This window comes from Pseudoliparis swirei, chromosome 7, assembly GCF_029220125.1.
Source record: "Pseudoliparis swirei isolate HS2019 ecotype Mariana Trench chromosome 7, NWPU_hadal_v1, whole genome shotgun sequence".
NCBI classification, from domain to species: Eukaryota; Metazoa; Chordata; class Actinopteri; order Perciformes; family Liparidae; genus Pseudoliparis; species Pseudoliparis swirei.
In genome coordinates, this window is record NC_079394.1 from 11001152 (window position 1) to 11123047 (window position 121896).

A 121896-nucleotide genomic window follows, 5' to 3' on the forward strand; every position below is an offset into this window, starting at 1 on the left:
CCTTCGAGACTGGCAGGGGTAGTACTGCAAAAGATGACGGCAGAGGACGACGTACAGTCGTACCTCGAAACCTTCGAGGCTACGGCGGAGGCGTGCGGCTGGCCGGCGGACGAGTGGGCGGTCCGTCTCTTGCCGCTGCTGGCCGGAGAGGCGCAGACAGCAGCACTAGGGCTACCCCCGGCAGCCAGGCGGGTGTACGCAGATATCCGAAAAGCGGTCGTGGACAGGCTCGGCCTGTCCCCGGAGGACCACCGACGGAGGTTCCGGGAGGCCAAGCTGGGGCCTGAGGACCGACCGTTCGCGTTCGGCCAGCAGCTGAGGGATGCCGCAAACAGGTGGCTGCAACCCGGGGACTCCGCAGCGGCACAGGCGGTGGTGGAGCGGATCGTCCTGGAGCAGTTTGTCGGCGGGCTCCCGGCCCGCACATCGGCTTGGGTCCGCTGCCATCGGCCGGGGGAGATGGAGGCCGCCATCACCCTGGCGGAGGACCACCTGGCGGTCCATGGCCCAGGGAAGGGGGATGGCGATCGGCCGCCGTCTACTGGCCGGCGGTGCCCGGCCAAGCGAGGCTGCCTCCGCAGCAACCGTCACGGCGGCGCCGTGGCACACCCTCCCTCGGGTCCCGAGCCAGGGTCCTCGACCGGCCCCGGTACTCTTCCTGACCCACAGGGGGTCTTTCAAGCGCCAGGGCAGGAGTGCTGGAGATGCGGGCAGCCCGGGCACTTCCGGAGGGAGTGTCCGTTGATGGAGGTGGGCCAGGTGATCCGGGTTGCGGGCTCTCCAGCCTCTTCCCCAGGTCCGGGACCGACGTACCGCGTTCCGGTAAGAATCCAGGGGGGTACACACCAGGCAATGGTGGATTCGGGCTGTACGCAGTCTATGATCCACCAGAGCCTGGTTCGACCGGGGGCATTGGTGGAGGCGTCGTGGGTGAAAATACGGTGTGTGCATGGGGACATTCACGAGTATCCTATGGTGGCGGTGGAAATTAGATACGGGGGGAAAAAGCATAACGTGAAGGTCGCGGTTAGCTCCCGCCACGCACTTTAATCTTGGGAATCGATTGGCGGGGTTTAATAAATTAATGGGGAAGGCTGCGGGGTGCGTTCGCGGCAGACAGGGTCATGCGATATGCGCCGTGCTCAGCGGTGACGCGAGGTTGTCCGACACTGCAGACGGGGGGGAACCGGAGGAGCCTCGCGGAGACTCCGCCGGCTCCCGAGTTTCACTCCATGGAAGATTTTCCACTCGAGCAGTCTCGGGACGATACTCTACGCTCAGCCTTTGACCAAGTGATACGAATTGATGGTCAGCTGGTGCGCCCTGACGCAGCGCAGACATATCCGCACTTCACATTGATTAGGGACAGGCTGTACAGAGTGAGCCGTGACACTCACACAGGACAGGAAAGCACCCAGTTGCTGGTGCCGAAGAGCCGCCGGGAAATTATTTTTCAGGCGGCTCACTATAACCCAATGGCTGGCCACATGGGATATGATAAAACTCTGGACCGGATAATGGCCCGATTTTATTGGCCGGGCATCCGGGCGGATGTGCGCCGTTGGTGTGCGTCCTGCCCGGAATGTCAACTGGTAAACCCGCCGGCCATTCCGAGGTCACCGTTGTGCCCGCTGCCATTAATGGAGGTTCCATTCGAGCGTATCGCTATGGACCTCATCGGGCCATTTCACCGGAGTGCACGCGGATATCGCTTTGTGTTAGTCTTCGTGGATTACGCAACACGTTATCCGGAGGCGGTGCCATTGCGCAACATTTCCGCAAAAAGTGTCGCGCAGGCGCTGTTTCAGGTCATCTCCCGAGTAGGAATCCCGAAAGAGATTCTGACGGACCAGGGCACCCAGTTCATGTCAAGAACACTGAGAACTTTACGGGTTACTGGGCATCAAGTCTATTCGGACCAGTGTGTACCACCCACAGACCGACGGGCTGGTGGAGCGTCTGAATAAAACTTTGAAGTCCATGATCCGTAAATTTATTAATGATGATGAACGTAATTGGGATAAATGGCTTGACGCTCTGTTGTTTGCAGTACGGGAGGTTCCCCAGGCCTCCACGGGATTTTCTCCCTTTGAACTGTTGTTCGGTAGGACTCCGCGGGGGGTGCTCGACCTCATTAAGGAAAACTGGGAGGAGGGGCCGAGCACCAGTAAAAACGAGATCCAACACGTCCTGGACCTGCGAGCAAAGCTCCACACCCTGGGTCAGCTGTCACGTGAAAATTTGCTCCAGGCCCAGGAGCGTCAGCAGCGGCTGTACAACAGAGGGGCCAGGCTGAGACAATTCACACTGGGAGAGAAGGTACTTGTATTGCTTCCTTCTTCCAGCTCTAAACTCCTCGCCAAGTGGCAAGGGCCCTTTGTGGTCACACGGCGAGTGGGGGATGTCGACTATGAGGTGGTGCGTTCTGATAGGGGCGGAGCAACACAGATTTACCACCTCAACCTCCTAAAGGCATGGAGGGAGGCGGAGTCTGTTTCTCTGGTGTCCTCGGTATCAGAGAGAGAGGAGCTGGGGCCCGAGGTCCCAAAATCCACTAATCCGGCCTCGCTCCTTTGTGAAGACCGTCTCTCCGGGACCCAGAAAACAGACATTGCCCGGTTGCAAAAGCAGTTTGCTGATGTGTTCTCTCTCCTTCCAGGACGCACAAACCTCATAGAGCACCAGATTGAGACGCCTCCAGGCGTGGCGGTGCGGTCGCGGCCCTACAGGTTACCTGAACACAAGAGAAAGGTGGTTCAGCGGGAATTAGAGGCCATGCTGAAAATGGGGGTAATAGAAGAGTCCCACAGTGCCTGGTGTAGTCCCATTGTTCTTGTGGTCAAGAAGGATGGGTCTATTCGGTTCTGCGTGGACTATCGCAGGGTGAACGATGTGTCACGGTTCGATGCTTACCCAATGCCCCGGGTCGACGAACTCCTGGACCGACTGGGCACTGCGTGTTTCTTTACGACACTGGATTTAACCAAGGGCTACTGGCAGATTCCTCTGTCGCCAGAGTCTAAGGAAAAAACGGCCTTCTCCACTCCGTTTGGTTTGTACCAATTTACCACGCTTCCCTTTGGGTTGTTCGGGGCCCCGGCCACCTTTCAGCGCCTCATGGACCGGGTGCTGCGTCCGCACGCGGCATATGCTGCCACCTACCTGGATGATGTGATCATACACAGCACCACCTGGGCGGAGCATATGCAGCGGGTCGGCGCGGTGCTGGAGTCCCTGAGGCAGGCGGGGCTTACGGCCAACCCGGGGAAGTGTGCAGTTGGACGGAGGGAGGTACGGTATCTGGGGTACCACTTGGGCGCCGGGCAGGTGCGCCCTCAGGTGGACAAGACCGCCGCCATCGCAGCCTGCCCGCGGCCCAAGACTAAAAAAGAGGTGAGGCAGTTCTTGGGGCTGGCAGGCTATTACAGGCGGTTCATCCCGAACTTCGCGGAGCTGACCAGCCCCATGACTGACCTGACCCGGAAAGGTGCCTCAGATCCGGTCCAGTGGACGGAGCAGTGCCAGTTGGCGCTTGAAAAGGTAAAACAAGCTCTCTGTGGGGAACCACTCCTCCACACACCTAACTTCTCTCCCTTTTACTCTGCAGACTGATGCGTCGAACAGAGGGCTGGGGGCCGTTTTGTCCCAGCAGGTAGAGGGGTTTGACCGCCCCGTGCTGTACATCAGCCGCAAGCTGTCGGAGAGGGAGGGCAGGTACAGCACGGTGGAGAAGGAGTGCCTCGCCATCCGGTGGGCGGTCGACTCCCTGCGCTACTACCTCCTGGGACGCTCATTCACCCTCTGGTCGGACCACGCCCCGCTCCAATGGCTCCACCGCATGAAAGATACCAACGCCCGAATCACTCGGTGGTATCTGGCTTTACAGCCTTTTAATTTCAAGGTGATCCATAGGCCGGGACACAGATGGTCGTGGCCGACTTCCTCTCCCGCTCTCATGGGGGAGGGAGTAGGCGGATGCTGCCCGGCCTAAGTCGGGCGGTGAGGTGGGTGCAGCAGGGGTAGCTGGAGCGGTTTAGCTGAGTTAGGGGTTTTGGGTCCAGCTGCGCCAAAGTGGCACGTTTCGGCGCAACTGCTGCAGCTGTGTTTCTGTCCAATATTTGCGACGCAACACCTCCCCGGGCACTAATTTGCTGCTGCCTTCCTGCCGCCTGCTCTTGTGCCCTGCAAATGTGAGGTCAGTGCAAAAGAGCTGCTGCTGAAGTGTTCTACACACAGCGGAGAGGGAGTGCAACAAACTGGCAGCTGCTGGTGGGGAGAGACAGAGACTCCTCATCCTCCCTGTTTGTTTACGGAAATCATGGCTAAGGATCGATACCAGATTCTGCTCGCAGCTCGCTGGGCTTCCAGCCTTCCGGACGGACCGGGACGGAGCCTCTCGCAAAAGCAAGGTGGAAGAAATCCTCTTTCAACAACAAAGCTGGGGCAACGCAACGAACGGTCGGTGATCACTGTCTGTTCGACCGGAATCTTTTTCTTTATCATTCACAATCTTTATCTTTCACCCCACGAGGTCGCCATTCATCCTGGTCGGGTTTACATGCCGCAGGGGAACGCGTACGACGAGGCAGCGGGACGCTCGCCGAACAGATGTGTGTGTGTGTGGAGAGGGGTGTGCTCGGACTTTTTGTAATTGTACTTAGTTAAATCTCAAACACCTAACTAACCCTAAATATAGACAGTTAATTGAGCATTCTGGACCACTGCTACACAACAATCAGCAGGGCCTATCACGCCGTCCCCCCGAGCTGCAACTGGGACCTGACCCACGCCATGGTTCATCTGATTCTCACAGGCAGAGACTAAAGCTCTGCAAACCTGTGGTGAGGAAGTTCAAGAAGTGGACCAGTGAGGCTCTGGAGGATCTACTGCGTGCTTGGACTACTACTGACTGGATGTCTTTCAGACTAACAAACACAGCCTGGATGAGTACAGAGGCTGTAACTTCCTCATTCAGCTTCTGCTGTGCTTCTGTATTCCATCCCATCCAGCCCAGGGGTATAACATAACAAACCACCCTGGTGGACAGCGCTAAGAAGGAAGAAGGACAGACAGAAGGGACAAGGACCTGTACACAGAGTCCAAATACAGGTTTAGCAAGGAGAGATGCTAAACGTCTGTACTCTGAGAAACTGCAACAGCAGCTCTCAGCAAACGACTCTGCTTCTGTCTGGAGAGGGCTCAGGCAGATCACCAACTACAAGCCCAAATCACCCTCCATGAACAATGTGCTTCTGGCAGGCGGCTGAATGAGTTCTACTGCCGCTTTGAAAGACAATGGAGCAATGATACCACCCACACCCATCAACACACAGACCATCAGCCCACCCTCCCCAGCCCATCAGGGGCTCACACCTCTGAGCACCCCTCCATCAAGCGACGACCCTCGTCATCCATCGTGAGAGAGGCTGTTCAAAGCAGAAAAAAAGCAGAACCGGCAGCAGGGGGACTCGTCTCCCTCCACCCTGAAGCACACATGTGCTGACCAGCTGTCTCCGGTGTTCACGACATCTTCAACACACCTCCTGAGACATGCCATCAGCCAGCCTGCTTCCAAGGCTCCCATCATCATCCAAAAAACCCAAGAAACCAGGACAGGATGCAATGACTACAGGCCCCCTGCCCTCTGTGTGGTCATGAAGCTTTGAGCCTCACACCTCAAGACCATCACCGACCCACTCCCTGACCTCCCGCACACAGAGCCAACAGGTCTGTAGACGATGCAGTCAACATGGCCCTTTCACTCATCCCCCCAGCATCTGACTCCCGAGGAACCCACGCCAGGATCCTTGTCAGGTGGACTTCAGCTCTGCTTTCAGCCATCATCCCCCCCTGCTGCAGGGACAAGCTCTCTCCCAGCCTGCACCCACCTCCACACCTGCAGGTGGATGACACACTGGACCGACAGGAAGCTGCACACGACGCTGGGGAAACACGCCTCGGCCTCGGACCACTCCCACACGGGTTCCCAAGGCTGTGTTCTCTCTCTGCTGTTCTCCTCTCCAGACCAACAGCTGCACCTCCAGTCCTGTCAAGCTCCACCAGTCCATGACTCACACCACCCTCGCTGGACATTGGCCTCATGGGGACGAGACGCCCCACAGGACAGACCACCCACCCCTGACTCCCTGGTGACCAGCCCTGGACTGGTGGGCTCAGTTGAGAGATGAATGGTTGTTGTGGATTTCAGGATCCTGTGTGACCCCCCCTGTGTCCTCATCCTGTGTGACCGCCCCCTGTCCATCCTGCCTGACTCGGTTCTGGGCTCATCAAGTCCCAGGACCCTCCCATCAACATCCAAGAAGGCACCAAGAAAGGCCAAGACCTCCAGGCTCAGGAAGGCATTCCTGAGGGAGAATGATCAGGGAGAATGATGGTACAATTCATGGGCCCATCATCTATCCCCTCATCACATCCTCCATCATCCATCACCGTGCAGCCACAGCAGCAGCAGGCACAGAGCAGCCTCAGCTGCAGAGCATCATCGAGCCCTGGGTTCGGTTCACCTGTTGGGTCCTCCTCAGCACCTGTTCACTTCCAGGTCACCAAAGCGGCCTGGAGATTGTCGCTGACCCCCCTCCACGTGGACACTCCCTGTCTAGACCCTCCCCATGGAGGACATGATCATCCGACCACCCAAGACACCAAACACCATCCTCCCGTCGGGCTCCAGTGGGCCCCCCGGACCCCCCGACTGACTGACTGACTGTCACCTCTGGACTACCACCTCTTCTTCCTCCTCCCTCTCTCCTCCCTCTCCCACACGTCACTTTAACATGCACTTTAACTAAATCACACCACTTGAAGCACACACCCAAACACTTCACATTATTTGTTGTCTTTCTGTCGTTGTTTGTTGTTTTTTGTTGTCATGTCCAAATGTTGCACCAAAAATCAAAAAAAATTTGTGAAAAAATGTGAAAACATTAAAACTGTTTCTGATTCTGATTCTGATTCTGATCTATTGCGATTGTGCATTAAAGAGCAACCACTAGTGATTCTCAACCTTTTTTGTATCAAGGACCTCTAAATTGATAGACATAAGGTCACAGAGCCCATTTGATTTCACTTCAGGGAACTCCATCTGAAATGATTGTTTGGATTGTTGGACACGATTACATTTTCTATTGTTTCAAAGAACAATTGAGGAGATAATCGTTGAGGGATGATCAGAATCGTCACTATTATGTGACTCCCACTGGGCTCACTTCTGGAGGGAATTGAATAGTGAAAGTAAACTAGTCCCCATTTTTTGGGGAAACCTCTGGAACGCCCTGAAGGAACCCTGGTTGAGATTCACATGCACACACACACACACACACACACACACACACACACTCAAATCACATACGACAACACTCAACAGTCTAATGCTACACATACCTGAAGTCAAATCACATTTTCTCTCTCTTCCTCTATACCAGGATGGACCGTGGAGACCGAGGAATGGGCGTCTCTCAGCTTCGCTATGAGGACGAGGAGGAGGGTGAGTGTGTGTGTGGTCACATACATGTATGTGTGTGTGGTTCACATCTATGGTAAATCCATCATGGAGTTGCCCTCTGTTACAGTAATAGCAACAGGAAATTAAGCCATTACGCCCACTCTGTCTCTTAGTGTTATCATGAGACAGTTGATTCATCACACTAACTTATATTTTCTCATTTGTTCTGAGAGTTTGTGTGGGCGAATGCTGTTAATGGACCGCAAATGAAAAGGGAGAATTGACGTGAGAATGTGTGTCTGTATTCTGGGGGCTTGGGGAGTTACATATGCATGTTTGTGTGTTTTCGTTTTCACACTGAGCAGCAGGTTCTGTTCTTTTTCCAAACAGCCGATATTGGTTGGCATCTCCTTGTTTAGTTATTCCACATGGGGTTTAGTGTGCAATTAGTTTTATAGCGACAGCCTTATTGCCAGCAGATGATCAAACTCACATCCTCCAGGTCTTTGTTGTAAAACAGGGATTTTATAAACCAACTGCTAAGTCAAAAGAAAGCTACGGCTTTGAGTGATTCTAAAAAGACTTGATTGGCTTTTATCTGTTCATGTGCAACATAATACATCCAGAGTCTGCTAAAGTTGTGGAAAACAGTCCTCTGAAAATGAGAAATGAATGATCTAATTAAACAAACTGCCACACTGACTTGTCAGTCAATTATTTTTGAACCTTTAATGAAGCATTCATTTAAGTTACTTGTTTAGGAAAAACTGTGCCCTCATTCTTTTGGTAGATATATATTCTACAAGGACCCATATTGGCATTTTAGTGTTGCATTCAACCATTTGTTCAGTATTCACGTAACCGACCATGTAACCGTCCATATTCGTGGCCAGACCATCAGTCCGTCTACATAGGTGTCCCAGTGCCCCGGGGGTATCGGCGCAAACGCAGGCGAAGGCGCTCAAATCGTGAGTCGGACGACATGGACAGGGACCGACAATACAGCCAACAACGACCCCAAGAGCACAACCGCTACGGAGATGTCGAGGAGGGACTCCTGGATTCACACGAGCAGAGTCTCCAAGACATCAACCGTACAAGTAAGTCAGTGGCCAGAGACCCAATCAATTAAATGCGATGAAAAAGGAACGCAAGAAACTCAAATCGTTAGGACCTGAGGCCTGATCAGTTTTCCCACGTGTCTCTCTTCCTGTTTCCGTTGCACTGGAACATTTTGATCGGCTGCACTGTGTGCCAATCACAAACCTCTATCGGCCACCAACCATGCAGTCTGGTTTATTATAACACGTTTTAAGGGTTTAACTTCAAACATTTGAACACTTTCCAAAGAATTGGCACAGACATGATCCAGATTGTGTGTTTTTATTGCAATTGTGTTGCACTGTTCATGCTTTTTATTTGAGTTTGCTTCAAAGAATCGGCCTGGGATGGTTGTCACCCTTGCTCAATCGATTTGGTGCAAGCTGTGGCAAGTGCAGCAGAGGTGTCTACTCTGTCTGTATTCTATCAACACACAACTATGGTCTTTTGAAATGTCTTTGTGCATGAATATCAATGATGCTTTATCGTGCCTTTACCAGGAGGGTAAATGGTGTGCGGGGAGTAAACTTGGTGAGCATTGAAAGGAAAATAAATTCTACATCAACCATGTTGTTTGAAAGGTGTAAGTGGCCATGAATGCTGTATTTATTTATTATATTTCCACTTGACAATCAGATAAAACAACATATAATTAAAATTCATAGTTCGTTCAATATAATAGACTCACCCCGAGTGCAGTTACGACCATACAGCTCAGTCCGTAGGTTAGCATGTCAGCTGAAAGCTCATTACCCTGCAGCACCACTTCAAAACAATGGATCCAATTCAACCTCCATACAATAGTGAAATGATTTTAAGTACGGTCGGCTCACAATTGAATACCTATAATCAGGTTGAAATGTATGATCTGGATATACGCTTCAGTACCGCAATCATTACTGCTCATGCCGCAGAGGAAATACATGCAATGACATACGACAGCTGGTTGTAAACAATGTGTGAGTGGAAATAGTTTTATAGTTAGAAAGTCTGTGCAGATTGACTTAGATTCAAGATCACTATGTACATTCATAAATAAAAGTTCAGTTTGATTTGACCTCTCCGCAAAGAACAAGTGATATATTGTTTGTTTCATAGAAAAGCTGAGAGCGTATCTTTTTTTTAGATTGCATTTAATAATCATTAGGCCCTAACGCCAGTTAAAACTCTCCATAGTGTCTCCTGCGGCAGAGCGGCTCCGTTACATCCTCAATGAAGAGGATGACATGCCCACGCCGACGCTCTTCACTGAGATGGACACTCTACAGCGAGAAGGAGACGAGCTGGAGTGGAAGGAGTCGACGATGCTCACAAACACATGCACACTCAGATTCAGACAGTCGTGCTTCTGACACTCAACAATACCATTTCTCTTGTATTTTATTGCTTTGCTTTTGCCTAAATCTTCTTAAATTGTAAGTATATCCACATGACAAATGATGCAAACTGTCCAAAATACACATCAGTTTTTTAGTACCATGTAGAAAAAGCAATGGGTGCTTCTCTCCCAAGTATGATGTATAAAACAACATTTGTCTGTGCTTTGTCTTCTCATGATGTCAAGTGTTTTTATTATTTTCAATTAGCTTCCCCTGATATGTTATTATCAAGTGTGAGTCTCTTATTGAACCAACATAAACCCAATTTAATGGTTTAGCCACTACAAATAAGGCTTTTAATATCCTTCCTCATTGTTCAAAGATTTTGGAGAGCTTTATATGCCCTTGAGATTATCCTGATTTTTATTTTCCCCATTTGCAGGAACACCTGCCACGTATTTGATCTCCGGGTTGATTACACAGGGAGGCACAGAGTTATCTATCTTTCACTGCCTGTTGAATCTTGTTGACAAGTATTAAAATTAGATTGAAGTCATTAGTACCCCGTCCTCGCATTGTGTTGACTCGGTGGAATACCGAGGCAATTTAATGCAAGAGAGCATTCATTACTGTCATTAGTAATATTCTGTGTTTTTCCTGGTTTGATAAGGCCACATATGACAAAGACTGATGCAGATATCTAATCCCAAATTCTATTCATGAAGATAATGCTTTGCTAAATAGATTGGATGGCATTTCATGTCTCGGGAGCATCTGCAATATTTATCAGTTTTAAAAAACGGAAATCAAAATCAATATCATCCCAAAAAATGATTACTTTGCACAATCAAACAACAATGTAGGAAACACTGTCAACTTCCTATTCCACAGCCTACTCAAAATGTACTTTGGATTACATTCATGCTAAATTAACACCCAGACCACACAAGCAAAAATGAAAATAATTGCAAATGTCAGACTACATGTGTGTGACAAGATCACACAGTTTGAAAGGTAATACAAGTGATTATTTGACATGAGCAATAATAATGTTCCTCCATGAGTGAACTAAGGTCTCTGCTCTTCTCCACGAGCACCGTCCTGCTTCTTATGTATACGGTGTCATGTCTGGGAGCTGCAAGCTCAAACCACAGACATCGACTGAGTAATGAGCACCGCCATGCCGAGCTCGGTGACTTCTCCACATTGGTGTACTTCTCACTACTCTGTGTGGTTGTGTTGCCTTCAGGTGGGAGAAGTTTGAAGAGAAGGTTGAAGAGGGAGGAGAAAGGTGGAGTAAACCACACGTGTCCACGCTGTCCCTGCACAGTCGGTTTGAGCTCAGGACGTGTCTCCAGACGGGAACCGTGCTGCTGGACCTTGAAGGCTACTCACTACCGCAGATCATTGGTGAGATGTTTCTTTCCTGATCGTTGCATTTATCATTGTGTTTCACTGTCAATATCAAATTCACAGCCACTGAGTAATCATTGTTGGCCAGATACATTTGTGTGTCTCCACAATGTCAGCTTGTAACATAATGTTAGCCAATATCTCGTTAGCAAACCCTTTGCTAGTCGAGTGGTGATGTGCACAGGAAGTCAGCTGATTGTGCAAAGGTAAATTAAGTCAGTGCACAGGAAGTTTATCTCGACAACTACAGGGTATATTTGAATCATCTTAGAACACAATAACGGTTCCACTTGTGAGAATTCAGCTGAATGCATATCCCTACCATGACAAATTGACACTGCTTTCTCGTGCTTTTCCCCCTTTCACCATACTACTCGCCATATGCCGGAGCGGAGGCTGCAGATGCATTAGTGTGGATGGAGTGGTCAATAAATCAATTAGATTCAATAGAAAATAAAAACAAGGACAACAGTTATAGGATTTACTAGTTCAGGTTTCAGCTCAATATTACATGTTTGTATATGCATCGATGTTGTTGCTTATACCTCAATTTACCTTTAACGTTATCCGTTAGTATGCCTTTAAAGTTTAGACCAATACCACATGACCAGCAGGACTGTCTACATATGTATGCCCTCAACGTAGACTGCAATGTTTGATATGGTAACAAACTACAGTAATACAATGTGTGAATGCGTGTAATTGGGAAGATTGGATCCCGATGCCACATTTCCTCATGTGAAATTTGAATGTGTCCATTTTCAGATGACATCATTGAGCGACAGATAGAGGAAGGCATGATATCTCCTGACCTAAGAGAGAAAATCAGTTTTGTCCTGCTGAGGAAACATCGACACCAGACCAAGAAGCCGATCCACCGCTCGCTAGCCGACATTGGCAAATCCAGCTCCTCCTCCAGTGAGTGTCCAGTTCTCTAGCTATTGGAAATGATCATTTAGCTTTATCTAATAGAACAAAATACATTATGGCACCCCTATTTCCATGATAAATAATACGGCATGCAATGTTGGAGAGCATGCATTAACGCATCACACAAAATAACACTTTGTGTCCCTGATATATAGCATTTTTATAGTATTTATTTGTACAATGATTACTCCACTTGTGTAAGTGTGCAGCCTCTGAGGAGTATACCATGCATAAATTGGACTCACGGTAAATGAATGAACGCACTCCTGCAGTCAACAAGGCTGACATCCTCCACATGGGATGTATTAATGTTTGATGAGTTAATTACCGCTGCAGCATTTCCTCATCTCATCCGGGCAGGACACCTACTGCAAGACGAATCATAACGCATCAACCCCCCCCCCCGCCCCCCCCCCACCCCACCACCCACCCTTCTGTTGCTGTTTGTGTCTGTTTCTGTTTCCCTTCCCATGCCAGATCGTAATGTAGGGCCCCGAGGTGGTCCGGGGACAGGTCCAGGGCCAATAGCTAACTTTAATCGATCCACAGAGGACCTCCGAATGAAGCAGCAGTCCGCCAACTATGGTCACTTGCGTGAGTGTCTGTCTATAAGTTCACAGTTTTTGGTTTACATGCATGTTTACGTGCATTATGGTTAGATACATCTTTGTAATGTTTTTAAGGTTTAACAATATTGGTTTTGTATTCATGTAAATACAGGTTTATATAAAATAATAATGTAATTTAAGAGAAAACCTCTGAAACAGCATATAATCATCACATAACTCTAAAGTTTAAACCAAGTGACCCCCAGCAGCTTTGACACAGAGACTGTGGACTTCTACACTGTAACTCCTTCACTTCACAACAGTTATACTGAATAGTTATACTGCGTTATAAACGCCATCTTGTCAGCAGGGTTGTATCTAAAGCCGCCTCCCCCAGCCCCCACTTTAAACAAATATGATTGACCCCCTAGTGCCCCCCCCCCCCCAATGCCATTGGGCTTGAGTACCAGGTTATTCCAGGTCTAGTGCAGAGTGCAACTTTGTATGCAAGATGTATGAGGGAACAGGGCACTGCGCATGAACATAATGGCCAATGTTTTCTAAGTCGACGTTCAACGATACTTTTATTTCTGATTTCCCATGGTGCCCTCCTGACTGGTCTCCCCTGTGCCACCTAATTGTTTTCATCCTGGAATTGCCCCTGCTTGTCAGAAAGGATTGGCATGCACTGCTCAAAATCAAATTGACCTACTTAGTAACTCACAGTCCAGTGTCACTCATACCAATCTGTAATTCATGATGAGAATGCTGGACTCCACCTCTTCACTCATTCCAACTCACATGAACCAACATGTGTTTACTCACCCCAATTTAGTGTTATTAAAGTCCTAAAAATGTAAAGCGTGCTCATATCATACCTCTGTGGTACAATAACCTATTGTAAGTAACCAGTCATAGATTGGCATCTCAACAATTTAGTGTAATAAAGCAGTTTGAATTGAACTGGATTGTCCCGGAGCTTTAACATAAGATGGGGATTTGTGAATCAACATGTTTTCTGCATTAAGTGGAGCAATTTTACTCAACTTAACATTGTTACATTTTCATATGGATGCAATATTTCCTAATTTCTAAGTCGTATATTGTTTTACAGAAATTACTATCTTTTGTCGTATTGCTTTACCTTGTGTTGCTCATTTGACAGTTACCAATTTTGGATCATAAATTATTTATAATATATTGCATGTAATTGATTTGTTATAATGGGTGTTGTTTTTTGTTGTTGTTGTTGTTGTTGTTGTTGTCGATCTCCAGGTCAAGCCCAGAGTAGGAGTATGAATGATATTGCAGATACAGGTGACGACTTTAATCTGCTGTTTATACTTAAGCATTATGTACCGGACTAACAGATTAGAGAATCATATTGAAGATCATATGAAGTAATAAACGGTAATTTGCCTTAACAACCTCAATATCAACATTTCCTCAAAACAACTGTATGTTATATTTGTAGGGTTTAGGCTTTATTGATAAATTCCTGTTGTGTTTTTTATCATAAAAACATGTCGATGTATCAGCTTCAAAGCTTTTTCTCTAGTCTATACATCTTTTCAACTTTGTGGCTTTTCATTATATCAGAGATTACCTATCTCATGTCTCAGTAAGGTGTGAGCGTTGTGTTGAATTGATGTTTCATCAGAGCGTCGAGAACCAGCTCAGTCCTGAGCGTCATTTATCTTTCATTGCTGAGGCTGGTGAAGGTGACAGCTCGTGATAGAGGAAGCATTTAAGCACATAACTCACTCCTTTGTGGGGCCGATGCAATATTGTGGCTTAAAACCAGAGACTTGGACCGATGCAAGGGTGTGCTGTTATCGCTTGGATTAGCCTTTGGAACAGACAGGTCAGGATTAAGTGTCATTCACAGCGATGACTCATGTCCAAAAACTAATTAATGAAAATATGTTATTTGTTGGTTCAACTATGGTGTGCAGTTCCAAGTACAGTTATGAGTGGTTGTCTGGATGTTCAAATTATATTTACAGGCCGACCGTCGGTCGCATGTGACAATGGACAAGTGCCAGCTTGTTACTGCATGTGTGTGTCAATGTTCAACGGGCACCTGGAAAAACATGGGTCTCGTTGTCCAGTCCGCGCGCTTGGCCTTCACATGTAACCACAGATTTGGACTGTGTGTTATTGGCAAAGCTCTTCAACACTGAGTGGTATCGTGCTGCCATCCAATATCCTGTCACACCTTGACATGCAATCAGACGGGTCAGGTTAGCTCGCCATCCCTCTTTCAGTCTGGTTTTGCCTCTCTCATTACTGCTGTTCAATGCTCATGAAAAAAAACAGGGTTGTTATCTTGCAAATTTCTGACAATTTAATGGCACCCTGCCCCGATTCACTGCCAGGTTTAGAGAGACTGTTATCAACGAATAATAGGGATGACATTTTATGATCAATGTGGGGAGATCTAGTCACTGCAGCTGCAAATCTACGGCTGCAAGTAATACTTGTTATAACTATTGCTTTATTAGCCTATTGTTTTCTTGCTTGTTTTCTATAAAATGTCAGAAAATAATGAGAAATCAGTGCATTTATTTGACTATCTCATGTGAAAAAGAAAAGTTCTAATCAGGCAACGTTATTCCAATTTGGCTTATAATTGAAACAATTAATTGATTCTCTAAAAGGTTTGCACTAACGTTGCAGTCTAATTGTGAAAAAAATGCAATGAACAATAAACACCATAAATCACACATGCACTGATAAAAGATGTCTTCATATATTCTATCTTTGTCTCTCCACTTTTTGTAGCTAAAAAATAAATTCATGAAGAAAATACCCAGAGATGCAGAAGCATCTAACGTCTTGGTGGGAGAAGTGGATTTTCTGACCAAACCCTTTGTAGCCTTTGTCCGCCTGGCCCAGGCTACAACACTAGGAGGTCTCACCGAGGTCCCTGTTCCCACCAGGTAAAAGGACCTTTTGCTTCTTCAATCCCACATAACAAGAGACACCTGCCGTCTCAGCACATGCCTCACGTTTGTCTCCTGTTACACAGATTCTTGTTTATTCTCTTGGGACCCCAAGGAAAAGCCAAATCGTATAATGAGATCGGACGAGCCATCGCAACCTTAATGGTGGATGACGTAAGTGTCATTGTGTATTGAAATATGTTTTTCATGACATTAGACAGCGCATGCAGACACTGTAGCTGTCTCATTAACCCCGTTGGAGCAGAATGTGTCATTTACGGTGCTGGAGTTGGAACTAAAATGTATGTGCCATGTAATTGCGTTTAAATTGCATCTGGAGGTGATGCTGATTGTTAAGCATCAGTTAGGAGCAGGGCTTCTATTGCGATAATGAATCACCCGTGGCTTGTTAATGAGAGTGTGTATTTACATAACAGATGAAAGTATTAAATAAATAATAGGTTATTATTTTGGATTCCCGCAGTTTCGCGCAAAACAATTATTTTCAGGTTGACCCCAATTGTAATCTAATAGGAGTTCAAATTAACTCGCTAAGATAAGAACATGGTCGACCTGCTAAGCATGTCAACATTGGCATTGTGATCATGTTCAGCCTCACAGAGCCGCTATTGTATGTTGTTTTTAACTCCTCATCAATCCAATGATAAAATGCTCTCTGGGTTTATATTTCTGTGCTTACTTTATCTATATGTGCCCACGAAAGAGACAAAGAGGCAGATACATCTAGATTCCAACACTGGCTTCATTTGTAAAACATTTATGGTTTCATCAAGCGCCCACTTAATCATTTACTCAAACACATTCAGTAATTTTTCTGAAGACCAGAATCAAGAAGCTGTTTGTGTGGGATTCAGTAAAGGAAACGCACACCGCTCTCTAGGTTCGGGGATACTTGCTGCTTTTAATTAAAACAAATTGTACTCTGATATTTACTTAGTGCTCTTATGTTGGTTTACTGTTCTGTTGACCTGCTATATCTGTGCAGCATGCAGTAACCATTTAGAAGAAAGACGAACTGGACAAATGCCAAAAATATTGCAAATTAGAATCAATCCTTTGATTATGCGCCTGCACACATGACTCAGTGTTCCTACTAGGGCATGATTAGCCACTGACTGAGGTCAACATTTTGATTTTAGCACAGTTTATGGTCATTTCTTCGGAGGCCAAAGACTCAACTCTTAGTTATTAGAGCAGTACATACTGATCTCTATCACCATATAAGCTAAGTGACATCCTGACCTTTTATCTCTCCATCTCCCAGCTCTTCAGTGATGTAGCCTACAAGGCCAGAGATCGCGAGGGCCTCATCGCAGGCATCGATGAGTTTTTGGATGAGGTGATTGTGCTGCCGCCGGGAGAATGGGATCCCAAAATTCACATTGAGCCGCCCAAGAAAGTTCCCTCAGCTGACAAAAGGTTGGAGGTTTTTTTATTACCCGCATCCGCAATTCACATAAAGCTCTCAGCTTCTTTGTCTGTTGCAAAATGAGCTATTTGCCAACGACAGTTGTACAAAGTAAAATCTTCACTGAAATCCACTTGTTTTGTCACAGATTTAGACAATAGCTAAATAAATTGATTCCTGAATGAAGCGTTATACAGGGAGCAATAACACAATAACACCAGCCAAAGCTTGCTGGGGGGGGGGAGCCTCTAAAACAGCACTGATAACATCACAGAGTAGCCCTTTATTAAACATGAACTGCCCCCCCCCCCCCCCCCCCCTTATATTGGCTGCCATCTGTGTTGTATATATCTTTTCTGCAGGAAGGAGCTGGGGCAGGGGAACGGTACAGCTGGAGGAGGAGGAGGCCATGCTGAGGACGAGGAGATACCCCCGCAACATGAACTCGGAGAGGAGCTGGCATTCACTGGGCGGTAGGTAGTCCAGGATGCACGGTGAGCTGCTGAGAGGTTTGAATCAAGCCTAACCCAACTCTGGCAACTGGGAATTTAATTTGAATGTAAATTCATTACAATTTGGCAAAGTGTAAAGATTATCCGGGTACAGCTGTTTATTTATAGAGCATGTGTAGTTCTTTGTTTTTTACTTGTGGTTTTGTATGTATTTTATTATATTTTAATGTTTTGTACTATCTGGACCTTGAGTCTGTACTAAAGTGTGATTGATTAACTCAATTTAAGCTTCTCAGTCATGAAACAGTGATACTGTTGACTCTCTAATATGAACCTCTCCTTGCCAGAGAGGGTCTGGCTTCATAAATTAGCCTCAGGCTCCACTGCACTGTGAAGTCAGAGTATTTTTAACTCATTTGGGTCTTGCATCAAACCAGGTCTCCCTTTTCCTATTCCTGCATCAATACCGTTGCACCAATAAAAGCATCAACACACATACACAGAAACACACACACACACACACCACATTTCTTTTCAAATCAGTCCCAACTGTCCCAGCTATTTTAAGAGGCACATTCACTTCACACCAACTTCATCTCGGAGTCTCACTTCACAACAATGGGCATTGTAACGTGAACGGGTCCTGCCCCAGGGAAAGAAGAGGAGATTAAGGCTCACACCTAACACGTTGGTGGCCGACCAACCTGAAGGAAATAGTGTCCCTCGAAGGTGTCGGTAAATACCTCCGGCCTTGTATCTCACCCCAGAGTTTATCGTGAGGATTTTTGAAATTATTGTCTTTCTGAGTCACTTTTATGGCTATAGCGTTCTCAGTGGGATGGAACACCCTTTACATAGTAATTTTATTTCTTAGGATTTTTTCTAGGTCTATTTTCGTTGTTTTCTTTGTTTTTTTTGTTTTATTTATCCACTAATAGCAGAAGCGTCTTCTAGACTCTAAGGCTGGAAGAAGCCCGGTCCCTCCTCTAGTTTTATATGTCGGCCCTATTTTAACAGAAACGATTATATATACTTGAGTGACCGTTCTACTTACAGTGTCTAAGCAGGTTATATTTAGCGAGTATAATTTCTACGATCTTCTAACAATATATTAATTCTCCTCACCCCCCTTTTATCTTTCCCTTCCAACAGGGTGTGATGGGGAGTTTCCTGGGAACAGCTCTGGCTGGCTCTGTGTTCTGTCTCTTCAGCGGTCAGCCCCTCATCATACTCAGCTCCACTGGACCCATCCTCATCTTTGAAAAGCTCCTGTTTGAATTCAGCAAGTGAGCTTCTTGAGAGCCAAATGATGTTGCAGTAGACCGACGAAGTGGGAATGCTAAGTACTGTAGACACCCTTCTTGGTTTCATTTTGAGGATTATTAGATTCTTCCATTAGGAAGAAAAAACATGACTGAAGTTCCTGCTTTAAAATATACGACCCCGCTTCATGATACACATGTACCGGTTATCAAAGTCGATAGACGTCAGTTTTTCTAGCTTTTATTCCCTTCGAGCTTATATTTAACACACGCTCACTCGTGGTCTGCGTTGCTAGATGGACAAAACAACTTGAAATCCTCGCTACATTATTTAGAGGGTTTGATCTCAAGGCCCGTCAAAGTTTAAACTTGAAACAGCAATGATTTATTCCTCCCAAACTGGTATGTAATGAAACTCTTCCACGCACACACACTGCCAACTATGTGACTGTATAATGTCTTAGGGTCATTCTTATTTCCCAATGCCATTCCATGTTATAAATACATATGATATATGTGCAAAAGTCTAGCATTGGATATGTTTGTGTTGGTTGTGTCCATGAATTCCCTTCATCAATTCCTTCACCATGCTTCTCTGACTCCCAAAGGAACAACGGCATAGATTATATGGAGCTGCGCCTGTGGATCGGCATGCACTCCTGCCTGCAGTGTTTCATATAGCTACAGACGCCAGTTACATCATTAAATACTTGACACGCTTCACCGAGGAGGGCTTCTCCAGCCTCATCTCCTTCATCTTCATCTCTGATGCCCTCAAGAAGATGGTGGCCTCCTTTAAATATTACCCCATCAACACCGACTTTAAGCCTGACTACGTCACCACCTACAAGTGTGAATGCCTGGCTCCAGACCTGAGTGAGTTCACCCCTTGGCTCGGGGAGATGCAGGGGGCTTATCCACAAGGGGGCAGTGTGGCTACAAGAGACTCCTTTTGGGCTCAGTAGACTGATGCATTCAATATTTTAATTGTGTAGAGACAGAGCATGTTAATGGACATCACTTTAAAATATTAAAATATATAAACCAGCCGGTGTTATCAAGAATGCTAATTTACATCCGAGGCAGGCGGGTTGTACAGGAGTCTATTATCGACAAATATAGGACTTTCAGTCAGAAGCCAAGAAGTCATTTGAGTTGAGGAGTGAGAATATTTTTTCATCACATTAAAGTCAAGGAATAGGAGTGTTTTCGAACTAATTCTGTTCATTTTCAAGCACTAAACCGATTTTGAACAACGTGTAACATATCAGCCTAAGAAGGTCCAGTTCTCATCAGTGAAGGGTGGTAGTGTTCCTTTCCCAAATCAAATTCTGCCACCAATTCCGTACTATTCCGAATGAATTTGCCATATTAATATATATCATATTCATTTGCGACATTTGAGATCCATCTGCTATATATATATATTTCCTGAAACAGTTGCAAGCAGAAGCTGCTTTGTAGACTGTCCCTTTTGGTGCATTCGAGGACAAGAGTAAAGTATTAATACATGTTTGCATGTACCCGTGGTTACTGTTCGCTCGGGCAATATGTTGTACCAGCTGCTATTAGCTCATGCAGATATATAATATTGGCTAATATGTAGTGACAGTATTGGCAAGTATATGTTTAAGTTTGTGTAGCAACAGTTACAAAATTTATAAAATGTATCATTCAGTATTTATCTATAATTACCAAATAGTGTTTATGTAGATAGATACATTTTGTTTTTGGAACTTAATGGGAATCTAATTTAAATGAGATTGTATTAATTCACAGATGTTGTCGAATCTATTTACTATCTTTGAAAATGTCAGTGATTTGAGGTCATTTGTGGAAACATTAAATTATGTAACTGATTTGTCTCTCGTTTGTTTTCGCCATGCATAAACAATTTGGCTACCGTCTCTTGAAAGTGAATACCTCTTTGTTTGTCTGCACGAGCCTCCGAGTGCTCTCTCAATATCCAGCGGCTGGATTCTCATTGTGTTTTGCCTTTTTTTCTTCTTCTTCCTTTTGTCTCCCACCTCACCCCCCTCTTCATTTGCTGTCTCATTACCTCCTTGTCTCTGCCCGTCTCTCTCCCACTCATACACAGTGGCTGCAATGATCTTCAATGGTTTAGTTCCAATACCCGATAACAGCTCTAGTGTCTCTGGGGTAAGTACTTGTTTTCATTCCCTTTTCATTTTGTTGCCTCTATATACAACCCTGTCCCCTCCAAAAAATATCTTCCCGTACAACGAAATTGCGTTTCGAGGGCAAACTTATTTTCTTTTGAATGGAACAGTTTCAAGTACGTAGGAAACAAACAAAACAACAACAAAACTCTTCAAAACTACTTAGCTAACAGGTTTAGTAAAAACAAAATGCCTACTTAATTTAAACAAAAAATGTTTACTTTTTTTTTTTTAAACGCTACAAAAGTGTTTAGGGTCCTTCCATCACCCTGACTTTCTCTTTACAAAGGCTTCCATGGAATAATTACCTTCGCATTGAAAATGCAGAAGGTTATGTTTTGATCGCCGTGTATTTGTATGCGTGCGTGCGTGTTATTCGCATAAATCCAAAAGTTTTAAACCGAATCGCATGAAATTTGGTGGGATGATTGATTAGATTTTGGGATCGATCGGATCAAAGGTCAAGGTCAAGGTCATGAAAGGGTCAAACTCTTCTTTGAATAGCATGACATTTGGTGGGATGATTGGTTATTATCCGGGGACCATTTGATTAGATTTTGGGATCGATCGGGTCAAAGGTCAAGGTTAAGGTCATGAAAAGGTAAAAATCTTATTTTTACCTGAGTAAAATTCAATTTCTATCCAATTGGCATGCAACTAATGCCAAAATAATTCAATGCCCAATCTTGTGATATGCGAAGGTATGCACTCTACCGAGTGCCCGTTCTAGTTTTAAATGTATTTATGATCCGTAAAAAATAAACATAATCCACAACAAAACAGGTTTTCCTGGAAACGCAATTCACACTTTTGTATGAGAACGTTATTTTTAGGGGACGGGACTGCTATTATGGTGCATTGTATTTCACGCTGAAGGTTTAAAGGGTCGGAAACATCAGCTTTTCCCATAATGAATTACTGGGGTTGTATTTATGAAGCGCTCGATGTTATGTAAGAGCCTCTTGTGTTGTTTACAGCCAAACCGAGTATCATAAACTCTGTTTGACGAAGAAGTCGCTTTATTCTCCTCTTTCTCTCCTTTGTTTGTTTCTCTCATCGAACCCATCATCTCGTCTCACTCTGGATTACAACTTCACATCTGTGATGACAATCTCCGCTGTGTCTGTGTTTTACGTTTATCTCTACCCCTGTGTCGAAACACTTCACTCTTCTTCATCGTCATCTTCTCCTGTCTCCCCGCCACCGCCAACTACCATCCCAGTTGAATGTGACAGGTTTGGACTGGACCCAGCTGGGCAAGAAGGAGTGTCTCAAGTACGGAGGCTCTCTGGTGGGAATGACTTGTAAGTTTGTCCCTGATCTGGACCTCATGTCCTTCATCCTCTTCTTCGGCACCTATTCCATGACTGTCACCCTCAAGAAGTTCAAGTTCAGTCGCTACTTCCCCACGAAGGTGACAAACTGATCTGTCAGTCTATCTGTGTATTTTCTTAAATGTGTACAACATACCGTATATATTCCAACAAACTCTTTTTAAATAAGTAAGGTTTGGTGTCGTTTAAATAAGACTGGAGTCATCGCCTCATCGCACTCGACTCTTTCAAATTGGACTCAATCCTCTAGTTCCGCTCCATTTGTGGTCAAATGGACCAAAACGTTTTAAAAAACCAAGTCCTGCTAGTTTGACTCACCAGATGAATGTGATGGCTTTTATGACAAACTAGGGTGTTTTGGTCCCTTTATATGAGATTTATGGTAATTTGCGAGTCCATAAATCAGTGGACAAAGACGCAACACATTTCGCAGTGTCAGTCGGGTCATAAAGGGAACCAGAGCTTTAAGAAAGTAGAAGGGCACATGTAGAGCGCCAAGGTCGCGATGTTAATAGAGTTTGCCTCGGAGAGTTGTGTGTCTGCAGTCCTGTTGAGAAATATTAATTTTTCTCATTTTGTTTTCTTTGTCTGTCGTCAGTTGAGGAAACTCATAAGTGACTTCTCCATCTTCATGTCCATCATGACGTTCGTGGGGCTTGATATGTTGCTGGGACTCAAAACTCCGAAGCTAATCGTCCCCACAGAGTTCAAGGTACCTATTTTCAAACTCTTTAAAAAAAAGATTAGGTTTGTTGAACGTTTTTTGACAGCGCAAACTAAAGCAAATCATTGTTGTTTATTTCTTTCAGTTGACAAACAAATGCTTTCCCAGACTAGATGATCTAAGCAATAAAGGAGTAGTTTCACATTTTGAGAAATACACTTATATGCTTTCTTGCTGATAATTAGATGAGAAGATGTAAACATATATTATATCTGTTCATGAAATATGAAGCTGAAGCCAGGAGAAAGTTATCAAGGAAACTGTGCTAAAATGTTGAATAATTCCTTTATATCTACTGATTTCTGTCTAAAATGTGCATGTGCCACTGTGCAGATGGCTCCGTTGAAATAAAGTGACCTCTCATCTCCCACTAGCGAACTCGGCCGGGTCGTGGCTGGCTGGTGATGCCATTCAGGAAGAACCCGTGGTGGATTTATCTGGCCAGCTCTGTCCCTGCACTGCTCGTCACTATCCTCATCTTCATGGACCAGCAGATCAGTGCCGTCATTATTAACCGCAAGGAGAATAAACTCAAGGTATGGCATATTTACGGGTGATACATATCTTTCATATTTATCGTGAAGTGGTATTATTGAATGTTTCCACCTCTTATATATTGCACTTTGTTTGATTCAATACATTCATCAATAACTATTTTTTAGAGATGTTTGTAAGTTTACTGTACAAAAGGCTAAAAAGGGATTAAAAGAAGATGCATTTCTATTGTAGGAGTCCAATTATGGAACAATGTTAAAATGGATATAAGAATGGTCAACTCATTTTTGGTTTTCAAAAGGATTATTTATAAAACAATTTGTGAGGGTTATAAGTGTGATTGAAAAGTATGTATATGGAAGATGTATGTGGATATATGTGTATATATATAATTTTTTATGTTCTTATTTTTCTTTATTTTCTATGAATTTTCTGATTTATTTTATTAGAATAATTTGGGATAGGAATATATATCAGCATTTTTTGCTTCTACCTATACCTTTTCAGTCTTTCTGTTTTGTATATTATACTGAATAATATATTATTGTATTGGAATGATTGACTGAATGAAATACACAACAACAACAACAACATTTATTTCTGAAAGAAAAAAACCATTGAAACAACATCAAATCATATTTCCCTGGCAGAAAGGCTGCGGCTACCACCTGGATCTGTTCTGGGTGGGCGTCCTGATGGCCGTCTGCTCCTTCATGGGCCTGCCCTGGTACGTTGCTGCCACCGTCATCTCCATCGCTCACATCGACTCTCTGAAGATGGAGAGCGAGTCGAGCGCTCCCGGAGAGCAGCCTCAGTTCCTCGGGGTGAGGTTGGTCGTCAATAAGATATTAAAAAACACAGTAATAAAAAGACAACTGTGTCTTGATACCTTGAGGCTGATACCGGAAAAATCACACTCTGGGAGACACTCTTTGAGAAGTCCTTTGAAATCGAAATTTCTAAACAGAGAAGCCTTGTGAAATTAACTTGTCAGTGTATTGTGTATATTTCCTCAATGTCTAATATACATAGAACAAAGAATGACAGGAATTTTGGTGTTTGCCCTCACTGGAGTCTCCATCTTCCTCGCTCCAATACTTAAGGTATGAAGTTTTAAGTGGACGAATCACGTGTTTGTTCAGATTTTTTGTGGAGGACTAGACCATCTAAATATAGTTTAATTTTTAACAAATGCTTTTCTCAAAAAATAACTGATTTGTGGTCTTTTTTTCTCTTTTTGAGCTCCTCTAGAGGTCAAGTTAACATCTCATAAAAAGCGATATTAGTAAACATAATGTGACATAAAATGAGTCGTGAGGAAAAGTGCTAATGTAACAATAAGAACAAATATTATATGAAAAGAAGAACTTTTTTATTTCACGATTTATTGGTTTATTCATATATGTTGAAACATGTATTCATTGATTGATTTCATTTCATCAATGTTTTATTTTATTTTATATATTGAACACATTGTTGCTGAGAGGGAAGTGAGAAATGTTTTTCAACAATACATTGTCTAAATTGCTACTTTTCCCCACATCAGAAAACAGTTGAAAAATAAAACGTTTCATTTGTCAGGGTCCTTTTAGAATGTGTTGTTGTAATAAAAATTTCGACTGAAGTAAAAAAAGCCTCTTGTAGTCAAAGGTAGTATTCTAATAATTGTGGGGGGGGGTTTTCAGGAATGTTGAAAGATTTATTAAACATTCCTGAAATGCATTTAACTGTTTTAAGTCATCAACAGCAGAGAACACAATTAGATCAGACTTCTCACTTGCCTCTCAGAGCTTATGTGACACACATCACTGCCAATCATGTTAGCAATCTGAATTATGGCTGTAATAACATGTTTACTGGTCTTCTTGCTGCTTGTAGTACATCCCCATGCCTGTGCTGTATGGTGTCTTCCTCTACATGGGCGTAGCTTCCCTCAGTGGAATCCAGGAACACTGTGTGCCAGCTGTTGATGTTGTTTATCATAGTAAATTGAATTATTGTTGCTGAACATCTTACTCATTGCAGCAGGCGAGCGGCGGCTTATTAAAGCTGCCAAACAAAGAAGCAGGCGGGCAGATGGGATTCGTAGTGTCTTTAAACATAGCAGTGATAGCAGTATTACAGGGGGGGGGGGGATATGTGTTATAAATATATGTATATGTGCAAATGTGGAATGAATAAACAGGTGATATCAAAACCTGGACTGAATACATAGACTGTACCCGCGGGCGGCTGTACTGAATGTGTCAGTTTATGGTTCTGATGGCCAGGTGACTTATTAAAATGATCAATATATAGAGTATTTCACAGATGCATTTAGATGAGTTGAAAAAAAACCTATATCTTGGGACTCAGTGAGTGCTCCTACTTTCCTCCAGTTTGAGGAAGCTGAGCTGTGACACATCATGATTTGGGATTCATCCTCCATGGAGCTCTGCATGGAAGTAACCTGTGCTATTCAGACATGTTTTTCCTCCCCTTGCTCCCTATGTCTGATCTTCGTCTCAAGTTCTGGGACAGGATTAAGTTGTACATGATGCCGTCGAAGCACCAGCCTGACTTCCCTTACCTCCGTCATGTGCCTCTGAGGAAGGTTCACCTGTTCACACTGGTCCAGATCGCATGCCTGGCTGTGCTCTGGATACTTAAATCCACCTTCTTGGCTATTATCTTCCCTATTATGGTACGTGATCAAAAGTTCACATTTGCAAGTGCAGCATTTGATAAATCCTGTGTTGTTGTATTGTTGTAAAAAGGAAGTGATCTGTTTACACCAGTGTATACCAGTGAGTCATGTTAATGTCCTTTACAGATGTCATCCAGCTCAATCATAATGGGCCCATGACTTAGATATGAGATTTATTTTAATGGAAGTTCAAATATGGCTTGTCTCTGTGTTCAACCTTACAGATTCTGGGTCTGATGGTCGTCAGAAAGATGCTGGACTTTGTCTTCTCCCAGCACGACCTGGCCTGGATAGACGACCTCCTTCCTGGGAAAGAGAAAAAGAAGAAGGATGAAGTTAAAAAGAAGGGAAAGGACAAGGACAAGAAGAAGGCCAAAGGAGACGACAGTGAGGAGGTGAGGAACCCAAGCGTCTGCTGCCCCCTGCAGTAATGATGGATGATGATGACACAGGTTTCTGGTGGTTTGGCTCTTTAGTGTGTGTTTGTGTTTGCTTGCAGGACAAGTGCCACGCCTACTCCAACCACTCACCCAGCACAGATTCAGACTTGGATCGCAGGTACTGTGTCGTCAAACTGCACATCCCCTACAAAGATCTTGTGCATCCTGATGTTGAGCCATCTCAGTGGGGAGCATACTGCGAGGCTGCTGACACACACAGCACTCTTTAACACACACACACATGCACACATGTGCATGGGAAACGTGTCATGCAGTTTATTCACAGATTAGAGTCAGTTCACACATAGTGAAGCTAGTTTAAGTTATATCTCAGTCAACCAACGTGTGTGGATTAGAATATTGTGTGAATATAATAAACATATATATGTATTATGTCTGCCTGCCTAATTAAATTAACACATTTTAATTAAAAGCCTCACATAATTAAATGATCACAGCAAACACAGATACAGAGATAAACGCTGGAGCATGAAAGTAGTCCATGAAAGCCCTTCTTCTGACATATTATTGCACTGCATTATATAATGGCGAAAAACAAACTATTAGCCAGAATGAGCTGTGTACTGTGTTGTTTATTTCCAAAATGTATTAATTATTTTCACAATGCAATGCAATTGTTACTTTCATATTCCTTCATTCATTTGTCAGGTTTTAAGAATTTAAAAAGAACATTTAAAAAATGGTCACTTCTGTTGTGCATAAGACATGTGCATTTACAATTGCGAGCAGAAATGGACGCCTAACACATGTTTTATCGTATAGCCTCCTCTCATCGTCCCATTTGAGATCAGTCAAAACTGGGACCTACAAGTACAAACATTGTGAATGCCTCATGTACATACTTTAGTTTGGTAAAGAAAGATATATATTTAGAGTGGTGTATCCCTCAGTTTTTATTATTTGGCACAAAATATTATACTGTTTGATGATATTGGAATAATATTTGAGACAATTAAGTCACAAAATAAAACTCTACACTAAACGTTCGAAACACAGAATTTGGGTACCGTTAATAATGGTACAAATAATAAATATGAATATTATTCCAATATGGAATACAGTCTAAATGCATCATTAGAATGCCATTTCCATTTATTGTAGTCTTGGTTAACTCTACAACAATGAAATTATTTTAAAGGGGCAAATTTCCAATCCCACAGCGGCTTCATTAACAGCTGATAGCAGCGTCACGTCATCACACATGAAGTGTTCAGCGGGGCATCAGAGTGGTCCGTGAACCCGTCAGCAAAGCCCTCCCCCTGCACCAGTGTCGGCCTCCTGTTGCACATGGGGCACAGCTTGTTGCGTTCCTGGGAGGCTCTCGTCCAGACGATGAGGTTCCAGCGCTGGCCGGAGGCGATGGGCAGGGCCCCGTGCATGTGTTGGCCCCGGTGGAGGAGGCCCTCTGTCACCTTGTGTTCAACCTCTGAACACTCCATCTCACTTAAAGGCACCTGTAGGGGGATACAATCCACTAACTTTACACAAAATTTAGCTTTTTTGTTGTTGATAAAAATGACTTTAAAAATGTGTCTCACCATTACGGCTCTTATAATATATTCAAAATATCAGGTAGTTTAGTTTTTAATGAGATGCAATTACAGTATCTCTAAACTGCCAGAACAAATTTAATCAGCAGACTTTCATATCTTTTGGAACAACAATCGGTAAACAAATGAAAAAAAACATAAAAAACATCAACTTTTTCTTAAAGGCAATTCATTCCTTTGAGAAAAATAAATATGCTGCAAAAACTTTTTTCACCTACTCTTAATTCATAAATACAGTAGAGACAACTATTTAGATCAGAAATAAAAAAGATAATTTATTTGCATCGCTTGCCTTTTAAAGCTTCGGCATAGATAACCATATTGTGCAATGCATGGTTATATCATTTGTATTATATAGCATATTACATAATGCTAGATGAATAGAAGTGGTGGTTGCCTGCATGCTAATAACAGTAGCAGTAGTAATAGTATTATATGCATACGTTCACCTGTCTCATATCACCAAAATAAAGGTTGCCCCCGGTGAAGTCCTTGCCCAGGGAAACATTAAGCGTGACCTCTGCATTGTCGTAATGGTAGCTCAGGTCCAGGTCTTCATTCATGTCATATTTAACAACAAAGGCCTTGTGGCTGTCCAGACAGCGCCCCCCACAGTCCGGGTACAGCAGGGAGGTGAGCGGATGCAGGTAGAGCTCACGGAGGGGTGTGAGAAAGCACTCGTCGAAACCCAGTTCATTCAGGAGGATCTGCGAGAGAAAAGGAGTCGAATATCATGAATAATAGAACGTATAACTCATGTTTTATGCCCTGACCTTCTAATTAGACCTTTTTTATGGCTTCAATGTTGTATATCTTCTTAGTTTAAGATTTCAGCTGCAGGGCTCCATCTTGGATATAAAGACATACGATGCACAACATTTTTAAAGACTTTCAGTTTATGCATTTTACTGTGAAACGACCCTTGAGTAATGAATAATTTATCGAGAAAATCTATCAAAGTTCCTGCATGTACCTGCTTGTAATGCACCTATTGTATTTTGCAGAGTTCTACATATTTATAGTCGAAGGGGCCAAAGATCCAAAAGTCGTGGCATAATAACGCTGAAATGTAAATGACTGAGCGAGGTCACATGGTGCTTTAAGGTGTTTCCACCTGCAGGAACACATGCATTACCCCATAATGGTTCATGGTGTTGGGTCTTCCTTTAGGGGCGGAGGACTGCTCAAAGTGCTCCAGCTCCTCCACCAGCTCCTCACAGAAGCCTTTCTCAAACACGGGGAAGCGATAGACCTTCGCAGCTTCAACACAAAGATGGGAATCACTTAAATATGCTCCATGTGGCATTTCAGTCTCCATCAATATATTGTTATCCAACTGTGATAATGTGGTAAAATCAATACAAACAAGAAATGGGAAAGATATTTTGTTTAGCTTTTTTCATTCAAAAGATCCTCAGTCCTCATGAGTCAAAGTTTAAGACCATTCTCAAAACCACTTCTTAAGAAATTGTATACATACTAGCCTTGTATGCTGATGTGAAGTGTACGTATGGATGGATGTGTAAAGTCTGAGCTTTTCATTTTGTAGAAGCCCAGCTTTTTGAGTTTAAAGGTAAGATGCAAGCATGTATCTTTTGCCCCTTGCATCAAGAGTTTTGCATGTTGAAACTGATGTGAAAACGGAGATAATCACTGCATACTGTGATTTGTTTCAGAAACAATTAACGACTTCAATTTGTGTTGTTGTCATCTGTAACAACTCAGACCTGCAGAGACGTATGGGTATACTCCTTGATGTAAAAACATAAAAGTAGTACTAACGATCATTACTTTGCATTGGCAACTGAGAGGAAATGAAAGCACTTTCCAGCTAACCTGCCTCTTCCTCCAACATGTCTCTGAGACCTTCTTCACTGACGTTGCTGCTTCGACAATACTCAACGATCTGCTTGAACTTTGGTGCGAGGAAGGACTCCTGAGGAGAGGTGGTGTGCAAGTGTGTCTCAGCAAGAGGTTAACGACACATTAATAACGGATCTATTGGCAGTGGCTGATGCTGAAAGTACCTGCAGATGGTAGACATGAGGATGGAGAGGCTGGTACATGTCTTTAATAGCAATGGCTCTCTCAGCAGAAGTCTCACTTAGACACCTCCGCCTGTCCACTTCCTGTGAAATCTATAAGGAGCAATCATACAGTTACGTGCAGGGTTGGTAATGTAAAGTACTAAATACATTTGTTGGAAAAAAAATGTTTTAATTCTTGTTCTGGAAGACCAACAGTAACCAGTAATACCCAGATATGCTAAAACAAGAGTCTAAAACGAGAGAATTAAGAGCATTTTATTTATTTAAAAAATAATGATTATCAAGTATCATCACAAAAAACGGTTCTCAAAATGTATTCCGATTAATTCTCTGTCGATCAATAGTCCAATTGTTGGAGCTCCACAAAGACGTGTTTAATTAAAACGTGCGCGCGCACTTTCTCACCTTGCTGCGCACATCCTCAAACTGTTGCTCCGTCACGCAGCCGAGCCTCCGAAGGAGCTGCGTGCGCAGCAATAATGAAACACTCAATACACGCATTAAAGCGGAACATTTCACTCCAAGTATTATTTTTGTTTTAAAAGCGTAACTAACACCCACTTACTGGTTGGTAGTCCAGTCTGAACTGACGCTCGGATGAAAAGCGGACATGGATTTTGTAGTCCTCCAGGAAAATGTTATCAGTGGTGAAACAGTTACAGATATAAAACGGCCGACTTCCGTCTTCCTTGTTTGTCATTACTCGCTTATTGAAAAGGAAACGCGTCAATAAAACACACAGACGTGTAATAATCAAAGTAATAGCATCACTGTTTACTAACAAGCTCCACGGCTAATTCTGCCTTAACGCTCGTTAGATAACAGCAACAAACCAACATAACACTTCCGGTTCGAAGTCTTCAAGAATAAAAGTCATCTCCACTCAAATGTAATAACGATGGACGCAATTTATTTTTCAACTTTAGGAAAAATAGTAGCCATTTAGATCAGACTTTACATTTGTAACCCTCGTGCTATAGTACTGATACTGGTATTGTCAAATTAAAAGATGTGGTTACAAACTTTGACCGCTAGATGACAGACATGTACTAAAATAAAAGATATATACAACGCCATAAATACACGACTGCAACTTTTAAGACATTGATGGTAGATAATAAAAATCGTTACCAAATAATACATCCACACTGTAGGTATATTTCTAGCCATTAAGATGTCTGGTGCTAGTATTTAATAAAACAGAGACTTCGTCATATAACTTTAAAACAAGACCTATAGATATTTCCCCATCTTTTTTTAAACGACTTGGAGGAAGTACCAGTAGTTTTCTTATGCGTTACAAACACATACAATCAAACGTAGAATAACATACACCTGTGTGTGTGTGTGTGTGTGGGGGGGGGGGGGGTTGTATTTATATTTGTTTATTTTAATTATATATTTTTTTATAAAAGTACTCGACATGCTGATCCACACTCCACACCAGTAGGTGGCGGTAATGCACAAACAGTTGTTTGCCAACCGAAAAACAAAGAGAAGAAGAAGAAGACTAAGAAGAAGAAGAAGAAGAAGAAGGCAAACAGCAAAAGCGTTATATCTTCATCCTGAGTGATTTTTGTGTGTGGATTATTCGATATTTGTCATCGATAGGAGTAGCTAACACTGCTGGTGAATATGCCGATTGGAAGTTAGCATTTTGTTTTTATTGAGAACACAAACGCCGTCCGTTGGACTACTTTGTGAAGTCTAAGCGGAAATGTTAAGCGTGGAGTCGTTGCAAGTGGCTGAGGAGGAGGTGGTTGAATCCAGCTCCAGTAAACTCGGGGACATTTACACTTTTGTGGCTAAAGGATGCTTTCCTCAGACGATGAGTCCTTTACGAAAGAAGAATCTTAAAAGATACGCCCAGAAATTTATAATTGATGGTAAGGTTTATTTAAAAGAACTTTGTGAAACACTGAGAATACTCTGCTTTCCTGTAGCTCTGTACACGTCTTCGTTTCTACATCACGTTTCTAACATCGCCTTTTTTCTTGTCATCAAGTGTATACCATATGAATCTGTGGAACATTCCGCTAACTAACTTAATGATTCACTATAACATGCAGTCTTACACTGGCTCTCGTACTTGTTCAGGTATATGCTTTGGTGGAAGATAATTATTGGATGTGGCGTTAAGTAGAGTGTTTACCAAAGTTATGTGTATCTGTAGTTCTACCATCGACAAAAGCTAGACTAAAAACTAAATATGGGTAGAATACCTAAAGTGTTTTGATGGCATGTCCCACTTTTCACTCTGTTCTACATTCAAGATGGCAAGCTGTACTATGTGGGACCCAAGAAAGAAGAGAAGAGGGAGGTGGTGATAGAGGCTGAGAGGAAGAGGCAGGTATTTCTCGACTGCCACTTCAATGACATCGGTCATCACCTGGGCCAAAAGAAGACTGTCCACAGGATCCAGAGCAAGTACTACTGGCTGGGGATCATCAAGGACGTGGTTGACTGGGTACACACATCGTCGTGACCACAGTGGTTTGCTAACATCAATGAGACATGATGATAATAATGTTTCCTTTTGCGTAACTGTTTCAGATAAAAGTATGCAAGACCTGTCAGCACACAGAGAGGAATAAAAACCTGGCAAGGACTGTTCGCCCTATAAAAGTGGATGCACCTTGGGATATTGTTGGGATTGACATTACAGGTTTGGACCCTTTAAAACAAAATGTATTTGATCTTTTTTTTAATTTCTGTTCTAAATAATTTATTTCACTGGTGTGAGACCTGTGCCTGTTTGTTCTCTTCTCATTACCAGGACCTTTCCCAGAGACACTGCAAGGCAACACCAGTGTCACAGTCCTCATTGATTATTTTAGTAAATGGCCTGAAGCTTTTCCAGTACAGAAGAGAGATGCTCTCTCTGTTGCGAAATGTATCTCCAAATGCATATACAGGTAGAAGCATTTCACAAAATCTTCAATAATCATATTTGGATTGAAACAATATTTTTACCAATATAATCTGCTGATTTATTTTAATGTAATTTGCAAGTATGTGTTATTTAGTGCTCTCTAAATATATTTTAACCCGGAATAGAACTTATTCGGATCTCTGTTCAATCAGGTTTGGTGCCCCTAAAACAATAGTGTGTACACAGAATGCTGACTTCTGTGATGAGGTGAGATGTGAGTCACAAAGTCAATGAGAATAAACCGATCAATTAAAGGGTTACTGTTGTGGACCAGTTTGATCAGTAACTGTATTGGTGTTTCCTAGGTGACAAAGCTGCTGGGCGACAGGTGGAGCATTGTGCAGAAGGTGTCTCCTCTGGATCAACCTCAGCTCAACCCGCTCCATGACTGCACGAGTCCTCTACTGAAGGAAGCCATTCTGCAAATGGTAACAGAGAAGCAGGCGGAATGGGACGACTTCCTGGACCCTGTGCTGTTCCTCTTCAGGACGTCCACCAACCCTACGACCAAGTTCAGCCCCTACTCCCTCATGTTTAACAGGAAAGCTAATTTACCAAACGAGGTGGGACTCCATTGTTAAGACCAACAAGTAGAACTATAGTTTGTTTCTGCTTACTAATTTGACTCTTTTTGCTCTAGACTACTTTGAGCCTGCTCAACTATGATGACCAAGAGCAGGATATGTATTCCACAAAGGAGAAGGCCTCGGCGTATATGACCATAATGCAGGAGCAGCAGAACTCTGTGAAGCAGCTGGTAATTGTTTTGTCTTGTTTATTACAATGGGCGTTGGTGATCGAGCTTCTTCTTTGTTGGTTTCCACTCCTTTGTGGGTTTTTATCAAATATCAGAAATCATGATTCTCATTGCTGCATCTTTATAGGTCCTATGAAATGCTGATGCTTTCTTCCTACTTACTGTACTTTCTTTCCCACAGTCTGCATACAAGTCAGGAAATGTTTGTTTTATAGGACGGGTGGGATGGGTTTTTGTTGCTGCATAGACTGCATAAAAGAATTTACATAGTCACTGTGGCGTCACCCATTGCTTTGTGGACTGATGTTTTGAAGCCTCAAGTTTGGCATTATGGCCGTCGGCATATTGATTTTTAGCTTTTACCATCTTGTTTAAAAAAAAACCTGAAGTGACGAGTGGTGGCACAAAGTACAACTAAAAGCTAAAAAAGGCATTTATAGCTGTCCAAATGTTAAACATTTACTGTCATGAATTGAGAACGCACTGTAAAAAGGGTTTAAGATGTGAAAAGAAAACCCGGACTGAATAATGCCATGGTAGCGACCTGTCAATCACAAGGTAGCCACGCCCTAAAGCATACCCTGCTTCATTGTCTTATTTTATTCTAAATGGGACTATGAATTACTTAATGAACATCATAATGCATTGAATAAGACGTGAAGCAAATTAGTCCGTGAACTATAGTTTGCAATATTTGTGGATTTCTACTGCTGATACGATCCGTGACTCACAGATGTATTATGATTATTTATTTAGTTGTGTCTGAATGTGTTTCTTCCACTTCCAGGTGATGGCCAATATGAACGCTGCCTACAAACAAGAGAAGAAGAAGAACACCACCAAGCGGAGAACACATAACATGCGCTCGATGACTTTTAAAATCGCAGATCCTCTTTTCTGTGCTGCAGACTCGCCCTCCCCGAAAAAACTGAAAGACGGTATATATTTATCTTTCCCTGTGGAGACGGTGCTGGCCACCGAGCAAAGCAGCTCAGAGGACTTGAAGACGGAGTTGGAATATCACTTAGCCGAGTCTGACATCCACTGAGGACGACCGGGAAGAAAATTGTAGAGTGAACAGATGAGTGGCGCACGACGATGATGTCATGAGCGGCCTTGGAAGTCTTGGACAGAAGATGGAAATTATGATTATTGCTGCTAACGCTCACGTTGTTCACTGGTGTTTGGAACCAAGAATACAAACGAGAAAAAAGACACTGAACATTGGTCCACATGAATTTTTTAGCGTATTCCTCTTTTTCCATAAAAACCTTGTTTCCCATGAAAATAACTTATTTGTTTTTCTTCATATGTGTCATACAATATATATATATATATATATATTTTTTTTACAATACTTTAAAATAAAAGTATAGTTTAATTTGCGTAGCCTCTGTGTGAAGTCATTACCTCACGGGAATTTAGATGGTGCTTAAAGAAGCAATAGTGGAGTTTCAGTTTCCAAATGTTGGCTAAAATAGTAGCTTTGGTTTCAATTCTTTTGAGAATGCAGTTAACTTAAGAACACATCTGTGAACATTAAAGCATCATTCACACACTTAAGTTCTGAAAGAAATAGAAAAAAGGATAACGGTTTGTTCCACTCATTGAGTGCATTTTAATCTTTGGAATCAACTGGAAAATTATGTAATTCTACATTATGTCATTTTTGGGAAATGCCAAACATGTCAATAGACAAAAGTGAGGTAGTGGATAAAGGAGGAACATTCATAATCATAGGACATTTCGTTTTTTTTTTTAAGTGACGACATTCATTCTCAAATATAAATCTGAACTTCATGCAAAGATGTGGACGAGGATTCAAAGAACTATCCGGTACGATGAGAGGAACACAGACTGTAAGACCAGATAGCCACGACTACAGTCCCTGTGAAACCAACATCTTCATCAATTTGGGAGATTAATTGATTGCAAACAGAAACACAAGTAAAACAGCCACATGAAGGGGAAACTTTACAATATAGTCCACGTCATCATTGTCATTAGTTCAAGTTTTCACAATATCCAATAGTCTGCGCTGACCGGCGATCTCTTCCTTGTCATAGTTTTCTATTCTTTAAAAACTCCAAATATTTCATCAGCATTACAAAGGTGCTGCAATTATGTGGCTCTCTTGTGCGTCAATGTTGTCGATATCCCTTATGTGTTTTTCCAAATCAGACACATACAAATACATTTTCTTGCATATTTAGCTAAATTACGGCTTGTGGAGTCTTCTCATGTGTAGTGACCGGTCACTACTATGTCTGAACATTTTCCCACATAAGAGGCAAGTAAATGGCTTTTCACCCGTGTGGATTCTGAAGTGAACCGTCAAGTTACCACGAAGTCTGAATCCTTTCCCACATATTTGGCAAGAGAATGGCTTCTCGCCTGTGTGGAGTGTTATATGAGTTTTCAATGCTGATGTCTGAGTGAATCCTTTCCCACACGTTTGGCAAGAATATGGTTTCTCACCTGTATGAATTATTGTATGGGATTTCAGTGAAGAGTTATGAGTGAATCCTTTCCCGCATGTTTGGCAAGAATATGATTTCCTACCTAAGTGAGTTCTCATGTGCATGAGTAAGCATGACTGGTTGATAAAAGCTTTTCCACAAATTTCACAATTTATAGACCTATTTGAATCAGGGATTTCACCTGTGTGTACTATCATATGTTTCATCAAACGTGACTTGTACTGAAACGTTTTGTTACACAAGACACATTGGACAGTCTTTTTACCCGTGTGAGTATTATAGACAATTGACGTTTCCGGTTCATGTACGTTGTTTAAACAATTTGTACTTTGCTGATGTTTATTCTTTGGTTCTGGCTCTGCATTTCTGGTTGATTCCAAGTGTTCATGCTCGCTTCCTATCTGATCTGGAATCTCAGCTACATGAGAGAAGTAAGAGAGGAGCTGGTGGTCAACTGTTGGTTCTGGTTCACTGTGGTCCCTTTCCTCATGAGTAGGAGTCAACATGAAGGTCTCAGTCTCCTGCTTCAGCTCAAGCTGCTCTCCCTCCTGACTGGTGCAGAGTTCCTCCTGTTCCTCTTTAACCTGTGGAGGCTCTGGGTCCTCTTGGTCCAGACTGGAACTCCTCTGCTGAATACAGAGCTGCTGCTCACAGAGAACCTCCTCTTCCTCATCTTCCTTCTTCTTCTCCTCCTGAGAGACATGTTGCTCTGGGGGGGACAGGGGGGAAATGTATAGGATACCACTGCTGTGATGGTAACAGGAAAATACATATATGCGAACATTTAAATAAATATCTTTACACACCTGTCCTGTGTAACTTTATTACAGGTTTCCAAACGATGTCCAGCAGTCTGCGCTGACGGTCGACCTCTTCTTCGTACTCAACAATCGCTTTTTCAAAAACTCCGAATATCTCTTCGGCAGCAGCAGTCAGTCGCTCGTTGACAAACTTTCTCATGTTCTTAACTCTAGACATTGTTGGTTAATTTCAAATGACTGCACTACAACTGAAATAGCATATCATGGATAATAGCATACATCGAAAAAACTGAGAATAGCATCTGTGTCGTTCACTTCCCTTCTTCTGCTTCTTCTTCTACTTCTTCAATGGGGTTCTATCGCATCTGCTCGATTACATTGCTGCCCCCTGCTGGAACTACTCAGTTACTACGCCATCTTTTTTCTTTATATGATATTAATCCATTTTATTATCTCAAAAAAGTAATAAATCCGTGCCGCTCCTTTACTTTACCAGTCAACACTTATTACTGATATTTCTGTCATACCCATTTACCTCATTTCAGTTAACATCACATCTATGTCTCTATTATTGTCATGCTATTCTGGCAAACCTGATTTAAGGTTTAATAATACATTGATACAATGTTCTTTTAGTGTGGTTAAAATTATACACAAGACTTTAAGTCCATCCATTCCATTTGTGTCTGCTTATCAGAGTCACGGTGGCAGCAGGCCCAGCAGGCTGACCCGGACTTCCCGCTCACTCGCAACATTTCGACCGCTTGTATACACAACCTCTTTCTTTCGGTTAAAACCCAGAGTTTGTGACCATAGGTCCGTCACGTGAGTGTTAAAAGTCTCCCAGGAGAACTATGGAGTCGGCAGGAGGCGTTTTTTCAAGGACCCCTCCCATCGACTCCTTGAAGGCCGGATACTCTGAACTGCTGTATGGTACATAAGCACAAACAAGGACAAAGTGTAACCCTTCTCCATGAGCTTGTTTCCAGAGCCAGTGTGGAGCTGAGCCCAACTATATCTCGTTGGTACCACTCCAACACAACCTAAGGCTCTTTCCTCGCTAGCGAGGTGATGTTCCACGTCCATGCTGTCCACCACCCGTTCTCCGTAGCACCCGACCCCAATGCTCGATTGTCCCTGCACACGCTTGTCATCACACACTAAAAATACTACTTTTGAAAAATCAACAATGATAAATATGAGGAAGCTACATTTATCAAACTACCAAACTCTTATCAAATCATACTTTAACTTCACATCAAAACACATCTTATGTTAAATTAGAACACTTAAAACAAAACTTTTCTTCACAAAGACCACCATTTCTACGTTTGATGTGGGCGATCAGTGTTTAGCAGGTCTGTCTTTTAATCAGAGGATCGACAGTTTGATCCCCGCTCACACCCTGCCCTAGTCGATGTGTCCTTGAGCAAGACATTTAACCTTCAATTCTTCCCCGTAGCTGTGTCTACGGTGTATGAATGTAATATGACTTTGAATAAAAGTGTCAGCTAAATAAAATGTAATGTCATCGCATCCACATCTGCAGCCTTGATTAAAAGAAATGTATTCAACGTGAATCTGGTATTCTCAAATCATCACATACTCATCTTTAATGTTATAATACACACAAGATCAAATAACAGTAGAACCCCATGTAGCACATCATCAACAATGTGTGTTTCATCTCTAGTCTCCTAAAAAAAAACATGTATGAAGTTGAGCCAATTTTAAAAAGAACATCAACAAATAAATTGAGGCTCAATATTAGAGTTAACAATGAACTCATATAATACATTCTTGCAACAAAGTTCAAGAAGCCAATAAACACACTTCTCCTTCATTTGGTAAATTATGATGTTTGCAAACAGAAATTCCAGTAATATAGTTCAATAAAGGGATAGAAAGATATTGTCATCTTAAAATTATTTAAAACGTGTTACACTGGCAGAGATGTAGCCCGATTGTTTCTCCTGTGGATATTGATCCTCAGGTTGTTGTTTTGGTTTTTTCAGCGCAGTGATGAGTCAAATTCATTGACACTGTGGTCTCTGCTCATGTGGACTGAGAGGTCACGCCTAATTCTGAACGTATTACCACATAAGAGGCAAGTAAGTGGCTTTTCACCCGTGTGGATTCTCATATGAGATTTCAAAATTGATAGCCGAGCGAATCGTTTCCCACATGTTTGGCAAGAATATCGTTTCTCACCCGTATGAATTCGTGAATGGGAATTCAGTGAAGATTTCTGAGTGAATCGTTTACCGCAGATGTTGCAAGAATACGGTTTCTCACCTGTATGAGTTCTCATGTGCATGAGTAAGCGTGACTTGAAGATAAAAGCTTTTCCACAATGTTCACATTTTATAGACCTATGTGAATCAGGGATTTCACCTGTGTGTACAATCATATGTTTCATCAAACGTGACTTGGACTGAAACGTTTTGTTACACAAGACACATGGGAAAGCCTTTTTACCCATGTGAGAATTATAGACAATTGACGTTTCCGGTTCATGTACGTTGTTAAAACAATTTCTGCTTTGCTGATGTTGATTCTTTGGTTCTGGCTCTGCATTTCTGGTTGATTCCAAGTGTTCATGCTCGCTTCCTATCTGATCTGGAATCTCAGCTACATGAGAGAAGTAAGAGAGGAGCTGGTGGTCAACTGTTGGTTCTGGTTCACTGTGGTCCCTTTCCTCATGAGTAGGAGTCAACATGAAGGTCTCAGTCTCCTGCTTCAGCTCAAGCTGCTCTCCCTCCTGACTGGTGCAGAGTTCCTCCTGTTCCTCTTTAACCTGTGGAGGCTCTGGGTCCTCTTGGTCCAGACTGGAACTCCTCTGCTGAATACAGAGATGCTGCTGCTCACAGAGAACCTCCTCTTGCTCATCTTCCTCCCCCTTCTTCTCCTCCTCCTGAGAGACATGTTGCTCTGGGGGGGGACAGGGGGGAAATGTATAGGATACCACTGCTGTGATGGTAACAGGAAAATTCATATTTGCGAACATTTAAATAAATATCTTTACACACCTGTCCTGTGTAACTTTATTACAGGTTTCCAAACGATGTCCAGCAGTCTGCGCTGACGGTCGATCTCTTCTTCGTACTCAACAATCGCTTTTTCAAAAACTCCAAATATCTCTTCGGCAGCAGCAGTCAGTCGCTCGTTGACAAACTTTCTCATGTTCTTAACTCTAGACATTGTTGGTTAATTTCAAATTACTGCACTACAACTGAAATAGCATATCATGGATAATAGCATACATCGAAAAAACTGAGAATAGCATCTGTATCGTTCACTTCGCTTCTTCTGCTTCTTCTTCTACTTCTTCAATGGGGTTCTATCGCATCTGCTCGATTACATTGCTGCCCCCTGCTGGAACTACTCAGTTACTACGCCATCTTTTTTCTTTATATGATATTAATCCATTTTATTATCTCAAAAAAGTAATAAATCCGTGCCGCTCCTTTACTTTACCAGTCAACACTTATTACTGATATTTCTGTCATACCCATTTACCTCATTTCAGTTAACATCACATCTATGTCTCTATTATTGTCATGCTATTCTGGCAAACCTGATTTAAGGTTTAATAATACATTGATACAATGTTCTTTTAGTGTGGTTAAAATTATACACAATACTTTAAGTCCATCCATTCCATTTGTATCTGCTTATCAGAGTCACGGTGGCAGCAGGCCCAGCAGGCTGACCCAGACTTCCTGCTCACTCGCAACATTTCGACCGCTTGTATAAACAACCTCTTTCTTTCGGTTAAAACCCAGAGTTTGTGACCATAGGTCCGTCACGTGAGTGTTAAAAGTCTCCCAGGAGAACTATGGAGTCGGCAGGAGGCGTTTTTTCAAGGACCCCTCCCATCGACTCCTTGAAGGCCGGATACTCTGAACTGCTGTGTGGTGCATAAGCACAAACAAGGACAAAGTGTAACCCTTCTCCATGAGCTTGTTTCCAGAGCCAGTGTGGAGCTGAGCCCAACTATATCTCGTTGGTACCACTCCAACACAACCTAAGGCTCTTTCCTCGCTAGCGAGGTGATGTTCCACGTCCATGCTGTCCACCGCCCGGTCTGCGTAGCACCCGACCCCAATGCTCGTTTGTCCCTGCACACGCTTGTCATCACACACTAAAAATACTACTTTTGAAAAATCAACAATGATTTTACAAATATGAGGAAGCTACATTTATCAAACTACCAAACGCTATCAAATCATACTTTAACTTGATCAAAACACATCTTATGTTAAATTAGAACACTTACAACTGAACTTTTCTTCACTAAGACCACCATTTCTTCGTTTGATGTGGGCGATCAGTGTTTAGCAGGTCTGTCTTTTAATCAGAGGATCGATAGTTTGATCCCCGCTCACACCCTGCCCTAGTGGATGTGTCCTTGAGCAAGACACTTAACCTTCAATTCTTCCCCGTAGCTGTGTCTACGGTGTATGAATGTAATATGACTTTGGATAAAAGTGTCAGCTAAATAAAATGTTATGTCATCGCATCCACATCTGCAGCCTTGATTAAAAGAAATGTATTCAACATGAATCTGGTATTCTCAAATCATCACATACTCATCTTTAATGTTATAATACACACAAGATCAAATAACAGTAGAACCCCATGTAGCACATCATCGACAATGTGTGTATCATCTCGTCTCCTAAAAAAAAAACATGTATGAAGTTGAGCCAATTCTAAAAACACATCGACAAATAAATTGAGGCTCAATATTAGAGTTAACAATGAACTCATATAATACATTCTTGCAACAAAGTTCAAGAAGCCAATAAACACACTTCTCCTTCATTTGGTAAATTATGATGTTTGCAAACAGAAATTCCAGTAATATAGTTCAATAAAGGGATAGAAAGATATTGTCATCTTAAAATTATTTAAAACGTGTTACACTGGCAGAGATGTAGCCCGATGGTTTCTCCTGTGGATATTGATCCTCAGGTTTTTTTTTCTTTTTTCTTCAGTGCAGTGATGAGTCAAATTCATTCACAGTGGCATCTGCTCATGTGTACTGAGAGGTCACATTTACGTCTGAACGTTTTCCCACATAAGAGGCAAGGAATTGGCTCTTTCACCGTGTGGATTCTCATATGAGATTTCAATATTGATAGCTGAGCGAATCGTTTCCCACATGTTTGGCAAGGATATGGTTTATCACCCTTATGAATTCGTAAATGGAAATTCAGTGTAGATTTCTGAGTGAATCGTTTACCGCAGATGTTGCAAGAATACGGTTTCTCACCTGTATGAGTTCTCATGTGCATGAGTAAGCATGACTTGTAGATAAAAGCTTTTCCACAATGTTCACATTTTATAGACCTATGTGAATCAGGGATTTCACCTGTGTGTACAATCATATGTTTCATCAAACGTGACTTGTACTGAAACGTTTTGTTACACAAGACACATGGGAAAGCCTTTTTACCCATGTGAGAATTATAGAGAATTGACGTTTCAGGTTCATGTACGTTGTTAAAACAATTTCTGCTTTGCTGATGTTGATTCTTTGGTTCTGGCTCTGCATTTCTGGTTGATTCCAAGTGTTCATGCTCGCTTCCTATCTGATCTGGAATCTCAGCTACATGAGAGAAGTAAGAGAGGAGCTGGTGGTCAACTGTTGGTTCTGGTTCACTGTGGTCCGTTTCCTCATGAGTAGGAGTCAACATGAAGGTCTCAGTCTCCTGCTTCAGCTCAAGCTGCTCTCCCTCCTGGCTGGTGCAGAGTTCCTCCTGTTCCTCTTTAACCTGTGGAGGCTCTGGGTCCTCTTGGTCCAGACTGAAGCTCCTCTGCTGAATACAGAGCTGCTGCCGCTCACACAGAACCTCCTCTTGCTCATCTTCCTCCCCCTTCTTCTTCTCCTCCTCCTGAGAGACATGTTGCTCTGGGGGGGGGGGGGGGGGGGGAGACAGGGGAAAAATCTATAGGCTACTACAGTGATGGTAACGGGAAAATGCATATATACGAGCATTTAAATAAATATCTTTACACACCTGTCCTGTGTAACTTTATTACAGGTTTCCAAACGATGTCCAGCAGTCTGCGCTGACGGTCGATCTCTTCTTCGTACTCAACAATCGCTTTTTCAAAAACTCCAAATATCTCTTCGGCAGCAGCAGTCAGTCGCTCGTTGACAAACTTTCTCATGTTCTTAACTCTAGACATTGTTGGTTAATTTCAAATGACTGCACTACAACTGAAATAGCATATCATGGATAATAGCATACATCGAAAAAACTGAGAATAGCATCTGTATCGTTCACTTCGCTTCTTCCGCTTCTTCTTCTACTTCTTCAATGGGGTTCTATCGCATCTGCTCGATTCCATTGCTGCCCCCTTCTGGAACTAGTCCGTTACTACGCCATCCTTTTTCTTTCTGTTATATTAATCAATTTTATTATCTCAAAAAAGTAATAAATGCGTGCCGCTCCTTTACTTTACCAGTCATGCTCTACAACACGTATTACTGATATTTCTGTCATGCCCATTTACCTCATTTCAGTGAACATCACATCTGTGTCTCTATTATTGTCATGCTATTCTGGCAAACCTGATGTAAGGTTAAATAATATAATGATACAATTTTCTTTTAGTGTGGTTAAAATTATACACAAGACTTAAAGTCCATCCATTCCATTTGTATCTGCTTATCAGAGTCACGGTGGCAGCAGGCCCAGCAGGCTGACCCGGACTTCCCGCTCACTCGCAACATTTCGACCGCTTGTATAAACAACCTCTTTCTTTCGGTTAAAACCCAGAGTTCGTGACCATAGGTGAGGGTTTGGAACGTAGACCGCCCGGTAAATTGAGAGCTTTGCCTCTCGGCTCAGCTCCCTCTTCACCAAGACAGTTCGGTGGAGCGCCTATCTTACTGCTGCAGCCGCACCGATCAGCACTCGGGTTCAGATCAGGCAAACCGTTCCTCACAATTCCCAGTGACCCCTCGCAAGGTCTCTCCGTCACGTGAGCGTTAAAAGTCTCCCAGGCAGGGTTGCCAGGTCTGTGTGACAAAACCAGCCCAATGGCCAATCAAAACCAGCCCAAAACCAGCCCAATGGCCAATGAAACCAGCCCAAAAACCAGCCCAATATCAGAATTCAAAATATGCCCGTGCCAAACCATATACACTACTTTTAAAGTCCAACAGCATTGCTATCATTGCCAAATGTATTGTAATATCTACAAAGTAACAACATATGTTTAGTATGCCAGCATTAAAAGCAGTATTCCCTAAACAGTTATTTCACCTAGGTCCTAAAATGGCCTTGTGTAATTAGATACAGAATATTATCATAAATAAAATGTGTGTATGTGCTGATCTGGAGTCAGTTTGGTAGTATTTGTGTATAAATAAATAATTTCATTTAAAATATGGATTTTTATTTAAAGATATTCATGTAATTTGCATGCAAAATAGGTCTACCCGAACCAGCGGACAAAAAATTCAACCCGCGGCAACACTTCAAAAGTAGCCCAATTCCGCGGGAAAACCGCGGACCTGGCAACACAGAGTCTCACTCAAAGGGTAACATACGGAGTCTCTTTGCCTCGTGTCCAGGGGGGAAACAGCGCCCCCAAAGACTTGTGGCCAAAGATATATCGCATCGGAACTACCATAGAGAAGTCTTTGAAGCGAGCATTGTGACGTCACTCAACCCACCAGTTCTAACTGGTTCTGTGCTTTGAAGTCACCTGTGACGTCACGGAGCAGCGAACCAATTCAATTCAATTCAGTTTATTTGTATAGCCCAATTTCACAAATTACAAATTTGTCTCGGAGTGCTTTACAATCTGTACACACAGACATCCCTGCCCCAAAACCTCACACCGGACCAGAAAACTCCCAAATAACCCAGGGGGGGGAAAAAGGGAAGAAACCTGCAGGAGAGCAACAGAGGAGGATCCTCTCTAGGATGGACAGATGCAATAGATGTAATGTGTACAGAAGGACAGATTTAGAGTTAAAATACATTCAATGAATATGACAGAGTGTATGAATGGTTCATAGTAGGCATATTCACGATGGAGAACCTCCGATCCATCAGGCAGATGGCGGTGGGGAGGAGGAGGGCGGAGTCTCAACAGGACAGTGGCAGTCATGAGCAGGAATTCCACAGGCAGACGATCCATCAGGCAGCCTGATAGGGTATAGGGTCCCATGCGGTCCCATGAGAGACGTGAAGTCAAAAGGATCGGGGAGAAAGCAGAGTTAGTAACGTGTGATTGAGAGATGAAAATTCATCCTTAAGGAGAGAAAAAAGAGGAGATGGTACTCAGTGCATCCTAACGTCCCCCGCAGCTATAAGCCTATAGCAGCATATCAAGGGCTGGACCAGGGCAAACCTGATTCAGCCCTAACTATAAAGCTCTGTCAAAGAGAAGTTCTTAGTCTACTCTAAACGAGGTGACTGTGTCTGCCTCCGGACTGAAATTGGAAGCTGGTCCATAAAGAGGAGCTTGATAACCAAAGGCTCTGGCTCCCATTCTACTTTTTAAGACTCTAGAACTACAAGTAGTCCTGCGCATTTAGTGAGCGTAGTTTCAGTGGGCATTATGGTACGACAAGCCCTTAAGATATGATGGAGCATCACCAATCAAGGCTTTGTAGGTTAAGAGAAGAATTTTAAAAGTGATTCTTGATTTTGGAGCCAGTGCAGAGCAGCTAGCAGGAGTGATGGATCTTCTTTTAGTTTTACTCAGTCTGGATCACCAATTCTGGAGGATTTGAGAGATTTATTAGAGCAGCCTGCTAATAAGGAGTTGCAGTAATCCAGTCTCGGCAACGAACGCCAACCAATTTTTCTGCATCTTTTTTCAAGATTTGAGATGATTTTGAAATATTACGTAGATGAAAGAATGCAGTTTGAGATTTGCTTTACGGGGGAGTCCCGACCAAAGATAACGCCAAGATTCTTTACAGTGGTGTTGGATGCAGGGCAATGCCGCTCTACAGAATCCACATCACCAGATAATTGATCTCTGAGGTGCTCAGGGCATTAAAATTACTTCGGTTTTGTCTTTGTCTGAGTTTAACATCAAGAATGCTTTATTATGTCTTTAAGACATGCTTGGATTTTACAGAGTTGGTTGCTCTCCTCTGGTTTTATCGGCAAATATAGTTGAGTGGCATCTGCATAACAATGAAAGTTTATGGAGTGTTTCCTGATATTGCCCAAAGGAAGCATGTATAAGGTAAATTTGTCCAAGCAGAACCTTGTGGAACTCCGTGATTAACGTTGGTGGTTATCGCTATAAACTGAGAAATACATGACAAAACTGAGATCGATCTGATAAATAAACCAAATTAGTGCAGTGCCTGAAACAGACTGCTCCAGTCTCTGTAACAGGATGTCGGGTCGGTCAATGCAGCACTAAGGTTCAGCACTAAGGTCTAACAAGAGAGGGACAGAGAGGAGTCCTTTATCTGCTGCCATTAAGAGGTCATTTGTAATTTCACCAGTGCTCGCCGGTGCTGTGGTGTTTTAAACCTGATTGAAATTTCAAATAAACTATTATGATGTAGAAAGTCACAACTGATTTGCGACCACTTTCTCAAGGATCTTGGAGAGGAAGGAGGTTAGAGATCGGTCTGTGTTGAACAATTCTGGATCCAGAGAGGGCTTTCAGGAGAGGCCACCTTGAAGGAGTGTGGTACGTGGCCTGTTAGCAGAGACACATTGATAATATCTCAAGATTCAAGATTCAAGATGTTTTATTTGTCACATACACACACAGGGTGTGCAGTGAAATGAAAGTGGCAATACCAGCAGGAAAACAAGTACACACCATTACAATATGGGCCAAAAACAACACACAATTTACAGGTTGTGTGTGTGTGCCCAAGTGTGTGTGTGTGTGTGTGTCTAAGAGGGCAGTCCTGTGTGAGGTCGGAGTCTACAACTGTGATGGCCTGAGGCTGAAATGGCCTCATCTCTCTGTTCCTGTCTCAGCGTCTCTGTTCTGCAGCGTGATCACGGAGGCGCCTGCCTGACCAGCAGCAGCTGAAAAGAATTGCTGGTGGTGAGAATCCTATGATCCTGCTGGGTTTGGTTCTGCACCTCCTGTGCCAAGTCCTGCAGGGTGGGAGTAGAAACCATTAGTGCCTAGCCGAACGTGACTACTTTCTGTAGAGCCTTTCCGTCCTGAGAGCGGAGAAGTTAAGCAAACCAGCTGATGCTTCCTGTCAGGACGCCTCTACAGCTCCAGAGAAGAACGAAGATCCTCTGGGAAATTTTAAATTTCTCAGCTGCCTTGATAGAGAGCCAATTAAAGGCAAACGCCTTTAAGCAGCCCCGCCGGATGTGGGGTCCAAGAGACAGGTAGACGCGGTCAAGCAGAAACCGCCAGGCCAATTACCACGGTTGATAGAAAACCTCCAAACATACAATTCAGGGTTATTACATGGTTTCAAGGCCATTCTACTATAGACAGATTGCAACGGTTAGTGGGCAAGATTATTAATCTTGTCCCACAGTTAAAAATCTTTCATTAGCAAAGTTCAAAATGGCCACCACTCCAAGGTTTTATAGGGAATGCCTGGCCCCGAGCTGTGACTCTCTGTCAGCCTGGCTAGCAGTGCTGAGAGAAACCTGGGTTGTTTTTATTTTTTTTCACGGTTGATGGGAGGCAGCTGTTCACACATGGAGGGCCTTCTTATATGTTTTAAGCATCACAAACTGTATGGGATTCTTCAGGATTAGTTGAGCTTACATGCGCTCAAGCTCGTGACGCTTGCTCAGTTTGCGGGTCTGAGGGTTATACCAGGAGCAAACCTCCCTTCCTCACTGTCTTCTTCTTCAGAGGGGCTATCGAGTCCCTGCGCCATTCTCAGAGCCTATGGCACTGTCAACAAGATGACTAATCTGGGACGGACTAAAGTTAGACCAGGAGTCCCTCTGTTATATTGAGACGCAGTATCGAATCAAATACAGCTGGGAATCGCCTTTAAATTTAGCTGTTACAGCACTATCAGTTAGACATCTAGCAGTAGAAATTTTGACTCAATTTGAGGCACTCCGTAGTATAAATCAAAGGCAGGTTGTGGGTCTGACAGAAGAGGATTCTGGGGAAGACGCTCAAACACCAATGTCAACGCCATAAGAACAAGATCAAGCGCAGCTAAAGCTGTGAGGGTTTCACTTCTGACAGAAGCCAATTTGTTCAACAAGGAGATGAATGCAGCACTAAGGGCAATCATTATCAACATCCACATGGATATTAAAATCTCAACAATATTAACTATCGGTTTGGTGAACCAACTTGATATAAATTTGAGAATTCAGATATAAACCTGAATATGGGACCTGGTGGTCGTACAGAATCACAAATCGAATTATTGTGTGTTTTCCAGGTTGGATGTGAAAGACTAAGAACAAGGCTTTCAAAAATGAGGTGTGTACTTTTGCTGAGGATTAATTATTAGTCTTATTCAAAGATGGCTGCTACTCCACCCGCCACTGACCGTGCCTCGGTGAATGTGAGTATTAACATGACTTGAGGTCGATTCATTCAGGCATATATTCTTCATGGTTCAGCTAGGTTTCAGTTAGAAAACATAAATTAATGTGATATTAAATCATTCAGTAAATACAGGATAGATGACAGAGATCAATTTAGGAGACCACATTTAATAGACCTATTTTGTTATGCACTGCTGAAACAATTGTGTTAACTTGTATAAGGTTATTGTACTCCTCTTCTGCTTACTTTGATTTATTTAATTGAAGTGGCCGTGGGACAGACACAGTCTCTACTCTAAAGTCAAGGGTGGGTAACTGCTCGAATGGAAGAGCAGAGAAGAGTGTGTAATACTAGTGATTTCCAGCAGGCGGCACTGCTCCTTCATTGAAAGGAGTGGGGCGGATCTGTGAGTCCCTTAGAAGGCAGTTGGCGAAGGTTCTAGGGATTTGCCTGCCCTCCCCTGAGTGTCGGCCATTGCCGACACACGGGGGGGGTTTGTAGGCAATTTTCCTACACTTTCCCGGGTGTAGAATCACCTACACCTTCTGCAGGTGGGGGGGGTTTCGGTTTGAGTCACCTCGTGTGTCTCTGCCATAAGATCCTCACACCCCCTGGTAGGGAGGTTTGGCGAGATTCACAGAATGGTTGATGGGATTTGTGAATATATATATATATATCAGGCATGAGAATCCCTCACCTTTCGGCGAAATTCGCCGTTTTGAAACCAAAATAGGTGCCTTGGGGGAACCGTGTAGATCCAAAGAGTTTTGGTTTGGGGGGGGGTCAATTGGCCGGCCGGCGTTTATGAGATTGGAGTGGGACACGGAGAAAATGTGGAGTGGTGCTTTTCGCAATAGAACATCTTTGATGGGCACGTGTCGCGTCTCGGCCAATCAGCGTCAAGATGTCTTCAGCGTTTGGTGGTTTAGGTTAACTTGAATGTTAGCCCGCTATCTGCTGCTGTCACGCTGCACGGTGTAGCGATCCTAACAAAGTACCCGTACGTTAAGAGCGATGTGATTTAGCATATTTTTTGTATCGATACTTCATTAAAAGAGCGATCAGAGCGCACGCGCTGCTCCGTGTCGAGCTGTCTGCGCACACTACGCAGCGAGTACCGTTAAGTGGCGGAATTTTCGGCTTTAAAAATAAAAATTAAAAAAGATGCCAGAAGTGAAATGTTTAAGTTCAGTCTGTAAAGTTCTGTTACTGTAACTCTCCAGCTGCTCATCCTGATGAACTCTGTATCATCTGGTCCAGGCATGAGAATCCCTCACCTTTCAGCGAAATTCGCCGTTTTGAAACCAAAATAGGTGACTTACGTGAATCGTGTAGATCCGAAGAGTTCTTGTTTTGGGGTGGGGGGGGCGGGTCAATTGGCCGGCCGGCGTTTATGAGATTGGAGTGGGACGCGGAGAAAGTGTGAAGTGTTGCTCTTCGCAATAAAACATCTTTGATGGGACGTGTCGCGTCTCGGCCAATCAGCGTTCAGATGTCTTCAGCGTTTGGTGGTTTAGGTTAGCTTGAATGTTAGACGCTACTTCTGCTGCTGTCGTGCTGCACGGTGGAGCGATGCTAACAAAGTACCCGTACGTTAAGAGCGATGTGATTTAGCATATTTTTAGTCTCAATACTTCATTAAAAGAGCGATCAGAGCGCACGCGCTGCTCCGTGTCAAGCTGTTTGCACGCGCAGCGCAGCGCTCACAGCGAGGGGCGTTAAGTGGCAGAATTTTCGGCTTTAAAAATAAAAATAAAAAAAGATGCCAGAAATGAAATGTTTAAGTTCAGTCTGTAAAGTTCTGTAACTCTACAGCTGCTCTTCCTAACGACCTCATAGTGTATAATCATTGATCAATGCTATGATGGTTCAATGTAGTTTCATTAATATCTTGCTGTATTAATACTAATATTACTGCTATTTGTGAAGTGTTGAAAAAGTTGGTAAAAAGTGAACCATACAGATATTTTATTTATTACTATTATAGATAAATATACCAGTATCGTATTTATGGTATACTGTTTTTATGGTATTGTATCATGATATTTATGGCAGGTATGGTATAGAAGATCGTGACAACCAGGTAGAGGCAGAACAGACTCGAGGAACAGACTTAAGGCTCAGCAGAGCACAAGACTTGAAGACTTGTTCACGCCAACAACAAAAAAAGCAAGTTGGTTCATGAATGACCATATTATACACAATATTACTATTATTATAGTATTATAGGGCCCGATCACTGACTTTGTGTCAGAATGGAGGACCTATAGATTATCATACAACGTCCAACATCGATGTTCGTGGAAGTCACCACCAGCACCCCCCGCGCGCCTATCCTCCTCACCTTTTTCACCCCTGACCCGTTTTCATGCCTGATATATATATATACACATATATATATATATATACACATATATATATATAAATACACATATATATATACACATATATATATAAACACAGCTGAATTCTAAAATGAAAAAAAGAAATAATATAAAACAAATGAAATGAATAAAAAACTAATTAAATACAGTATATATATATATGCATATGCCATATATATATCCATGCATATATTTATCCATATATATGCATATACTGTATATCCATATATATGCATATACTGTATATCCATATATATATATATAGATATATAAAACACAGCTGAAGTCTAAAATGAACAAATAAAAAATATAAAACCAATGAAATGAACATGTGAATCCCATATAAGTATATATGTACATGCATACATAATTATTACATTATTATACATATAATAAAACAACCATATATATATATAGACATATACATACACACATACATACACAAACACACACACACACATAGAGTAGTGTATTCAAAAACATATTTATAATATAAGTGCTGAAACAATCAGCAACATGACCTGGTTTTAGCTTTTCAAATGTCAGGATGGATACACATTTTATATATATTTACATTATTATATAATATTTATATACAGCAATAATTGTATTTATTCTAGTAAAATATCGATATTTATTCCAAAACAATAATTATATACATTCTCATGTACTGGACATATATATTTGCAATCAATATCAATGCAATAATGCTGCTTATATTTGTCCAATAATTCTTATTGTATCATTTAATTAGTATTACTCATACTATATATGTGTGTGGTCTCTTCTTCCTCTCTGTGACCCATCTGTCTCTCTCCGCCTCATAGAAAGCGGACTGTGTGAAGTCCCCCCAGGCCATCTCCTTCCCCATGCCCTGGTCCTTGTACAGGGAGAACACCCTGGAGGGGCAGTAGACGTACTTCCCCAACACCCCGGGGAAGCAGCTGTGAACATGAGGGCTGCCGGGGCCTTGCCTCAGCGGCACAGGCGACCTGTCGGCAGCGGCTCTGCCGACTTCCTCTTCTTCCTCTTCTTCCTTCACCTTCTTCCACTCGGCCCCCCTCTGCTTGGCGGCCTCCAGCTCGCGCTCAAAGAAAGGAGACGCTGCAAAGTCCTCAAAGGACATGCGGGGGTCTTTCAGGCCTTCGCATGCATACGTCTTAAAGACATTGGTGGAGCAGTAGAAATCTTTAACTGTCTTGGTCTGGAAGAATAAATGAACCGAGGAACCGTCGGCAAGGTAGCGGGACTTTGGCTGAGCGCAGGCCAGACAGTTCCTCGTCATCTTCTGCTGCGGATGTTGCTGCTGCTGCTTGTCCAGGATCTCAGCCACCATCTTCTCCACTGCATCCCGGCTCAGTGACTCCTCCTTGAGAGGAGCCACAGCTGGAGGGTTGACGGTTGCAGGAGGCATGGTGATGACCGGCACACTGACCGTTTGGCTGCCGGTGGTCAAGCTCTGCCACAGCTGCTGTGTCTCCAACACCTTCTCTGGGCTGGTGTTCAGAGAGGAGCTGGTGGGTTTTCTTTTGGCCAGATGCTTGACATATCTGGAGATATGTTGGCATGTGGTCGGATGTAACAAACTGTGAGGGTCAGTGCACCCCCTCTGGACCATGGCGGCGTAGTCGTCATCCACCTGCTTCAGCATGCGTGGAGCTCAGTGGTGTTTTATCAGAAGCCCGTCGATGGCACCTTCTGTCCACCGGCCGTAGTCCAGCACCTGGACGATGCCTCCTGTTTTCATCAGTCCGGTGCGAGCGGCTATATGGAGAGGAGGATACGAGCAGCGGTGCTGTAGATAAATACAGCGTATAAAGCACATGTTGATTACAGTGTTTCTTGGGAGAATACAATTATATGGTGATGTGTTTTTTATATTTTCAGGATTATTGTAAATAAACAATATATTAAGACGATTGTCTTGTTATTCTGTCTTTTATTTACACGGCTGGTTCTCAGTGCAAAGTCCATATGAGGGTGGTCGGGGTTTAATTTACCTGGAGCAGACGACGGCCTCCAGGGCGGCTGGAACTTTACGTCAGACCCCTCGTGGAAGGACAGGATGGGCACAAGACTGGATGGAGCTTCCCTCACAGTGGCACTGGTCTCCTGAAATGAAGCGTCACACGGAGAGGACAATAAGTATTCACAATCTGATCATGATTATTGATAATTGACGGGTCATTTATCTGTATAACCTGACGGTCTGTGGCCTCTACAGCTGCAGGATGCTCCGTCTCCTTGGCGACCGCAGCGGCTATGCTTGGCTGTGTCTTGTGCTTGTCCCAGTTGAGAGGAACAGGACGACAGCAACGCTCCACATAGTCCAGACCGAATCTCTCTCCTGTGTCTCCGTTGGTGACCTGCAGCGCTGGATATTTTGCCTTTGCCGTCACCTTTGCAGACAAATTGTTCAGCTCTGCTATCAACACGGGGTCGAACACGCCTGGCAGCTCCACACCGGGCAGCTTCAGGTCAACCAGTCTCCGGAAGTTCCAGCGCACCACCACTGTCATGGCCTGCGCCTGGAATAGTTCACATATAAATAAACATACAGTCGACATTGTATTTAAAAGCTTTATCTGTCGAGGTCCAAAGCTCTGGAGCCAAATTCCGGACGAGGTCAAATCAGCATCCACCACCAAGGCATTTGGTTCTCGCCTTAAACGCCATCTCACTTCATTTTGAAAGTTATTAATATTGATATACAGCCTGGCGGCACAGTACAATAGAGGAAAGATATTTAAAATAAAATGTATATACATAATTTGATGTTCGTGATATTATTTTTTTTTTCTAAGTTATCAGAAGTTCACATTTACCTTTATTATTATTTTTACTATGTCTCTTTCTTTTTCCTGTTGTTTTTTGTTGTTGTTGCTTGTACGACATTTTATATTTTGATCCATATGTGTGTGTACTGTCTGTGTGCCTGTAGTAGTTGGGAGGGGCGGGGCTAAAGGGTTAGGGGAGGGGCCGTCCAACTCCTCATCTCAGAGGAGCCTACAGACCTCGGTCTTTGGACGGTCCTCCATTCGTACATTTTTTCTGTTGCTAATGTCTGTCAGTATGTACACGTTATGTATGTACTTATGGAAAATAAATTACTTACTTACTTACTTCACAGGAAACCCGGTTCCCTGTGACCCACTGGGCTTGGTGAAAGTGGAAGCCCTCCTGCTGAGAGAGGCCTCTCTCAGGGATCCAGATGGGTGCAGCAGCTCCCTCTCCCTCGGTGTAGTTCAGCTGCAAGGTGCCACCAAACCTGTACAGGGTTCCCTCCCCCACCTCAGGGTCGCTCAGGCAGCCTCTCAAGATGTGCACACGCTGCATCCTTCATATCTTTAACATGGAGGATTTGTAGAGGAGCAGGTTGACATCTTTTGAGATGTAGAAGTGATGGAGGACGTCTTCCACCCTCTGCAGCAGCTCTCGGGGCTGTGGCACCTTGGACCTGCAGCGCTCTCATGTGCAGCTTGGTGGGATTAGGAGGAGAGATCCCACAGAAGGTGTTCGGCTCCTTGAGCCTCTGGAGATCTCCCTGGTCCACAACGAGGAAGGCTGCAGAGAGGAACTGGCAGAAAGGTGGAGAGAGAGTGATGCTCCGAGACTGAAGCGCCGCATGCAGTGGAACAAGTCCAACTCGATGGTTATATCGTTGTTGAACTTGGTCCTTGAGGCGCTGGTGTTCTCCAGGTTCCCAGACGATGCCTCTGAGGTCCTCCAGCAGTCCCACAAGAGCTGCCCCTGAGCTCCAGCCTGCAGGACCCCGAAGGCAGCACAGCAGTCCCTAAAACATGGGAAATAAATTCACAGCTAAAAACATCTCACAATTTATTGAGTACAAATTGAGCCTCAATATATTTTACAATATAAAATAAATCAACCTGAAGTGTTCCAACTAATTATATCTTTTCATTAAAAAAACCCCAAGACAACTAAACTATATAACGTCCAAGTCAAAAACTGAAAATTATGTTTTAAACTGAAACTAGTTCTTCATGCCTGTCCACCCGCTGGAAGCCGGCCTTCTCCACTCCAGCTGCAGTGTAGCGTTGACTCAGACCCTCATACATCGCATGAAGGGACCGGTCCACTCTGACTGCAGCATCAGCTCAGGATCATCCAGTTCTCGTTCATCACGGCGTATGATGACATGGTGCCGGATGAGAGCACCACCTTCCTCGCCACTTTGCGGGTGTGGTCGGACCTCAGCGCCTGTCTGAAGCTCCCCTGTAGCAGCAGAGTGAGGTGGGATGAAATGGAGACTCCACACCAGCCATCAGCATCGGAGTAGCCGCCAAATGCCTCTGGAGCGTCGGCCTGTCTGAGGAGCCCAGTGATGGTTCTCTGGCCGGAGAGCCCTGCCTCCGCATCCCTGACGTTCTGCACGCTCAGCAGGTAGGCCAGGTGAGCTCTCTCGGACTTGAGATGGAGCGTCTCCGTCAGCTGCTTGGTCCATGTCCTCCGGTGACCTACCGCTGCGCCTCATCTCTCCATCACTGACTTGCAGACGGCCTTTTTGTGCATCAGAAAGTCGGCACAATGTCACGGAAGCGCTGCGGCAGCATCTCCAGCCACTGGGGCTCGTCAGTACTTCTTACAGCCCCTACACGTGAGGCTAAAATGTAGTAATGGCTGCTGGTGCCGATGATGACTCTGGGCCTCCCAACTCCAGACGAAGCGACATGAGGGTTAGGACAACCGTGGAGACAGGGCAACACGTAATTGTTCCTCACCCTCTCCATGAGCGCGTGCTCCGGCTTCCAGATGAAAAAAGGGTGAAGCTGGATGTACTTCAGGGATGGCAGGTCAGAGATCAAGTCAATGAGCTCTGCTTGAGGTGGATGACATCACAGACGGCATGTTCATCAGGTGGCGTACTGGACGTGACCCTGGCCACAGCCCCAACCCCTCTAGCTCCGCCTTCATCCACAGCCTCGGCTGCTGAGAGCCACTGAGCCACATCCTGATCACGACCAGGGACAGAGGCTGCAAGCTGGGGTGAAGCGTCGACAGAGACGGGAGGAGCTGCACATGGAAGAGATGTAAAACCCAAAACAACATGACAGTACATGTACAATCGGAGGACAGGGAAGAGAGCTCCGTGGTTACAACAATGTCACAGAAATGCACACCTTGATCCAGGACCGTGTGTCTCCGTGTGTCCACAGGGGCCTTATTCTGAGATGGTGAATCTAGAGAGGAGTGAGATCAAATCAGGAAAGGCAAGTGAGACATTAAAATAATCAACATTTAAATATCCTTTCTCATTGCAATGAAGAAAAGTAGAACATGTACCCCCAGGAAGGAATGGTGCTGCTGGTATCCCCGGCTCTGCAGAAGAGGTGTGGGACGCTAGCTTTGCATGTGCTTTGGAACAAAGTTTCGATCCCACAGTTGCTCTCCTCTTCTTCTACCGCTTTCATCAGGTAGATGGCGTAGCCAATGTCATTTTCTAGGAGCCATCTGAATAATTTCCCCTTGTATTTACCAAACTGCAGGACGTACTCCCCCATCAACTCCTGTCGGTGAAGGAGCGCGGTGAGAGCATTGGTGCTCACGCGATGCTGGAGCTGAGCAGGAGACTTGTCCTGAAGCGAGGGATCTGTTTTAATCCTCATGGCCTCATCGGAGGCCCGATGGGAACGACACCGCCTTCCTGCCTGGGAAGAAGTTGGTGGTCTTCTTCATCATTACATTACATTACATGTCATTTAGCAGACGCTTTTATCCAAAGCGACTTACAATAAGTGCATTTCAACCTAGAGTACAAACTAAGAACAACAAGAATACAGGAAGTAACATTTCCTCAACATAGTCGAACTACAAAAGTACCATAAGTAAGTGCTATCTAAGTGCCACTGAAATCCTAATCTGTGTTTTAATCCAGATATAGTCGGAAAAGGTGTGTTTTCAGTCTCCGACGGAAGATGTAGAGACTTTCTGCTGTCCTGATGTCAGTGGGGAGCTCGTTCCACCACTGAGGAGCCAGGACAGCAAACAGTCTGGATTTCGAGTGATTAGCTCGAGGTGCAGGAGGCACAAGTCGATTGGCTGTTGCCGAGCGGAGCTAACGTGCGGTGTACGGTGTGACCATATCCCGGATGTAGACGGGCCCGATCCGTCTAGAGCACGCAGTACGCCAGGACCAGTGTTTTGAAGCGGATGCGAGCAGCCACCGGTAACCAGTGGAGAGCGGAGGAGCGGAGTGGTGTGGGTGAATTTCGGGAGGCTGAAGACCAGTCGAGCTGCTGCATTCTGGATGAGCTGCAGGGGTCGGATGGCCTTAGCAGGTAGACCAGCCAGGAGGGAGTTGCAGTAGTCGAGGCGTGAAATGACCAGAGCCTGGATCAGAACCTGCGCCCGCCTTCTGAGTAAGAAGAGGACGATTCTCCTGATGTTGTGCAGCATGTACCTACAGGAACGCTGGCTGTCGCAGCGATGTTGGCCGTCAGGGAGAGTTGACTGTCGAGTGTCACCCGAGGTTCCTGGCAGTCCGGGTAGGGGCCAACACAGAGCTGTTGAAGGTGATAGTCAGGTCGTGGGTGGGGAGCCTTTCCTGGAAGGAATAGTAGCTCAGTTTTGTCAGGGTTGATCTTCAGGTGGTGAGCAGACATCCACTGAGAGATGTCAGTCAGACAGGCAGAGATTCGTGCCGCCACCCGTGTTTCGGACGGTGGAAGAGGAAGATCAGTTGGGTGTCATCAGCATAGCTATGGTAGGAGAAGCCATGCGAACGAATGACAGAGCCGAGAGAATTTGTGTACAGAGAGAAGAGGAGGGACCCAGGACGGAGCCTTGAGGAACCCCAGTAGTGAGAGGACAAGGATCAGACACAGATCCTCTCCAAGTTACCGGTAGGTGCGGTCTTTAAGGTAGGAGAAAGAAGAGTGCAGTGCCTGAGATCCCCAGGTCCTGAAGAGAAGAGATCAGGATCTGGTGGTTCACGGTGTCAAATGCTGCAGAAAGGTCGAGAAGGATAAGGACAGAGGAGAGAGGCTGCTCTAGCAGTGTGAAGCTGCTCAGAGACAGCAAGGAGGGCCGTCTCTGTCGAGTGGCCGGCCTTGAATCCAGACTGGTGAGGTCAAGAAGGTTGTTACTGTGGAGATAGGAGGACACTTGGCTCAAGATAGCTCGCTCCAGAGTTTTGGAGAGAAAAGGAAGAAGAGAGACCGGTCTGTAGTTGCTGACTTCAGACGGGTCGAGCGTGGGTTTCTTCAGGAGAGGTTGACTCTCGCCTCCTTCAGAGAGTTAGGAAACAGCCAGTTGAGAGGGAGCTGTTAATAAGATGGGTGAGGAAGGTCAGAAGGTCAGGAGCAATAGCCTGGAGAATGGGAGACGGACGGGGTCAAGGCGAGGTGGTTCGGTCGGAGGTCACCAAGCTAAGAACTTGATTGGGAGACAAGGGGTGAAAGAGGAAAGAGAGGGGATGAAGAAGTTAGTGTTGGTGAGGTGATAGAAGATGGATTTGTAAAGGAGGAGCGTATGTCGCTATCTTGTTTGTAAAGTAGTCGACAAAGTGGCTCGGCAAAAAGGGTGGAAGGAGGAGGGGACAGGGGGATCAAGGAGGTTGGAAAAGATAGAGAAGAGTTTTTGGGGTTAGAGAAGGAAGACTGAATTTTGGTCAGGTAGAACGAGCTTTTGGCTGCAGAGATAGAGGAAGAGAAGGAGGAGAGGAGATTGATAGAAGAGCAAGTCTTCCGCTTGATTCGATTTGCGCCATTTTCTTTCCGCCGCAGAGGGTGGCTCTCTCTCGGCCTTCGAGTCCCGACAACCACGGGCCGGAGAGGATTTGAACCGGTCGTGTCTTAAAAGGACAAAGAGAATCAAGAGATGAAGACAGGGAAGAGAGGAGAGTGTCTGCGGCAGAGTTAGGATGCATGGTGAGAAGCAGTCAGTTGAGGGAGAGCAGATAGGACAGAGGAGGCAAGAGAGGAGGGACAGAGGTGCGAATGTTGCAGCGTACAGGTGCAGAGTCTGTAGATATGGGTGGGTTGTCAGTACCAGAGAGCGAGAGAGAGTAAGAGATGAAGAAGTGGTCAGAGACATGGAGAGGAGTCACAGTGAGGTTAGAGGTAGAGCAGTTTCTTGTGAAAATGTAGTCAAGGTGGTTGCCGGCTTTGTGAGTAGGAGGAGGGACTGAGTGAGAGGTTAAAGGAAGACAATAAGAGTAAGAGATCACATGACTTCTCTGTCTGGATGTTAAAGTCACCCAGAAGGATGAGCGGGGGCCGTGTTCCATGAAGTTCGATAGGAGGACGTCTAGCTCTGGCCCAAGAAATCTCCCAAAGAACCAGGGGGCGGTAGAGAACAACAATGTGAAGTTGGACCGATGAGTAACGGTCACCGCATGAAACTCAAAAGTCAGTGGGATAAAGAGTGGAGGTGGGGACAGAAACACCATGTGGGTGAGATGAGTAAACCTGTAGCTCCACCCCGACCAGAGGGTCTGGGTGTGTGGCTGAAGGAGAAGGCAGAGGAGAGCAGCCGGGGTAGACGTGTTGTCTGCTGTGATCCAGGTCTCAGTGAGAGCCAGGAAGTCAAGCGACTGCTCCACAGCAAAGCCAGAGATGAAGTCGGCCTTGCGGTTGGCTGACTGACAGTTCCAGAGGCCTCCTGTGACCAGGTGCTGGGTGTGAGTAGAACGGGTAGGAAGGATAACAGAGGAGGGGTTCCGGTACATGAATGAGCGAGTCCTATAGTAACTACGAGTAGAGATACGCACAGGTATGGAAAAGACACACATATTCAAAAAATGGGGAAATACTCAGCCACCCCCTCATCTCCTGTGCACAGCAAAACACAACGCAGCGCATAGACAGAGTCCCTCACGTTAACAGTGATGAGCATTTGTAATAACTAGGTAACAGCTTCATTTATTACACAGATATAGGCAGACAGACAAGAAAACTAAGTGTTTTCGACCTTATTATTCTATATTCTGCATGTCATAGAACTTGAACCCATCTTAAACGTGGGGAACTGTAGTAATTTCCAATTCAAACTAATATTATTCATAAAGACAAGTCAATGATTTCCTGTTGATCCTGACCACGTTAAACACACAACAATATACATTAAATACGTCCCACTACTAACCTTACGGTGCTAACAACACACAGTGTTACAATGCTAACCAACACAAGTAAAGTAAACTATAGAAGCAGTTGACCAACATATACAACTGAGAACCGTTCATTAAGTAACTTCATTGACAAAATGCGGCGTACTTACGTGTTACTAAATAACTGTTGGTCCGAAAAAGAGCCGCGAAAAGAAAAGACGCTGCGCGAGGCTCAGGTGTGTGTGTGCTGCTGCAGGTCGTCTCTCACTCAGGGTTGCCAGGTCTGTGTGACAAAACCAGCCCAATGGCCAATAAAACCAGCCCGAAAAACAGCCCAATATCAGAACTCAAAATATGCCCGTGCCAAACCATATACACTGCTTTTAAAGTCCAACAGCATTGCTATCATTGCCAAATGTATTGTAATATCTACAAAGTAACACCAAATGTTTAGTATGACAGCATTAAAAGCAGTTTTCCCGAAAGAGTTATTTCACCTAGGTCCTAAAATGGCCTTGTGTAATTAGATACAGTATATTATCATAAATAAAATGTGTGTATGTGCTGAGCTGGAGTCAGTTTGGTAGGATTTGGGTGTAAATAAATTATTTCATTTAAAATATGGAATTTTATTTAAAGATATTCATGTAATTTGCATGCAAAATAGGTCTACTACCCGAACCAGCGGACAAAAAATTCAACCCGCGGCAACACTTCAAAAGTAGCCCAATTCCGCGGGAAAACCACGGACCTGGCAACACTGCTCCCAGGAGAACTATGGAGTCGGCAGGAGGCGCCCTTTCAAGGACCCCTCCCACCGACTCCTTGAAGGCCGGATACTCTGAACTGCTGTGTGGTGCATAAGCACAAACAAGGACAAAGTGTAACCCTTCTCCATGAGCTTGTTTCCAGAGCCAGTGTGGAGCTGAGCCCAACTATATCTCGTTGGTACCACTCCAACACAACCTAAGGCTCTTTCCTCGCTAGCGAGGTGATGTTCCACGTCCATGCTGTCCACCGCCCGGTCTGCGTAGCACCCGACCCCAATGCTCGTTTGTCCCTGCACACGCTTGTCATCACACACTAAAAATACTACTTTTGAAAAATCAACAATGATAAATATGAGGAAGCTACATTTATCAAACTACCAAACGCTATCAAATCATTCTTTAACTTCACATCAAAACACATCTTATGTTAAATTAGGACACTTAAAACAGAACTTTTCTTCACTAAGACCACCATTTTTTCGTTTGATGTGGGCGATCAGTGTTTAGCAGGTCTGTCTTTTAATCAGAGGATCGATAGTTTGATCCCAGCTCACACCCTGCCCTAGTCGATGTGTCCTTGAGCAAGACACTTAACCTTCAATTGTTCCCCGTAGCTGTGTCTACGGTGTATGAATGTAATATGACTTTGGATAAAAGTGTCAGCTAAATATAATGTAATATCATCGCATCCACATCTGCAGCCTTGACGAAAAGAAATGTATTCAACGTGAATCTGGTATTCTCAAATCATCACAAACTCATCTTTAATGTTATAATACACACAAGATTAAATAACAGTAGAACCCCATGTAGCACATCATCAACAATGTGTGTATCATCTCGTCTCCTAAAAGAAAACTTGTATGAAGTTGAGCCAATTTTAAAAGAAAATCAACAAATAAATTGAGGCTCAACATTAGAGTTAACAATGAACTCATATAATACATTCTTGCAACAAAGTTCAAGAAGCCAATAAACACACTTCTCCTTCATTTGGTAAATTATGATGTTTGCAAACAGAAATTCCAGTAATATAGTTCAATAAAGGGATAGAAAGATATGGTCATCTTAACATTATTTAAAACGTGTTACACTGTCAGAGATGTAGCCCGATGGTTTCTCCTGTGGATATTGATCCTCAGGTTTTTTTTTCTTTTTTCTTCAGTGCAGTGATGAGTCAAATTCATTCACAGTGGCATCTGCTCATGTGTACTGAGAGGTCACATTTACGTCTGAACGTTTTCCCACATAAGAGGCATGTAAATGGCTTTTCACCCGTGTGGATTCTCATATGAGATTTCAATATTGATAGCTGAGCGAATCGTTTCCCACATGTTTGGCAAGGATATGGTTTCTCACCCGTATGAATTCGTAAATGGGAATTCAGTGTAGATTTCTGAGTGAATCGTTTACCGCAGATGTTGCAAGAATACGGTTTCTCACCTGTATGAGTTCTCATGTGCATGAGTAAGCATGACTTGTAGATAAAAGCTTTTCCACACTTTTCACATTTTATAGACCTATGTGAATCAGGGATTTCACCTGTGTGTACAATCATATGTTTCATCAAACGTGACTTGGACTGAAACGTTTTGTTACACAAGACACATGGGAAAGCCTTTTTACCCATGTGAGAATTATAGACAATTGACGTTTCAGGTTCATGTACGTTGTTAAAACAATTTCTGCTTTGCTGATGTTGATTCTTTGGTTCTGGCTCCGCATTTCTGGTTGATTCCAAGTGTTCATGCTCGCTTCCTATCTGATCTGGAATCTCAGCTACATGAGAGAAGTAAGAGAGGAGCTGGTGGTCAACTGTTGGTTCTGGTTCACTGTGGTCCCTTTCCTCATGAGTAGGAGTCAACATGAAGGTCTCAGTCTCCTGCTTCAGCTCAAGCTGCTCTCCCTCCTGACTGGTGCAGAGTTCCTCCTGTTCCTCTTTAACCTGTGGAGGCTCTGGGTCCTCTTGGTCCAGACTGGAACTCCTCTGCTGAATACAGAGATGCTGCTGCTCACAAAGAACCTCCTCTTCCTCATCTTCCTCCCCCTTCTTCTCCTCCTCCTGAGAGACATGTTGCTCTGGGGGGGACAGGGGGGAAATGTATCGGATACCACTGTGATGGTAACAGGAAAATGCATATATACGAGCATTTAAATAAATGGCTTTACACACCTGTCCTGTGTAACTTTATTACAGGTTTCCAAACGATGTCCAGCAGTCTGCGCTGACGGTCGACCTCTTCTTCGTACTCAACAATCGCTTTTTCAAAAACTCCAAATATCTCTTCGGCAGCAGCAGTCAGTCGCTCGTTGACAAACTTTCTCATGTTCTTAACTCTAGACATTGTTGGTTAATTTCAAATTCACTGCACTACAACTGAAATAGCATATCATGGATAATAGCATACATCGAAAGAACTGAGAATAGCATCTGTATCGTTCACTTCCCTTCTTCTGCTTCTGCTTCTTCTTCTTCAATGGGGTTCTATCGCATCTGCTCGATTACATTGCTGCCCCCTGCTGGAACTACTCAGTTACTACGCCATCTTTTTTCTTTCTGTGATATTAATCCATTTTATTATCTCAAAAAAGTAATAAATGCGTGCCGCTCCTTTACTTTACCCGTCATGCTCTACAACACGTATTACTGATATTTCTGTCATGCACATTTACCTCATTTCAGTTAACATCACATCTGTGTCTCTATTATTGTCATGCTATTCTGGCAAACCTGATGTAAGGTTAAATAATACATTGATACAATTTTCTTTTAGTGTGGTTAAATTTATACACAAGACTTAAAGTCAATCCATTCCATTTGTATCTGCTTATCAGAGTCACGGTGGCAGCAGGCCCAGCAGGCTGACCCGGACTTCCCGCTCACTCCCAACATTTCGACCGCTTGTATAAATAACTTCTTTCTTTCGGTTAAAACCCAGAGTTCGTGACCATAGGTGAGGGTTTGAAACGTAGACCGCCCGGTAAATTGAGAGCTTTGCCTCTCGGCTCAGCTCCCTCTTCACCAAGATAGTTCGGTGGAGCGCCTATCTTACTGCTGCAGCCGCACCGATCAGCACTCGGGTTCAGATCAGGCAAACCGTTCCTCACAATTCCCAGTGACCCCTCGCAAGGTCTCTCCGTCACGTGAGCGTTAAAAGTCTCCCAGGAGAACTGTGGAGTCGGCAGGAGGCGCCCTTTCAAGGACCCCTCCCATCGACTCCTTGAAGGCCGGATACTCTGAACTGCTGTATGGTGCATAAGCACAAACAAGGACAAAGTGTAACCCTTCTCCATGAGCTTGTTTCCAGAGCCAGTGTGGAGCTGAGCCCAACTATATCTCGTTGGTACCACTCCAACACAACCTAAGGCTCTTTCCTCGCTGGCGAAGTGATGTTCCACGTCCATGCTGTCCACCGCCCAGTCTGCGTAGCACCCGACCCCAATGCTCGTTTGTCCCTGCACACGCTTGTCATCACACACTAAAAACACTACTTTTGAAAAATCAACAATGATTAATATGAGGAAGCTACATTTATCAAACGCTATCAAATCATACTTTAACTTCACCTCCAACTGCAACGACAAAACACTTCTTTCATGTTAAATCAGAACAATCAAACACAACGACTACAATGTTTTCTTTTGATGTGGGCGATCAGTGTTTAGCAGGTCTGTCTTTCAATCAGAGGATCGATAGTTTGATCCCCGCTCACACCCTGCCCTAGTCGATGTGTCCTTGAGCAAGACACTTAACCTTCAATTGTTCCCCGTAGCTGTGTCTACGGTGTATGAATGTAATATGACTTTGGATAAAAGTGTCAGCTAAATATAATGTCATCGCATCCACATCTGCAGCCTTGATTAAAAGAAATGTATTCAACGTGAATCTGGTATTCTCAAATCATCACAAACTCATCTTTAATGTTATAATACACACAAGATTAAATAACAGTAGAACCCCATGTAGCACATCATCAACAATGTGTGTATCATCTCTAGTCTCCTAAAAAAAAAAAACTTGTATGAAGTTGAGCCAATTTTAAAAGAAAATCAACAAATAAATTGAGGCTCAACATTAGAGTTAACAATGAACTCATATAATACATTCTTGCAACAAAGTTCAAGAAGCCAATAAACACACTTCTCCTTCATTTGGTAAATTATGATGTTTGCAAACAGAAATTCCAGTAATATAGTTCAATAAAGGGATAGAAAGATATTGTCATCTTAAAATTATTTAAAACGTGTTACACTGTCAGAGATGTAGCCCGATTGTTTCTCCTGTGGATATTGATCCTCAGGTTGTTGTTTCTTTTCTTCAGCGCAGTGATGAGTCAAATTCATTGACACTGTGGTCTCTGCTCATGTGGACTGAGAGGTCACGCCTAATTCTGAACGTATTACCACATAAGAGGCAAGTAAGTGGCTTTTCACCCGTGTGGAGTGTCATATGAGATTTCAATATTGATAGCCGAGCGAAACCTTTCCCACATGTTTGGCAAGAATATCGTTTCTCACCCGTATGAATTCGTAAATGGGAATTCAGTGAAGATTTCTGACTGAATCTTTTACCGCAGATGTTGCAAGAATACGGTTTCTCACCCGAGTGAGTTCTCATGTGCATGAGTAAGCATGACTTGTAGATAAAAGCTTTTCCACAAATGTCACATTTTATAGACCTTTGTAAACGAGGCCTTTCACCTGTGTGTACTATCATATGTTTCATCAAACGTGACTTGTACTGAAACGTTTTGTAACACAAGACACATTGGACAGTATTTTTACCCGTGTGAGTATTCTCGACAATTGACGTTTCAGGTTCATGTACGTTGTTAAAACAATTTCTGCTTTGCTGATGTTGATTCTTTGGATTTTGCTCTACATTTCTGGTTGATTCTAAGTGTTCATGCTCGCTTCCTATCTGATCTGGGATCTCAGCTACATGAGAGAAGTAAGAGAGGAGCTGGTGGTCAACTGTTGGTTCTGGCTCACTGTGGTCCCTTTCCTCATGAGTAGGAGTCAACATGAAGGCCTCAGTCTCCTGCTTCAGCTCAAGCTGCTCTCCCTCCTGACTGGTGCAGAGTTCCTCCTGTTCCTCTTTAATCTGTGGAGGCTCTGGGTCCTCTTGGTCCAGACTTGAGCTCTTCTGCTGAATACAGAGATGCTGCTGCTCACAAAGAACCTCCTCCACCTCATCGTCGTCCTCCTCCAGAGAGACATGTTGCTCTGGGGGTATAGGGGGGAAATAAATAAGATATTACTGTGATGTAACGGGAACATTAATGTGTGGTGTTACGGTACGAGGGCTGCTTTATTAACAGTTATAATATTGGGAAAGGGGGCAGCTGTAGCTCAGTGGGGTAAGGGGGTCGTCCTGCAACCCCAAGGTTGTGGGTTCGATCCCCGCTCTCCCCATTAGTTGCAAGTCGAAGTGTCCTTGAGCAAGGCACTGAACCCCCAGTTGCTTCCCGGGCGCATCACTGCAGCCCACTGCTCCTTAATAACTAAGGATGGGTTAAATGCAGAGAACTAATTTCCCCTTGGGGATTAATAAAGTATTTTTTAAAAAAGAATTTTTACAAAATGAATATCATCGTTTCATTTGACCCGACTTAATTAAAAACAGTGCAGTAGTATGACTTCATAGGTTATATAATATTATTTCATATAATGTCCAAAATGATGTTGTTTTTGACTTGTTATATCAAATTGGACAATTTATTGATTAGAAATGGGTCTATCGTACCATCACACCACGACGCGGCGGCTCACATGACCGCAGTAGGAACATGCAGACATGGGAGCATTTAAACAAATAGCTTTACACACCTGTCCTTTGTAACTTTAGTTCAGGTTTCCAAACGATGTCCAGCAGTCTGCGCTGGCGGTCGATCTCTTCTTCGTACTCAACAATCGCTTTTTCAAAAACTCCGAATATTTCCTCGGCAGCAGCAGTCAGTCGCTCGTTGACAAACTTTCTCATGTTCTCAACTCTAGACATTGTTGGTTAATTTCACTACAACTGAAATAACATGTCTCAGATAATACCACACATCTCCAAAAATCTGAGAATAGCAGCTTTATTGTTTACTTCCTATTTTTCTTCTTCTTCTTCTTAAATGGGTTGTTATTGCTCTGCTTTATTCTATTGCTGCCCCCTGCTGGAACTAATCCGTCACTACGCCATATTTGTTCTCTCTACGTTATATTTATCCATTTTATTAACCAGTGCGTCTCAAAAAAGTCAACCATCCGTGTCGCTCTTCTACCTTCCCCTTCATTAGCCACAACACGTATTAATATTTTTGTCAATCCAATTTTCCTCATTTTAGTTAACATCACATCTATTTATCTATCATTTTCATGGTATTGTGGCAAACATGATGTACAGTTTACCCACTCCTTTAACCTTTGACAATCTAGGACAATGTTTGTAATCACTTTTTTATGGATAAAACTTATTCTGTTTACCTTTTTTAGTGTAATTAACGAGTATGCATTCGTAAGCTTGACTGTTAGATGAAAGATTTTCCACATGTGTCACATTTTAAAGACCTATATGAATGAGGCCTTTCACCTCTGCTTTCAGTCTGATCTGGGCGTTCAACTACATGAGATATGCAAGAGAGGAGCTGGTGGTCAACTGTTGGTTCTGGTTCACTGTGGTCCGTCTCCTCATGAGTAGGAGTCAACATGAAGGTCTCAGTCTCCTGCTTTCAGCTCAAGCTGCTCTCCCTCCTGACCGGTGCAGAGTTCCTCCTGTTCCTCTTTAACCTGTGGAGGTGCTGGGTCCTCTTGGTCCAGACTGGGGCTCCTCTCCTCGACACAGAGCTGCTGCTCCTCTTCCTCTTTTCCCTCCTCCTCCTTACATACATGTTGCTGTGAGAGTTCTGGAGGGACAGAAAATAAAGGAAACAAAATACGACTGTTAAAGAAGATGTATGACATGCAGACATATATAAATATATAATTTTAAAAGTGGCTTTACACACCTGTCCTGTGTAACTTTATTACAGGTTTCCAAACGATGTCCAGCAGTCTGCGCTGACGGTCGACCTCTTCTTCGTACTCAACAATAGCTTTTTCAAAAACTCTGAATAACTCTTCGGCAGCAGCAGTCAGTCGCTCGTTGACAAAGTTTCTCATGTTCTCAACTGTAGACATTGTGAGTTAATTAATTAAAGCTGCACTACAACTTAAATATATTATCTCAGATAATACCGTACATCAATAGAGCTGAGAATAGCCGCTGTATTATTTATTTTATTTTCTTCTTCATTTTATTCACAGCGGTTTTAAGGCATCTGCTGTATTTCATTGCTGCCCCCTGCTGGAACTAATCCGTTACTACGCCATTCTTTTTTATTTCTATAATATATTTTATGAATCTGTTTTATTAACCATTGCGTCTCAAAAAAGTAAAACATCCGTGTCGCTGTTCTACCTTCTCCTTCATGCTCCACAAAACGTATTACTGATATTTATGTCAATCCCATTTTCCTCATTTTAGTTATTATCACATCTCCTTCCCGCCAAATTATATCTGGGACTGTCTGGGACAGATAATCACAGAGCATGACAAATCTATTTTTGTATCCTGTTCATGGTATTGTGCCATACCTGATGCAAGGTTTATTAATCAATTGATACAATTTTCTTCTAGTGTGGTTCAAAGTATACACACAACGTAATGTATTGGTATTTATCTTAAAAGTCCACTATGGAAAAAAGCAACTGTGAGGAGGACACTGAAATGGCTCAATGGGAAAGTAGTAGTACTCCTTCAATATACTCCAATAATATTGACGTTTTTTCTGGGAGGCTTTATGTCCTCCTTCTGCCAACCTCTGAAGCACCTGGGGGACACGTGTTAGACTCAGTTTCCGTCCTCTCTATGTGAAAGCGAAAATAATTTAGAGAGTTTTCAGCCAATGAAATACTGAAGAACGCCGAGCACCAATCCTGTATCGACATTCCACTAAAATATGGACATAATATATTTTTTCTCACAATCTGAATAACCTTAAACATGTGCATTCAAACCAAGTAAAATGCATTTACTGAATTTGGCTTTCAGTTCTCCTGAACCAATCAACTATTATCACACAGACAACAATTCCTACGAGCAGTACAATTATAAAACACACAGCGACATTAATGTTACTGATTTCACACAAACATGCCATCAAATAAAAGTGTTGATAAAGCATGGTGTAAAAACACTCAACATGTCATTCCTTTTGATCATTAGCTGCACACATATCAGTTCCCCTGTACAAAATGCCTCTTATTTAACACCACTGCCGTTGAATACACAATGCTGGCACCAGTAACTGTGACATTGACTTACAATTGTAAGAACAATGCACCCATTATGCAACAAGCACATGTCAAAGATGTGAGAGAATTTGTCACAGATGTATTGTTTCTGACAAAAATGAGTAAAAAAAGTCATTCATTCAACAAAACTTTATGGCATTTTTGAAAATCTTCTACTTCACCACAATAATTTATTGTGACCTCTTTTCATTTGGAAATCATCCAACAGAAAGCATGGATGTAGCTCTTATGGTGTATTTCACTAAGTTAGGGACACAGATTCATCTTCTCTGTGGTTTCTCTAGTTCACGCTGATGCTCACGTGTGTTTCCAAGTATGTGACCTCAGTAAAACATTTCTTAAAGTGCTGCAATTATGTGAGTCCTCACTTCTGTGAGTTTGATCATCAATCACGAGATTTGAATTGTCTCCCACACGTTGAGCGCAGAGCTTGCAGACGTGTGGCCTCTCTGTGGACCAACCGGCCATGAGGCCGATACCCGCTGCTCAGCAATCGTTTCCATGTTTTGTAAGAATACAGCTTCAAGTGCTCACCTGTATGGACTCTTATATATTCTTCTATGCTGATGTCTCACTGAATCTTTTCTCCCACGTGTTTCAAGAATGTGGCTTCTCAGATGTGTCGAAATTGAGAAGCTACATTTTAAAGCTTTTCCACAAGTGTCACATTAGAGAAAAAAACATTCTAACTGCGCCAGTGATTTCTTTAATCTTGAACAAGTAACCATCGTTTATATTGTTACTGTGACTTCTGATTTTCTCATGTTTTTTTTGTGATTGCCTCCTTTCAGATCCCAGCTCATTTGTAGCTGGTTCACATACTAATAGTTTAACAAGGCCTCCTATCCATTAAGCATCTCTGTATGTCAATGCCCCCCCCCCCGTGCTGCTCCCGCCTACTTGTCTACTTTCCAGGGTTCATCTTGAACGGATCCAACGGCTCGTCCGCTGCATGGATTCTCATGTGGGCCTTCAATCGTGATGGCCAACAGAATCTTTTTCCACATACGTTGCAAGAATACAGCCTTTCAGCCTTGTGGGTCATCATGTGAGCTCTTAATCTACAATCAAGTCTGAAAGCTTTTCCGCATGTTTGGCATAAATACGGCTTCTCACCTGTGTGGATTGTCTTATGATCAGTCAGCGATGAAAGCCGACTGAATCTTTTCCCACACGTGTCGCAAGTAAACAGCTTTTCCCCCGTGTGTATTAACAGGTGTCTCTGCAAAAAGGACTGATACTGAAAAGCCTTCCCACACATGACACATTTTACTTTTTTTTTATCCGTGTGAGTATTGCTGTCAATCTTTGAAATGCTCGGGTTGGACTGACTCTTAGTGGGTCTGTTCCTCTGGCAAAGTATTTCCTCACAATTAGGAGTCAACATGAAGGTCTCAGTCTCCTGCTTCAGCTCAAGCTGCTCTTCCTCCTGACTGGTGCAGAGTTCCTCCTGTTCCTCTTTAATCTGTGGAGGCTCTGGGTCCTCTTGGTCCAGACTTGAGCTCTTCTGCTGATTACAGAGATGCTGCTGCTCACAGAGAACCTCCTCCACCTCATCGTCGTCCTCCTCCAGAGAGACATGTTGCTCTGGGGGTACAGGGGGGAAATAAATAAGATATTACTGTGATGTAACGGGAACATTATTTTGTGGTGTTACGGTACAAGGGCTGCTTTATTAACAGTTATAATATTGGGAAACTATGAATATCATCGTTTCATTTGACCCGACTTAATTAAAAACAGTGCAGTAATATGACTTCATAGGTTATATAATATTATTTCATATAATGTCCAAAATGATGTTGTTTTTGACTTGTTATATCAAATTGGACAATTTATTGATTAGAAATGGGTCTATCGTACCATCACACCACGACGCGGCGGCTCACATGACCGCAGTAGGAACATGCAGACATGGGAGCATTTAAACAAATAGCTTTACACACCTGTCCTTTGTAACTTTAGTTCAGGTTTCCAAACGATGTCCAGCAGTCTGCGCTGGCGGTCGATCTCTTCTTCGTACTCAACAATCGCTTTTTCAAAAACTCCGAATATTTCCTCGGCAGCAGCAGTCAGTCGCTCGTTGACAAACTTTCTCATGTTCTCAACTCTAGACATTGTTGGTTAATTTCACTACAACTGAAATAACATGTCTCAGATAATACCACACATCTCCAAAAATCTGAGAATAGCAGCTTTATTGTTTACTTCCTATTTTTCTTCTTCTTCTTCTTCTTAAATGGGTTGTTATTGCTCTGCTTTATTCTATTGCTGCCCCCTGCTGGAACTAATCCGTCACTACGCCATATTTGTTCTCTCTACGTTATATTTATCCATTTTATTAACCAGTGCGTCTCAAAAAAGTCAACCATCCGTGTCGCTCTTCTACCTTCCCCTTCATTATCCACAACACGTATTAATATTTTTGTCAATCCAATTTTCCTCATTTTAGTTAACATCACATCTATTTATCTCCCCTTTTCATGGTATTGTGGCAAACATGATGTACAGTTTACCCACTCCTTTAACCTTTGACAATCTAGGACAATGTTTGTAATCACTTTTTTCTGTATAAAACTTATTCTGTTTACCTTTTTTAGTGTAATTAACGAGTATGCATTCGTAAGCTTGACTGTTAGATGAAAGATTTTCCACATGTGTCACATTTTAAAGACCTATATGAATGAGGCCTTTCACCTCTGCTTTCAGTCTGATCTGGGCTTTCAACGACATGAGATATGCAAGAGAGGAGCTGGTGGTCAACTGTTGGTTCTGGTTCACTGTGGTCCGTCTCCTCATGAGTAGGAGTCAACATGAAGGTCTCAGTCTCCTGCTTCAGCTCAAGCTGCTCTCCCTCCTGACCGGTGCAGAGTTCCTCCTGTTCCTCTTTAACCTGTGGAGGCGCTGGGTCCTCTTGGTCCAGACTGGGGCTCCTCTCCTCGACACAGAGCTGCTGCTCCTCTTCCTCTTTTCCCTCCTCCTCCTTACATACATGTTGCTGTGGGAGTTCTGGAGGGACAGAAAATAAAGGAAACAAAATACGACTGTTAAAGAAGATGTATGACATGCAGACATATAAATATATAATTTAAAAAGTGGCTTTACACACCTGTCCTGTGTAACTTTATTACAGGTTTCCAAACGATGTCCAGCAGTCTGCGCTGACGGTCGACCTCTTCTTCGTACTCAACAATAGCTTTTTCAAAAACTCTGAATATCTCTTCGGCAGCAGCAGTTAGTCGCTCGTTGACAAAGTTTCTCATGTTCTCAACTGTAGACATTGTGAGTTAATTAATTAAAGCTGCACTACAACTTAAATATATTATCTCAGATAATACCGTACATCAATAGAGCTGAGAATAGCCGCTGTATTATTTATTTTATTTTCTTCTTCATTTTATTCACAGCGGTTTTAAGGCATCTGCTGTATTTCATTGCTGCCCCCTGCTGGAACTAATCCGTTACTACTCAACATGTCATTCCTTTTGATCATTAGCTGCACACATATCAGTTCCCCTGTACAAAATGCCTCTTATTTAACACCACTGCCGTTGAATACGCAATGCTGGCACCAGTAACTGTGACATTGACTTACAATTGTAAGAACAATGCACCCATTATGCAACAAGCACATGTCAAAGATGTGAGAGAATTTGTCACAGATGTATTGTTTCTGACAAAAATGAGTAAAAAAAGTCATTCGTTCAACAAAACTTTATGGCATTTTTGAAAATCTTCTACTTCACCACAATAATTTATTGTGACCTCTTTTCATTTGGAAATCATCCAACAGAAAGCATGGATGTAGCTCTTATGGTGTATTTCACTAAGTTAGGGACACAGATTCATCTTCTCTGTGGTTTCTCTAGTTCACGCTGATGCTCACGTGTGTTTCCAAGTATGTGACCTCAGTAAAACATTTCTTAAAGTGCTGCAATTATGTGGGTCCTCACTTCTGTGAGTTTGATCATGAATCACGAGATTTGAATTGTCTCCCACACGTTGAGCGCAGAGCTTGCAGACGTGTGGCCTCTCTGTGGACCAACCGGCCATGAGGCCGATACCCGCTGCTCAGCAATCGTTTCCATGTTTTGCAAGAATACAGCTTCAAGTGCTCACCTGTATGGACTCTTATATATTCTTCTATGCTGATGTCTCACTGAATCTTTTCTCCCACGTGTTTCAAGAATGTGGCTTCTCAGATGTGTCGAAATTGAGAAGCTACATTTTAAAGCTTTTCCACAAGTGTCACATTAGAGAAAAAAACATTCTAACTGCGCCAGTGATTTCTTTAATCTTGAACAAGTAACCATCGTTTATATTGTTACTGTGACTTCTGATTTTCTCATGTTTTTTTTGTGATTGCCTCCTTTCAGATCCCAGCTCATTTGTAGCTGGTTCACATACTAATAGTTTAACAAGGCCTCCTATCCAGTAAGCGTCTCTGTATGTCAACGCCCCCCCCCCGTGCTGCTCCCGCCTACTTGTCTACTTTCCAGGGTTCATCTTGAACAGACCCAACGGCTCGTCCGCTGCATGGATTCTCATGTGGGCCTTCAATCGTGATGGCCAACAGAATCTTTTTCCACATACGTTGCAAGAATACAGCCTTTCACCCTTGTGGGTCATCATGTGAGCTCTTAAGATACAATCAAGTCTGAAAGCTTTTCCACATGTTTTGCATAAATACGGCTTCTCACCTGTGTGGATTGTCTTATGATCAGTCAGCGATGAAAGCCGACTGAATCTTTTCCCACACGTGTCGCAAGTAAACAGCTTTTCCCCCGTGTGTATTAACAGGTGTCTCTGCAAAAAGGACTGATACTGAAAAGCCTTCCCACACATGACACATTTTACTTTTTTTTTATCCGTGTGAGTATTGCTGTCAATCTTTGAGATGCTCGGGTTGGACTGACTCTTCGTGGGTCTGTTCCTCTGGCAAAGTATTTCCTCACAATTAGGAGTCAACATGAAGGTCTCAGTCTCCTGCTTCAGCTCAAGCTGCTCTTCCTCCTGACTGGTGCAGAGTTCCTCCTGTTCCTCTTTAATCTGTGGAGGCTCTGGGTCCTCTTGGTCCAGACTGGGGCTCCTCTCCTCAATAGAGAGCTGCTGGTCACAGAGAGCCTCCTCCTCCTCCATCATCTCCTTACAGACATGTTGCTGTCTGAGCTCTGGAGGGACAGAGAACAACAATAAATAAGACAGAGATATACAAACATTAAACAATTTGTATCCTTCACAACACGAGTCATAAACACCATTATATGTGTACACGCCTATCCTGCGGGACTTTATTTCAGGTTTACAAACAATGTTCAGCATCTTCCCTGTACTCAAAGATACTCCAAATATCTCAACTGACAACATTGTTTATTAAATACAAGTGAACAAATTATCTGCGCCACCAGCTCAATGACGTCCCTTAATAACTAATTTACCGTGTGGCGTTCACGGCCCTGACGCTTGGGTCATTTACTTCCGCTGGATGTCACAAGGCATCAGATCAAATTAGAGAACTATAGGACTTGTTTTGTGATATTAATCAGCAGAATAATTATAGCTGTTGAGGTAATGTAGTTGACTTTAAGGTACATATCAAATGTATTCAAGTATTTAAAAGCAACACGTAACAATTCATTTCCTTGGTTTTGGCTGCGTGTTTATTATTGATGCTGAGTTTCCATGGTTGCCTCTGTTTCATGTTGAAAGAGCTGGTTGTTATTGTTAAATGTTACATAATAACATAGCACAGGGTTCTGCAATGTGTGTCACCTTAGAAAGCGCATATCATGTCAAACCGATCACAAACTACATGACAACATGGAATAAACATCTTTGCGTCAGACAACAAAAACAACACCAACTGCAAGGCAGGATTAAAACAAAAGTGACCCAACAGCACTTGAGGGTTTATTTAGCAATGAGTCAATTGTATTGAAACGCTGCATTCTTGTGGCTCCTCACTTACATGGCGGTTAAAAAAAAGAAAACTAGGTCTGTTTGCAGTCTTTCATGCCTCGCCAACTCAAACACGCTGCAGACTCTCCCCCCAAAAGGTGTTGTGATGAGGTCTTCTCACCAGTGTGAGCTCTTATGTGGACCAAAAAGCCTCTATCAAATCTGAAATCCTCTCCACATATTTTGTGAGAATATGGCTTCTCCCCCCGTATGAATTCTCGTGCAGGTCTTCAATCGTGAGACCCGACTGAATCATTTCTCATATGCGTTCCAAGAATGCATCTTTCCCTCCCGTGTGAGTTTTCATGTGGCGTACCAAGATACAACCAAGTCTGAATTCTCTCCCACATATTGTTCAAGAATACGGCTTCTCTCCTGTGTGGATGCTTAGGTGAACGCTCAATGAGGATTTCTGACTGAACGTTTTCCCACAGGTGTTGCAAGTATAGGACTTGCCATCCGAGTGAGATTTCATGTGCGGTGCTAGGCTGCTACTCCATTTAAAACGTTTCCCACATCTTTCGCAAGAATATGGCTTCTCACCTGTGTGTATTCTCTTATGATCAGTCAATGAGGATGCCCGATTGAATCTTTTCCCACACGTGTGGCAAGAAAACGGCTTTTCACCCGTGTGCATTAACAGGTGTCTCTGCATTTGGGACTTAAACTGAAAAGTCTTCTCACACGTGTCACATTGAAAAAACATTTTATCCGTGGGTGTATTGCTGTCAATCATTGACATGGTTGGGTTGGACTGTCTCTTAGTGGGTCCCTTCCGTTGGAAAAGTTTTTTCTTTCCTTTGGGCGTTGCATATTTAGTTGATCCGGAGTCTCCGTTCCTGCCTCGTTTGTGATCTTGGCTTTCAGCTTCATGAGTGTTGTGTGAGAGGAGCTCGTGGTCACTTTTTGGTGCCGATACCACATAGCTTATAACTGGTAAATTGACTGCGTCATCGGGATTGAAGATCAGAGTCATATCTTCACTGTGGTCCGTTTCCTCATGAGTAGGAGTCACCATGAAGGTCTCAGTCTCCTGCTTCAGCTCAAGATGATCTCCCTCCTGACTGGTGCAGAGTTCCTCCTGTTCCTCTTTAATCTGTGGAGGCTCTGGGTCCTCTTGGTCCAGACTGGAGCTCCTCTGCTGAATACAGAGATGCTGCTGCTCACAGAGAACCTCCTCTTCCTCTTCCTCCTTATAGACATGTTGCTCTGGAGGGACAAATAGAAAAGAGTAAGGAGTACTATTGTAATGGTAAGGTAAACAAACGTGAGAAAAAAACGAATGGGATTATATATAAATCGAATTACAATTTGTGTGTTATTAAAATACATATTTTACCAACCTGTCCTGTGTAACTTCATTGCAGGTTTCCAACCGTTATCCAGCAGTTTGCGCTGACGGTCGATTTCTTCCTGGTACTCGACGATAGTTTTGACAAAAACTCCGAATATTTCTTCAGCTGCAGCAGTCAGCCGCTCGTTGACAAACTCTCTCATGTTCTCAACCGAAGACATTGTTGCTTAGTTACAAATTGCTGTACTACAACTGAAATAGCATATCATGGATAATAGCATACATCGAAAAAGCTGAGAATAGCATCTGTATCGTTCACTTCGCTTCTTCTGCTTCTTCTTCTACTTCTTCAATGGGGTTCTATCGCATCTGCTCGATTCCATTGCTGCCCCCTGCTGGAACTAGTCAGTTACTACGCCATCTTTTTTCTTTCTGTTATATTAATCCATTTTATTATCTCAAAATTATTTTATGCTATTCTGGCAAACCTGATTTAAGGTTTAATAATACATTGATACAATTTTCTACAACGACGAAGGGCAATATCGTCCACAGCTGACGCTAACTTAATACGTTTCGCTAGGGTTAATGCTACAAGCTCTTATTTTGACTACTTCCGCTGGATGTTACACAATTATGTTCCGACGGTGAACGTTTGTTACCCTCCGCTTTACCCCTTCATAACAAATGTTAGGAAATATACGGCAATTAATTATTATAATACACACACGCAGGCACGTGCACAGACATTTTGGGGGACAGGTGCTCAAACCAAAAAAAGGGCACCCAATGCCAAAAAGAAATTCTGCCAGAATTGAAGCATAAGCAGCATTACACCGATGATGCTGTCCTCCACCTGCGTTTCCTCTGGCAGCATCAGACCACTAGCTTACATTTTCTTTATGAATAAAGATGAATTATTAAATAGCAACAACAGTACAAGCATTCTGATTGGCAAATAGGTCGTCATGCCAGCCACGTATCGCCCTCCTCGCCGGTCTGATACATATCCGTATTGCCCTCTTACGTCATTTTCGAAACAATAGCCAATCAGAAAAAAAACGTATCTGTTGTATCTGGGTAAGATTTAATCCAGCAACCAATAAAGCAAAAAATAAAGCATCCTGGAATTGCGCGCGACTGATATCCGAAAGTTTCGTTCTGCGGGGGAATACACACACACACACACACACACATGAGTGGCTTCTTTGAGGTCAGTAACACACATCTTCAACCGTGATTAACATAATTTGTTTAAGGCTTTAACTTCAAAAATAATCTGGTATTCTTAAATCATCATCTTTCAAACCTTTATTTTTAGAACATAAACTGGAGATGCCCGTGCTCCTTTAGTGATAGTATGTACTTCTTAAACCTGGGTTCTATCTACTTGTACTTAACATAATACTTGTCAAATCCATTAATTTGGGGAGACCAGTCTGAAAAACTGTAATTCATTATTTTTTCTTTTATTATTAGCATAATACATTAAGAGCACCATCATCTACTCTACGCAATCACAAAATATAGTACGATCAAAACAGTTCAATGCTGCAAGTAAAAGAAAATACTTTTCAACCGGATAACACCATAAGTGACCCAACAACAGTATAAAGAGGGTTCTAAGGCTAATTATCATGGTTCAAAATCCATTTATTTTAGTATTCAAAAACATGTCAACTGTTTTTCATTTAGCAGGTCAAACATTTGGATGAACGATGAGCTCATTGTGCTGCAAATATTTTAGAATGATTTAGGAGATAATTGTTTCAAAGACATATTGTTGAAAACAGTAGTATTTAGGATAAAAAAGAGTTAAACAAAACTTGATGGATTTTCTTGATGATGTACCGTTTCATGAAAAAATATATCATGTAATCTCTTCTAAATTGGAAATACTTCATAAACAATAACAAAAACATTGCTGGAACAATTCATATTAGCGTGTGTCCCTCTGTACACATGACATCTATTGCACCTGTCCATCCTGGAGAGGGATCCTCCTCTGTTGCTCTCCTGAAGGTTTCTTCCCTTTTTTCCCCCGTGAAGGGTTATTTGGGAGTTCTTCCTGATCCGACGTGAGGTTTTGGGACAGGGATGTCTATGTGTACAGATTGTAATGAGACAAATTTGTAATTTGAGAAAATGGGCTATACAAATAAACTGAATTGAATTGAAAAACTGAATTGAACATTTCTGCAGTGGTTTAAAGTACAAGTGCTGCATTTATGTGGGTCCTCACTTGTATGCGTTCAAATACAAAGCTATTGGTCTTGATGCATTCTTTCATGCCTTGTCAATTCAATCACTTCGCAGAATTGCATTCCACAGGTTTGGCAGTGATGTGGTTTCTCACCAGTGTGGGCTCTTCTGATGTGGACTTTCAAATCACCACCAAACCTGAAATCTCTGCCACATATTTTGCAAGGAAAGGGCTTCTCACCTGTGTGTGTTCTCATGTGAACCAACAAGCCACTATTAAATCTGAAATCTCTCCCACATGTTTCGCAAGAGTACGGCTTCTCTCCCGTGTGGATTCTTGTATGAGCTTTCAATACCGACATCTGTCTGAATTTTTTCCACAGACGTTGCAAGAATGGGGCCTCTCATCTGTGTGGATTTTATTGTGCGCATACAAATTGGACTTAAACTGAAATGACTTGCCACACGTGTCACATTTGAACGGTGGAGTCTTAAACACGTTTAAGTTGTTTCTTAGCTCTGCATTTATAGTTGATCCAGTCTGATCGTGGCTGTCAGCTCCATGAGAGATGTAGGAGAGGAACTGGTGGTCACTTGCTGCTTCTGATTCACTGTGACAGTTGTGTGACAGGAGCTGGCGGTTCGTGTTTGACTCTGTTACCAAAGAGCCTATGACTGGTATGTCGACTGTGTCATCGGGATTGAAGTACATATACTGATCTTCACTGTGGTCACTTTGCTCATAAGTAGGAGTCAACATGAAGGCCTCAGTCTCCTGCTTCAGCTCAAGAGGCTCTCCCTCCTGAGTGGTGCAGAGTTCCTCCTGTTCCTCTTTAATCTGTGGAGGCTCTGGGTCCTCTTGGTCCAGACTGAAGCTCCTCTCCTGAATACAGAGCTGCTTCTCATAGAGAAGCTGCTGCTCAGAGAGAACCTCCTCCTCCTCCTCCTCCTCCTCACAGACACTTTCCTGTGGGAGTTCTGGGGGGACAGAAAACAAAGGAAATAGTGTGATTGAATAACTGATATTAAAAAAATATGTATACAAGTTCTGTGATGTATTAATACCATTATGATCATATAAGTCATACATCTATTGATTATGATTTGGTGTTGCCTTGTCTGTATGTTTTATGATCAAGTTGTTGTTGTTGTTGTTAGTTTCGTTTTTAAATGTGTCTTCTGTGGTCGAATTGAGTCAGTGATGGACCAACAAAAGGGTGTGGCGAAACAAAAAGTTAGTAGTTTAAAGAAAACGTTGTACACACTTATCCTGTATAATTTCAAGTCGGGTTTCCAAATATTCTCCAACAATCCGCGCTGACGGTCGATCTCATCCTCGTACTCGACAATAGTTGTCTTTAAAAGTCCGAATATTTCGTCCGCCGCGGCAGTGAGTCGCTGGTTGATTAACACTCTCAGATATTCAACTGAAGACATTGTTGCTATTTTTAAATGAAACGACGAGCAACACGATTAAAATGCCGTCTTCAGCTAATACAGAGCACTCATTCTTCATACAGCGGATGTTACAGAGAGGGGACAGGCAGCGCCTTTGTTGTTTACTTTTGCTGGATGTCACACTATTAAGTTCCGACTGTGTAAAAGGGCTGAATTTACGTTCCGTTTCCTTTCTTTTTTTAAACGTAACTTCAGGGTTTATCAGTTTAAGAGGTCAATAATGTTCATGTGTAGAAGAGTTTCTCAGATTGAACATTAGATTTTTAAATCAACTCACTTTATTATATAATGTAAGAAAACCCCCTGCTAAAACAGGTCAAACATTTGTAGGAATGATTGAGGTTTGGAGGATGTGAAGTAGGCCTAGTTTCCAAAAAACATGACACATGACACATGACTTATGTCCATATTTGTAGAAAAATATACATGCAAGCAATATGAGACAACATTGAATGTGGCTTTTTACAAATGTATATTATACTTAACTCCGGATATGTACTTTAATAAAAATCGACTGACTTAGACAAACAAGTTAATACAGATCTATCAAGATGGCGTACACTGGCACATTTTGGCGGCCACTCTCTTTCTGATCCCAATATAAAAAATGACGAATAAGCCATTAATTGTATTTACTTCATACACTGCAAAGTTAATTCGAAAAAAATACATCATTTGACTGTTGTGTAAAACTATCTCACAGGAGCACTAACTAATTTTAGGGTTTAGTTTACTAAAGAAGCTTCACTAACACCAAACGGCCACACGGTGGGACCCTTCTTCAGATAATTGATCCCGTTGCTCGGGTTTGAAGTGGATGAGCCTTCCCCATCTTGGTCTATCCAATATTCACCAATTCATGAGTTTTTATCTTTCTGCCCAAATGTAGCCTAAGAAACTACATGCATGAGGGAAATTCCTTTGATGTTGCATCTGTCATGCAGAGTAGTATGAGATATGAATATAGAAAGGGATCCTGGCTGATAAAGACAACCTAAAAGAATACCCTGCATTTTAACAAAGAAGAGTATTTAATAAAAAATACTTATATTCTATTCTGTGCATATGTTTTATCACTATGTTTGCCTCCTTTCTGCTCTTGGCTCTCAGCTTCATGAATGTTGTAAGAGACTTACATAAGAATAATTCAATGAGCCCTAGATATTCATACTTGATTATATACATTTATTACAACACAAATATTGCCAGAGATGATATTGGTAAACCATGCACATCCATACCAGAAGTAAGGTAACATGACATTCATATAGCTTTATACTGTATATCCCACATCATACAGAATGTAATCACACTGTAAGGGATGGAGAAAAACTTGTCAGGGAGTCAGAAATATCTAAAAAGGTGGTCATATTATCTTAACGCCTCGATAGCCAGAGCCTCCTCACATAAAGCATGAAGAGTGTGACCGACATACGCCTTTCAATATACAAAACAGACTAATATTATCATATAAACGTATATGATGACATTCTTATGTATACATTTTTGAATTTTTCACAAAATTCACCTCATCAAATTGGACCAATCACAAAATGCTTACAGCAATGTGAGTTATACTATACCATGCAGGGAAAAAACTACATAACTTAACAGAACCTGTTGGCGTTTTTGATGATGCCCTACTTCATTAAAATGAAATAGTGTGGCCTCTTCTGAATGTGAAATGTTTCACAAATAATTAGGGTTAGAGTCTCATCGTCACTGTGGTTCGTTTCCTCGCAAGTAGGAGTCAACATGAAGGTCTCAGTCCCTTGCTTCAGCTCAAGCTGCTCTCCCTCCGGACTGGTGCAGAGTTCCTCCTGTTCCTCTTTAATCTGTGGAGGCTCTGGTTCCTCTTGGTCCAGACTGGAGCTACTCTCCTGAAAACAGAGCTGCTGTTCACAGGGAACCTCCTCTTCCTCCTCCTTACAGACATGTTGCTCTGGGAACTCTGGAGGGACAGAGAACATAGGAAATAGGACACATACCTGCAAACTCATGAGGGATGAAAAAGGTGACAACGGGGGTGCAGGTGACTTTTTTGTTGTTATCTCCACACCACATCCACGTTGTTTTTTGACGACAGTCTTTTGATTGTTTTGACCGCAAATCTAAATAATAATAACAAACATTTTAAGAAAAAAGGTCCTCTTAATAATTCAGTGATCGGGCCCTAATAATAGTAGGCTAATAACAACTTTACATTATCATTATATATAATATGGTTAAAGTCATTCATGAACCAATTTCCTTTTTTTTAAACTTGTGTGCTCTGCTGAGCTTTGAGCCTGTTCCATGATTCTGTTCCATAATTCTGTTCCATGATTCTGTTCCATAATTCTGTTCCATAATTCTGTTCCATGATTCTGTTCTTGGAGCCTGTTCCTTCGACGTGTCCCATCAAAGATGTTTTATTGCGAAGATCACCACATCGCATGTTCTCCGTGTCTCACTCCAATCTCATAAACGCCGGCCGTCCAATTTACCCCCCCCCCCCCCTACCCAAAACAAAAACTCTTCGGATCTACACTATTCACGTGGATGACCTATTTTGATTTCAAAACGGCGAATTTCGCCGAAAGGTGACAAGTTTGCAGGTATGAGGACATTACTGTGATGATAGAAAATATATCTCTGAACAAATGAATACAATAAGTTTATTTTTCATCCAACAAGAAGACCATATACGAGTCAAATCATTTTTTTTCAAGGACCATTTTAGTTTAAGACACCTATTCTGTGTAACTTAATTACAGGTTTCCAAACGATGTCCAGCAGTTTGCGCTGACGGTCGATCTCTTCCTGGTACTCGACGATAGTTTTGACAAAAACTCCAAATATGTCTTGAGCTGCAGCAGTCAGTCCCTCGTTGACAAACTCTCTCACATACTCAAGTGACAACATTGTTAATGAATTGCAAATACTACAATTCGCTGAGCAACGACAACGGTGCCTGTGTTGTTTACATCCGCTGAGTGTCACGCACCAAGTTCCGGCAGTGGAATGTGTGAACATTTGTTCCGCTAGTTTTCAACACTATGCATGGCTGAAACGAGTTGTTCGAGTATCATTTGTGTTGACATCTGTCACTGAATTGCATGTCCTATTAAAACATTAAAGGTGATATTGAATTAATTCATATACTGTGTATAATAAGTGAAATACTTGTAATGGAGTCTCAGTTTTGAACAGGGCCTAATGCAGTTTAAAATAGTGAAAGGGAAACATTATGTGTTATATAATATGATTATTTCCTGGATGAAAAGCAGATAATTTGTTGATATAATAATTGTATATACATCCAATTATGTTCTTTAAACCTAGCAAAAACACTGATCCACACTTTCTCAAACGTATTCATTAGCACGAGTCGGAACAGTTTAACAACAGTACCACATCCGGTATACTTCCGGCTTCCGGGGAAGAATCATATCAAGACGGCACTGTTTATTACAGCAAATTAGCATATTACAATATATTGCTGTCTTGTGTTTTTGGTTTACCGCAGCAGACGGATTATGAAAGAAGCGTCTATTCAGCTCAAGTATATGTTAGCGTTTTTATAAACGGTCTAAATGGGTGCATATTATTGTTCTATATGCAGGCAAACAACATTCACTGGGAAGGGACACATATTCGGGAAAAACCACCAGAGCAGACTCAGAGTGGTTCTCCTTAAATTCTTAGAAAAGGTGAGTAGAGAGGTTGTTGTAATGTGATTCCTTCGGATATAACCCTGTAACAATGTGAGTATCCACGCTCACATTTGTTTATTTAGAACTTGCTAGCTAATGTCAGCCCTGAAGCGAACGTGTTAGCTGCCAACGGTCGTCACGATCCAAAAGTTCGGCGTATCACATTTTGACTGACACCGATTTATAGCTTGTGATTTTTTATGGTTAAAAGCTTGTGTTGACAAACAAAATCAGTTTTAATCAAGAGTGTAAATTGTGCATGTCATACCCATTGTTTTCAAGGTGAAAGAAGCTCGCCAGACACTTAAGAAACCCCAATTGGAAAAGTTCGACTGCATCGAGCACAAGAAGACATTCTGGTGCTACTGCTGTGGGCGTGAGGTGGATAGAAACGTTACCGACGAGAACATGACTGTGCTGTATGGAGGCTTGTTAGAACACATGGCCACGTAGGTTTGGTTTATTTACTTTGATTTAGTTTATTATTTTCCATTGATTCACTTTCAAATAGTACAATGACAAGACGTGGGCCACAGAGCACCCATGGGTCTAAATAGTATCCTCGGTGAACAGAAGCATTAAAGAAGTGGTGTGTGTCATTGTGACTGCACCTGTATCCCACAGAAGTGGAGAGTGGGAAAGCTCAGCGGGACACTTGCTCATTTATATTGGTTGCAATATGTGTACAAAATGTTTAACTTAAGGAAAGTTGGAATGAATACGACAGACATGCTTTTGTCCGTATGAGTGTTTGTGGTAAACTGCATTTCTTTTGGTTTTCAGCCCAGAACACAGGAAGAGTACTCACAAGTTCTGGTGGGAGAATAAGGCTGACCCCAAGTTAAGAGACAAGGTCATCATCACAGAGGCGGAAACTGAGAGGTTGGTTTGGTGTGCCAAAAGTCTATTTTAATGAAGTTTGAATACAAGACTCTTTGCAAGGTTAAGTGTTTCTTTTTATTTAGGTTTAAAGCTGAGGTGGAGAAAGCATTGGAATCATTTGTGGAGAAGGAGGATGACTTCATAAAACAGGTAATGCAAAATAAGAAGGTAATACAAAAATAAGAAGACATATATGTATTAACTTAACACGACTGAGTCTACACCCATGCTATGGTTAGAAAAGTGTCCACATATTATTATTAGTGTTATTTTAACCCAAATTGAAATTTGCTCATAGTAATAAGTGGTTTGTCCTGTTTGTTTGTTTGTTTTTCTTTATGGCTGCAGCAAGCTGATGTCATCCGGGCACAAGAAAAGCATCGTCATGAGGTCCTTCAGTCTCTTTTAGAGGTTTGTTTTCTAAGGATGCAGTGGCAGTATCCATCACTGGCCTTGACTGTTGTTATGTAGACATGTTTTTTCCACTAACATCGAATATTGGAAATGGCAAAATTATTGTAACTGCCAAACTAGTTAACCAATGATCCTCTGGAGATCCTGTTTAACTCTTAACATTGTGGCCGTTGAAATATTGCATTTTGTGGTTTACAGAGAATTAAACTTTCCTCATCATGTTATAGTAAAAAATATTAAAATCTTTTTAGTTCCTAGTTTAACTTAACATTGTGGCCAAAGTACTGTGATGATGAAAGCTGAGATGAAGCATGATTAGTGCTCAGATTTTCTCTATGAACCACTGTTGGCTTTTCCTGAAACAATATCAGCGTGACGCAGAGCCAGAATTGTTCAATGGACCCAACGGCACAGGCATGTCTGCTGAGGAGGCTGTCAGGTAACACTGCGTCCACCGACATCATCTTGTCCTTTTTGCATTGTATCATCATCGATAGCTCTTAAAATAACTTTTCTTGTCCGGGGACCAGCTCTCAATTTACATCTCGGGGATCAGACCATCGAGCGGGCAGCAGCTTTGTCGAGTCAATGGTTGAAGCACCACGGGCTGCAACAGGTCATGGCCTGACTTTCATCGGCTACCAGGTAGATGGACGGCTCTCATTAAGTGTTATAGCTTACAACATTTTTGTTTTTGTTTTTTTCACACAAATGCAAACCACCACAATTGATCACTTGGTTTCTCTGTTACAGCAATCAAACAGGGGAAATGTGCATACAGGTAAAGTGATGCATGAATTTATTTAACGGTCAAGTATCTGCAGAAATGCCAACAATATATTTGGAAGTTATTTCAACTCTTTATTTTCTTGACAATTGATATATAATTTGACAATCTAATTATCAATATTGTTACCTGACAGTAGTTTAAATACATGGCCTTTGCTGTGTGAGGCTTGTGATAATGATGAATTCAGGTGAGGTGAGGTGTGATTTTGCCATTTCGGAATAATCTTTACAGCATTTTTTTTAGTTTAGCTCTAAAAGTGAATTCCATCTTTTTTTCCAGATTAGTCTCTTGTTTGGTGGATGTATTTGTTCTATTTATGAACATATTTCAGTTTGTCTCTTATAGTTATGAGCTTAGCTCACCTGTGGCTTGTGAATGATGAAGAATAAGGATAAAGCCTCTCTGTGCCGTAGGTGCTGTGCCTCCTTGGCTTCAGGAGGATCCTCGGGGGGGGACCTCCGCTGCAGCACCTCCAGAGAACGGTCCATCACTCCAAGAGTTCCTCAAACAGAGTAGGAATCACTCTCACACACACACACACATACACACACACACACACACACACATCTTTAAGTGTGTTATTATATTTCTGTTGTTATGCTGTTTTTGTGCCTTTTACATGCTTGAAGACTTTCTTTTTTTGTCATTGTTGCTGTACCTTTTTATTTATTTTTTGAAATCATGGCACTTAAGCAGGATCAACTTATTGATCTTATTCTTCGTCTGTCTTAACCCTTGTGTTGCCTTAGGGTCATTTTGACCCGAATCAATATTACACCCTCCCCCCGCATTTGGGTCATTTTGACCCGATTCAATGTTTCACCCTCCTGTTACCTTTATATTTACTAACATATTTTACCCTTTGGGTTCAATTTGACGCCAGCAATTAAAAACTCCAGAAAATTATTAGAATTAATATTGTTTTCCAAGTTTAAGTGTGAGGCACTTTATGTTTGTTTGTTGACTACCGAAAGAACACCGACATTAAACATTGAATGGGGTCAAATTAATCATAAGGCGGGGGGAGGGTGTAATATTGATTCGGGTCAAAATGACCCTAAGGCAACACAAGGGTTAATGATGCAAAGATTATGTCCATTTACACTAAAGGATAAATCAATACAATATTGGAGGGTAATTCAAATGACCTTCTATACTTTGGCAGAGGAGAAAGAGAAGCTGAAGAAACTTCCACCGAACCGAGTGGGCGCCAACTTTGATCACAGCTCTCACACAGACGCCAACTGGCTTCCCTCCTTTGGTAGAGTGTGGAACACTGGCCGACGCTGGCAGTCCAGGTGAGATGTAAACACTCTTCACTCCACCAGCAACTGATATGCAATAAATTAAAAAGAAAGACTCCTCTCACTCCATCCCATTACACACACACACACACACACACACACACACACACACACACACACACAGGTCTTAAGTTAAGGTTTGATACCCTGTGTTTGTGGACAGATAAAATTACTCATTTGAAAGCAGACATGATTTTTAATTTCCAGCTCAGTAGATATACTTCATTCGTCTTTGCATGCACATGTGACTTCTTTTCAACAGGCACCAATTCAGACAAGAAGAAGGGCAGAAGAAGAAACAAAAGAGGAAGAAGGAGCTTGGCACAGAGGGGTCAAAGAAAGCAAAAACAACTGAACAGCTGACAAATTCTGACAGCATTTGAAACTAATTGTCTTGTGTGAAAACTGCAAGAAGGGATGTGTATATAGTTTGCAAGATGTGAATGAGATTGTATACTGTGTTTCTGAGGCATTGTACTCTGTTGTAAGTGCTCAGGCGGACTAGACGCCCTAATGTAGTTCCTAACTACACCGTAGTGCTTGCATATCGCAAATTATATGTAACCTTCATACCATAATTGGGAATGTGTGCAGTGTGTGTATATATATTAGTATGTCAGGCTTTATTGCATTAAAACTGTATGGTCTGACTTCAAGACACAATATCCTAAATATGTTATCAGTTTTCAATCTGTATACTCACTCAAAACCCTTCCCACACTCTCACACACACACACACACACACACACACACACACAGATCTGCCAAGCGAACAGCAGGGGGTGTCAGCCACTGGACTAACCAAGGTACCTGCTGTTTGATAAGATAAGACTTTACTTGAAGGCAGGCTGTTGAGGCCAGCATTCAGAAAACTTGGTTAAATGTATTATCCATTTTAAGGATATTTGTCCATATGTGGCAAAGAAAGACTGCGTCATTGAATCTGCCCAATATTCTGACCTCTCAAAAACTACAAACAATCTTAAATTGCAATACACATAATAAGAGCAGTAGTTGTAAGTGTTTTAAAAATACATCCCATTTTTGCAGCGAACTTGTGCAACCAAATGATGAGCTTTCATTTCCACTTTCAGATCATGTTCCAACTGTAAAGGCTTAAGCGGATGCACATTGTTGCCACTTTGAGACGATGTGACAAGACGGTGTTAATACAATCAGCATAGGAGGTTCTGTGCTCTCTAAAATGTGACAGCTCCACCTGTTTTCCAATCCTTCATTGTTGAAATAAAGACGTGAGTTCCATTGAGGAACGTTTTCAGTGGTGTGTAGGAATGCTGCCACTCCTCCGGCCGTTTCTTGTCTCCAGAAGCTAGATTAAAGATTGCTGGGTGAAATATGTTTTTATCCTGATGCCTTAAACAAATGGATACTGGTACACAGGTGAGCCTAAATGGTGAACATGAATAACAATTTTACTTGCCATCTTATATTTCCCCCCAATGTTACATTGGTCAGTGGCCCTATTCGGCCTTAAAATCAAACTTTAATACTGATGCCCTCTTAAATTGATCCATGAAGAGGAATTGCTTTTATAATGCAGACTAAAAAAATCTCTGTTGATAACTGGTTTTGCATTTGGTGTAATTATGTGGTTCAAATCTCCTGCAATGTGTAATGGAGCATAACCGACGGAGGATAACATTTAGAGTCAGTGTGTGTTGACTGTTGCTGTGTGTACAGCGTTTGTTTGGCAAAAAATGAACATCAGCACAAGGAGAGGTGGCTAGGAGCAGTGCATGTAGTAAACTTTCTACTCCTGAGCTCACAGTCGGCCTTTCTTTTATCTGTACAGACCTCCTTCTCCCCACAAGGTATAATCAGGCCCCAGTGTGCTCTGGCTGGATGGGCGTGGAGCTCAGTGGAGCTGCAAGGCAATCTGGGAATACGACGTGTAGCTGATCTATTCTTAGCTATGTGACAACACGGCTGTGGCTGATTCACAACGATCTGAAAAAATGGGGTTACCGTCTGTACGTTTGACTGCAATCTTAACGGTTACAATAAACTCATTATTAGATGATTATGTCAAAGCTGTATGAGTGAACAAAGATGTTGCTTTGATATCAGATCATAGTTTGTTGTATTTTTCTGTAAAGGAATCTTGAAAGTCGGAGCTCCAGCACAAGAGTCACCCTTTGCACTAAAGAATGGGAGGAGAGAAAAAGCACGTGTACTGGGCGTTTCTTAAAATATGTCATCGTCCAATCACGGGGCAGGATGTTTGAATACATCTGCATGTTTTAAAGAAGGCGTAATCCTTGAATGCTGATTGGTTTAGAGAGAGAAAAGCGGCCAATCGCTTAAATGACAGGCGCTCAGCTGGCCGTGAAGCCCCGCCTCCTATATATTACCGAGCAAACCCCGGAAACGCTGTTGTTTAAAGGTACAGGAGACAGTTCAGGCTGGTTGAAACAACGAAAACAGCTGCGAGCACACAAAAAAGGACAGGCACAGAGAGGAAGGGACGTGGTCAGACAGAAAACGAGCTATGTGGCAAGAAAGAGTGGGAGGGTGAGACTGAATCTATACGATTCGTTTAACAACCCGGCTAAGTTTGCGAACGGCTTTTTGCATCGAAGTCGTTTTTTGCTCTTTAGCTATCTGGTAGGTATGCGACAACGTAGCAGTCAGCACGAGAGATAAAGAAAAAAAGGCCAAACTCCCGAACGAGAAGGACGCGTCAGTTCAAGCTGCCAGGCTGTGTGTTTTTCCTCCGCAGCCTACTTTTCATTTTTTTAGGTGAGTAGCCTTCAAGATCTAGAAATGTTACTTGCTAGCTATCTCTTCATCATCTGCAATTGTGTGTACTTTAATGTTGGATGGAAATTGGAGGGGAACACAATATGTTGTTTATTGTATGATTCCTTGATGCTTGCAATTAAATGTTAGCACTATGCGTGTGCAGGTTGTCAGAGTCCTCATGTTCGTCATTAATCAGAGCAAAGAATGATAGGAATCCAGCCTAATCCAGTTGATGACCTGACAGTAGTTTGCAGTGTGCAGGGGGCGTTCCCTGCTTTGTCTGCCTTCCTCAGTCTTTCTTTGTGTGCGTGTGTGCGCGCGCGTGCGTGTTTGTGTGCGTATACAGTTTGCGGTGGTTAGGGACAAAGTGATAGTAACCTGATGTATTCATCACCTTTATGGGTTTGGGTTAAACAAAAATCCATGTGTAAATATTTGATTTATATAAATGCAAACTCATGCCTTCTTTTGTGCACATGGGCTGTGCATTAGGGAGGGATCACTGCCATGTATATATATATATATATATCTGAGATTATGTCTATAACTCAGCGGATGAAGTGATGATGACCACTGTTACAGGAGAGGGGATAGCATTGAATGCAGTGGGCGTAGTTCCCTTGGATTGCACTTGGGAGTTGCATTGCATCATGCAGTGAAGGGACAATTGATGTTGGTGCTAAAGCCTGGTTACATTGTCTATGAAATACATAGTCTATAGACACAGTTATTACAGTGTCATTATGCTACGCTGCAATGCACTGCCTCCCATTATCCCGGCATGCAGGGCAGGATGGCATTGACATATACATTAGGCACAAGTGTATGCAGTCACACTCGCCATACAGAACACGTGCATATTGGAATCCATTAGCTGTCTCACATGTGTACATAGAAGATTTTTGCACACACACACGCAAACATAAAACATTGCCGCAGCAACTCCATCTGCAATAACTCCACATTTTTCTCTCTCCCTTGCTTGTCCTTGCGTTGCTCTGACAACCCCCCGCCACCCACCTCTCTGTCTGGTAGAAACCAGTGGGCTTTGTCCTCAGTTGTGTGTGACGTCACACAGATCTTTGCTATAATCAAGCATGAAGGCGAGGTGCATTATGTTTAGCTGGCCTGGATCTGGGCTTGTCCCATGAAGGATCACTGTGGGACTTGTGTTTCCAAACTTCTAAAGCACACAGGGGAAATTAAGTCAGTCTATTTAGGTTAGACAAAGAAACCTAGAACATTCTCTCACATCAAAAGAAGGGAGGGAGGGATAAAAAACTTTTTTTTAGCATGAAAGGCAAACAACGCCACTAATCCTCAGCCATGAGGGTCTGTTGCTTACTTAACAATATATAACTACTAACATAATCACCCAAAGCAAATGCATTGTATGCTTCTATGCATCCTACTCAGCCAGTTAGATTAAGTTAAGCAAGAGTTTGGTCATGAGTAGCAGTGTGTTTTCTCATGGTAATATAAGGAGCCATGAGGACCTAGTTAGGCTATTTAGAGTATTATGATTAACATGAGGGTAACTTAAAGCTCGTAATACTGTAATACACTTTCTTCTGATTCTGTCAAAATAGATTAGGCCCAGACCAACAATGTTACTGCCTGTCAACAACTGGCTCTTCTTACCCTTCCTGTAGTTCAGCTACAGTATACCATTTTATTGAGTTCATCAGGTAATCAGTGACAATAATGAGTCCAAATCAAGGGACAGCATTTAGCCCGTGGTCCTCTGTGCACCAAACCAATGTTAGAATGGAATATACCCTCAATACCTCGTATGGTTCTCTGACTGAGTGGGTACGGTTCAAGGTCTCCTTTTCAGCGTCTGACCCTGGCAGTGCTCAGTATGCGTGGAAAGTTGGTTTTGGCTATTAAACGCTTTGAGCTGATCAAGGCTTGTTGTCAGCCCGCCAATGTGTCTCTGCAGGATTTGATGTCAGATGATTATGTGGGTTGGGTCCTGTCGTCGACCCTGCTCTGGGCTCTATTGATCTCTCATTTGTGTTTGTGCATGCTTGTAGTGTACTTGCATCCTCATGGGAGCTAAATTATCTCTCATAAATAAAGATCTATTTAGTCATTAAGTGTTAGTTTTAGGGGTAAGATAACAAACAGGAAATCACAACATGTTTTAAAAAAAAATCATAACCATCAGCAATCACAAAGAACTACTGCTGATTAGTAGACTCACATGTCTCTCCTGTCTTAGAATCCATTTTTTAAAACTCTTTGTCATAGTTGCTTCTACTAAACCTGCATCTACAGTCAGGCCCATAAATATTTGGACACCATTTTCATCATTTTGGCTCTGTACACCACCACAATAGATTTTGAATGAAACAATCAAGATGTGCTTTAAGAGCAGAATCCAATGGAGCTGCATTTCACTTGCTGAAGACCAAACTGAAGGTAAAATGCCCCAGGAAGCATCAGGAAGTAAAGACAGTGGCAGTAGAGGCCTGGCAGAGCATCACCAGGGATGAAACCCAGCGTCTGGTGATGTCTCTGGGTTCAAGACTTCAGGCTGTCGTTCACTGCAAAGGATTTGCAACCAAGTATTACAATTGACAATTACAATGATAATTATGTTAGTTTGTCCAATTACTTTTGATCCCTTAAAAAGGAGGGTCCACATATAAAATGTGTTGTCATTCATACACCGTTCTCCTGATGTGGATGTAAAGACCCTCAAATTAAAGCTGAAAGTCTGCTCTTAAAGCACATCTTGATTGTTTCATTCAAAATCCATTGTGGTGGTGGTGTACAGAGCCAAAATGATGAAAATTGTGTCAATGTCGAAGTATTTATGGACCTGACTGTATATAAACCATGTCCATCTACCAGTGTTGAATTAAACGTACATATATTCCTATTAACATGCCCCTTTATGTGAAAAATAGTATGTATTTCTTAAAGATTGTAATGTCCATCACACAGATTAAAGGCAGTATATGGCACTACGAGATGTTTTAAAAATGTTACATCTTTAACCGCATGACCCCATCATGGTCCCAGTCCTTGATTTGAGAATTACTGCAATAGAGAACCAATCAGAGGGATGATGTTTGTACAAGATGCCTTGTTTAGACCAGGGACACAGCAGAGGCAGCTCGAGATAAAAGGTACAATTACCAAGAGGACAGGTCAAAAGGGCAACAGTTTGTAAATGTGTGTGTGTTTAATTGTATTCACACCTTTTCAGTGATAACCAAATGTCCTCTTTCTAAAAACACAGAAGGTAAAATACATTTTAGGTAAACGATTTAAATATTTTCCTCCCTTTCTTACGAACAGTTTTTTTAAATAGCACCTGTAGCTTTGACAGTGACCACTTTAACCTTGAAACCCTCAACTTGGGCCTTACACATACACACTAGCTAAACCACAGCTTCAGGCTTACCAGTGAAGGTCAGTTTGTCCACCCAACTGTCTGTCAATGAAATTAACTCGTTAGTCCTTCTTACAAACGCTTTAGTGCCTGTTGAAGAACGCTTGGAAAAAGTGAGTATTGGGAGACTATTTTAAATTTGGTTGACGGTCAATGTCTTTTTGACACAACAATGCAATACTGGAATTATAGCGGAAACATAATAAAGAGTATTTCGAATGATTGAATTGATTTGAGGAAATCAGTGTGTTATTGTAAGTCCAATCAATGTGTCTCAAACCGCACACTAATTTAAAAGTTTTTATTTAGAAAATCTATCAACCAACGCTTCAGCACAAATTGGATTGGGGATCAGTGCACCAGTAGAATACCTGCAGGAAGGTAATGGCTAAAAAAAAACCATCTAGTATCCAGTACTTTAAAATATTTCTCATGTTTAATTAAGGTCAGAAACAACTATATTACATCTTTTGGGAGACAATCTGCAATTGTCTCTTGTGTCAAGAGCTCCATCTTTGTTCTGGGTGTTTGGTAGCTCTATGTATAGCAGCAGCCAGCTTAACTTAACTCAAGCACAGCTGACAATAGAAGTCCAGGGAGCGAGAGGAGGCTGGCAAGGCGACAGTACCACCTGCTGAATAAGTCAACATGGTTTGACATTACACCCTGAGAGACAACGCGCTGTTGTATCCACTCTGGGTACGGGAGAGTTTTATCTCTGACGGTATTCAACTTTGCTGGCAGGACACGACATTTAAGAAACAAAAATGACAAACGTTATTGATTAGTCAGTCATCGGAAAAAATAATAGTTCCAGCTTTTTATTTGTGAGGATTTGCTCTCTCTCTTGTTTGATATTTATAGTTTTAGGTTTCCAAGTGTTGAAAGTGAGGGTAAACAAACAATTAGATGACATAACCTCAGGAGTTGTGAAATGTTTCACTCTGTTCTATGTAATTAAACAATGAATAGACAATTCAAGCAAATGATTGCCGGATTAACCGTTAATGAAAATGATTGTTAGTTGCAGCCTGAAAGGGACTTGTTCAAGCTTCTCAACTGAGAGGATTAGCCTCTCTTTAAAGCATGTTATATGTCATTTTAAACTGAATACATTTGGATTCAGGACTTTTGGTTGATGAAACAAAACATTTGAACATGTCACCTGGAGCTCTGCGAACTTTTTGTCTTTCTTTTTCAAATAATTGACAGATTAAAGAATCATTTCTTGCAGCCTTCGTTGGACGCAGTGTCACAAGGACCAAACTGACCTGTTCCCTCTCTGCCCCTCTTCCTCTCGGCCTTGTCTTGTCCATTACTCTGCAGTATGTTGTCATTAGTTTAATTTCCCTCGCCCAGCATCAAAGCCCTTTCTTCTATTTGTGCTGCTTTTATTCTCTCCACCTTGTAAAGGCTGAGTATGACAGGCCTGAGCCTTTGCATGCATCATTTGGCACTTAAATGGACTTTTAAGTAGAACAGGGGAAACAATGCTTATTGTTTGATAACTGGGATACCCACACTAGTAAATGTATTAATAATTAAATTTCAAGAGTGGATTTGACTGAAGTCAAGATATTGAGGTCGTGATCCAAACTGGACAGTGACTTTTTCTTTCATTGATATTTGCAGTGTATTTTTTCTTTCAGCTGAAACAGTGAGTTGCCCAGTGGTGTTTCCCCTAACAACAAAGAACACACACAATGTATTTCCTGCTGGCCTGAAAGCATTAGTAAGTCTCCTGTCCACCCAAAGAAGTGGAGCCCTGAAGCATCTTGTTTATCATTGGGGCAAATCCGTACCTTTTATTTGTATACTTACAATTTTTGTTTGTGGCCTGGTGTAACAAGCAGAGGATGCTATCAGTGTCATGATACAGTAGGGAAACAGACCACAGATGGGCTAAATAAATAACCCATCATACAATGTTAAAGTATGACCAATACACTGTTGCGTCTCCGGTGACCAGCTATCTTACAAGATTAGTCTTGCAATGTGATCAACTTGTCCTCCAGCATCATTGTGTGAGTAGTTTTATTGTTATATTGATGCCATATTGAGGTAAACAGGCCGTCTGTGCTTTTCATACCGATCATGAGGGATCATCGTGCATTTTGGAAGACAGGATTTGCGAAATCAAAGAGTCAGTATGATATTTTACTGCAGAAAAGCATGTCGATATTAAACTGAAAGGTGTTTGCGTGTATGATACATTGGCTTTCATACAAAGAGAAATACACACGTAATCGACAAGTGCTCAACTTATTTAGGTTGCTCGTAGTTTATTTAGGTGCTTGTGTTATGTCTAGTTGCCTATTTGCACTGCCATGGGGCTCAAACACAGAGCGGCAACTCTTGCTGCTTAGCGAGCACACGCCTCTGTGTATGTGTTGGACTGTTCTCAGAATTAACCCTAGCCAGACCTCTCTCTGCCCATCACCCTGGAACAACCCCCCAGACCAACATGGATGAGCCGCTCTCTCTCTCTCTCTCTCTCTCTCTCTCTCTGTGTGTGTGTATACACATTGTATGTACAAAGCTTGTGTTTTTAGTTTATGTAAAAACTTGAGCTTAAGGTCAAGGTAAAATAGGCAGGTGCTTTGTGCCCTCCACTCATTCTGCTGTTGTGAAATGATCTCGCCTACAAACGTCACTCCAAGTGAGTGATCTCTGCTATTGTAATCTTCTCCATCGTAGTAACAAATCATCAGTTGTGTCGGCTGGTTAAATGATTAAAACATGCCCTGGTTAGGAATTGGTGAGCAACATAGGAAAGAAAGGGATCTTTTCATTTCTGTGCCCAGATGGCTGGATGGACCTCATTCAGCCACTACCAGTCTGAGTGGTGCAACACCCCCATGCTGTGCCAGTTCCCCAAGCATGAAAAAAAAAAGGAATTGATTTGAACTGAAGTCAGACGGACAGAAAGAAAAATACCCAAAGGTCCAGAGAAGAGGCGACGGGAAAAAACATACAGACATGGAGAGTGAAGTAAAGAAGGACAGGCAGCTGAATTCAGGGTGTGAGAGTGAGGAGTGAGAGGGAAGGGAGGAGATGCAGAGAGAGGGATGTGGCCTTATTTCCTATCCTCGATGAATAGGCAACATATTTCTCTGGAACATTCCATCCTCAGAGCCTGTCACCAAGAGCAAGACCATCGCTGCATTGCTTCCCATTGCACTCTCTTTCTCCTTGTATCAACCATTACTTAATTGTCTCTATCATTTTACTTCCATCTTCCCACAGCAAAAGTGGGTGAACCATAAATAATTGTTTGTGACCAGACACTGAAAGACATTCAAAAGAAAGATCAGTAAATATATTATACAATCAAAGCTTGTGATTATTTTGTGATAGATGTAATTTTAGCAGTTGTCATGAATCGTGGGAATAATTGCAGAAGTGGATTGAGAAGCATATTTGGTTATGGAAAAACAAACAGAAGTTATTTGAGGAATGCTTTATTTGGACAGTCCGGAGTTTAAAAATGGACCTCCGAGTCTGTGGTCAGAAATGTCTATTTGTTGCATGTGCTCACTTTAAACCTAACCTCACTCCTAAATTTAACCCAAACCCATTATAACAATTGACACTTATAGTGACTTGGTTGTAAATCTGTCTGTAAAGTTAAATAATTTCACATGAAAGCTGCTTTGTGATCTTATTTATCATCAGGCAGCTGGTCAAACATACCCTTTCCAAAGAGAGTACATCTCACAGGATTGTTGCAGCGCTCTGGAAATGTAAACATAAAGCAACCTGCAGGAACTGACTATCTGTTGATGGTAAAGTTGTGGGTGTGGTTATCGCGGTCAAACTGGCAGGTCAGCATGTTGTTCAGAGGTCCTGTCCTACTTTTGAAGGTTGTTGCCTGCGGAAATAAAGTTGTCGAGACACACTGACCTGCAGAGAAATAAGGGTTGAAATGTTATTAACATGTGGTGACACGTAATAACTCAGGCTGATAGAAATAGAAAATGAAGAAATAAAGACTCAAACAAAAGCAATGAGATGTAAGTCAGAAAGTCATGTGATCTACTCGTTTTAAATGTTTTAAAGTGGCTTTAATTTATCGAGACTGGCAGGCCAAATGCGGCCACACAGTTAATTTCACACACTGATGGTTGTCATTGTGAACATCGACTTTCCTACACTATTTCTACTTTATCAGAGTATTCTAATTACAGTTACAGTAAAACCAGAGATTTCATCACAACATTAAAATGGTTCTGAGTCAACGAACCAGTGTTTCAATACCATTGTAGTTAATAGCTGTGAACTTTTCTGTGTGCTTTGTGAATGTCCAGTGTGGCTGCTGCCCACTCTCATCCCTCACTAGGAGAGATGCACACTTAGACATAAATGGGCCTCCATGTGTGTACTGCTAACACGTCAACAGAAACGGACACCAACACGTGCATTGGCCCATTCCTCTTTATAGACGTGCAGTGTTACACTGTATTAGACCCCCCCCCCCCCCCCACTCCTTCCGACACACACTTTCCTTTCCCACCCTTCCTCTACCTCACCTCTTCCCTCTCCTCATTTTGTTCTCTTCCCCTTTTTTTTCTTTGACTCAATTATTTACTCAAGTAAAGTTTTGGGCGAGTCCGATAGAAGGTCTTCAGTTTCTTGAAGGCTGTGACTATTTAGTGCTGCTGGGTAAACCGCCCCAACAACACAGCTGGTGTCACTTTGAAGGGCTCAGACACACGAGACATGACAATGTTGAGATATATATATCAAAACAAACACTGTTCTCGAGTCAGGATCGCATCAGTGCGTGTGTTTGATGGAATGTGAAGGTGTGTGTGTGTGTGCGTGCGTGTGACGCTTCTTTCTCCTCAGCTGCACTCAGTGCCCTTGAATGGAGTAGACTCATCATAAAGAAGACACACCCTTTTTTCCAAAATATGGAAAGTAACATGGGCTGTGTCTACTACCGCGCACTTGAGCACTTCGAGCACTGACTTTCAGTGTTCGAAGTGCGCCACTGAAAAAACCAGCAGAATTCAGTGCACTGAAAGTACCCGGATGGTGCACTGCAAACGGGCAAAAAATGTAGTGTAAAACGATGGACACTACTCGCCCTAAACGGCCGCCATCTTGGCGACGTAGCGGAAGAGGAGGAGCCCTTTCGCCAGCTTTTCATTTTATTTCTAAAACAATGGCGGACGAGATGGCTAAGGTAGCACAAGCGGTAGACCACGGAGGCTCCTGCCGCGATTGTGGAGGTATCGCAGTTTCCACATGGGGTGGAGAAAGGGGTAAACAAGAGACACAAAGAGGGCAAGAAGTGCATTCATTTTGTCAGTTTAAGTTTCGCGGGTATGGCAAGTAGATTTGCGTACGTCACTCCCGGCTTAATTTCGCGGGTGCCGTGAACAGATTTGCGTCCGTCACTTCCGCCAAGTGGTTAACGTAAGTGTTCCATTTGAGACAGCACTTATCAGCAACGCAGTGCACTGCAATACAGTGCACTGAATTGTAGTGCACTGTATTGCAGTGTACTTCGTAAAGTGTGCGGTAGTAGACACAGCCATGGGTTCTTAAAGGGACAGAGGTGTATTTGAGTGTGCTGGGGGGGGGATCCCAAATAGCAGTGCTGCTTAACCCTTGTGTTGCCTCAGGGTCATTTTGACCCGAATCAATATTACACCCTCCCCCCGCCTTTGGGTCATTTTGACCCGATTCAATGTTTCACCCTCCTGTTACCTTTATATTTACTAACATATTTTACCCTTTGGGTTCAATTTGACGCCAGCAATTAAAACCTCCAGAAAATTATTAGAATTAATATTGTTTTCCAAGTTTAAGTGTGAGGCACTTTATGTTTGTTTGTTGACTACCGAAAGAACACCGACATTAAACATTGAATGGGGTCAAATTAATCCTAAGGCGGGGGGAGGGTGTAATATTGATTCGGGTCAAAATGACCCTAAGGCAACACAAGGGTTAAGAGGAGAAAGACCCCACCATTGCAGTGTTTACAGTCTTCTTGCCTCATTTTACTTTATTACTTTATTTACCCCTATTTGTATGTCTTTTTTTTACCTTACTTACTCCCTCCCCTGACCCCACATCGCTATATTTGGAGATACCTGAAGCCAAGTGTTGTTTTACAAACCTCATCTGTTCAGAATCAAGGCGACAGGTGTGACATAATTTGAAATAGCAAGATGGTTTTCGTTATTACACATACCATACCTAATTGTTAAGAGGAGTTAGAATTACATAGATATTCAAGTCGTGTCACTTTAAATAACCCCAAATCACACGTCAAGCTTGAAGAGTTTTACAATCTGCACACATAGCACTCTTCTGCACTCTTCTGAGAACCTTGATTTGGTTGAAGAAAAGATCCACAAAACTTAAGGCACAGCACAATCTGGTATTTGTGTGTTTGTGTCTGTAACTAGAGGGCCGGGCACAGTTGAGTAATACAAATGTGGCCTTGACAGCTTCAGGTATGATTTATGCAGAGTGCTTTGACTTGTGTGTGTGTGTGTGGTGAGATCTTGACACATAACCCTGTGTTTACTTTAACCACATCACTCCTTTAGAAATAGTTTTTAACCAGTCAACATGCTGTTCCGTATTAGCTCACAAATGCCAACACACACACACACACACACACTCACACACTCACAGCTGAGGGCTGCTCCTGTTACTCAGCTGAGAAACTTTTTCACATGCACTTCATTCTCTATCTGCACTAGCAGCAGATAAGCCGTGTGCCTTTGGTGCTTGGAGACGCTGTGTCCTATTCCACGCTACACACAGTGTGTCTTTGTGTATGAGTGAACAAGACAGCGAGGGAGTTGCCCAGCTGTTTGCATCTTTAGACACTGAGGCTTTCACCTCCCTTTGTCAAAATGTTCTTTAATTAACAGACACACAGCCACACTTGGGAGGGTGGGGGGTGGGGTCTTGCAGTGGCATACTATGGGGAGAGATTACACAAATTAAACACTGCACACACAACATGCGCGACGCTGTCAAGGACACAAATGTAACACACAATCACGGAGATCGTTTGAGGAAATTGCTCTTTGGTCTCGTTCTCTACTTCTGCAGAACAGGCAAAGCAGGAGCAGGTGGGCGGGGCCTGACTTTCCCACGCCTCCTTCTCCCTCCTTGCAGTCCCTCCCTCTGACAATCAGGAACTCAGCCACTACAGAGGACCCCCCCCTATTTCGACAACCAATCAGCTGTCAGCATCATCCCCCCCCCCCCTACTTTCCGCTGTATGCCTTCACTGCTGAGTGAGCAAAGCACGCCTAGCTCTATCAGATGAGAGGAAACGACAGAAAAAAAACAGAGGGAGAGGGGGGGGGGGTTGAAAGGAGGGGCCTGTGAATTGATAGAGGAAGAGAGGACAGGGTGAGGAAGAGGAGGAATGAGAGGAAAAAGGGGGAACTTGAGAATGGGAGGTGGGTTTAGCATTCAGGATATGTTGGAGGGGTGCAAATGAGAGAAAGGAAGAAAGAAGGCAAGGGGTGGGCTTGCGAGAGAAAAGGAATGGGAGGCAAAGAGTGAGATGGGTGAGGGTTTTTGATAGGTTTTGTGTGACTGAGGGTGGAGAGGTAGAGAGAGACAGAGAGAGAGGGGGAGGTAGGGCTAGATAGAGAGAGAGAGAGAGATTATCTCATCTCTGCCTTTCTCAACACCACCTATTCAGGAGGAAGGAAGCAAAGAGTCGACAGCAAGAGCAGCCTGACCCAATGGAAATAGAGAAAAAGAGGAGGACAGAAAGAAAAGGCAGGCAGTTACCCCTCCAGCCACCAAACTAAACAGAGGAAGGGCGGAGAGAGGCAGAGAGTAAATCATCTTCATAAGAGGGTGAGTATCACACATTCTCCTGCTGCTGTCAAGCCAAGTGTAAACATGTTTCTCCGGTCATATTGTCAGCGGGGCTCTAGTGACTCAACGTCTCCTAAAATGGCCACATGAAAGGCAGACAGACAGAGGGAGGGAGGCAGAGACAGAAAGGGACCCCGTGTCAAACGGCGTTCTCAGCAAATATGTCACTGAGCCAGCTTAGTTTAGACGGCCATGCCTCTCCAGCCTCAGCACTGTATGCGTGTTTGGCTTAACACCCTCTCGCTCTGAGGTTTATCAGTTTCAGTCAACTTGAGCTGTCTCCTGTCACTTTTGGGCTCATTCTTCGATGCTTCCTCCCTTTGTGTAATACTCAAACCCACTCTGTGACTCTCTCTCTCTCTCTCTCTTTCACACACACACACACACACACACACACACACACTCAGCTGTCATTCCATCCCCTTCTTCACACTGACCTCCGATTGCCATCCTATGGCTGATGTAATTGAATCAACAGGTGATTGTAGCAACTTTTTTTGTGTCAGAGAATGGGCAGAGACATTTGTGTGGCTGTGTGTTTATCAGCCTGCAGGCACAGCAAAGGCCTGGGAGTAGCTTGGGCGTATTCTGCTAAAACTTTGGCGTTTGGGGGACTCCTAACTTCATGCTGATGTTATCACACCTCTCTGTTGAAGGCTGGGAGTAAAGGGGGGGGGGGGGGGACTGAGGACACAAGGAGGTTAGAGTGCAGCTAGAGACAAGACTGCCCATTCAAGATGATGACCTTATGTCATTGTCAAATTAGTTACAAGACAAATTAGTATAATTAGTCTAGAACATCGTGGGGGAATGAATCTCTTCCAGAAGCCACATTCTCTCTTATAAGGGGGTCTTTGGGAATGTTTTATAATTCAACAGCATCTTGCCCTTGTTTAAGCGTGTTTTTTATTTTTTAAGAGGAAAACTATAAACACAAGCAGGCGAACAAACTTGTGTTATGACTACTGTGGCGTTGCATCGGTACACAGTGTTTCTCTGAAGGCTGCCTGCCTCTTAATGTAAGAATAGGGGAGGCATTCAAGTGTGAACTATTAGTGTCCATGGTATATATAAACAAGCTGTGAGCAATTATCCAGCAAGGCAAGGAAGGATCTATAAGTATTCACATTTCAATTCCCCAAAAGGGGGGAAACTCCAGAGACACTTGTTTTACTGTATTTGTTAAAGTTTTACTGGCTTTTTAATCTTCAGTACCACATATAAATATAGTCTAATTGTGTATTCTAATGACATAATACAATCTATAAATTAGTGAGGGAGCAGGCAAGTCCTCCAGACATCTGTAAACAGAGGAGCTGTTCTTCTCCCATAAACAATGTATGAGCAGCAACATTTAATATTAGTTCTGAATAATGCAGTGTGTGTGTGTCTAAAAATATGCATGCGGCATGTCTTGCACCTGATGTGTGACTTAGGACCTTTGGTCTTTGCCTCATTGATCATCCTTGCTCGACCTGAAGGAACACATAGGACTTGCACATATTTCAACACACCTCATGAACATTGACTTCAGTCAAAATAGCAAAACGCTTGCACTCACACTCTGTCAAGGTGTCTCTTGTGGGAGTGTGATTTATCATACTAGCACCATCGATTATGTCCATTTGTTTAAATATGTATCTAAAACCCACATATATGACTAGTGTGAATATAGTGTGGTCTGAATGGGTTAACATATAAAGCCTGTTTGCCTGCATAAGGATCAAAGTCTCTTGTAGAAAAAAGCTAATGAAGAGGCGTAACAGGTGCGTGGAGAGGCTGGCATTACTGGTACAGAGGCATAGCAGGTGTAGGGTAAGGCTCTCATGGAAAAGGCAAGCGAAGGCCACTAAGGCTGAGATAAGAACAGCTGCGCTGGGATAAAAAGAGTTATGTTATGCGAGGCGGCATCAGGAGAAGACCTTCACCTCCCACTCGAGAAATAAAGCTGACCATGACACATCAGAACATGCAATACACACATTAGAAACCACACGAAAATAACCCACACCCCCATGACAGAAAAAAAGGACACAGCTGTGATTTACTGGGTTTGATTGATAAATATTGACACATCAAAGGAAACGGAGGAAGAGCTCAAAAGGGCAAAGGCGGTGTCAGCCACACTATGTGAGACTAAGAACAAGAATACTTCATTTTCCAGGTTGTGTTTTTTGCTTGAGGAGTAAACTCCATTGCATCAAACACTGTGTGATTCCAGTGCATTCTTCAAAGACCATCAGGAAACCAATATGTATTAAGTATAGATTCTAGAATAAGAAAAGAGTTGTGGAGCAGTAGTTTAGACTTCATCAACTGGCCTGGTACGACACCCTCTGGTCATCCGACCATTTCTACCTTTGCCCCATCTCATTCTGATGCATGCTTGCCGGGCCACTTTCACAGATGCTGTAGATGTTACATTGAGATTGTGCCTGCTCTGCCAATGATTGAGAAATCTTCACGCTTCATGTCTGCACGGTTCTATCAAGGAACACGTAACGACTTTATGTGTGTGTAAACACATCGGTGGAATTGGTTCTCTGAATGGGCGAAAAGTAGTTTTTCAATAGTTTTATATATATAGACTATTACAGGTAAAGTACAGTTGTTGTTTTTTCAAACACACAGTAAGTGTGCGCAGCTTCTGCACTTCACACAGATATCAGATTGTACACATAGATTAGAGGTGTCCACGGGAGCATTCTCTTAGGGGGCAGTTGCGAGTGTCTTAAAAGCACGAACATGTTGAGCGATGCAGTAATGGAGTTCTTCAGTTTTCAAGTCTGAGCTGGCACACAAGCGCAGCATCCCCCCCCCCCCCCTCCTCCTCCTCCTCTGTTAGCTTCTGGATGAAGCCTGAAAAGGGCTGGGAAGCCTCTTGCCAGCCTCCTGCTCAACTAGTTCAAAACCAGGTCAGAAATCAAGTGGGAACCAGCGCAGAGCCTTTGGGTTCTCCCAGGGAACTTTGGCATACGTAGTGACTATTAATACTCAATGCTGACTCTTCTCGCATTCATTCCCCATCCCCCTCTCCGTGTCCGCCCCATGGCACTCACTGTAGAGACTCCACCTGAATTTAGGGTGGGGTGGGGGTAAAGGAGAGGAGGGGATTCCTTGTATTGTGTTGATTTACAGTAGTTTAACCAGATATCCCCATCTGACTTGGGCAGATTGGGTTTTGCTCTAGCGTGTCTCAACACCCAAGAGATGTCTGCTTTACAGCATTTGTCTTCCAAATGTCCTGGCAATAAACCCACGAGTGGGTTATTAATGTTACAATACCAGGTGTGTAACACTGTGGTGGTCAGTTAAACATTTTAAACCTTGATCTACCCTCTCTTGGGTTGTCAGAGTGTTGTGACCGTGTTTGTCACTGCATGTGTCGTGTGAATAATTAAGGGAGACAAAGGCTTTCCTCCTTACGTTTACCCCATACGACTCTTTGTTTGCAGTGATAGGTAAACATCTTACCTGATGATATTCTGCAGTTGAGTATGATCAGATTATATTGTAAAAGGAGAAGGGTCAGTCTCTCTTTACTCCCTCTCTTTTCGCTTTTCGCTCTACTCCTCTTTGACAGATGACCCTCCCTGTTGAAGTTGTACAGAATAGAGAATTTGATAAAGAAAGATCTGAAACACAATACATGGTCATTTAAACAATGGTTTTTAGCGAAGTGATTTAAACATCTGCTTCAGGTCACCTAGAGTGCAGCTAGGTAAGCAATATAGCGGCTAATTTAAGCATTACATATCTATAGAGGAATTTTGGGGGCTTTGAACATCCCTTCTGCATCAGTGGATTCATTTCAGATGTGATTCAGATGAGTGGAGAATACCTTTTGAACAACTTTCGTCATCTACATTTCTTTTTTCTCCCCATTTTTTGCTTTCCTTTTTGTTTGCTCTTTCGGCGAGTGTCATCACTGCTGTGTAAATGATGAATCTCGGCTTGATGATTAAAAATTAAATATTATATTCAGGTCTGACTGGGAACCGACTAACTCTCTTCTCTACTGCTTTATATGGGTTAGGGTTAGGGTGTTAGTAAGATTACCCTTCTTGGCTATCTTCAAAACTCCTCCAATTGCCACAATTTACATTTCAAGATGGATGAAGTCAATCAAATACAGTTTTGCCTACCAGAACACAGGTCTTTATTTCAGTGTGTTGAAATGTTTGGCTGGCTGTACGTACCTCATGGTAAACTGCCATTTTGATGGATATTTTCTTGGAGGAGCATCTTTGCCCCCCCCCCCCCCCAACCCACCCACCCTCCCCTGCCCCTACTCTCTCTCTCTCTGTAGCTCTTTTTTTTCTCTTTCTCCCTCTTTGTGGTCGAGCACAAAGGAGCCGTTATCCTTGGGCTACTGGTTGCCACGGCGATGGCTCACTGGGACGACAGCACCCCCAACCCATCCCACATTCCCAAGTTCTGGTCCAAGTGGGTCGGGCAACAGCCCGCTTAACTGAGCCTAAAACCATTTGGTGACAAACTTGAACTGCAAACATGTTCCACAAGTGGCTCCTTCGTGTTTGCTCATCAACCCAAAGTGTTTGGGATTTTGTACTGAACATTCAAAAGAAAGGAGAATGAGAGTTGTATTTCTCAGCCTTGTTGAGTACGAAGATGGTTAGAGACTGATTATTTGATTGATTTGTCATTGTGTTCTTAAGTTCAGTAACATACTTAAATATTGACTTCCTAACATGCCTAGTTTGCACAATACGTGTGTCTTCGTCGACTGCAGTGCATGTCTGCGCAAGTAGACGCAGGTATGAGGACGTTTGAGTGTTTCTGTCGCTCTCTTTGGTGTCATTTTGAATGCGTTTGAGTTTTCAGGATGAGTCGTCTCATCCCGATGACTGTTTGTGATCAAGTTAAACTAACTGCCCACTGATTACATTCTTTTTTCAACATCTTCCTTTTTTTTCTTAGGGATTCTGTGTGGGATGACTCTGTCATGATGCCACAGACGTGCCACACCCCACGCCCAGTGGATGAAGGAGGGCGTGTCTGGCTATCAGCCAACCACAGAGGGAGCCCCAATAGAGTTATTTCCAATTCCAGTTCAGGGACATTTCCCCTCAAGAGCTTCCTGCATTACTGACACTCTGCCCATGAGGTACGCTTTAGCCTTCGGGCCTTAGCCTTATTGAACATCCATCCATTGTCATCCGCTTAGTCCGGGGTCGGGTCGCAGGGCAGCAGACCCAGCAGGCTGACCAGACTTCCCTCTCACCCGCAACATTTTCCAGTTTATTCTGGGGGATCTCGAGGCGTTCACAGACCAGCCGGGAGATGTAATCCCTCCAGCGTGTCCTGGGTCTTCCCCGGGGTCTCCTCCCAGTTGGACGTGCCTGGAAAACCTCTAATGGGAGGCGTCCAGGAGAAATCCGAATTAGATGCCCAAACCTTATTGAACAAACTAACATAATGCAATTAATGTTGTAACTTCTGGGTAAAATAAATCCCAACCTATTCTTGGAAATTCATCCATGGTATGAATCCACGCCTTGGATGCATTTTCAACGTTTATTGTCGAGATTTGTCGGTGAAAAAAAACCCATCCAATTAAGTTTTGGCATGTTATATATATTTTTTGTAATTTTTTTATAATGGTTTATTTAATAAGGGACAGTGCACATTAATAAAAACTTTGCAGTAAATGTGCCAGAGTTAGCCAAGAGGCTATTTTTCATCTGTAGTCCCAATGTTGCTGATGTTAAGAACAAACCTAAAAACATAAGATTACAAATACAATCTACAGATAAAGCAAATAAAATAAGGGAGAACAATGTTAAAATGGACAGAATAAAAACATAATGTCAGAGATACAACGTAAAAGCTTACAGACTAAACGTGACATATAACTGCAAACAGGTGAACGACAAGAGAAGACACGCAGGTGGAGTAAAACGGCCGACCAGCAAGTCAAGACATACAGAGACCGGACAACAGACAGACAACAACTGACAGACAGAAAAAATGAAAGTCCAACCTGGGCAGATGGAGGAGGGAGGAGCCGTTACAGTCTAGTGCTGACAGAGCTGGGTAGTAATGTACCATTTCTTTGTTTCTGCTTTAAAAGAGTTGAATGATTGTAGATCTCTGATAGATACTGGAATGCAGTTCCAGTGAACTGCTGCTTGTACTGAGAAAGCAGCATGACTGAAAGCACTTTTCCTGAGAGGGATGATACAATCCCCTCTCGCTGCACCTCTTGTGAGCCGATATCCAGTTCGTGTGGTGACAAATTGTTTGAGAGGAGGAGAGGTCAATCCATGTATGATTTTGTACATCAGACAGACGTGCACATATTTAATCAAGTTATCCCAACTAAGCAAGTTGTATTTTTTTAGTATAGGACAATGATGTGACAGAATTTTTTTTTTATCAAGAGTTTTGAGCGTCCGCTTGTATAATGACTGTAATGGTTTGAGCGTAGTGGCACTAGCATGTGACCAGGTTGTTAAACAGTAGGTCATGTGGGAATAAACCATTGAATGCATGAATGTTTTAGCTGCCTCTGTTGACATGTAGTTGCGCGAGAATCGGAAATTGGATAGATTGTATTTTACCCGATTACAAACTTTTTTCACCTGTGATTTGAAAGACAGATTTGAATCAAAAAGTACTCCCAGGTACTTGTATTCAGATACAACCTTTAGCCTCTCCCCAGATACAAAAACATCCGGTTCTACACTATCAGAGTTTCTTTTGGTAAAAAACATACACACAGTTTTGGATATATTGAGTTGTAAACAACATTGCGTTAACCAAGTAGTCACATTAGCCATGGATGTAGTGAGTTCTTTTGCTACATCTCCCAAATTGCTGCCATGCAAATAAATGACAGTGTCATCAGCATACATTTGAATGTTGGAATGAGGACAAACTGATGGCAGATCATTAATATATAAGGAAAATAATAATGGGCCCAGGACAGATCCTTGTGGGACACCTGTGGACAAGCGGAGGGCAGCGGATTGATGATTTTGAATTTGGACAGACTGTGACCTATTTAGCAAATATGATTCCATCCATTTAAGTGTACCTGAGGAGAAGTTGTAACTGTGCAATTTAGACAAAAGAATACTATGATTTACAGTGTCAAATGCCTTCTTGAGATCAAGATACACAACTCCAACAACACCCCCTTTGTCCAGTAGAATTTTGATTTTTTTCAGTGAAGAAACAGGTGGCCGTCTCAGTGGAATAATTGGCTCTAAAGCCGAATTGCATTGGATGAAGGGCAAAGGGACTGTTTTTCAAATGGCAGATCATTTGCTCAGCTACCAACTTTTCTGCAACCTTTGATATTGTAGGCAGGATACTGATTGGTCTGTAATTAGAGGTAGAAAGGCGATCTCCTTCTTTGAATACTGGAATAACAGCAGCCGACTTCCAAACACTGGGAAACATGTTTTGAGAGATTGAGAGGTTGATGATATTGCTGATGGGATTTATTAGCGTTTTGGTAAGAGTTTTGAGCATAACGGCATCCATACCAAATGTATCTTTAGTTTTGGATGGTTTAAGAGAACTGATTATTCTTGTGACGTCTGAATGAGTGACATTTCTTATGATGAAAGTTGGCGCCAATGTATTTACTGTATAGACAGGTCTAATCTCAGGGGAGAAACATTTAGCAATGGTAGCAACAGAATCAATGAAATAGTGATTGAAAGCTTTTGCTATTTCAACTGGATTATTTGACAGTTTACCATTAATGTTAAGTTCTTGCAGCTTCCTTACTTTGTTGGGATGTCCCATTAGCTTGTGTAACTGATCCCAGACCATTTTAGTTTTACCTCTCGCTTTTTCTATGACAGTCAGGAAGAAATCTGCCTTAGCCTTTCTTAATTTCATTACCACTCTGTTCCTTAGCATAGCAAAATGTTGTCTGTCATGGCTCGATTTATTTTTAATTGCAGTTTTTAAGGCAGAATCCCGTTCTTTCATTATTTTTAAGATATCATCATTCATCCAAGGAACAGAGTGTTTGATATGTTTGTGCCTAAATTTGCAACTGAAATCCTTCATAGTGTTCTCTAATTTATCTGAGAATGTTTTACTGTCTTCCTCGATGTCTATTCCCAACAGTAGATCATCCCAATCAATAAGTTGAAGAGTATGATGAAAGATATCTAGATTTCTTTTGGGGATTCTAAAGGATTCATCCTCCCTGACCAAAGGCCTAAACCGCTTGCTGGTTAGTTTCCTGACTACCAGAGTTAGATTGTGGTCAGAAAGTCCAGTTACCATGTTGAGAGTTTTTAGAACTCTATCAGGCCTATTACTAAATATTAAATCAATTTGGGTCCTGGAAGAATTGGTTAGTCTTGTGGGCCCACTGACCATCTGAACAAGGTCAAAGTCATCAGTTATCCTTTTAAGATTCTTTCTAGATGATTTTTCCTCCCAGTTTATGTTAAAATCACCCATAATAATGACCTCTTTACTAAAATTACATTCTTTTAAAAGTTTCTCAAATTCCTCATAGAAACTGTTTTTGGAAGAGGGAGGCCGATAAATTACAATAAGCGAAAAAGACATTTGTGGTGATAAAATAATATGAAGACCTATACATTCCAAGTCTTTACAGACAGACCACTGGACAAGCTTCATGTAACTCGTGACATTTTGAAAGAAAGCTGGAGAAAGTATCAGAGCATTGTAAAGTTGGAAAAGATGAGTTACTTTTCTAAGATTATCTCTAGTAATTTAAACAAACCTCGTGTTCTTTTTAAAACCATTGATGCGATGCTAAACTCTCCTTTACTCACTTGTATTGAAGCTTCAACTGAGGTATGTGAAAAATTCCTCTGCTATTTCATTGACAAGATCCCCACTATTAGAGCCAGTATCTCACCACCTTCTTTCGACCCCTCCATTGATATCATATGCGCCGCTGTCTTCCAACAGTTTGGACCAGTGTCGTTGTCATCTCTCTGTGACATTGTTGCTAAATTGAGGCCATCGTCTTGTCCCACAGACCCAGTCCCTCCTCGACTTTTCAAAGAGATATGGGACACTATTGGTTCTAATGTCCATACTATTATAAATAGCAGCCTAGAGTCCGGTTCTGTGCCAGTTTATTTCAAACAAGCGGTTGTGGTACCTCTGTTAAAAAAAACAAATCTGGACACTTCTGTCTTCGCTAACTACAGACCCATCTCGAAACTTCCTTTTATTTCAAAAATATTGGAGAAAGTCGTACTCTTACAGCTGCAGTCTTTCATACATGCACACAATATTTTCGATATGTTTCAATCCGGTTTTAAAGCGCTTCACAGTACTGAGTCTGCCCTTCTAAGAGTGTTCAATGACCTCCTGGTCACTACAGACTCTGGTGACTCTGCTATCTTAATGCTCTTAGACCTCACAGCTGCTTTTGATACGATTGACCATTCCATCCTTATCTCTCGCCTAGAGCACTGTGTGGGTATTAGGGGCACTGCCTTAGAGTGGTTCAGGTCCTACCTGTCCCAGCGATCTTTCTCTGTTAGGCTTGGTGACTTCGCATCGTCTTCTGCCCCCCTATCCTGTGGAGTTCCCAAGGTTCCATTTTAGGGCCCATTTTATTTTCCTTATACCTTCTCCCCCTTGGGCTCATTTTTAGAAAACATGGCGTCTCCTACCACCTTTATGCGGACGACTCCCAAATATACATACCCCTAAAGAAACGCACCTGCTCTCTGACGCCCCTGGTTGACTGTCTCAATGACATAAAGGCCTGGATGGCGAAACTTTTTAAACATAAATGAGAGTAAAACGGAGGTAATTGTGTTTGGACCAAATGGCGATGTCCCCTCCATTGACCTGGGTTCCCTGCAACAGTATGCAAAACCCATGGTCTCTAATCTGGGCATTAAAATCGACAGTGCTTTTAAATTAGATAAACAGATAAACTCTGTGGTTAAGTCCAGTTTTTATCACCTGAGGCTGCTGTCCAAAATTAAACCGGTTTTATCCGCCTCTGATTTTGAGCGTGTAATTCATGCATTTGTTTCTACGCGTTTAGATTACTGTAATGCACTTTATGCCGGCTTAAACAAGACTTCGCTGGCCCGCCTGCAGCGTGTGCAAAACGCTGCGGCTCGGTTGCTTACAGGAAACGCAAGTACGATCACATCACCCCAGTCCTGTCTTCCCTCCATTGGCTTCCTGTCCACTTTAGAGTTCATTTTAAGATTTTATTGTTTGTTTTTAAAGCGCTTAATGGGCTGGCCCTCAGTACATCTCTGACCTCATACAGGTGTACACCCCCTCAAGGGGTCTGAGATCGGCTGACCAGCTCCTCCTAGTAGTCCCTAAAACTAAGAAAATTACCAGAGGAGACCGGGCCTTCTCAGCAGTAGCCCCCAGGCTCTGGAACGACCTGCCCCCCCAGGTCAAATTGTCGCCCACCCTCCAAACCTTTAAGTCCCGCCTGAAGACCCACCTCTTTTCCCTCGCTTTCGAGTCAGTTTGAGCTATGTTTTGTATTGATTTCTCTCTATTTTGTTTGTATGCCTTTTATCTACTACTGTAATATTATATTTTATTATTATGCTATGCTTACTGTGAAGCACTTCGTTAAACCCTCTGTTTTTAATATGTGCTATATAAATAAATTGGATTGGATTGGATTGGATTGGATTTCATTACACTGGATATGATCTCTCACATAGATCATGACACCACCACCCTTAGATCCTACCCTATCTCTCCTGTACATGTTGTAACCTGGCACGGTTATTGCTGCTGATGGAGCATTTTTATGGAGCCAGGTCTCAGATAGACAAAGAAAGTCTAAATTGGAATCAAGCAAAAGATGATGGACTTGATCACTTTTAGATTGAATACTTCTTATGTTTAGATGCCCACCTAGGAGACCTTTTGGCTTAACTGTAGGATCCCACACTGTTCTTGAATGATTGACAGTTGTGAAGACAGCCCACTTCCTGTTCTTTGAGATCGCGGGATTTAGCAGTTTCTTATTTACGTTTTGGGTGATCGTTCCAATTCCACGTTGACTACCTGAGCAGATGTCATCATTAGTCGGAGCAAGCCGTGGCTCAGTCAGTGCAGTGGCCGCCTCGTTTACCGAAGATGTCGAATCACACGGATCCGACAAACCCGCGGTGCTGTCTGCCGTCACGTTAGCCTCCAGGCTCGGCTCCAGCGCTGGTAGTCCCCCCAAGGCAAGCTTTCCGCAGTCGCTCCTCCGCTCCCGGCTCCCAGAACGCCGTCCATCACCTCCCAGCCGTCCGCGAGTCACCCAGACATCGATCGCCGCCACACCAACTCTTCCACCCGACTCTCCGCGCCCGGCACTGTCGCCCCCGGCCTCCGACGTAGCCCCCGGACAGCAAGAGCACGCAGACTCAGCAGAGACACAGGTAAAGCCAGCAGGTTCTCTGCTGGCCATGCCTGCCTGTGGGAGGGTGTTGTTGCTCCCATGATCCGCCGTGCTTGAGCCTCCTTCACCCGCCATCACGTTAACTGGGCCTGGGCATTGGTGTATGTCTCCGGATAACAGGAGGCATATCGCCATAATAAACTTGCACGCGTCAACATTCCGTTTGTTTGGTTTAGCTTTGGATTGATCACGGTTGTATTCAGGGCAATGTGCCAAGGTGCTTATCAATATTGCTTTTCCGAAACCAAAATGTTTGTTATACTTTCCAATCGGACCTTGACTTTCTGTTGTCGGTTTTCCATTAAAACTTCCGCTGTGAAAGCAGTAGGAGGTATCAGTTAAACCCGCAAGATTTAGAAATATCACATAGGTGAGCACGGCTGCTGAAACACCGACACCTCCTGGTGCCATTTTCCTCTCCACAAAGCAGCCACCTGCTCGTCCACTGGAATCAGATGAATGCCGCCGTGTGTGTTTCATGGTATAGATTGATTGTATTTACTTTTTCTCCGACAAACCTCTTTATTCCTCCCCAGGTTGTAGTTTTTCTGCTCACCTCCATCACTCCTGCTTCCGGTGGAGTCCTTTCTGTTTCCTGATTACCTATATTGGGATGTTGGCGTCGTTTCATGGCAGCTGCCATGGAGATAAACGGATATCTTTAGGAAACAATTTTAGACGCAACCTCCAGATGTTGTGCCAGATGCAGGTTGTCCACATGGGCAGAATTGGACAAGGATGGGCACAGAGGTGAGATGCTGATTTTGAGCATTGTCTCAATCTATTAATTAAATTACAAAGAAGATGAATCATGTTTATGTCTCGTCTGAATTGCATTATGTATCGTGGCCCATTAATTTAATCAAAGAGCTGTATTTTCACACTGTTTGAAAGCTGAAGAGTCCTGAGTGTTGCTTAGATTGTATGTTCAATCAAACTATGTCTTAATATATTATTACCTGTTTTCCCCTCTGAATTTTCTTAAGGAATATTTTCTCAGGGCACAAAAGGTTTACAACCTACACATTGTTCCGATAACACCACGACTCAGTGAAGTCATGGCATTAGATCTAAAGTGTGGAGGTGGCGTGTCAAAACCAACAATCAGAGGCATACTATTCCTTTTAAAGGACAATAGTAACAGCAGCAAGAACGGATTGAATACCCAAGCTGTATTCATTCTTTATCATGTAGTCCTGCATTTCTTCTGAAATAAAAATAGGCTTGCACAACTGGCTGAAGTAAGTGTCATCATCACGCCAGACATGAGTGGTGTGAGCTGTTTATAATGGTTATATTGGACATCTTGATGCGATTCATGCTGTTTGTCTGTCATGTCAGTCAGTACTCTGCTAACTGTAAATTATATACTGTTGAGATGTATTAATTCTATTCAAAGATGTAGCAAAATTGGACCAAATCGAGTTCAGAACTCAAATACCCTAAATTGCCGATGTCATTAAATGTTCTAACATCGTTGTTGACAGCTTAGAAGGACCGAATGTCTTCCTCCCTGATATAGTCAATATTGATTAGGGCAACTGTTTGTCAGTGGTTAGCAGGTCTGTCTTTTAATCAGGTGATTGGCAGTTCAATCCCCACCCTAGTCGATGTGTCCTTGAGCAAGACACCTAACCCTAAAGTGTTCCCTGTAGTTGTGTCTACGGTGTATGAATGTAACATGTAAGTCACTTTGGATAAAAGCGTCAGCTAAATGAAATGCAATGTAATGATTTCTTCATTGAAATCTCCCCTAAATAGTAATTTAGTGTTGTGTTGCTTTCAGGTGCCGTGCGGCTCAGCTTCCTACTTCACACTGCTTGACATCATCCCAGCAGGAAGTGTAAGACTTCCTATCCCTGTGAAACATCTGTCTTTGCCTACTGGCACTCGTGAGGACCTACTTGACCCTGTTGCAAGTTAGTCAAGACTCTTATCCTCCATCAGAGAAACCATGCGGCACATTCACGTGGAGTTGTCCCACAAAAAGGCTCCATTGGAGCTTCCAGCCCAGGAGGGGGACCTGCCTCCACCTACAGCCCCAACACAGGGCTTAGACCCTGGTGTCAGACCGGGGGCGCCCAGGCACTTTGGTCAGGAGGAGTTGCGCCTCCAAAAGGTCTACCAGCTCTCCATTTTCTCCCAGTTGGGGGGGTTTTCTACCTCCACAGAAACCCACACTGATACCCAACAGAGGCCTGTCCGGTTGGGCGTGAAAAGGGGACTCGAGGAGCCACAATTGACTCCTAAGCGCCCCCACCTGGGGGACTTCACAGACAATGAGGCATTGGAGGGAGGGGTGCTGTGTGGGCCAGCCCCAGCTCAAGGTATTGGGATGGGGTTAGCGATGGGCCCTGGTGGGCTTGGTGCTGTATACTCTTGCACACAGATGGAGCACAGAGACTCTGAGGGGGGACTGTCACCCAGGTCTCCACCCCTCTCACCAAGCAACAACCCCTCTCGACGCCCAACTCAGCACAATCATGACAGGCCCATTCCTGATGTATTTGCTCCAGTCTCAGCCAAATCACCCCCAATGTGTGACCCACATGGACATCTATGTGACCAAGGCCATTCCCTCAGTAGCTCAGCCAGGACTGAGTCACCTAACGGAGGCCACACACCCACCTACTCACTAGGTAGCCCTGCAAATGAGAACTGTGGTAACGGCTCATCCGGAGGCCAGCCCAGCCCCCACATATATGAAATGTCCATGTATGAGACTCCCAACCCTGCTAGCCCCACCAGCCCTCCAGGCCCCTTCTCACCCCCACACCACACAGAACTGCAGGAGCCAGGGGAGGCCACCGAATGGGAAGTTGGACTTGAATCCTCCCCACCTGAGCGAAGTGCCACCCAGGCTGCCTCCTCATCCTCCAATGGCCTGGCTTCCTGGGAGAAAACTCCAAGCAGTAATGGCCACCGTCTATCCTCTGGAGGAAACTGGCCAGCCAAAAAGCGGTTGCTGCCCCCGAGCGACGCAGCGGAGTCCTGCTCAGAAGACGAGGGCCCCTCCACATCCAAAAGAAGCAGGCTATCCTTGTTGGCTCCAGGACTTGGCTCGGCCTCATGTCGCAGCACTGATGCTAAAGCTGCCCCTTACTGGAACCATCTGCTTCCCTCTGCATGGGACCAGACTAAGGTCAGCACACTCACATCCTTCTGACTTTGACATTTTCTTTTGAGTAATTACATTTGTGCAACTTGACTGTAATTACAGACAGCAGCTCTTTTTAGAAGTAGCTATATTTCTCAAGCCAGCTTAGCACACAGTGTACAGTGCTAAACTGGGAAATTGTAGTCAAAGACGACACGCAATTTAATAATACAAATAGTACATTTGGGGACAGAAATGCAGTTAACTCTGCTAATGGTCTCCCGAGTAGTGATGAATCTCCAAGTGCAAAGGTCTAAAATATATAGATAAAAATAAATATTCCTGTGATTGTAATCTTTTTCCTTTCACTTTACTGAAGCAGGTTAGCATTGAGGAATTAAAAAAAAATGTTCTCCTTTAAAAAAGAAAATAAATATTAAGCTTGAGGTGAATTTATGTCAGCACACAAAAAAACAGCATGTGCACATTTGAAAGCAAATGCCATGCATTAAGACGAAAACCATTTGGACTACCATATGCAGAGGCTTAGAATACAGAATAAGGAATTGCCGTTCAAAGTCAGTGGTTAATGGTAAGACATCTGTGAGCCTTGACGATCCAGGAAAAGAGTCATAAATTATAATAAACTAATAGAACGAGTAAATGTGAAAGAGTGAAGTGATGGGAACCTCATTATCACGCCATGCTGGAACAGGCCGAGTGGCTCGAGAATAAAGCCCATTGAGGGAGGGTCCATTGTCCTCCCACATGAGTGTGTTGTGTCTCTCATACACATGTGAACACGCACAAACACACACACACACACACACACACACACACGCACACACACATGCATGTACATAGATCCTGCTTTAAAAAATGTTTCTGGAAGTGAATTGGCCATTATTTTTAACATTGGGGAGCCAGAAAGAGCTGTGTGTGTGTGGGGGGGGGCAGTGTGCGAATGGTGACAATAGGTTTCACTAGTTGGGTTTCATACATTGGTGTCCTCATTGTGACCAGAGGTGTTTAGAGTATGTGTGTCGGGGTGGGTGGGAGGGGGGGGGAAACAGAGAAAAACAGATGTAAGAAAGACTTGGAAGAGAAGCAAGGATAAACTGTCACAGGTGATATTTCAGAAAATAAAGGATAGGGAAAAGATATTTAAAAGGCACAGAAAGGGGCGACAGGAGGATATTCTAAAAAGCCGTCCGTGGTTTTGGTCGAGTGCGATGATGAGACGACAAGCTGACAAAGAACTCCAAGCTCTGTAGAGAGCCAGTGTTACCACAGGTTGGCTGATGCCAATAAGCTAACCATGAGTGAAAGGTTTGCGGTGGGCAAATGGCTGGCAGGTAGCATAGGTTTGGGTACTGACGCGCCTTCCGACAGTTGGGTGGCCTTTAAGATGAACGGCAGCCTGGAAATGGGGAATGTTTATGCGTGTGATGCCACAAGCAAAAGTCAGCGCTCAGTAAGTAAGAGAACACCTGAAATATACAATTATACATTATTCTCACAGAAACACCTAACACATGCCCATTTAGTCTTAATTCAAATAACTTACTGTATCTTATTTGTCTGTATTGAGAACTTTAGTTCTTTAAAATGTCAATCCAGTTACTTATTTGTGATTAGCTAACTGCTGACGTAATTCTAGACGTTCAAAAAGAAAAGAAATCATAATCTTTTATTTCTTTTTTTTGTCTTCTCTTTGTACAGACCGCCACAGACTGCACAAGATCGGGAAGACGACTAAAAAGTGGGCTGCGGCTGAAAAGGTGAGTGCTCCATTATATTACCAGCAAAGTTATATAATTAAATTCCAAATAACGACATAAAAAAATGGATTAAGAAAATTAAGATAGTTATATTGATTAAGAAAACAGTATTTAAACTTCAGCATGTGCATGCTTGGAGTTAAAGAATACACACCAAGGTTTTATTTGTTGTCTGTTTTCAGAAACATTCAGAGGAACATGACATTAACAACATAAATGTAATCTAACAAACTTTTTTATGTTTTTTGTGATCGTTTTCAGTCGCCAGCTGCGCAGTGGCAGACACACAGATACCGGCCGCTCCACACGTTCGAGTTGGCCCTCATCTTCCATCAGCAGATCCCTACTTGGCAACTTTGAGGTACACATTACTTTAATAACGTCAGGATACGCAAGCATAGACTGAATATAAGAAGTGGACATGTCACCGTGACGCGATCAATTGGTTTGTGGATTGCCGTCTTCAAGCCTCGTGTTCAAGCCATCGTGGCTTTTGGCAGTCGCCATCCTGGCCTTTTGTGATGTGAGGGGTGGAGCTTATCAGAGGATTATAAGGACTAACAGTAAATGCAGAAAATAAGTTAATGCCAAAAAAGATGGTTGCTTTACTCTTAATGCACTTTAACTTAAACACACGCCACATGTAACATACACTTTTAACTAAAACACACACCACTTGAAGCACACACCCAAACACTTTCACATTATTTGTTGTCTTTCTGTCGTGATGATTGTTGTTTGTCATGTCCAAATGTTGCACCTACCGCCAAAAAAAATTCCTCGTTTGTGTAAACATTCCTGGCAATAAAACTATTTCTGATTCTGATTCTAATTCTAAATCATTTTAGGAGATGGAATAATTACATAATGGCATTAAAAACAGTTAACAATAAAATAGTTGTCATACTTTCAAAAGAGCCTCCCCTTGGCTCACATTGTTGTTGGCCGGCAGATGCATATTTTTTTGAACACATTTTTATGGATTTCACAGTGTACAGGTGTTTTTTCTGATTATTTGTCCAAGCTTGACTTCAAGTGCTGCATTAAATACTGAAGTCGTTAATGAAACTTGTGTTTTACAACATAAAAAGTTTTTAAAAGGGTCCTGTTAACAACGATCTACTCTATTCTCTCATGTGATCCAGGAATCCATCCTGAAGGGACGATTCTCCCCGTCAGGCCGGATCGAGGGCTTCACGGCGGAGATCGGTGCTAGCGGCTCTTACTGTCCACAGCACGTGACACTGCCGGTGCAGGTTACATACTACGACATCTCAGAGCACAGCGCACCCTCTCCCTTCCTGGTTAGTGTGTGTGTGTGGTGTGTGTGTTGTGTGTGTGTGTGTTCTTGGTGCCAGATGTTGTGTCACTGGTACACAACCGATAAACCAAGCACAAAAACAACATTGTGTATTGCAATTGGCATGCAGTGTGTTTTTTAGTATGCAAATAATACACTCATTGGAAGACAAACAATGCAAAATCAAAAGTCTGAGCAGCTTCCTAAAACACTGGCGGATATAGAATTGGCTTCAGCAAGGTTGATTTTGGTCTCTTCATAACCAGATGTAAAAAAGAGAAAGATGTGCTTTGTTTTTCCTTTCCTATAACAAAGCCTTTATTCTTCACATCAGCAATGAATAGAAAATATTCACCAGGTACAAAATCATATAACATAAAATCCCAAAATACTTTAGCAAGGTACGACTGGCATTATTGTGTAAACAAAGGTCCTCATGTTGACTTTGGATTGTTGTGTATAAAAGTGCCATTCAATATTGAATGTAGCTGCCTTTGTAACTACAGCATGATGGGAGTTATTTTAGAATGTGTCCGCTTTCATTCAAGTTTGATTTTAGCACACTTATTCGAAACTCAGATCCTAAAGTCCACAGCCATTTAAATGCAGAAAATAACGATTTATTGTGCAACTACAGTTATTGGGGACATGTAATCAGTGCTGGGTCTCGGTCTCTCTCCCTCACAGGGGGTGATATCTCTGGAGCCTCTTGGAAAGAAAGGATACAGCATACCCAAAGCAGGGACCATTCAAGTGGTAAGTTTGTCTTTTCTTTCATCCTCATCTCATTCTTTGCTTGAATAAACCCAGGTTGCCTATATCTCATTTGAGTTACCACAATGTTTATTTAATATGATGTGAAAAATAATCTATTGTACAGTTAATTTAAATCCACTGCCAGCTGTCTTCTTTTTGCTGCTTGAAATGCTAAACTCGGTCTGATATCTGTTCTCAGACCTTATTTAATCCCAACAAAACTGTGGTGAAGATGTTCCTGGTGACCTACAACTTTGGCGACATGCCCGTTAATCACATGACCTTCCTGCGCCACCGTATCTTCTTGATGCCCGTCGAGGAGGGGGTTGAGGGGAAGGACGGGGCGTCTCCAGGGAGCAAAGTGCCCGACAGGAAGAAGATTCTCTGCTACCTGATACATCTCAGGTATGGCTGAGATTTCAAGTGTTTGCGTTGCTTTTTAGAGCTGAGGTTTTGTTAACACTTGACTTAGAATTACTGGCCTGTGTCGGAATGTCTGAGAACGTACAATTAGATTACACTAACAATATGAAAGTCATAGTTAGCATAGTTTTGCTCACACTCTGTTTTGGTTCTGGCTTTTTCTTCAGATTCCAGAGCTCCAAATCTGGGAAGATCTACTTGCACAATGATATCCGGCTGCTATTCTCCCGCAAGTCCATCGAAGTGGACACAGGGATCCCTTATGAGCTGAAATCTTTCACCGAGGTGCCAAGAAACCCTAAATACTCCCCCCGCGTGTGACCCCTGTTTGACCCTTTGACGCTCCCCAACGACAATGCAGCCCCTCCTGTGCTTTCTAGAGAGGAGGGAAGGAAACCGACAGACTGCTAGAATGATGGACACAAAACTTGATGAGACTTGATGAGACACGCCACGTGCACACAAGACACACGAGACAGTGTTGTAGTAAATGTCCTCCTTTTATGCATTTATTGTCCTTTGAAATTTTAAGACTGTAAAAAAAAATTCTATCACTAACCAAACATGGCATTCCTTATAACTTCCATTCATTGAAAATGAAAAAGAAAAAAATTGTTTAAGAGTAGTTCAGCATACATGCAGTCAAAAGCAGGACTTTTACTACACTTTTGGCTGTGAAAAAGAAAAGAAAAAAAGAGCCAACACCAACACACACATACTCACAGAGATATGACACACGTCACAGCTGAAGCACTTCTGTTGTTGACTCACTGAGTTCAGTGTTAACATGCATGCCGTGTGACTTAAACACCTGGATTTTCCTCTAGTGCCGTATCACACTGTCCTTCACTCTGCCTGCAGCTCCAACCGCCTCATCGGACCAATAATGAACATTTGACCCCTTCCCCCACTTGCACACTTTCTGACCATCAGAGGAGATGAGCTGAGACACAAACACTAGTGAAAGCGAAGGCTGAAATGGAATCGGCCATCTTGATCGGATGTTTTATCATTCAACTCATGATAGAAAACACTGACATGATTTGATCAAACTCAGGACACTTGTTGAAGGATACGTTTAATTTCTTACCATTTCACCTATCTACACTTTGAGCTCGGAGGGTCTTACCACGTCATAAAAAACAGGGGAATCCAGTTCATTTTATGTAGTCAGACTGAGGGACACTGTGCCATTTCCTTTTTTAAATTCCTTTTTCTTTTTAGATTCTGTTCAGAACAGTCTGATGTTGTAACAGAAAATTGATTAAAAAAATAAACAAGCTGTAGTATTTTTAATTTATGTTTTCGCAAATGTCTTAATAAGCAATATGCTGCACAAAGTAGAGTGTGTTTTTTCCGCCGGACAAGCTTTTTCTCTGGAGGGGGAGCAGAGAAACTGGAGAATTAGAAATGGGAGGAGGGAGGGAAGGGTGGTGGGGTATTTAATATGGGAAAAAGTCTATGTATATTTAAAACAATAAACTCTGCGACTGGCGAGTAGCATCTGTCTTGTTTTTTTAATTTTTTTATTGACAAACATCGTACAATATCTGACTAAAATGTCTCAAGTCTGATAACACCACTATGACGTCATAAGTAATGTTTTTCTTCCACTTGACAAGGTTTTAACAGACCGAGTAGTCCTAACCATGACAAGTAAAATGAACTTCATATGTAAAATCGGTGGTGTGCACCAAATCCAGAATCTTCCTTGGATCTGTTAGTATTTTATTCAAAACTATTGTCCAGTCTGATAAAAACTTCTGTCAACAAGCTA

General features: G+C 42.8%; 13 protein-coding genes across 22 annotated transcripts; 4 read left to right on the forward strand and 9 right to left on the reverse strand.

Annotated features, from left to right (window-relative positions):
* Positions 1-653: 653 nt before the first annotated feature.
* Positions 654-27193, forward strand: slc4a5a (solute carrier family 4 member 5a). The gene is given in 26 exon segments (XM_056420147.1): positions 654-822; positions 7443-7504; positions 8356-8562; positions 9740-9869; positions 11132-11292; positions 12061-12213; positions 12703-12819; positions 14049-14128; positions 15558-15715; positions 15805-15892; positions 17004-17158; positions 17510-17620; positions 17732-17747; positions 18752-18885; positions 19470-19534; positions 19537-19737; positions 20960-21021; positions 22264-22455; positions 22974-23087; positions 23474-23635; positions 24245-24423; positions 24625-24697; positions 25473-25550; positions 26104-26277; positions 26505-26675; positions 26780-27193. Coding segments are annotated over 25 exon segments (3213 nt in total). The 5' UTR covers positions 654-822; position 7443; the 3' UTR covers positions 26951-27193.
* A 100-nt stretch (positions 27194-27293) lies between these two features.
* Positions 27294-31147, reverse strand: ogfod2 (2-oxoglutarate and iron-dependent oxygenase domain containing 2). The gene is made up of 7 exons (XM_056419264.1): positions 30905-31147; positions 30745-30801; positions 30319-30429; positions 30128-30227; positions 29427-29551; positions 28741-28998; positions 27294-28195 (listed from the first exon to the last, which is right to left on the reverse strand). Exons 1-7 carry the CDS (start codon positions 31037-31039, stop codon positions 27929-27931), a joined length of 1053 nt encoding a protein of 350 aa, XP_056275239.1. The 5' UTR covers positions 31040-31147; the 3' UTR covers positions 27294-27928.
* A 751-nt stretch (positions 31148-31898) lies between these two features.
* On the forward strand, positions 31899-35413 carry zgc:113436 (uncharacterized protein LOC503528 homolog). The gene is made up of 8 exons (XM_056419258.1): positions 31899-32225; positions 32613-32806; positions 32893-33004; positions 33116-33254; positions 33424-33478; positions 33577-33834; positions 33912-34028; positions 34816-35413. Exons 1-8 carry the CDS (start codon positions 32057-32059, stop codon positions 35074-35076), a joined length of 1305 nt encoding a protein of 434 aa, XP_056275233.1. The 5' UTR covers positions 31899-32056; the 3' UTR covers positions 35077-35413.
* Positions 35414-35616: 203 nt separating this feature from the next.
* LOC130196869 (zinc finger protein OZF-like) lies at positions 35617-37581 on the reverse strand. The gene is made up of 2 exons (XM_056419259.1): positions 37315-37581; positions 35617-37217 (listed from the first exon to the last, which is right to left on the reverse strand). The coding sequence occupies exons 1-2, from the start codon at positions 37484-37486 to the stop codon at positions 36247-36249; spliced, it is 1143 nt and encodes a 380-aa protein (XP_056275234.1). The 5' UTR covers positions 37487-37581; the 3' UTR covers positions 35617-36246.
* Positions 37582-38851: 1270 nt separating this feature from the next.
* Positions 38852-40567, reverse strand: LOC130196870 (zinc finger protein OZF-like). Its single transcript, XM_056419260.1, has 2 exons — positions 40299-40567; positions 38852-40200 (listed from the first exon to the last, which is right to left on the reverse strand). Exons 1-2 carry the CDS (start codon positions 40468-40470, stop codon positions 39281-39283), a joined length of 1092 nt encoding a protein of 363 aa, XP_056275235.1. The 5' UTR covers positions 40471-40567; the 3' UTR covers positions 38852-39280.
* A 1270-nt stretch (positions 40568-41837) lies between these two features.
* On the reverse strand, positions 41838-44315 carry LOC130196873 (zinc finger protein OZF-like). Its single transcript, XM_056419262.1, has 2 exons — positions 43296-44315; positions 41838-43186 (listed from the first exon to the last, which is right to left on the reverse strand). The coding sequence occupies exons 1-2, from the start codon at positions 43465-43467 to the stop codon at positions 42288-42290; spliced, it is 1071 nt and encodes a 356-aa protein (XP_056275237.1). The 5' UTR covers positions 43468-44315; the 3' UTR covers positions 41838-42287.
* Positions 44316-51447: 7132 nt separating this feature from the next.
* On the reverse strand, positions 51448-56637 carry LOC130196876 (uncharacterized). 6 transcript variants are annotated; one of them, XM_056419272.1, is made up of 6 exons: positions 56451-56637; positions 56288-56347; positions 54270-56180; positions 53348-53545; positions 53147-53258; positions 52795-52910 (listed from the first exon to the last, which is right to left on the reverse strand). In XM_056419272.1, exons 3-6 carry the CDS (start codon positions 54480-54482, stop codon positions 52807-52809), a joined length of 627 nt encoding a protein of 208 aa, XP_056275247.1. In that variant the 5' UTR covers positions 54483-56180; positions 56288-56347; positions 56451-56637; the 3' UTR covers positions 52795-52806. The 6 variants fall into 6 exon arrangements, with proteins under 6 accessions (XP_056275246.1, XP_056275245.1, XP_056275244.1 ...); XM_056419271.1 differs by lacking the exons at positions 56288-56347; positions 56451-56637 and having other exon boundaries at positions 51448-52941; positions 54270-55056; XM_056419270.1 differs by lacking the exons at positions 56288-56347; positions 56451-56637 and having other exon boundaries at positions 51448-52941; positions 54266-55056.
* A 5083-nt stretch (positions 56638-61720) lies between these two features.
* LOC130196874 (zinc finger protein OZF-like) lies at positions 61721-63408 on the reverse strand. Its single transcript, XM_056419263.1, has 2 exons — positions 63160-63408; positions 61721-63065 (listed from the first exon to the last, which is right to left on the reverse strand). The coding sequence occupies exons 1-2, from the start codon at positions 63329-63331 to the stop codon at positions 62170-62172; spliced, it is 1068 nt and encodes a 355-aa protein (XP_056275238.1). The 5' UTR covers positions 63332-63408; the 3' UTR covers positions 61721-62169.
* Positions 63409-64874: 1466 nt separating this feature from the next.
* LOC130197446 (zinc finger protein 184-like) lies at positions 64875-72607 on the reverse strand. The gene is made up of 9 exons (XM_056420158.1): positions 72436-72607; positions 71973-72335; positions 71273-71446; positions 70235-70913; positions 68832-68842; positions 67979-68140; positions 67761-67876; positions 66816-66981; positions 64875-66212 (listed from the first exon to the last, which is right to left on the reverse strand). The coding sequence occupies exons 1-9, from the start codon at positions 72605-72607 to the stop codon at positions 65305-65307; spliced, it is 2751 nt and encodes a 916-aa protein (XP_056276133.1). The 3' UTR covers positions 64875-65304.
* Positions 72608-73025: 418 nt separating this feature from the next.
* On the reverse strand, positions 73026-77191 carry LOC130196867 (zinc finger protein 235-like). The gene is made up of 3 exons (XM_056419257.1): positions 76628-77191; positions 75828-76493; positions 73026-74497 (listed from the first exon to the last, which is right to left on the reverse strand). The coding sequence occupies exons 1-3, from the start codon at positions 76797-76799 to the stop codon at positions 73815-73817; spliced, it is 1521 nt and encodes a 506-aa protein (XP_056275232.1). The 5' UTR covers positions 76800-77191; the 3' UTR covers positions 73026-73814.
* An 832-nt stretch (positions 77192-78023) lies between these two features.
* LOC130196877 (zinc finger protein 892-like) lies at positions 78024-80315 on the reverse strand. Its single transcript, XM_056419273.1, has 2 exons — positions 80046-80315; positions 78024-79758 (listed from the first exon to the last, which is right to left on the reverse strand). Exons 1-2 carry the CDS (start codon positions 80215-80217, stop codon positions 79130-79132), a joined length of 801 nt encoding a protein of 266 aa, XP_056275248.1. The 5' UTR covers positions 80218-80315; the 3' UTR covers positions 78024-79129.
* Positions 80316-83660: 3345 nt separating this feature from the next.
* cenatac (centrosomal AT-AC splicing factor) lies at positions 83661-89412 on the forward strand. Of its 2 annotated transcripts, XR_008832337.1 has the most exons (12): positions 83661-83930; positions 84216-84382; positions 84717-84815; positions 84899-84965; positions 85164-85226; positions 85601-85668; positions 85760-85874; positions 85983-86010; positions 86433-86531; positions 87185-87317; positions 87586-88129; positions 88418-89412. XR_008832337.1 is itself a non-coding variant. In XM_056419261.1 (11 exons), exons 1-11 carry the CDS (start codon positions 83814-83816, stop codon positions 87704-87706), a joined length of 1077 nt encoding a protein of 358 aa, XP_056275236.1. In that variant the 5' UTR covers positions 83661-83813; the 3' UTR covers positions 87707-89412. The 2 variants fall into 2 exon arrangements, 1 of the variants encoding a protein (XP_056275236.1); XM_056419261.1 differs by having other exon boundaries at positions 87586-89412.
* Positions 89413-89751: 339 nt separating this feature from the next.
* LOC130197433 (atos homolog protein B) lies at positions 89752-121401 on the forward strand. Of its 4 annotated transcripts, none has more exons than XM_056420130.1 (11): positions 89752-90083; positions 106294-106480; positions 113299-113512; positions 114549-114605; positions 114710-115904; positions 117582-117640; positions 117902-118001; positions 118786-118944; positions 119628-119696; positions 119896-120101; positions 120287-121401. In XM_056420130.1, exons 3-11 carry the CDS (start codon positions 113376-113378, stop codon positions 120438-120440), a joined length of 2136 nt encoding a protein of 711 aa, XP_056276105.1. In that variant the 5' UTR covers positions 89752-90083; positions 106294-106480; positions 113299-113375; the 3' UTR covers positions 120441-121401. The 4 variants fall into 4 exon arrangements, with proteins under 4 accessions (XP_056276105.1, XP_056276108.1, XP_056276107.1 ...); XM_056420131.1 differs by lacking the exon at positions 89752-90083 and adding an exon at positions 101002-101331; XM_056420133.1 differs by having other exon boundaries at positions 114549-115904.
* Positions 121402-121896: the final 495 nt, after the last annotated feature.

What these genes read in the sequence shown, in the direction of transcription:
- ogfod2 (XM_056419264.1), bottom strand. Translation starts at nt 31,039, where the DNA reads ATGACAAACAAGGAAGACGGAAGTCGGCCGTTTTATATCTGTAACTGT. An exon ending in TCAGACTGGACTACCAACCA is followed by an intron (nt 30,802 to 30,904) that starts GTAAGTGGGTGT and finishes CTGCGCACGCAG; the next exon opens with CTCCTTCGGAGGCTCGGCTG. An exon ending in CATGTTGGAGGAAGAGGCAG is followed by an intron (nt 29,552 to 30,127) that starts GTTAGCTGGAAA and finishes TTTGTGTTGAAG; the next exon opens with CTGCGAAGGTCTATCGCTTC.
- zgc:113436 (XM_056419258.1), top strand. Translation starts at nt 32,057, where the DNA reads ATGTTAAGCGTGGAGTCGTTGCAAGTGGCTGAGGAGGAGGTGGTTGAA. An exon ending in TGTTGGGATTGACATTACAG is followed by an intron (nt 33,005 to 33,115) that starts GTTTGGACCCTT and finishes TCTCATTACCAG; the next exon opens with GACCTTTCCCAGAGACACTG. An exon ending in ATGCTGACTTCTGTGATGAG is followed by an intron (nt 33,479 to 33,576) that starts GTGAGATGTGAG and finishes GGTGTTTCCTAG; the next exon opens with GTGACAAAGCTGCTGGGCGA.
- LOC130196869 (XM_056419259.1), bottom strand. Translation starts at nt 37,486, where the DNA reads ATGTCTAGAGTTAAGAACATGAGAAAGTTTGTCAACGAGCGACTGACT. An exon ending in AATAAAGTTACACAGGACAG is followed by an intron (nt 37,218 to 37,314) that starts GTGTGTAAAGAT and finishes TGTCCCCCCCAG; the next exon opens with AGCAACATGTCTCTCAGGAG.
- LOC130196870 (XM_056419260.1), bottom strand. Translation starts at nt 40,470, where the DNA reads ATGTCTAGAGTTAAGAACATGAGAAAGTTTGTCAACGAGCGACTGACT. An exon ending in AATAAAGTTACACAGGACAG is followed by an intron (nt 40,201 to 40,298) that starts GTGTGTAAAGAT and finishes GTCCCCCCCCAG; the next exon opens with AGCAACATGTCTCTCAGGAG.
- LOC130196873 (XM_056419262.1), bottom strand. Translation starts at nt 43,467, where the DNA reads ATGTCTAGAGTTAAGAACATGAGAAAGTTTGTCAACGAGCGACTGACT. An exon ending in AATAAAGTTACACAGGACAG is followed by an intron (nt 43,187 to 43,295) that starts GTGTGTAAAGAT and finishes CCCCCCCCCCAG; the next exon opens with AGCAACATGTCTCTCAGGAG.
- LOC130196876 (XM_056419271.1), bottom strand. Translation starts at nt 52,797, where the DNA reads ATGCTGAAGCAGGTGGATGACGACTACGCCGCCATGGTCCAGAGGGGG.
- LOC130196874 (XM_056419263.1), bottom strand. Translation starts at nt 63,331, where the DNA reads ATGTCTAGAGTTAAGAACATGAGAAAGTTTGTCAACGAGCGACTGACT. An exon ending in AATAAAGTTACACAGGACAG is followed by an intron (nt 63,066 to 63,159) that starts GTGTGTAAAGCC and finishes TGTCCCCCCCAG; the next exon opens with AGCAACATGTCTCTCAGGAG.
- LOC130197446 (XM_056420158.1), bottom strand. Translation starts at nt 72,607, where the DNA reads ATGTCTACAGTTGAGAACATGAGAAACTTTGTCAACGAGCGACTAACT. An exon ending in AATAAAGTTACACAGGACAG is followed by an intron (nt 67,877 to 67,978) that starts GTGTGTAAAGCC and finishes CTGTCCCTCCAG; the next exon opens with AACTCTCACAGCAACATGTA. An exon ending in ACTAAAGTTACAAAGGACAG is followed by an intron (nt 66,213 to 66,815) that starts GTGTGTAAAGCT and finishes CTATACCCCCAG; the next exon opens with AGCAACATGTCTCTCTGGAG.
- LOC130196867 (XM_056419257.1), bottom strand. Translation starts at nt 76,799, where the DNA reads ATGTCTTCGGTTGAGAACATGAGAGAGTTTGTCAACGAGCGGCTGACT. An exon ending in AATGAAGTTACACAGGACAG is followed by an intron (nt 76,494 to 76,627) that starts GTTGGTAAAATA and finishes TTGTCCCTCCAG; the next exon opens with AGCAACATGTCTATAAGGAG. An exon ending in TCATAAGAGAATACACACAG is followed by an intron (nt 74,498 to 75,827) that starts GTGAGAAGCCAT and finishes CTGTCCCTCCAG; the next exon opens with AGCTCAGACAGCAACATGTC.
- LOC130196877 (XM_056419273.1), bottom strand. Translation starts at nt 80,217, where the DNA reads ATGTCTTCAGTTGAATATCTGAGAGTGTTAATCAACCAGCGACTCACT. An exon ending in CTTGAAATTATACAGGATAA is followed by an intron (nt 79,759 to 80,045) that starts GTGTGTACAACG and finishes CTGTCCCCCCAG; the next exon opens with AACTCCCACAGGAAAGTGTC.
- cenatac (XM_056419261.1), top strand. Translation starts at nt 83,814, where the DNA reads ATGGGTGCATATTATTGTTCTATATGCAGGCAAACAACATTCACTGGG. An exon ending in TGACTTTCATCGGCTACCAG is followed by an intron (nt 85,875 to 85,982) that starts GTAGATGGACGG and finishes TCTCTGTTACAG; the next exon opens with CAATCAAACAGGGGAAATGT. An exon ending in CAGGGGAAATGTGCATACAG is followed by an intron (nt 86,011 to 86,432) that starts GTAAAGTGATGC and finishes TCTGTGCCGTAG; the next exon opens with GTGCTGTGCCTCCTTGGCTT.
- LOC130197433 (XM_056420130.1), top strand. Translation starts at nt 113,376, where the DNA reads ATGTTGGCGTCGTTTCATGGCAGCTGCCATGGAGATAAACGGATATCT. An exon ending in GCGCACCCTCTCCCTTCCTG is followed by an intron (nt 118,945 to 119,627) that starts GTTAGTGTGTGT and finishes TCTCCCTCACAG; the next exon opens with GGGGTGATATCTCTGGAGCC. An exon ending in TGCTACCTGATACATCTCAG is followed by an intron (nt 120,102 to 120,286) that starts GTATGGCTGAGA and finishes CTTTTTCTTCAG; the next exon opens with ATTCCAGAGCTCCAAATCTG.